Here is a 144,179-nt window from a genome sequence, read left to right as displayed (position 1 = left end):
TACAGTGTACAGGAGTTGCATGAAGGTTACAGTTACATGAAGGTTACCGTTGCATGATGGTTACATACATGACATCATTCCCCCTCCCCCCCGCCCTTGCGTCTTTTTGTGTCAAAGGTTAAGTCTATCGGGTGGTCGACGCTCTCTCGTGGAGCGCCGCAGTTGTGGCTCTGGTGGCTGAGCCTCGGCACGCGTCTCTGTCACCTGAGGTGATTCCGGCCTGTCCGGGCTGGCCGCAGGGACTGTGCATGCTGTGGATTGTCCTCGTTGCTCATTCACTGGCAGTGGTGTGGGTGACATCTCATGCTCTTCCTCAGGTTCCTCCGTGTCTATGCTGAACCTTTTCTTTACTTGGTCCAAGTGTTTGTGGCATATCTGCCCATTGTTTAATCTGACCACGATGACCCTATTCCCTTCTTTGCCAATTACTGTGCCCTCAAGCTACTTGGTTCCCAAAGCATGGTTAAGAACAAATACCGCGTCATCCATTTCTATACACCTTCCCCTTGAGTTTCGATCATGGAACTCGGTTTGGGACTGGTGCTTGCACTCAACAATGTCTGTCAGGGCTGGGTGAATGATGAACAGCCGCGGTTTGAGCGTGCGTTTCATGAGGAGTTCCGCTGGTGGGACTCCCGTGAGCGATTGTGGGCAGGACCTGTAGGTCAGCAGGAGGCACGATAGGCGGTACTGAAGGGAGGGTCCTTGGATGCGTAGCATGCCCTGTTTTATGACTTGGACCACACGTTCCGCCTGGCCATTGGAAGCCGGCTTGAACAGCGCTGTCCGGATGTGCTTGATACCATTGCCCGACATAAACTCCTGGAATTCATGGCTGGTGAAACACGGGCCGTTATCGCTGACCAGGATGTTCGGCAAGCCGTGGGTCGCGAAAACTGTATGCAGGCTCTCCACAGTGATGGATGTCTTGCACGAGTCTAATATGATGCACTCGATCCATTTCGAGTATGCATCGACAACGATCAGGAACAGGGTGGGCCAGGGCCACAGGCTGAGTGGGGCCTCCCTTGGGGCATTGCCCAGCTGGGCACACGTCGTGCACCTGCAAACCCAGTGTTCCAGGTCTGAGTCAATCCCCGGCCACCATGTGACCGGGCAATGGCCTTCATTAACACGATGCCAGGGTGCTCGCTGTGGAGTTCCCTGATGAACGCTTCCCTTCCTTTCTGGGGCATGACTACCCGGCTGCCCCATAGCAGGCAGTCGGCTTGGATGGAGAGTTCATCCATCCGTCTCTGATACGGTCTGGCCTCCTCGGGGCACGCCCTGCGTGCGGGCGCCCAATCCCCAGTCAGGACACATTTCTTTATCAAGGATAGGAGGGGGTCTCTGTTGGTCCAGAGTTTGATCTCTCAGCCTGTGATGGAGGAGCCTGCAGTGTCAAAAGCCTCAACAGCCACGACCATCTCAGCACTCTGCTCTGACCCCCCCCCCCTCGGTGGTGGCCAGTGGGAGCCTGCTGAGTGCGTCAGCGCAATTTTCGGTGCCTGGCCGGTGCCGTATGATGTAGTCATACGCAGCCAGTGTGAGAGCCCATCGCTGTAGGCGAGCTGACACATTGGCATTGACAGCCTTGCTGTCGGACAACAGGGATGTTAACGGCTTGTGGTCCGTTTCTAGCTCGAACTGTCTACCGAAAAGGTACTGGTGTATCTTTTTCACACCGTAAACACAAGCGAGTGCTTCCTTTTCCACCATGCCGTACCCACGCTCTGCCTGGGAGAGCGAACTCGAGGCATAAGCCACCGGTTGGAGTCGGCCGCCATCATTACCCTGCTGCAACACACACCCAACCCCGTAGGATGATGCATTGCACGTTAAAACCAGTTTTTTACAGGGGTCATACAAAGTCAACAGTTTGTTAGAACACAACAGGTTCCTCGCCTTATTGAAAGCCCGTTCTTGACAGTCCCCCCAAAGCCATTCACAACCTTTACGCAGGAGCATGTGTAACGGCTCCAACAATGTGCTTAAGTTTGGCAGAAAGTTCCCGAAATAGTTCAAAAGTCCCAGGAATGATCGCAACTCCGACGTGTTGCCGGGCCTGGGCACCCGGCGGATCGCCTCCATTTTTGATTCAGTGGGCTGGATCCCGTCTGCGGCAGCCCTCCTGCCCAAAAACTCAACCTCTGGGGCCAAAAACACGTACTTGGCCTTTTTCAGCCGCAGGCCTACCCGGTCCAGTCAGCGTAGCACCTCCTCCAGGTTGTGGAGGTGTTCCTCGATGTCTCGACCCGTTATAAGGATGTCGTCTTGGAATACTATTGTTCCAGAAATGGATTTGAGCGAGCTTTCCATGTTTCTCAGAAAGATAGCTGCTGCCGAACGAATGCCAAACGGACACCTGTTGTATATAAATAATCCCTTGTGCGTCGTGATGGTGGTCAGAAGCTTGGATTCTTCTGCCAGTTCCTGAGTCATGTAGGCCGAAGTGAACAGCTTGCTACCTGCCAGCGTGGCAAAAAGGTCCTCCGCTCTCGGGAGCGGGTATTGGTCTTGCAGCGACACTTGGTTGATGGTGGCTTTGTAGTCACCACAAATCCTGACCGAGCCATCTGCTTTAAGGAGAGGAACGATGGGAATTGCCCAGTCGCTGAATTCAACGGCTGAAATTATGCCCTCTCTGAGCAGCCTGTCCAATTCACTTTCAATTTTCTCATGCATCACGTACAGCAGCGCTCTGGCTTTGTGGTGCACTGGTCGGGCGTCTGGAGTGATGCGTATCACTACTTTAGTGCCCTTGAACGTTCCGACACCGGGTTGAAACAGTGACCCGAATTTTTGTAGGACCTGCGAGCATGAACTTCGCTTCACGGATGAAATGGTGTGCACATCTCCCCATTTCCAATTCATCTCGGCTAGCCAACTCCTCCCCAAGAGCATGGGGCCATTTCCCGGGACGATCCAGAGTGGCAGCCGGTTCTGTGATCCATTATGTGTTACCACCAAGTTTGCACTGCCCAGCACTGGGATGATCTCTTTGGTGTACGTCCGTAGCTGCGTGTCAGTGTGTTCCAGTTTGGGCCTGCTAGCTCTGTGTGGCCATAGTCTCTCAAATTGTTGGGCGCTCATAAGTGACAGGCTAGCTCCCGTATCCAGCTCTATGTACACCGGGATGCCGTTCAATACAACTTTCATCATCATGGGTGGCGTTTTAGTATATGAGCTGTGGACGTCAGCCACGTGAACCCGCTGAACTTCAGCATCCCTGGCTTTTCCCCAGGCATCATCCTGCATTGCAAACCCCTTGTCTGGTTCCTCTGTCTCGCAGATTAGCCTCGCTACAGCCTTTTTGCACATCCTGGCCAAGTGTCCGCTGACGTTACAAATCCTACTGGTATATTGCTGGAATCTGCACCTTTTCGCAGTATGTCTACGCCGCCCCTTCTAAAGTCAAGTCCTTGGTCTCTATGAGCTTCCTGAAAATCCCGGCATGATTAATGCCCTCAATGAAGAAATCCCTTAACATCTCCCCCCTGCAGGCGTCTGTGCACTTACAGAGACTGGCCAAGCGCCGCAGGTCCGCAACGAAGTCCGAGATGTTTTGACCCTCCTGACGCCGGTGTGTGTAGAACCGGTGCCAGTCCATGTGTACGCTACTAGCCGGCTTGAGATGCTCATTGATCAGCTGGCTGAGCTCTTCAAAGGACTTGTCCGCTGGCTTTTGGGGTGCGAGCAGGTCTTTCATCAGCGCATACATCTGTGGACCACAGCTGGTCAGTAGATGCGCCCTCCGCTTGTCAGCCGCTGCCGCTCCCAGCCAATCCTTCATGACAAAGCTCTGCTGGAGTCTTTCCACGAAGGTGTCCCAGTCCTCACCCACACAGTAACGTTCTTCTGTGCTACCAGTGGCCATCCTCGTGGTTCAGTGATTCCCGTTTCTCGTTGCCAAATGTGGTGTCCCTGCACCGTACTACAAACTCACACGAGGCATGTACTGCAGACACAATCACTACGTGACCTTAACCTTTATTCCCCAGGACCAAGGAGTGCTGACCCTGGGTGGGACCTCCCCTTTTATACCTGAAAACCCAGGTGAGGAGTGTCTCCCACAATTCACCCCCTGTGGTCAGGGTGTGCATTTCTTGGGTATAAGTACAGTGTATAGGAGTTGCATGAAGGTTACAGTTACATGAAGGTTACCATTGCATGATGGTTACATACATGACATCACCTCCCCCAGAACTGGTTCCAATGTCCCAGGAATTTGAATCCCTCCCTCCTGCACCACTCCTCAAGCCACGTATTCATCTGAGCTATCCTGCGATTCCTACTCTGATGGCACGTGGCACTGGTAGCAATCCTGAGATTACTGCCTTTGAGGTCCTACTTTTTGATTTAACTCCTAGCTCCCTAAATTCAGCTTGTAGGACCTCATCCCGTTTTTTAACTATATCGTTGGTACCTAAATGCACCACGACAACTGGCTGTTCACCCTCCCCCTTTCGAAATGTCCTGCACCCGCTCCAAGACATCCTTGACCCTTGCACCAGGGAGGCAACATACCATCCTGGAGTCTCGATTGCGGCCGCAGAAATGTCTATCGATGTCTATCTATTCCCCTTACAATAGAATCCCCTACCACTATAGCTCTCCCACTCTTTTTCCTCCCCTTCTGTGCAGCAAAGCCACTCACGGTGCCATGAACATGTCAGTGACAGAAAGTCCCGATTCACTGATGACCACTGAGTCCTCTGATGACTGGGGGTAGGTTGGTTGGTCCTCTCTTCCTCTGACTGTTCCAGTTCGTCTGTGTGCCACAGCTTTGTCTGATCCATATGTTTCCTGCATGTTTGCCCATTTTTGAGCTTGACAATAAATACTCTGTTGCCCTCCTTGGCCATGACAGTACCAGCGATCCACTTGGGACCCTGACCATAATTCAGAACATATACAGGATCATTTACAGAAATATCGCATGACACAGCTGCATGATCATGATACCCTTGCTGACTTTGTCTTCTATATTCAACATGATTATTCAAGTCAGGGTGTACAAGAGATAGCTTGGTCTTAAGACTTCTCTTCATCATTAGTTCAGCAGGCGTGACCCTGGGAAGCGTGTGTGGTCTTGTCCTGTAATTAAGCAGTATGCATGACAGGTGGGTCTGCAGTGACCCTTGGGTTACTCGCTTCATACTCTGCTTTATGATTTGGACAGCACGTTCTGCTTGCCCATTGGATGCAGGTTTGAACAGTGCTGACCTTACATGTTTGATACCATTGAGTTTCATGAACTCATGAAACACCTGACTGGTGAAGCACGATCCGTTGTCGCTAACAACGATGTCAGGCAGACCATGTGTCGCGAACATGACACTGAGATTCTCAATGGTAGCTGTGGATGTGCTGGATAACATGATTGAACACCCTACCCACTTCGAATATGTATCCACCACAACTAAAAATATCTTCCCCAGGAAGGGACGTGCAAAGTCTATGTGGATCCTGGACCATGGTTTGGACGACCACGACCACAGACTTAGCAGCGATTTCGCTGATGCTTTGCTGAGCTGCATGCAAGTGTTGCACTGATGCACACATGATTCCAGCTCAGAGTCAATTCCTGGCCACCATATGAGACATGGCGATGGCTTTCATCATTACAATGCCGGGATGTGTGCTATGTAGCTCACGTACAAATTTTTCTCTCCCTTTCTTGGGCATAACAACACGATTGCCCCACAGTATACACTCCGACTGAATAGACAGTTTGTCTTTGTGATGAATGTAAGGTTGGGTCTCCTCGCACATTTGCTTGGGTATGGCAGACCAATCACCTTTGAGGATGCAACTCTTCACCACCGATAAAATCGGGTCCTGGCTGGTCCAGGTCTTAACTTGTTGGGCCGTGACAGAGGTTCCTTCACTCTCAAAAACATCCATAACTAACAATAGGTCTGCCGGTTGTGGCGTTTCCACCTCCGGTGTGGGCAATGGCAACCGGCTCAAAGCATCGGCACAATTCTCGGTGTCAGGTCTATGGCGAATGACATAATCATAAGCGGATAATGTCAGCGCTCACCTGTGGATGCAGGATGAAGCATTGGTATTGATACCTTTGTTTTCAGAGAACAGTGAAATGAGCGGCTTGTGATCTGTCTCCAGTTCAAACCGAAGGCCAAACAGGTACTGATGCATCTTTTTAACCCCATACACACAGGCTAGTGCTTCTTTCTCTACTATACTGTAGGCTCTTTCCGATTTGGACAAATTTTTTGAAGCATACGCGACTGGTTAAAGTTTACACGACTCATTGGCTTGTTGGAGTACGCAACCAATTCCATATGACGAAACATCACAGGCCAATACTAAATGTTTACATGGGTCATAATGTACCAGCAGCTTGTTAGAGCAAAGCAGATTAGTGGCTTTCTCAAAAGCTCTGCCTTGAGACGCACCCCACACCCAGTTGTCGCCTTTTCTTAGCAGCATGTGCAGTGGTTCTAATAGGTGCTCAATTTAGGTAGGAAGTTACCGAAGTAGTTGAGTAGACCCAGGAATGAACGCAGCTCCGTCACATTCTGCGGCTTGGGTGCATTCTTGATGGTCTTGGTTTTCGCGTCCGTGGGCCTGATGCCGCCAGCAGTAATTTTCCTCCCCAGGAATTCGACCTCTGGTAACATGAAGACGCACTTCAAGTGTTTCAGTCTGAGTCCCACTTTGTCCAGACGATGTAGAACCTCTTCCAGGTTGTTCAGATGTTCCTCGGAGTCACGTCCTGTGATCAGGATGTCATCTTGGAACAGGACGGTTCTGGGAACGGACTTCAGTAGACTCTCCATGTTCCTCTGAAATATTGCTGCAGCTGAGTGAATTCCAACAGGGCACCTATGGTAAATAAACAGTCCTTTATACGTGTTAATGCACGTAAGTCTCTTTGACGCCTCGACCAACTCCTGTGTCATATAGGCCGACATCAAGTCCAGTTTGGTGAATGACATCCCCCCAGCTAGCGTTAGCCTTCGGTAACGGGTATTGATCCTGTTTCAAAACTCTGTTGATCGTAGCCTTGTAGTGTCCACAGATTCTGACTGTGCCATCACTTTTCAGCACAGGAAGAATGGGGCTGGCCCATTCATTAAATTCAACTGGCGATATGATCCCTTCACACTGGAACTGTCCAGTTCGATTTTGACCTTCTCCCCCATCATATACGGAACTACCTGAGCTTTATGATGGACGGGTCTTGCATCCGATTCCACGTGGATCTGCACCTTGGCTCGCGTGAAGTTGCCGATGCCTGGTTCGAACAGTGAGGGGAACTTGTTCAGTACATGTATCTTTCTCTGACGACAACACCTTGATGTTGTTCCAATCGCATCTGATTTTTTGAAGCCAGTTCCTGACGAACAGCGTTGGGCCATTGCCTGGGACAATCCATAGCGGTAACTCGTGAACCGCACCGTCATACAACACTTTAATTGTGGCACTGCCAATCACTGTTATGAGTTTTTTGGTGTTCATGCGCAACTTGGCATTGACTGGACTCAGCCTAGGCCTCACAGCCTTAGTATCCCACAGCTTGTCGAATGCCCTCTGGCTCATTATCGATTGACTCGCCCCTGTGTCCAGTTCCATCGATACCGGCACCCCAATAAATTTCACATTGATCATTATTGGTTTGATCTTAGAACAAGTACAGTCCATACACTTCCTCCTCTGGTATCTTGGATTGCATATCCGGATCTGCGCTAGTCTGACCATCATCCTCCATGTGGTGTGTTGCAGCACGCTTGCCCATCTGCGGACACTTGCGCTGGAGATGCCCCACTCACAGCCTTTGTAACTATATTGCTTAAATCGGCACTGCTGGTGCTGGTGATTTCCCCCACACGCCAACACGGAGAAATCGGATACATTCCCGCTGGCGGACTTTGGGCAGCCACAGGTTTCACGTATGCAGTCGGGTAGGCCCTGCCATGTGCCGCTCTGCCGAATGACGAATCAATCATATTTACAATACTTGCCGAGTGTCAATTTTTCATTGATATCTGCTTTAGACTTCTATCCCTCGTGATGCATGACTGAGTGATCGTGATGGCCCTGTTCAAGTCCAACGTCTCCACCGCCAGTAGTTTACGCTGGATCACCTCGTGGTTGATGCCGATTACAAAGAAGTCCTGCAGCATGTCTGTCAACACAGCCTCGAACTTACACGGTCCCGCTAGACATCTCAGGTCGGCAACGAATTCCTCCGCATTCTGGCCCTCTGAGCAAACGTGCGTGTAAAATCTGTATCTTGAGATGATGATGCCTTCGTCTGGCTTAAGGTGGTTCTGTACCAGTGTACACAATTCTTCATACGTCTTCTCTGTTGGACTCACAGGCAGGAGTAGATTCTTTATCAGACCATAAATTTTTGGACCGCTAACCGTGAGGAACACCACCCGGTGCCGATCTGTGTCGCCGACCTCCTCCATTTTGTTGGCCACAAAGAACTGGCTCAAACGGCTCACAAAGTCTGCCCAATCTTCTCCTTCCACAAATCGCTCCAACAATCCAATTGTGCTCATTTTTGCATGCAAAGGTTCTTGTTGTCTCGTCGCCAAATGTTGTGTATGCAATAATTGTCTGACTGAGTACTGTTTACCTCCAAGAGATATGACCTTGGCTCTGCTTTATTAAGGTCCAAAGTGACTAATATACAAAATGGCTGGCTTTTTGTACTTGAGCTGCAGACCTGTGCGTGCAGCCCAATGGCCTCCAACAGTGATACCATCCAGTGGCTAGTGATCCCAAAAGTACATACATGACAAAAAAGACCCTGGCTGATCATGGAGGTTGCTGGCAGAAGTGAGGGCCGAGAGGACCATCTAATGGGCACTGAGGGCAGGGGACCGCAGGGGAGTGGTGCAGGGAGCAGGCACAAGCAGTTACTGCAACCACCTCAGTGCTACACAGAATGACCTCACAAGGGTGGGCCAGGTAAATCTAGACTGTGGGACCACCTCCAGCCTCTGCACTCAGTGCCACTCCACCCCCAGTCTCTACACCCAGTGTCACTCCACCCCCAGTCTCTACACTCAGTGTCACTCCACCCCAGTCTCTGCACTCAGTGTCACTCCACCCCCAGTCTCTACACCCAGTGTCACTCCACCCCCAGTCTCTACACTCAGTGCCACTCCACCCCCAGTCTCTACACCCAGTGTCACTCCACCCCCAGTCTCTGCACTCAGTGCCACTCCACCTCCAGTCTCTACACCCAGTGTCACTCCACCTCCAGTCTCTACACCCAGTGTCACTCCACCTCCAGTCTCTACACTCAGTGTCACTCCACCTCCAGTCTCTACACCCAGTGTCACTCCACCCCCAGTCTCTGCACTCAGTGTCACTCCACCTCCAGTCTCTACACCCAGTGTCACTCCACCTCCAGTCTCTACACCCAGTGTCACTGCACCCCCAGTCTCTACACTCAGTGTCACTCCACCCCCAGTCTCTGCACTCAGTGTCACTCCACCTCCAGCCTCTACACCCAGTGTCACTCCACCCCCAGTCTCTGCACTCAGTGCCACTCCACCCCCAGCCTCTACACCCAGTGTCACTCCACCTCCAGTCTCTACACCCAGTGTCACTGCACCCCCAGTCTCTACACTCAGTGTCACTCCACCCCCAGTCTCTGCACTCAGTGTCACTCCACCTCCAGTCTCTACACCCAGTGCCACTCCACCTCCAGTCTCTACACTCAGTGTAACTCCACCTCCAGTCTCTGCACCCAGTGTCACTCCACCTCCAGTCTCTACACCCAGTGTCACTCCACCCCCAGTCTCTGCACTCAGTGCCACTCCACCCCCAGCCTCTACACCCAGTGTCACTCCACCTCCAGTCTCTACACCCAGTGTCACTCCACCTCCAGTCTCTACACCCAGTGTCACTCCACCCCCAGTCTCTACACTCAGTGTCACTCCACCTCCAGCCTCTACACCCAGTGTCACTCCACCCCAACCTCTACACCCAGTGTCACTACACCTCCAGCCTCTACACCCAGTGTCACTCCACCCCCAACCTCTACACCCAGTGTCACTCCACTCCCAGTCTCTGCACCCAGTGTCACTCCACCTCCAGCCTCTACACCCAGTGTCACTCCACCCCCAACCTCTACACCCAGTGTCACTCCACCCTCAGTCTCTGCACCCAGTGTCACTCCACCTCCAGCCTCTACGCCCAGTGTCACTCCACCTCCAGCCTCTACACCCAGTGTCACTCCACCCCCAACCTCTACACCCAGTGTCACTCCACCTCCAGCCTCTACACCCAGTGTCACTCCACCCCCAACCTCTACACTCAGTGTCACTCCACCTCCAACCTCTACACCCAGTGTCACTCCACCCTCAGTCTCTGCACCCAGTGTCACTCCACCCTCAGTCTCTACACCCAGTTTCACTCCACCTCCAGTGTCACTCCACCCTCAGTCTCTACACCCAGTGTCACTCCATCTCCAGTCTCTACACCCAGTGTCACTCCACCCCCAACCTCTACACCCAGTGTCACTCCACCTCCAGCCTCTACACCCAGTGTCACTCCACCTCCAGCCTCTACACCCAGTGTCACTCCACCTCCAGCCTCTGCACTCAGTGCCACTCCACCCCCAGTCTCTACACTCAGTGTCACTCCACCTCCAGCCTCTACACCCAGTGTCACTCCACCTCCAGCCTCTGCACTCAGTGCCACTCCACCCCCAGTCTCTACACTCAGTGTCACTCTACACCCAGTGTCACTCCACCCCCAGCCTCTACACCCAGTGTCACTCCACCTCCAGCCTCTACACCCAGTGTCACTCCACCTCCAGCCTCTACACCCATTGTCACTCCACCCCCAGTCTCTACACCCAGTGTCACTCCACCCTCAGTCTCTGCACCCAGCATCACTCCACCCTCAGTCTCTGCACCCAGTGTCACTCCACCCTCAGTCTCTACACCCAGTGTCACTCTACACCCAGTGTCACTCCACCTCCAGCCTCTGCACTCAGTGCCACTCCACCCCCAGTCTCTACACTTAGTGTCACTCTACACCCAGTGTCACTCCACCCTCAGTCTCTGCACCCAGTGTCACTCCACCCTCAGTCTCTGCACCCAGTGTCACTCCACCCTCAGTCTCTACACCCAGTTTCACTCCACCTCCAGTGTCAGTCCACCCCCAGTCTCTACACCCAGTGTCACTCCACCCTCAGTCTCTACACCCAGTGTCACTCCATCTCCAGTGTCACTCCACCCCCTGTCTCTACACCCAGTGTCACTCCAACCCAGCCTCTACACCCACTGTCACTCCACATCAGTCTCTACACCCAGTTTCACTCCACCCCCAGTGTCACTCCACCCCCAGTCTCTACACCCAGTGTCACTCCACCCTCAGTCTCTACACCCAGTGTCACTCCAACCCAGCCTCTACACGAGGTGTCACTCCATCCCCAGTCTCTACACCCAGTGTTACTCCACCTCAAGCCTCTGCACCCAATGTCACTCCACCCTCAGCCTCTACACCAGATGTCAGTCCACCTCCAGTCTCTACACCCAGTGTCACTCCACCTCCAGTCTCTACACCCATTGTCACTCCAACCCAGCCTCTACACCCAGTGTCACTCCACCCTCAGCCTCTACACCAGATGTCACTCCACCTCCAGTCTCTACACCCAGTGTCACTCCAACCCAGCCTCTCCACCCAGTGTCACTCCACCCTCAGCCTCTATACCAGGTGTCACTCCACCTCCAGTCTCTACACCCAGTGTCACTCCAACCCAGGCTCTACACCCAGTGTCACTCCACCCTCAGCCTCTATACCAGGTGTCACTCCACCTCCAGTCTCTACACCCAGTGTCACTCCACCTCCAGACTCTACACCCAGTGTCACTCCAACCCAGCCTCTACACCCAGTGTTACTCCAACCCCAGTCTCTACACCCAGTGTCACTCCACCTCCAGTCTCTACACCCAGTGTCACTCCAACCCAGCCTCTACACCCAGTGTTACTCCACCCCCAGTCTCTACACCCAGTGTCACTCCACTTCCAGTGTCACTCCACCCCCAGTCTCTCCACCAGGTGTCACTCCATCCCCAGTCTCTACACCCAGTGTCACTCCACCTCCAGTGGCACTCCACCCCCAGTCTCTACACCAGGTGTCACTCCATCCCCAGCCTCTACACCCAGTGTCACTCCACCTCCAGTGGCACTCCACCCTCAGTCTCTCCACCAGGTGTCACTCCATCCTCAGTCTCTACACCCAGTGTCACTCCACCCTCAGTCTCTCCACCAGGTGTCACTCCATCCTCAGTCTCTCCACCAGGTGTCACTCCATCCCCAGTCTCTACACCCAGTGTCACTCCACCCTCAGTCTCTCCACCAGGTGTCACTCCATCCTCAGTCTCTACACCCAGTGTCACTCCACCCTCAGTCTCTACACCAGGTGTCACTCCACCCCCAGTCTCTACACCCAGTGTTACTCCACCTCCAGCCTCTGCACCCAGAGTCACTCCACCTCCAGTCTCTACACCAGGTGTCACTCCACCCTCAGTCTCTACACCAGGTGTCACTCCACCCCCAGTCTCTACACCCAGAGTCACTCCACCCCCAGTCTCTACACCCAGTGTCACTCCACCTCCAGCCTCTACACCCAGTGTTACTCCACCCTCAGTCTCTACACCCAGTGTTACTCCACCCTCAGTCTCTACACCCAGAGTCACTCCACCCCCAGTCTCTACACCAGGTGTCACTCCACCTCCAGTCTCTACACCAGGTGTCACTCCACCCTCAGTCTCTACACCAGGTGTCACTCCACCCTCAGTCTCTGCACCCAGTGTCACTCTACCCTCAGTCTCTACACCAGGTGTCACTCTACCCCCAGTCTCTACACCAGGTGTCACTCCACCTCCAGTCTCTACACCAGGTGTCACTCCACCTCCAGCCTCTACACCCAGTGTTACTCCACCCTCAGTCTCTACACCAGGTGTCACTCTACCCCCAGTCTCTACACCAGGTGTCACTCTACCCCCAGTCTCTACACCAGGTGTCACTCCACCCTCAGTCTCTACACCAGGTGTCACTCCACCTCCAGTCTCTAATACTATTTCTCTCTTAGCACCTGTGCCCTTTTTTTGATGGGTGGGGGGAGTCAGAATTCCCCCCATTTTCTTCTCTCCCTCCAAAGGGAGAAAAGGACATTTAACCGCAGAATAACTGGGGGAGGACCGACATTATTCAAAAGCCTGGGTCCACAGGCAGATGCAGAGCAGAGCCTGTGGAAGGGGGTGAGGTTACAGCCTGCGAGAAGGTCGGTAAAGGCTGGGCTAGGACTCCTCATAGGCAGTTTTAGCTGCATGTACTTTCTCAAAAGTATTACAATGCCCTTGGACCCATCAGCTAATTCTGCAAGGGTAGGTGCCATGTGAGTTCCTTTCTGTCTCACCTGTAACTCTCTCCTAGTGCCACGACAGAGGGTGGCGACTCAGATCAGTACCCGGGCACTCCCTGATCCACAGCTGCTGGCATATCCTCACCAACTCACTCCAGGCATCTTACCTGCGATTGGTCAGACAAGATCTGACACTTCTCCATGCAAGTACTTCTGCATTCGTTTTCAGGTAAGGATAATGGGCCTGGAGTCTCCTTCTAATGGAGAGAGAGTTACAGGGGAGACTGTGACTGGGGGAGAGTTACTGGAGACTGTGACTGGGGGAGAGTTACGGGAGACTGTGACTGGGGGAGAGTTACAGAGAGACTGTGACTGGGGGAGAGTTATGGGGGACTGTGACTGGGGGAGAGTTACAGGGAGACTGTGACTGGGGGAGAGTTACAGGAAGACTGTGACTGGGGGAGAGTTATGGGGGACTGTGACTGGGGGAGAGTTACGGGAGACTGTGACTGGGGGAGAGTTACGGGGGACTGTGACTGGGGGAGAGTTACGGGGAGACTGTGACTGGGGGAGAGTTACAGGGAGACTGTGACTGGGGGAGAGTTACGGGGGGACTGTGAATGGAGGAGAGTTACGGGAGACTGTGACTGGGGGAGAGTTACGGGAGACTGTGACTGGGGGAGAGTTACGGGGAGACTGTGACTGGGGGAGAGTTACGGGAGACTGTGACTGGGGGAGAGTTACAGGGGAGACTGTGACTGGGGGAGAGTTACGGGAGACTGTGACTGGGGGAGAGTTACGGGGAGACTGTGACTGGGGGAGAGTTACGGGGGACTGTGACTGGGGGAGAGTTACAGGGAGACTGTGACTGGGGGAGAGTTACAGGGAGACTGTGACTGGGGGAGAGTTACGGGGAGACTGTGACTGGGGGAGAGTTACAGGGAGACTGTGACTGGGGGAGAGTTACAGGGAGACTGTGACTGGGAGAGAGTTACAGGGAGACTGTGACTGGGGGAGAGTTACAGGGAGACTGTGACTGGGGGAGAGTTACAGGGAGACTGTGACTGGGGGAGAGTTACGGGGGACTGTGACTGGGGGAGAGTTACAGGGAGACTGTGACTCGGGGAGAGTTACGGGGGACTGTGACTGGGGGAGAGTTACGGGGGACTGTGACTGGGGGAGAGTTACGGGGGACTGTGACTGGGGGAGAGTTACGGGGAGACTGTGACTAGGGGAGAGTTACGGGGAGACTGTGACTGGGGGAGAGTTACGGGGAGACTGTGACTGGGGGAGAGTTACGGGGAGACTGTGACTGGGGGAGAGTTACGGGGAGACTGTGACTGGGGGAGAGTTACGGGGAGACTGTGACTGGGGGAGAGTTACGGGGGACTGTGACTGGGGGAGAGTTACGGGGAGACTGTGACTGGGTGAGATTTATGGGGGACTGTGACTGGGGGAGAGTTACAGGGAGACTGACTGGGGGAGAGTTACAAGAAGACTGTGACTGGGGGAGAGTTACGGGGAGACTGTGACTGGGGGAGAGTTATGGGGGACTGTGACTGGGGGAGAGTTACAGGGAGACTGACTGGGGGAGAGTTACAGGGAGACTGACTGGGGGAGAGTTACAGGGAGACTGTGACTGGGGGAGAGTTACAGGGAGACTGTGACTGGGGGAGAGTTACAGGGAGACTGTGACTCGGGGAGAGTTATGGGGGACTGTGACTGGGGAAGAGTTACAGGGAGACTGACTGGGGGAGAGTTACAGGGAGACTGACTGGGGGAGAGTTATGGGGAGACTGTGACTAGGGGAGAGTTACGGGGAGACTGTGACTAGGGGAGAGTTACAGGGAGACTGTGATTAGGGGAGAGTTACGGGGAGACTGTGACTAGGGGAGAGTTTCAGGAGAACTCTTAATTGCACGCTCTCCTGTGATTTTTGTACCAAACACCCGCTGTGCTGTCTGCTCTACATACTCATGCGATTTACGATGAAAGTTGTACACAGAGACACTTGTATTTGCAGTTTCTGACTTGATGTACCTCCCGGTTCGGTGTCCTACCTGATATGCGTCAAGCTGTTGAGCTGTGAAAATGGATTGCTTGTTGCCCATGTTTGCTGGGTGAGGGGGAACTCTGTGCCTCCTCCAGCTCCTAGCCCCGTTTCTCAATATTCAGATATGAAGGAACTAAGATGGAGCCAGGTGGGAGGATCAGGTTGCTGCTCTCATTGGCTCGCTTATTGCAGAATGATAATGGCATCATTTCATCCATTCTCTCATGTAAAAAGCTCCTGAATATAAAAGGATGTGATCTGATTGACCTTCAGCACACTCCCTCAGTGCCACCAACATGTTCATGCTCATGTTACACGCGTCCGTAGCCAACACAGCCAGGCAGTAATATTCCAACAATATTCCAATTCATTATTTAGAAGGTTCTGACATTAACTATCTGTATGCTCCTAACGCTGAGATGAAACTGCTCTCTGGCAGTTAGTTTGATACTGAGCATTGTCACAAATGTCCATTAAGGCAAAGAGCAGTCTACAAACTTCCCCCAACAACCCACCCCCATCATAAACAATTATGGCCAAGTCTTCGTGTCTAGAAAGGGCAGAGTGGGGCACCGGCCTCCCACACCAGTTGGTGTCAATGTTGGCACCAATACCCGTGCTGCCTGCTGATTTAAATACTCTGAGTCCAGCCAGAACTACCTCTGCTATTCATTGGCTGCATGCCACCCGGGGTGGGGGGTGGGAGGTGGGGGGGACGATATCAGGAAGCCAGGGTGTTTCTGGCTGCAATAACTTCTGAAGGAAATGGCTCAAGGAGGGAGAGTGGGCACCACAATCTTCCGATACTGCACGGGACATCTTGCAGGCAGTGGCGAGGGAGAGGGGCATCCTTATACCCCCGGGGAAAGGGTGCCCCTTATACCCCCGGGGAAAGGATGCCCCTTATACCCCCGAGGAAAGGGTGCCCCTTATACCCCCGGGGAAAGGATGCCCTTATACGCCGGGGAAAGGATGCCCTTATACCCCCGGGGAAAGGGTGCCCCTTATACCCCCGGGGAAAGGATGCCCCTTATACCCCCGAGGAAAGGGTGCCCCTTATACCCCCGGGGAAAGGATGCCCTTATACGCCGGGGAAAGGATGCCCTTATACCCCCGGGGAAAGGATGCCCTTATACGCCGGGGAAAGGATGCCCTTATACCCCTGGGGAAAGGATAATCCCTTATACCCCCAGGGAAAGGATGATCCCTTATACCCCCGGGGAAAGGATAATCCCTTATACCCCCGGGGAAAGGATAATCCCTTATACCCCCGGGGAAAGGATAATCCCTTATACCCCCGGGGAAAGGATAATCCCTTATACCCCCGGGGAAAGGATAATCCCTTATACCCCCGGGGAAAGGATAATCCCTTATACCCCCGGGGAAAGGATGCCCCTTATACCCCCAGGGAAAGGATGCCCTCTATACCCCCGGGGAAAGGATAATCCCTTATACCCCCGGGGAAAGGGTGCCTCTTATACCCCCGGGGAAAGGATGCCCTCTATACCCCGGGGAAAGGATAATCCCTTACACCCCCGGGGAAAGGATAATCCCTTACACCCCCGGGGAAAGGATAATCCCTTATACCCCCGGGGAAAGGATGCCCTTATACCCCCGGGGAAAGGATAATCCCTTACACCCCCGGGGAAAGGATGCCCCTTATACCCCCGGGGAAAGGGTGCCCCTTATACCCCCGGGGAAAGGGTGCCCCTTATACCCCCAGGGAAAGGATGCCCTTATACCCCCAGGGAAAGGATAATCTCTTATACCCCCAGGGAAAGGATGCCCTTATACCCCAGGGAAAGGATACCCTTATACCCCCAGGGAAAGGATACCCTTATACCCCGGGGAAAGGATGCCCTTAAACCCCCAGGGAAAGGATGTCCTTATACCCCTGGGAAAGGGTGCCCCTTATACCCCCGGGGAAAGGATACCCTTATACCCCGGGGAAAGGATGTCCTTATACCCCCAGGGAAAGGATGCCCTTATACCCCGGGGAAAGGATTCCCTTATACCCCCGGGGAAAGGATGTCCTTATACCCCCGGGGAAAGGATGTCCTTATACCCCCGGGGAAAGGATGCCCTTATACCCCCGGGGAAAGGATGTCCTTATACCCCCGGGGAAAGGATGTCCTTATACCCCCGGGGAAAGGCTGCCCCTTATACCCCCAGGGAAAGGATGCCCCTTATACCCCCGGGGAAAGGATGTCCTTATACCCCCGGGGAAAGGATGCCCTTATACCCCCGGGGAAAGGATGTCCTTATACCCCCGGGGAAAGGATGTCCTTATACCCCCGGGGAAAGGATGCCCTTATACCCCCGGGGAAAGGATGTCCTTATACCCCCGGGGAAAGGATGTCCTTATACCCCCGGGGAAAGGCTGCCCCTTATACCCCCAGGGAAAGGATGCCCCTTATACCCCCGGGGAAAGGATGTCCTTATACCCCCGGGGAAAGGATGCCCTTATACCCCCGGGGAAAGGATGTCCTTATACCCCCGGGGAAAGGATGTCCTTATACCCCCGGGGAAAGGCTGCCCCTTATACCCCCGGGGAAAGGATGCCCCTTATACCCCCGGGGAAAGAATGCCCTTATACCCCAAGGAAAGGATGTCCTTATACCCCCAGGGAAAGGATGTCCTTATACCCCAAGGAAAGGATGCCCCTTATACCCCGGGGAAAGGGTGCCCCTTATACCCCCGGGGAAAGGGTGCCCCTTATACCCCCGCGGAAAGGATGTCCTTATACCCCCGGGGAAAAGGTGCCCCTTATACCCCCGGGGAAAGGATGTCCTTATACCCCCAGGGAAAAGATGCCCTCTATACCCCCGGGGAAAAGATGCCCTCTATACCCCGGGGAAAAGATGCCCTCTATACCCCGGGGAAAAGATGCCCTCTAGGAATCTACTCTGGTGGTAGTGGGAGGAGATCGCTGAGTACGTCAGTACCTGGAGTGTTGCCCCAAGAGCATGGATGCAAGGCAGAAAAAGTACAAGATTTGACGGGAGTTGTCTGCTGTTGTGTGTGACCTTCTACATAAGAAATAGGAACAGGAGTAGGCCATACTGCCCCTCGAGCCTGCTCCAACATTTAATAAGATCATGGCTGATCTGATCATGGACTCGGGTCCACTTCCCTGCCCGCTCCCTATAACCCCTTATCCCCTTATCGTTTAAGAAACTGTCTATCTCTGTCTTAAACTTATTCAATGTCCCAGCTTCCACAGCTCTCTGAGGAAGCGAATTCCACAGATTTACAACCCTCAGAGAGAAGAAATTCCTCTTCATCTCAGTTTTAAATGGGCGGCCCCTTATTCTAAGATCATGCCCTCTAGTTCTCGTCTCCCCTGTCATGTCTTTACCATCTTGCAATGACAATAGTTATGTAACTGTAACTCATGTACACTGTACCTGTACCCTTGAAATGCACACCCTGACCACAGGGGGTGAGCTTGCGGGAGACACTCCTCACCTGGGTTTCCAGATATAAAAAGGGAGGTCCCACCCAGGGTCAGCACTCCTTGCTCCTGGGAATAAAGTGAAGGTCACAGAGTGACCGTGTCTGATATATCCATGCCTCGTGTGAGTTTGTAACAAGGTGCAGAGACACTACATTTGGCGACGAGAAACGGGAATCACCGAACCACGGGGATGGCCACCGATGGCACAGAGGAACGCTACTGTGTGGGTGAGGACTGGGACGACTTTGTGGAAAGACTCCAGCAGAGCTTTGTCACAAAGGACTGGCAGGAAGAGGCAGCGGCTGACAAGCGGAGGGCGCATCTACTGACCAGCTGTGGTCCACAGACGTATGCGCTGATGAAAGACCTGCTCGCACCCCAAAAGCCAGCGGACAAGTCCTTCAAAGAGCTCAGCCAGCTGATCAGTGAGCATCTCAAGCCGGCAAGTAGCGTACACATGGCCCGGCACCGGTTCTACTCTCACCGGTGTCGGGAGGGTCAAAACGTCTCGGACTTCGTGGCGGAACTGCGGCGTCTGGCCGGTCTCTGTAAGTTATCCGATGCCTGCAGGGGGGAGATGTTAAGGGACTCTTTCATCGAGGGCATCAATCATGCCGGCATTTTCAAGAAGCTCATAAAGACTAAGGATTTGACATTAGAAAGGGCGGCATTGATAGCTCAGACCTTTATGGCAGGGGAAGAAGAGACCAAGCTAATTTACGCACACAGCCCTGGTTTTAACGTTGCGATGAACCAGGGAGTTAATGTTGTAAAAGTGATACAGAACCCCGCAGGCAGGTAAGGGCAATTCGACACTGCCCAGGCAGGCAAGGGCAATTCGACACCGCCCAGGCAGCAACAAGCTCCAGGGTGGGCCCAGAACAGGGACAATGGAAAGGGGACCGGTAATTCACGCCATCACGAGGAACAATGCATCTCGTGATGGGACCATTAACAATTAACACCCTCCATCAGAGTGCTTAGAAACAGCCAAACAGGCAATCTGAGAGAAATGCCTGGGAATAGTCCTTTTGTTAACAGCAATCTCAGCTCATGCTGGAGGTGTGGGAGTAGACACACTGCCAAAAGCTGCAAGTTCCAGCATTATACCTGTAGGATTTGTAATGTCAGTGGACACTTGGCCAGGATGTGCAAAAAGGCAGTAGCGAGGCTAGTCTGTGAGACAGAGGAACCAGACGAGGAGTCTGCAATGCAGGATAAGGCCTGGGGAACAACCATGGATGCTGAAGTTCAGAGAGTTCATGTGGCCGACGTCCACAGCTCATACACTAAAACGCCACCCATGATGATGAAAGTCTTACTGAATGGCATCCCGGTGCACATGGAGCTAGATACGGGAGCTAGCCAGTCACTCATGAGCGCCCAACAATTTGAGAGACTATGGCCACACAGAGCTAGCAGGCCCAAACTGGAACACATTGACACGCAGCTACGGATTACAGTAACACACTACAGTAACGCACAATGGATTACAGAACCGGCTGCCACTCTGGATTGTTCCGTAAATGGCCCCGCGCTTTTGGGGAGGAGTTGGCTAGCTGAGATGAATTAGAAATGGGGGGATGTGCATGCCATTTCATCCGTGGAGCGAAGTTCATGCTCACAGGTATTGCAAAAATTTGAGTCACTCTTTCCACCCGGTGTCGGAACGTTCAAGGGCACTAAAGTAGTGATACGCATCACTCCGGAAGCCAGACCAGTGCACCACAAAGCCAGAGCGGTGCCGTACGTGATGCGTGAGAAAATTGAAAATGAACTGGACAGGCTGCTCAGAGAGGGCATGATTTTGGCCGTTGAATTTAGCGACTGGGCAAGTCCCATCGTTCCTGTCCTTAAAGCAGATGGCTCGGTTAGGATGTGTGGCGACTACAAAGCCACCATGAACCGATTGTCGCTGCAAGACCAAGACCCGCTTCCGAGAGCGGAGGACCTCTTTGCCACACTGGCAGGTGGAAAGCTGTTCACGAAGCTAGACCTCACTTCGGCCTACATGACTGAGGAACTGGCGGAAAATTCCAAGCTTCTGACCATCATCACGACGCACGAGGGATTATTTATCTACAACAGGTGCCCATTTGGCATTCGTTTGGCAGCAGCTATCTTTCAGCGAAATATGGAAAGCTTGCTCAAGTCCGTCCCTGGAACGGTCATATTCGAAGACGACATCCTTATAATGGGTCGAGACACCGAGGAACACCTCCGCAGCCTGGAGGAGATACTACGCTGATTGGATCGGATAGGCTTGCTGCTGAAAAAGGCCAAGAGGTTGAGTTTTTGGGCAGGAGGGTTGCCGCAGATGGGATCCGGCCCACTGAATCAAAAACTGAGGCAATTCACCAGGCGCCCAGGCCCGGCAACACGTCGGAGTTGCGATCATTCTTGGGACTTCAGAACTATTTTGGGAACTTTCTGCCGCACTTAAGCACATTGTCGGAGCCATTACACATGCTCCTCCGAAAAGATTGTGAATGGTCTTGGGGGGATTGTCAAGAACGGGCTTTCAATAAGGCGAGGAACCTGCTGTGTTCCAACAAACTGTTGACTTTGTATGACCCCTGTAAAAAACTGGTTTTAACATGCGATGCATCAGCCTACGGGGTTGGGTGTGTGTTGCAGCAGGGTAACGATGACGGCCGACTACAACCGGTGGCTTACGCCTCCAGGTCGCTCTCCCAGGCAGAGCGTGGATACAGCATGGTCGAGAAGGAGGCACTCGCGTGTGTTTATGGTGTGAAAAGATGCACCAGTACCTTTTCGGTAGACAGTTCGAGCTAGAGATGGACCACAAGGCGTTAACATCCCTGTTGTCCGACAGCAAGGCTGTCAACACTAACGCGTCAGCTCGCATACAGCGATGGGCCCTCACACTGGCTGCGTATGACTACACCATACAGCACCGGCCAGGCACCATAAATTGCGCTGACGCACTCAGCAGGCTCCCACTGGCCACCACTGAGGGGGCGTCGGAGCAGAGCGCCGAGATGGTCATGGCCGTTGAGACTTTTGACACTGCAGGCTCCCCCATCACAGCCCGCCAGATCAAACTCTGGACCAACAGGGACCCCCTCCTATCCATGATAAAGAAATGTGTCCTGACTGGGGATTGGGCGCCCGTACACAGGGTGTGCCCCGAGGAAGTCAGGCCGTTTCAGAGACGGATGGATGAACTCTCCATCCAAGCCGACTGTGTGCTATGGGGCAGCCGGGTAGTCATGCCCCAGAAAGGAAGGGAAGCGTTCATCAGGGAACTCCACAGCGAGCACCCTGGCATCGTGTTAATGAAGGCCATTGCCCGGTCACATGTATGATGGCCGGGGATTGACTCAGACCTGGAACACTGGGTTTGCAGGTGCACGTCGTGTGCCCAGCTGGGCAATGCCCCTAGGGAGGCTGCACTCAGCCCGTGGCCCTGGCCCACCGGGCCATGGTCACGTATTCACGTGGGCTATGTGGACCCGTTCATGGGAAAAATGTTCCTGATCGTTGTCGATGCATACTCGAAGAGTACATCATATTAAACTCATGCACGCACGACATCCATCACCGTGGAGAGTCTGCATACGGTTTTCGCGACCCACGACTTGCTGGACATCCTGGTCAGCGACAATGGCCCATGTTTCACCAGCCATGAATTCCAGGAGTTTATGTCGGGCAATGGGATCAAGCACGTCCGGACAGCGCCGTTCAAGCCGGCTTCCAATGGCCAGGCAGAACGTGTGGTCCAAGTCATAAAACAGGGCATGCTACGCATCCAAGGACCCTCCCTTCAGTACCGCCTATCGTGCCTCCTGCTGACCTACAGGTCCTGCCCACAATCGCTCACGGGAGTCCCACCAGCGGAACTCCTCATGCTCAAGACGTGGCTGTCCCTCATTCACCCAGCCCTGGCAGACATTGTTGAGGGCAAGCGCCAGTCCCAAACCGAGCTCCATGATCGGCACTCAAGGGGGAGGTATATAGAAATAGATGACGCAGTATTTGTTCTTAACCATGCTTTGGGACTCAAATGGCTTGAGGGCACAGTAATTGGCAAAGAAGGAAACAGGGTCATAGTGGTCACACTAAACAATGGGCAGATATGCCGCAAACATTTGGACCAAGTAAAGACAAGGTTCAGCATAGACACGGAGGATCCGGAAGAAGAGCATGGTGAGATTGCACCCACACCACTGCCAGCGTATGAACAACAAAGACAGCCCACAGCATGCACAGTCCCTGCGGCCAGGCCGGACAGGCCGGAATCACCTCAAGTGACAGAGACGCGTGCTGAGGCTCAGCCACCAGAGTCACAACTGCGGCGCTCCACGAGAGAGCGTCGACCACCCGATAGACTTAACCTCTGAAACTAAAAGAATTAAGAGGGGAGGTGACTTCATGTATTTCACCATCTTGCAATGACATAGTCATGTAACTGTAACTCATGCACACTGTACCTTGAAATGCACACCCTGACCACAGGGGGCGAACTTGCGGGAGACATTCCTCACCTGGGTTTCCAGGTATAAAAGGGGAGGTCCCACCCAGGTCAGCACTCCTTGGTCCTGGGAATAAAGTGAAGGTCATGTGAGTTTGTAACAAGGTGAGTTTGTAACTACATCCCCCATCAGTGGAAACATTCTCGCTGCATCCACCTTGTCAAGCCCCCTCATAATCTGATACATTTCAATAAGATAACCTCTCATTCTTCTGAATTCCAATGAGTAGAGACCCAACCTACTCAACCTTTTCTCATAAGTCAACCCCCTCATCTCCAGAATCAACCGAGTGAACCTTCTCTGAACTGCCTCCAAAGCAAGTATGTCCTTTCATAAATATGGAAACCAAAACTGCACGCAGTATTCCAGGTGTGGCCTCACCAATAGCTTAGCAAGACTTCCCTGCCTCTACACTCCATCCCCTTTGCAATAAAGATCAAAATATCATTGGCCTTCCTGATCACTTGCTGTACCTGCATACTATCCTTTTGTGTTTCATGCATAAGTACATTTCTCTTGCAAGAAAGAGGGCAGTGTGTTAGTGAGAGTGTGGTAAAGAGTTTGGAGAATGTGGCTGCTGTGTGTGCGAGCTGTTGGTATGTGAGGGATGCGCAAGAAGCTAGAACACAGAGATCCCGGAGGGTGTGGGGCTGGAGGAGGTTACAGAGATAGGGAGGGGCGAGGCCATGGAGGGATTTGAAAACAAGGAGAACAATTTTTAAATTGAGACGTTTCCGACCGGGAGCCAATGTAGGTCAGCGAGCACAGGGGGTGATGGGTGAGTGGGACTGGGTGCTAGTTAGGACACGGTCAGTGAGCACAGGGGGTGATGGGTGAGCGGGACTTGGTGCGAGTTAGGACACGGTCAGTGAGCACAGGGGGTGATGGGTGAGCGGGACTTGGTGCGAGTTAGGACACAGGGCAGTGAGCACAGGGGATGATGGGTGAGTGGGACTCAGGGCGAGTTAGGACACAGGGCAGTGAGCACAGGGGGTGATGGGTGAGCGGGACTCGGTGTGAGTTAGGACACAGGGCAGTGAGCACAGGGGGTGATGGGTGAGCGGGACTCGGTGCGAGTTAGGACACAGGGCAGTGAGCACAGGGGATGATGGGTGAGTGGGACTCGGTGCGAGTTAGGACACAGGGCAGTGAGCACAGGGGATGATGGGTGAGCGGGACTCGGTGCGAGTTAGGACACAGGGCAGTGAGCACAGGGGATGATGGGTGAGTGGGACTCGGTGCGAGTTAGGACACGGTCAGTGAGCAAAGGGGGTGATGGGTGAGCGGGACTTGGTGCGAGTTAGGACACAGGGCAGTGAGCACAGGGGATGATGGGTGAGTGGGACTCAGGGCGAGTTAGGACACAGGGCAGTGAGCACAGGGGGTGATGGGTGAGCGGGACTCGGTGTGAGTTAGGACACAGGGCAGTGAGCACAAGGGGTGATGGGTGAGTGGGACTCAGGGCGAGTTAGGACACAGGGCAGTGAGCACAGGGGGTGATGGGTGAGCGGGACTCGGTGTGAGTTAGGACACAGGGCAGTGAGCACAAGGGGTGATGGGTGAGCGGGACTCGGTGCGAGTTAGGACACAGGGCAGTGAGCACAGGGGATGATGGGTGAGTGGGACTCGGTGCGAGTTAGGACACAGGGCAGTGAGCACAGGGGATGATGGGTGAGCGGGACTCGGTGCGAGTTAGGACACAGGGCAGTGAGCACAGGGGATGATGGGTGAGTGGGACTCGGTGCGAGTTAGGACACAGGGCAGCGAGCACAGGGGGTGATGCGTGAGTGGGACTCGGTGCGAGTTAGGACACGGTCAGTGAGCAAAGGGGGTGATGGGTGAGTGGGACTCGGTGCGAGTTAGGACACAGGGCAGTGAGCACAGGGGATGATGGGTGAGCGGGACTTGGTGCGAGTTAGGACACGGGCAGCAGAGTTGTGCATGAGCTCATGTTTCCAGACGGTGGACGATGGGAGGCCGGCCAGGAGTGCATTGGAATCATCGAGTCTGGAGGTAACAAAGGTAGGGACGAGGGTTTCAGCAAAGGTGAACGAGGCAGAGGCGGTGACACGCTGTTATGTATGCAACACCTTGTAACCAGCATTCTACTGCCACCAGAGGGCGCATCTGTTGGAGTCCCAAGGGATCCCAGCATCCCTTGGGAGCACTGTATATAGCAGGCCTCCCATGCTGTGCCAGCACTCTGGAGTCAGAATAAAGAGACTAAGGTCACACTTACTCAAGTCTACAGTACTCAGTCACATTGCTTTATTGAGACATAACATGGGCGATGTTACAGAGATGAAAATAGGCGGTCTTAGTGATGGCATGGATATTTGAATAGCTCTGGTGAGGGGCCTTCCTGCCGATTAGCATCATGTTGTGCTGAGTGAGGTGAGCATGTGGCGAGCGAGGTGCTGGGTTGTTCCAAAATGGAAAGCAAGGCCTGCAGTAACCGCAGGACCATAATCTGCATTTATTACTTTCCACTGATAACATTGCCACCAGCACGACCTCCTCTACCAGTATGGTAGAGGCTGCACTTATGGCTGAAGGTTTACAGGTGCTACCTGCCCACCATATTGGGGACTTTGTCAGCCAATTCGCACAAATATCAGTTAAAGTAACACAAAGCAAACGCTGACCAATCGCATCATAAAGCTGGCAACTTGAAGATTCTAGGCCTCTGACATGGAAAAATAAGTAATTCCACCGAAAGTGCAGTGGGACACGGTCTTATCATGGATTAAGCTGCGGGAATGGCAAAGATTTCATCACTTGGTGCAGTCGATACTCGGGGGTCCGATACTCGGGGGTCCGATACTCGGGGGTACGATACTCAGGGATCCAATACTCGGGGGTCCGATACTCGGGGATACGATACTCAGGGGTACAATACTCGGGGGATCCGATACTCGGGGGTACGATACTCGGAGGTACGATACTCGGGGGTACAATACTCGGGGGTACGATACTCAGGGATCCAATACTCGGTGGTCCGATACTCGGGGGTACGATACTCGGGGGATCCGATACTCGGGGGTACGATACTCGGGGGTACGATACTCAGGGATCCAATACTCGGGGGTCCGATACTCGGGGGTACGATACTCGGGGGTACAATACTCGGGGGATCCGATACTCGGGGGTACGATACTCGGGGGTCCGATACTCGGGGGTACGATACTCGGGGGTACGATACTCAGGGATCCAATACTCGGGGGTACGATACTCGGAGGTACGATACTCGGGGGTACGATACTCGGGGGTACAATACTCGGGGGATCCGATACTCGGGGGTACGATACTCGGGGGATCCGATACTCGGGGGATCCGATAACTCGGGGGATCCGATACTCGGAGGTACGATACTCGGGTGATCCGATACTCGGGGGATCCGATACTCGGGGGTACGATACTCGGAGGTACGATACTCGGGGGATCCGATACTCGGGGGTACGATACTCGGGGGTCCGATACTCGGGGGATCCGATACTCGGGGGTACGATACTCGGGGGATCCGATACTCGGGGGTACGATACTCGGAGGTACGATACTCGGGGGATCCGATACTCGGAGGTACGATACTCAGGGATCCAATACTCGGGGGATCCGATACTCGGGGGGTCCGATACTCGGGGGTCTGATACTCGGGGGGTCCGATACTCGGAGGTACGATACTCAGGGATCCAATACTCGGGGGTACGATACTCGGGGGTCCGATACTTGGGGAGCTGAAACTCGTGGATACTCGGGAGTCCGATACTCGGGGGTACGATACTCGGGGGTACGATACTCGGGGGATCCGATACTCGGGGGTACGATACTCGGGGGTACGATACTCGGGGGGTCCGATACTCGGGGGTACGATACTCGGGGGATCCGATACTCGGAGGTACGATACTCAGGGATCCAATACTCGGGGGTACGATACTCGGGGGTCCGATACTTGGGGAGCTGAAACTCGTGGATACTCGGGAGTCCGATATTCGGGGGTCCGATACTCGGGGATACTCGGGGATCCGAAACTCGGGGGTCCAATACTCGGGGGCCTGATGCTATGGGGTGCAATACTCGGGGGTTGGATACTCGGGGGTAAGATACTAGGGATATGATACGGGGTATGATACTATGATACCAGGGGCTATGATACTCGGGGGGTATGATACTCTAGGGTATGATAGTAGGGGGGGTATGATACTAGGGGGGTACGATACGAGGGGGGTATGATATTATGGGGTATGACACTAGAGGAGTATGATGCTGGGGGTATGATACTAGGGGAGCATGATATTAGAGGGTATGAGACTAGGGGGTATGATACTAGGGGGTATGATACTAGAGGGGTATGAGACTAGAGGGCATGATACTAGGGGGACACGATACTAGAGGGTACGATACTAGGGGGTATGATACTAGGGGGGTATGATACTAAAGGGTACGATACTAGGGGGGTATGATACTAGGGGGGGTACGATACTAGAGGGTATGATACTCGGGGGGTATGATATGAGAGGGTATGTTACTAGGGGGTATGATACTAGAGGGGCATGATATGAGAGGGTATGTTACTAGGGGATATGATACTCGAGGGTATGATGCAAGGGGAGTACTATACTAGAGGGTATGATACTAGGGGGGTACGATACAAGGGGGGGTATGATACTAGGGGGTATGATACTAGGGGAGTACTATACTAGAGGGTATGATGCTAGGGATGTACGATACTAGGTGGGTATGATACTAGGGGTATGATACTAGCGGGGTATGATACTAGAGGGTATGATACGAGAGGGTATGATACTCGGGGGTATAAGAGGGGGTATGATACTAGGGGGGTACGATACTAGGGGGGTACGATACGAGGGGGTATGATACGAGGGGGTATGATACTAGGGGAGTACTATACTAGAGGTTATGATACTAGTGGGGTAAGATACGAGGGGGTATGATACGAGGGGGTATGATACGAGGGGGTATGATACTAGGGGGTATGATACTAGGGGGGTACGATACGAGGGGGTATGATACGAGGGGAGTACTATACTAGAGGTTATGATACTAGGGGTGTATGATACTAGGGGGGTACGATACCGAGGGGATATGATACGAGGGGGTATGATACTAGGGAGGTACGATACTAGGGGGTAGGATACTAGGGGGTACGTTACTAGCGGTATGATACTCGGGTGGTATGATACTAGGGGGGTACGATACTAGGGAGGTACGATACTAGGGGGGATACGATATTAGGGGGTATGATACTCGGGGGTATGATACAAGGGGGTATGATACTAGTGGGGTATGATACTGGGGGTATGATATTAGAGGGGTATGATACGAGGGGGTATGATACTGGGGGTATGATACTCGAGGGTATGATACTCGGGGATATGATACTCGGGGGTACGATACTGGGGGTATGATACTAGGGGGGTATGATACTATGGGGTATGAGACTAGGGGGTATGATACTCGGAGGTATGATACTCGGCGGTATGATACTAGAGGGTACAATACTATGGGGGTATGATACACGTGGGGCATGATACCAGGGGGGTACGATACTAGTGGGGTATGATACTAGGGGGTATGATACTTGAGGTTATGATATTAGGGGGGTATGAAACTAGGGTATGATACTAGAGGGGTATGATACTCGGGGGTATGATACTAGGGGGTATAATACTAGTGGGCATGATACGAGGGGGTATGATAATAGGGGGTACGATACTAGGGGGGTATGATACCAGGGGGTATGATACTAGAGGGTATGATATTTGGGGGTATGATACTTGGGAGTACGATAATAGGGGGTATGGTAATAGGGGGTATGATACTATGGGGTACGATACTATGGGGTATGAAACTAGTGGGTATGATATTCGGGGGTATGATACTAGAGGGTAGGATACTAGGGGGGTATGATACTAGAGGGTACGATACCAGGGGGATACGATACTGGGGGGTATGATACTAGGGGGTATGATACTAGGGGGTATGATACTAGAGCATATGATACTTGGGGGTATGATACTTGGGAGTACGATAATAGGGGGTATGGTAATAGGGGATATGATACTAGGGGGCATGATACTAGGGGGGTATGATGCTAGTGGTTTACGATACTCGGGGGTATGATACAAGAGCGTATGATACTAGGGGGTATGATACTAGGGGGTATGATACTAGGGGGTATGATACTAGGGGGGCATGATACTTGGGGTTATGATATTAGGGGGGCATGATACTAGTGGGGTACGATACTAGGGGAGGTATGATACTCGGGGGTATGATACTAGAGGGTATGTTACTAGAGGGTATGATACTAGGGGGGGTACGATACTAGGGGGGTATGATACTCGGAGATTATGATACTAGGGGGGGTATGATACTAAGGGGTATGTTACCAGGGGGTATGATACTCGGGTGATATTATACTAGGGGAGGGTACGATACTCGGGGGGTACAATACGAGGGGGTATGATACGAGGGGGTATGATACTCGGGGTATGATACTAGGGGCTATGATATTAGGGGGTACGATACTAGGGGTATGATTCTAGAGGGTACGATATGAGGGGGTATGATACTAGGGGATATGATACTAGAGTGTATGATACCAGGGGGTATGATACTAGGGGGTATGATACTTGGGGGCACAATAATAGGGGATATGATAATAGGGGGTGTGATAATAGGGGGTACGACACTAGGGAGGTATGATACTAGGGGGTATGATACTAGGGGTTATGATACGAGGGGGCATGATACAAGGGGGGTACAATACTGGGGGTATGATACTAGGGGTTACGATACTAGAGGGGTACAATACTAGGGGGTATGATACTAGGGCGTATGATACTAGGGGGTATGATACTCTGGGTATGATACTAGAGGGTACAATACTAGGGGGTATGATACTAGGGGGTATGATACTAGGGGGTATGATACTAGAGGGTACGATACAAGAGGGTACATTACATTAATGTACATTAATGATTTAAAAGAGGGGATTAAATGTAGTATCTCCAAATTTGCGGATGACACTAAGTTGGGTGGCAGTGTGAGCTGCGAGGAGGATGCTATGAGGCTGCAGAGCGACTTGGATAGGTTAGGTGAGTGGGCAAATGCATGGCAGATGAAGTATAATGTGGATAATGTGAGGTTATCCACTTTGGTTGTAAAAACAGAGAGACAGACTATTATCTGAATGGTGACAGATTAGGAAAAGGGGAGGTGCAACGAGACCTGGGTGTCATGGTACATCAGTCATTGAAGGTTAGCATGCAGGTACAGCAGGCGGTTAAGAAAGCAAATGGCATGTTGACCTTCATAGCGAGGTGATTTGAGTACAGGGGCAGGGAGGTGTTGCTACAGTTGTACAGGGCCTTGGTGAGGCCACACCTGGAGTTTTGTGTACAGTTTTGGACTCCTAACCTGAGGAAGGACATTCTTGCTATTGAGGGAGTGCAGCGAAGGTTCACCAGACTGATTCCCGGGATGGCGGGACTGACATATCAAGAAAGACTGGATCAACTGGGCTTGTATTTGTGAATGTAGGTGGAAGAATCATGAAAGGGTTCATAAAATGGTTCTACGAATCAATAAGAAAATAAGAAAAGACAGAATTGGTTTCCCGTGAGAAAGTAGTGGACAAAGTCATCACTGATGAACAAGGGTTTATGGCCATGACTTGATAAGGAACACATTTGCTTCGTGTGATTAAGCTAGGCTAATCCGCTCGTAAAAGCATAAAGTGTTCTAAAGATAAACAGGCTGTCAATTCCTGAAGCCCTAGTAACACTGTGATTGATGAAGCAGGCCATACCTCCTTTGGTTTGTAAGAATAAAAGGGATGCGTCTGTGAGGATAGGCAGACCTTTTGTCTGCCTGCCCCGGAATCTGTAGACTCTGTGCTAGCAGTTTGGTAACAGGTCCGAAGCTGCTTCAATAAAGATGTAAAGATTGAAGGTATCTGAATTGATTATTGTCGAATGCAGCTGACCACCCGAACTAGGACTTAACATTTGGTGTCAGAAGTGGGATCCCAGAAACTCTCGATTGGAAGTGGCTGAATCATTGATATCCTACAGACGGGACGTGGCAGAGGAAATGGGCCCCAAAGTGAGTATATTTAGTTAAATTGCCACTTTGTTTTCCTCCTGTCGTAAGTTCTGGTCGCGGATCTTTCACCACTGTTCAATTAATTGTTGACGGGATCGCCCGTGGTCAGTTGTCAGATCACCCCAGGAAAAGATAGATTTGGAATTGTCCACGATAGTGGTCCGTTAAAGTTACGAAGGTGTAGGTTGATCTGGAAATTGTCCACCATAAGTAGTCCGTCAAACGTTAAAAGAGAAAAGGAATAAAGAGAAAAGGAATAAAGAGAAAAGGAATAGAGAGAAAAGGAATAGAGAGAAAAGGAATAACTGATTTGAAATTGTCTCACTTAATGAGTCCGTCAAAACGTTGAATACCTAGGTTAAGATAAGTTTTATCATGGGTAATAAACACCCAGATAAAAACGAGCAACTCAGACAATTGTCGGGAGGTTTGAATCAGAAATTAGGTTCAGACATATGGCCATTAGGGGGTTCAAGTGATTTAGAAACAATTAAACGCGCCCAAGAATTAATTTGGAAAAGGGGAATCGGGAAAAAGAGTAAGAAATTGATTGAAATTTGGCGCCAACATTGTCAGGATGAAAAAGATAAGAATATTCTGGCGAGTTGGTCGGAGAATGCTCTCAAGGCAGGAATTAAATTAACCGATGCGGGAATCCCTAAGTCATTGGAAATTTAAAGAAAGGAATGTGCACAGGAAAAGAGAAATAGAACAAGGAATCTTTAACTGAACTACGTAGTTCAATGGCTGGTCTTGGCATGCAAGGGGCTGACGATGACGATGAATGGGATAATTGGAATATGACTCCAGGGGCTCCCCCGCCTCGTCCTACGGCACAACCCGATGTTAATGCCTTGGCTGACGTGGCTGTGGCAGTAAATGTGCCGGTGCCAAATTTACAGATGAGCGGAGTTCTACCACCCCGTTACCCCGGTCCTAATGTCCCAACACCGGGCGCAACTGCTGCTGCAACACTCATTTATCCCAGTTTAGACAATGTGTCCAATATAGAACGACAGTGTCGGGGAACTAAGTCTGATGATGAGGTGTTCTGTCGATCCGTTGCAGAGGGGACTAGAAGCCAGGTTCAAAGACGGCGTCAACTTGAACAGGAAATAGGGAGATTACAACGGCTTGAAAGAAATCAACGACATAGTGGTAAAGGGAAAAAGGGGAAATCAACCCCTACGGATGAGGATGATGTGATAGTGTCTGGGACAGATTCAGAGTCGGGATGGGTTGGTGATGTTGAAGGGGACAATGACGGGGAGACACCAAGACCCCTGAAGAAACGCGCGCCGAAACAGCTGCCCGTCAGAACTGTCCCTAACCCTCGCGTGTTGGCACCAGCAGCACCTGTTGTGGATGGGGGCCCGGATGTGCAGCCCCCTGCTAAGATACAAGTGTGGTTACCTTGGAAACCTCATGAACTTATGTCCATATTAACCAGCGCCCCGAATAAAAATACCTGTCCTCAACGGTTCATTGAATTTTTGTCACGAACCATTAGAGTTTATCAAGCAGACTCAAGGGACCTTTGGTCTCTGGTACAACAGGTACTTACTGGTTCTGAATGGACCAGATTTAAGGAAGCCTTAGGATATCAAACTCACGATGCCTTAGAAGTAGCGAACGCGAATAACGAGAACAGAGAGACGATGATTCTGGATGCTGTACAAGTAGTTCTGCGAAAACCTGTCGATATTACCAAAGTCTTGGACATGAAACCAAAGAAGGGCGAGACAGTCGAGGAATTTTTAGAGAGATTTAAGGAAGTATATGGAACCCAGTCAGGAGACCAGGCGTTTTCTAGGGGACAACCCTCTCCTCAGTTTTGTTCTATGTTAATGAACTGCCTTCCTGGAACAGTTGCTACTGCAATAAGGACCAATAATCTTGACTGGTGTGACGCCACAACTCAGGCAATGTCTCGAGCAGTAAAAGCTTTTTGGAAGGACCGTCCAACGGTTGAGCTAAAAGATTCACTGCTGACTAAAGTAAAGACAGAATATGTTGTTAAGCCGGATCATGACTGTCTGCACTCAGTCCTCGAGGACATGAGCCCTCACTCCGACCTTTCAGATACCCCTCTGTTAAACCCTGATCTCGTTATGTTCACTGATGGCAGTTCCTCCATCAACAAAGAAGGAACCCGCATTTCCGGTTATGCTGTTGTCAGTCAAGAAGGAACGACTCTCGAGTCTGGAGCCTTCCAGGTCCCCCTTTCCGCTCAGCAAACAGAACTTTTTGCCCTCACCCATGCGTGTATTTTAGGAGAGGATCTCCGAGTCAATATCTACACTGACTCCCGTTACGCCTTTGGGGTTGTCCACGACTTCGGCCAGCTCTGGAAAAACCGAGGATTCCTAACTTCAACCGGTACGCCAATCTCGAACCAAGTGCTTGTGTGTGACCTATTACTTGCTCTTCTGCTCCCTCGATAAATCGCTGTTATTAAATGTTCCGCTCATACTGCCGGTTACTCTCCAATCGACATCGGAAACCGCCTTGCTGACGAGGCGGCTACGTGTGCTGCAAGGAGTCAGCAGATTGTTGTGCCCCGAATGATGAGGCAGGTGTCCAGCTCTAAACCGAGCTTGTCGGCCCCTGAAAAGCCAATGCCAACCATCAAAGAGGTACTTCGCCTACAGGAGGACGCTCCTGCTGTACAAAAACAACTTTGGAACGATCTTGATTGTAAATATGATACTGCCTCCGGGTTGTGGATCACACCCGCTGGTCAAACTTGTATGTCCGATGAATTGGCCCTTTGGGTAATTGAATGTGTTCATTACGCCACGCATTGTGGAGCAAAAGCCACTAGTGACCTGCTCCTCCAGACATGGTGGCATCCTAGCCTCCAAATGTTTGCGCAGAATATTATTTCTCGTTGCCTTACCTGCCAGCGCCATAATCCTGGAAGGGGGGCACCATGTTTATTAGGTAAAACACCCTTGCCAGCCGGACCCTTCGAGATTTTGCAGATGGACTATATAGAATTGCCACGCTGTCAGTGTTATAAATATGTGTTGGTTAATGTTGATGTTTTTAGTAAATGGATTGAAGCTTATCCTACTATGGATAATAGAGCCTGTACTGTTGTTAAGATATTGCTGAAGGAAATTATCCCTCGCTTCGGGGTTCCCGGTCATCTTAGCTCAGATAACGGACCCCATTTCATTGCAGCTGTAAACAAGGAATTGTGCCAACAGTTAGGGATACATCAACAACTCTATTGTGCCTATTGCCCCCAGGCGGCGGGTCTGGTCGAGCGAACCAACCAGACTCTTAAAACCAAGTTAGCTAAACTGACCTCTCAAACAGGGTCGACTTGGTTAAAATTGTTACCTGTAGCTCTTTTTCAGATTCGCTCCACCCCCGCAGGGACGACGCGTCTCACCCCGGCCGAGATCGTGTACGGCAGACCTCTTCGCACCCCTTGGGACCACCATTCCCCAGTTGCCGTTTACTTTCATCACATGACTGAGGAGATGACTACCTATGTGTTAGCCCTAACTAAGGCATTGCGAGCCTCTCATTCACAGGTTCGCGCCGCTTATGATGACCGTCCCTCCTCTCACGGATCATCCCGATCGAGCCCGGATCCTTCGTCCTCATCAAAAATTGGAAGTGACGTCATCTCCAGCCCCGATGGGATGGTCCATTTCAGGTCTTACTCACCACCCCCAAGGTGGAAAGTAGGGACGCGTGGGTGCACATGCATCATTGCAAATCGATTACCGGCGGTAAACAAAAGGGGGGAGTGGAGATAGACGTGGAATAATAATACGTTCGTTCCCGTCGTTCCGTAACAGTTTTAGCCGTAATTTTAAGCCATAATTTTAATTAATCTAATTATTATATGATTGCTTGTCCTGCTTTTAGGTATTTAGGCATAACATGAGGCCTTGGTAGCCACGATAGTAACATGACGGTTTGCAAGCCCCTTTGTCTTTCAGGATTGAAAGAATGCACGGAACTCTGCTGCTAGGAGTCGTGATCCTGCTGATAACAGTAACAAAAACAGGGGGACGACTACTCAGCTGCCCATCCGACGGCTCACGAGAGCAAATTCTCCGCCTCTGTACGGGAGATATCGTACAATGTGGAACCAGGACACCAGACGATCTCGAATCATGGACCACGACTAAAATAAAATCCTGTACGGGTATACTCTCACAGGTTGATCGACAGGTGACTCTACAGGGCAAAGACCGATGGAATTTGCCATGCCGGTTCAGGGAATGTGAGATGGACTTTGTTTGCCCTGACCAACCTGAAGATGACTTAGTTGATTCAAAGGACCAATCCCTGGAATCAGTAACAGGGCAAAGGAGGAAAAGGAACGTGCAAGGGCAACTGGGGAACGATCATAATATATTCCTGAGGACTCAGAAGATCTTATTCGCGCCAGAGTCGGTTGTATGCTACCCTGTTATGTCGGTCACTGAATTGTTTACCCCAACCCCGGTTATGGATCCCAGTCTTTACATACGAGGATACAATGATACCCCGCCCGCCGAAAACATTACCTTCACATATTCCGATGGCTGAGGCACCCCAGCCACCTGCCTAAACACCACAGGGTCGGGGAAGGATGGGTACCCACAGTGTTGGAATGGTACAGGATTCGGGTGCACAAAAGTGGACATGCCCGTTAACCAGATTTGTCTCACAAAGCAGTCCAATTATTCCTGTCTTCACAACTCAAACACGGGCATCACCTCTTGCCAGAGTGTGGATACCTGTGTAGAAGTAAGACAAGGGACCCAAATGACCTGCAGTGCCCTATACCACAGCCAAACTTTTGCTTTACGCCACTACGACCTGTCACGATCGGGCAAGCGCACATCACCTATCCCACATCTAACCGAAGTATTACGAGAGTTGAGGCTCAGAGTGGGTCAATCCGTAAAGCTCTACCACCAACTGCAAACTAAAATCAAAGTACTGGAAGAAGATATCGATGTAGACTTACAAAGTCAGAGTTGGTGGAGAAAGGTCTGGGATTGGGGAATAAATGTGAACATCCATCCTTGGATTCGTATAATTTCACACATACTGGTCGGGACAAAATTGATCTTAGCAATAACATGGGGCATAATTTGATCTAAGCAACCGGGACTCCTGAAACCGCGTGACTGGCCAGCATGTTGAGGCAGGGAGTACCGGGCCGTGCACAAAATTGAGAGTAAACATTTATGAATGAGAATTTATCATGGAATGATAACAGGAGGGAATGTGAATGTAGGGGGAAGAATCATGAAAGGGTTAATAAAATGGTTCTACGAATCAATAAGAAAATAAGAAAAGACAGAATTGGTTTCCCGTGAGACAGTAGTGGACAAAGTCATCACTGATGAACAAGGGTTTATGGCCATGACTTGATAAGGAACACATTTGCTTCGTGTGATTAAGCTAGGCTAATCCGCTCGTGAAAGCATAAAGTGTTCTAAAGATAAACAGGCTGTCAATTCCTGAAGCCCTAGTAACACTGTGATTGATGAAGCAGGCCATACCTCCTTCGGTTTGTAAGAATAAAAGGGATGCGTCTGTGAGGATAGGCAGACCTTTTGTCTGCCTGCCCCGGAATCTGTAGACTCTGTGCTGGCAGTTTGGTAACAAGACCGAAGCTGCTTCAATAAAGATGTAAAGATTGAAGGTATCTGAATCGATTATTGTCGAATGCAGCTGACCACCCGAACTAGGATTTAACATATTTACTGGAGTTCAGAAGAATGAGAGGGGACCTCATAGAAACGTTTAAAATTCTGATGGTTTCAGACAGGTTAGATGCAGGAAGAATGTTCCCAATGTTGGGGAAGTCCAGAACCAGGGGTCACAGTCTAAGGATAAGGGGTAAGCCATTTAGGACCGAGATGAGGAGGAATTTCTTCACCCAGAGAGTGGTGAACCTGTGGAATTCTCTACCACAGAAAGTTGTTGAGGCCAATTTACTAAATATATTCAAAAAGGAGTTAGATGAAGCCCTTACTACTAGGGGGATCAAGGGGTATGGTGAGAAAGCAGGAATGGGGTACTGAAGTTGCATGTTCAGCCATGAACTCATTGAATGGCAGTGCAGGCTAGAAGGGCCGAATGGCCTACTCCTGCACCTATTTTCTATGTTTCTATGTTTCTACGATACTAGGGGGGTATGATACTGGGGATATGATACTAGCGGGTATGATACTAGAGGGCATGATACTAGGGGTGTAGGATACTAGGGGGTATGATACTAGGGGGTATGATACTAGGGGGGGTATGATACTAGGGGGTTATGATACTAGGGGGGTATGATACTAGGGTGTATGATACTAGGGGGGTACGATACCAGGGGGTATGGTGCTCGGGGGGTATGATACTCGAGGGTATGATACTAGGGGAATGATACCAGAGGAGTATGATACTAGAGGATATGATACTAGGGGGGTACGATACTAGAGGGTATGATACTAGAGGATATGATACTAGGGGGCTACGATACAAGGGTGTATGATACTAGGGGGGTACGATACCAGGGGGTATGATGCTCGGGGGGTATGATACTAGGGGGTATGATACTAGGGGGTATGATACTAGGGTGTATGATACTAGGGGGATACGATACCAGGGGGTATGGTGCTCGGGGGGTATGATACTCGAGGGTATGATACTAGGGGAATGATACCAGAGGAATATGATACTAGAGGATATGATACTAGGGGGGTACGATACTAGAGGGTATGATACTAGAGGATATGATACTAGGGGGCTACGATACAAGGGTGTATGATACTAGGGGGGTACGATACCAGGGGTATGATGCTCGGGGGGTATGATACTAGGGGGTATGATACCAGGGGGTATGATACCAGAGGGTATGATACTAGGCGGGTACAATACTAGGGGGTATGATACTAATGGGGTTTTATACTAGGGGGGTATGATACCAGATGGTATGATACTAGGGGGTATGATACTAATGGGGTTTTATACTAGGGGGGTATGATACTAGATGGTATGATACTAGGGGGTATGATACTAGGGGGGTATGATACTAGGGGGTATGTTACTAGGGGGTATGATACTAGCTAGGGTAGTATGATATGAGGGGGTATGATATTAGGGAGGTAGGATACTAGGGGGTATGATACGAGGGGGGTAGGATACTAGGGGGTTATGACACTATGGGCTATGATACTCGGGGGGGGTATGATACTAGGGGGGTATGATACTAGAGAGTACGATACTAGGGGGCTACGATACAAGGGTGTATGATACTAGGGGGGTACGATACCAGGGGGTATGATGCTCGGGGGGTATGATACTAGAGGGTATGATACTAGGGCGTATGATACCAGGGGGTATGATACTAGAGGGTATGATACTTGGGGGTATGATACTCGGGGGTATGATACTAGAGGGTGTGATACTATGGGGTATGATATTATGGTGTATGATACTAGGGGGAATGATAGTAGGAGTGCATGAGACTAGAGGGTATGACACTAGAGGATATGATACTAGGGGGCTACGATACAAGGGTGTACGATACTAGGGGGGTACGATACAAGGGGGTATGATGCTCGGGGGGTATGATACTAGAGTGTATGATACTAGGGGGGTAAGATAGTGGGGGGTATGATACCTGAGGGGTATGATACTAGGGGGGTACGATGCTAGGGGGTATGATACTAGGGGGTATGGTACCAGAGGGTATGATACTAAGCGGGTACGATACTACAGCGTATGATACTAGGGGGGTACGATACTAGGGGGTATGATACTAATGGAGTTTTATACTAGGTGGGTATGATACTAGATGGTGTGATACTAGGGGGCATGCTACTAGCGGGGTATGATACTAGGGGGTATGTTACTAGGGGATATGATACTAGGGTGGTATGATACGAGGGGGAATGATACTAATGGAGTTTTATACTAGGTAGGTATGATACCAGATGGTGTGATACTAGGGGGCATGATACTAGGGGGGTATGATACTACGGGGTATGATACTAGGGAGGTACGATACTAGGGGGTATGATACGAGGGGGGGTAGGATACTAGGGGGTTATAATACTACGGGCTATGATATTAGGGGGGTATGATACTAGAGGGTACGATACTAGGGGGTATGATATTAGGGGGGCATGATACTACGGGGGTTCGATACTAGGGGGTATGATACTAGGGGGTATGATACTATGGGGTATGATATTATGGTGTATGATACTAGGGGGAATGATATTAGGGAGGCATGAGATTAGGGGGTATGATACTAGGGGGGGCATGATATTGGGGGGTATGGTACTAGAGTGTATGATACTTGGGGGGTATGATACTAGGGGGTATGATACTAGGGGGGTATGATACTAGAGGGAATGATACTAGAGTGTATGATACTAGGGCGGTATGATACTAGGGCGTATCATACGAGGGGGGTATGTTATTAGGGGGGAATGTTACTATGGGGTATTATACTAGGGGGGAATGATGCTAGGGGATATGATACTAGGGGGGTATGATACTAGGGGGTATGATAAGAGAGGGTATGATACTAGAGTGTATGATACTTGGGGGGTACAATACTTGGGGGATGATACTTGGGGGTATGATACTAGGGGGATATGATACTAGAGGGTATGATACTAGGGTAGTATGATACTAGCGGGTATGATACTGGGGGTATGATATTAGAGGGTATGATACTCGGGGGGTATGATACTAGGGCAGTGTGATACTAGAGGGTATGATACTAGAGTGTATGATACTAGGAGGGTACGATACCTGGGGGTATGAGACTAGGGGGGTATGAATCTAGGGGGTATGATACTAGCGGGGTATGATACTAGCGGGTATGATACTCAGGGGTATCATACTAGGGGGGTATGTTACTAGGGGTTACGATACTACGGGGTATTATACTAGGGGGGAATGATACTGGGGGTATGATACTAGGGGGTATGATACGAGGGGGGTAGGATAATGGGGGGTATGATACAAGTCGTATGATACTAGGGGGGTATGATACTAGAGGGTATGATGCTAGGGGGGTATGATACTCGGGGGTATTATACTAGGAGGGTATGATACTAGAGGGTTATGATACTTGGGGGTATTATACTAGGGGGGTATGATACTAAAGTGTATGATACTCAGCGGGTACGATACTATGGGGCATGATACTAGAGGGTATGATACTAGAGGGTATGATACTAGAGTATTATGGTACTAGGGGCATGATACTAGGGGGGTATGATACTAGCGGGTATGATACTAGGGGGTATGATACTCGGGGGTATCATACAAGGGAGGTATGTTACTAGCGGGTACGATACTACGGGATATTATACTAGGGGGGAATGATACTGGGGGTATGATACAAGGGGGTATGATACGAGGGGGGTATGATGCTCGGGGGGTATGAAACAAGGGGTATGATACTAGGAGGGTATGATACTAGAGGGTTATGATACTTGGGGGTATTATACTAGAGGGGTATGATACTAGAGTGTATGATACTCGCCGGGTACGATACTATGGGGCATGATACTAGAGGGTATGATACTAGAGGGTATGATACTAGAGTAGTATGGTACTATGGGGCATGATACTAGGGGGTATGACACGAGCGGGTATGATACGAGGGGGGTATGATACTAGGGGGTATGATACTAGGGGGGTACGATACTAGGGGGTATGATACTAGGGGGTATGATACTAGGGGGTATGGTATAAGAGGGGTATGATACTAGTGGGTATGATACTAGGAGGGTATGTTACCAGTGGGGTATGATACTAGGGATTATGATACTACGGGGGTATGATACTAGGGGGGATGATACAAAGGGGGTATAATACTAGAGGGTATGATACTAGGGGATATGATACTCGGGGATATGATACGAGCGGGTATGATACTCGGGGGGTATGATACTAGAGGGTATGATACTTGGGTTATGATACTGGGAGGTATGATATCAGGGGGTATGATACTGGGGGGTGTGAAACTAGAGGGGTATGATACTAGGGGGTATGATACTAAGGGGGCATGACACGAGGGGGTATGATACTAGGGGGTTATAATATTAGGGGTATGATATGAGGGGGGTATGATACTCACGGGTGTGATACCAGCGGGGTATGATACTAGAGGGTATGATGTTCGGGGGAATGATACAAGAGGGTATGATACTAGGGGGTATGATACTAAGGGGTATGACTAGAAGGGTATGATACACGGGGGCTATGATACCAGGGGGGGTATGATGGTTGCGGTATGATACTAGGGGGGTATGATACTAGGGGGTATGATACTAGGGGAATGATACCAGGGGGGTATGATACTAGGAGGTATGATACTTGGGGTTATGATACTACGGGGCTATGAAACCAGGGGGGATGATAGAAGGGGGGTATCATACCAGCGGGTATGATACTAGAGGGTATGATACTAGGGGGTATGATACAAGGGGGTATGATACGAGAGAGTATCATACTAGAGGGGTATGATACTCAGGGATATGACACTCGGGGTGTGATACTAGGGGTTATGATACTAGGGGGTTATGATACTATGGGATATGCCTAGAGTGGTATGATGCGCGAGGGCTATGATACCAGGGAGGGTATGATAGTTGGGGTATGATACTAGGGGGTATGATACTAGGGGGTATGAGACTCGGGGAATGATAACAGGGGAGTATTATACTAGACGGTATGATAGAAGGGGGTATGATACTAGGGGGGGTATGATACCAGGGGTGTATGATATTAGAAGGTATGATACTAGGGGTTATGATACTACAGTTGTATAATACCAGGGGGGATGATACAAGGGGGTATGATACTAGCAGGGTATGATACTAGGGGGTATAATACGAGAGAGTATCATACTAGAGGGGTATGATACTCAGGGATATGACACTCGGGGTGTGATACTAGGGGTTATGATACTAGGGGGTTATGATACTATGGGATATGCCTAGAGTGGTATGATACGCGAGGGCTATGATACCAGGGAGGGTATGATAGTTGGGGTATGATACTAGGGGGTATGATACCAGGGTGTATGAGACTCGGGGAATGATACCAGGGGAGTATGATACTAGACGGTATGATAGAAGGGGGTATGATACTAGGGGGGGGTATGATACCAGGGATGTATGATACTAGGAGGTATGATACTAGGGGTTATGATACTACAGTGGTATAATACCAGGGGGGATGATACAAGGGGGTATGATACTAGCAGAGTATGATACTAGGGGGTATGATACTTAGGGATATGATACCTGGGGGTATGATACTACAGGGTATGATACTCGAGGGTATGATACTTGTGGGTATGAGACTCGAGGCTATGATATGAGGAGGGTACGATACTCGGGGGTATGATACTAGAGGGTATGATACAAGAGGGGTATGATACTAGGGGTATGATACTAGGGGGGTATGATACCAGTGGGGTATTATACTAGGGGTTATGATACTACGGGTGTATGATACTAGTGGGTATGATACTAGGGTAGTATGATACTAGAGGGTATAATACTAGGAGGGTACGATACTAGGGGGTATGATACTAAGGGGTATGATACTAGACGGTATGATAGTAGGGGGTATGATACTAGCGGGGTATGATACCAGGGGTGTATGATACTAAGGGGTATGATACTAGATGGTATGATACTAGGGGGTATGATACTAGGGGTTATGACTAGAGGGGTATGATATGCGGGGGCTATGATACTAGGGAGTATGATACTAGGGGGTTATGATACTAGAGAGTATGATACTAGAGGGTATGAGACTAGGGGAATGATACCAGGGGAGTATGATACGAGATGGTATGATACCAGGGGTGTATGATACTAGGGATATGATACTAGGAGTTATCTTACTACAGGTGTATGATACCAGTGGGGATGATACAAGGGGGGTATCTTACTAGCAGGGAATGATACTAGAGGGTATGATACTAGGGGGTATGATACAAGGGGGTATGATACTAGGGGGTTATGATACCAGGGGGTATGACTAGAGGGGTATGATACGCAGGGGCTCTGATACCAGGGGGGGTATGATAGTTGGGGTATGATACTAGGGGGGTATGATACTTGGGGGTATGAGACTAGGGGAATGACACCAGGGGAGTATGATACTAGATGGTATGATAGTAGAGGGTATGATACTCGGGGGGTATGATACCAGAGGTGTATGATACTAGGGGGTTATGATACTTGGGGGTATGATACTAGAGGGTATGATACTCAGGGATATGACACTCGGGATGTGATACTAGGGGGTATGATACTAGGGGTTATGAAACTATGGGATATGCCTAGAGTGGTATGATACGCGAGGGCTATGATACCAGGGAGGGTATGATAGTTGGGGTATGATACTAGGGGGTATGATACTAGGGGGTATGATACCAGAGGTGTATGATACTAGGAGGTTATGATACTTGGGGGTATGATACTAGAGGGTATGATACTAGGGGTTATGATACTCAGGGATATGACACTCGGGATGTGATACTAGGGGGTATGATACTAGAGGTTATGATACTATGGGATATGCCTAGAGTGGTATGATACGCGAGGGCTATGATACCAGGGAGGGTATGATAGTTGGGGTATGATACTAGGGGGTATGATACTAGGGGGTATGAGACTAGGGGAATGATACCAGGGGAGTATGATACTAGACGGTATGATAGTAGGGGGTATGATACTAGGGGGGGTATGATACCAGGGGTGTATGATACTAGGGGGTATCATACTAGGGGTTATGATACTACAGGGGTATAATACCAGTGGGGATGATACAAGGGGGTATGATACTTAGGGGTATGATACCAGGGTGTATGATACTACAGGATATGATACTCGAGGGTATGATACTAGTCGGTATGATACTTGTGGGTATGAGACTAGGGGGTATGATACAAGAGGGGTATGATACTAGGGGTATGATACTAGGGGGGTATGATACCAGTGGGGTATGATACTAGGGGTTATGATACTACGGGGGTATGATACTAGTGGGGATGATACAAAGGGGTATCATACTAGCGGGGTATGATACTAGAGGGTATGATACTAGGGCTTATGACACAAAGGGGTATGATACTAGGAGGGTACGATACTAGGGGGTATGATACTAAGGGGTATGATACTAGAGGGTATGATACTAGGGGGTATGATACTAGGCGGGTATGATACCAGTGGGATATGATACTCGGGGTATGATGCTAGGGGTTATGATACTACGGGGGTATGATACTAGGGGGGATGATACAAAGGGGGTATCATACTAGGGGGGTATGATACTAGAGGGTATGATACTAGGGGGTTATGATACTTGGGGGTATGATACTAGAGGGTATGATACTAGGGGTTATGATACTCAGGGATATGATACTCGGGGGGTATGATACTAGGTGGTATGATACTAGGGGGTTATGATACTAGGGGGTATGACTAGAGGGGTATGATATGCGGGGGCTATGATACCAGGGGGGTATGATAGTTGGGGTATGATACTAGTGGGGTATGATACTAGGGGGTATGAGACTAGGGGAATGATACCAGGGAAGTATGATACGAGATGGTATGATAGTAGATGGTATGATACTCGGGGGGTATGATACCAGGGGTGTATGATACTAGGGGGTTATGATACTTCGGGGTATGATACTAGAGGGTATGATACTAGGGGTTATGATACTCAGGGATATGATACTCGGGGTGTATGATACTAGGGGGTATGATACTAGGGGGTTATGATACTAGGGGTTATGACTAGAGGGGTATGATATGCGGGGGCTATGATACCAGGGGGGGTATGATAGTTGGGGTATGATACTAGGGGGTTTTGATACTAGGGGGTATGAGACTAGGGGAATGATACCAGGTGAGTATGATACTAGACGGTATGATAGTAGGGGGTATGATACTAGGGGGGTATGAGACCAGGGGTGTATGATACTAGGGGGTATGATACTAGGGGTTATCTTACTACAGGTGTATGATACCAGTGGGGATGATATAAGGGGGGTATCTTACTAGCAGGGAATGATACTAGAGGGTATGATACTAGGGGGTATGATACAAGGGGGTATGGTATTAGAGGGTATGATACGAGGGTAGTATGATACAAGGGGCTATGATACTAGGTGGTATGATACTTGCGGATATGATACTGGGGGCATGATACTAGAGGGTATGATACTAGAGGGGTATGATACTAGGGGATTATGATACTGGTGGTATGATACTAGGGGGCTATGATACTTGGGGGTGTGACACCAGCGGGGTATGATACCAGAGGGTATGATAATAGGGGTATGATATTTGGGGGAATGATACTAGAGGATATGATACAAGGGGATACGATACTAGGGGGTATGATACTAGGGAGGTATGATACTAGGGGGCTGCGATACTAGGGGGGTACGATACTAGGGGGTATGATACTAGAGGGTATGATACTAGGGGTATATGATTCTAGGGGGGAATGATACTAGGGGATACGATACTTGGGGGTATGATACTAGGGGATATGATACTAGAGGGTATGATACTAGGGGGTATGATACTAGGGGGGTATGATACCAGGGGGATATGATACTAGGGGGTATGATTCTAGGGGGGGTACAATACTCGGGGAGATGATACAAGGGGATTATGATACTACCGGGGTATGATACAAGGGGATGATACTAGAGGTTCTGCTACTAGGGGGGTATGATACAAGAGGGGTATGATACTTGGGGTATGATACTAGGGGGGTATGATACCAGTGGGGTATGATACTAGGGGGGATTATACAAAGGGGGTATCATACTCGTGGGGTATGATACTAGAGGGTATGATACTAGGGCGTATGACACTCGGGGTATGATGCTAGGGGTTATGATACCATGGGGTTATGATACTAGGGGGGATGATACAAAGGGGGTATCATACTAGGGGGGTATGATCCAAGAGGGTATGATACTAGGGGGTATGATACTTGGGGGTATGATACCAGGGTGGTATATTACTACAGGGTATGGTACTAGAGGGTATGATACTAGGGGGTTATGATACTTGGGGGTATGATACTAGAGGGTATGATACTAGAGGGGTATGATACTCAGGGATATGATACTCAGGGATTATGATACTCGGGGGTATGATACTAGGGGGTTATGATACCAGGGGGTATGACCAGAGGGGTATGATACGCAGGGGCTCTGATACCATGGGGGGTATGATAGTTGGGGTATGATACTAGGGGGGTATGATACTAGGGGGTATGAGACAAGGGGAATTACACCAGGGGAGTATGATACTAGATGGTATGATAGTAGAGGGTATGATACTCGGGGGGTATGATTCCAGGGGTGTATGATACTAGGGGGTATGATACTAGGGGTTATGATACTACAGGGGTATGATACCAGGGGGGATGATACAAAGGGGGTATCATACTAGCAGGGTATTATACTAGACGGTATGATACTAGGGGGTATGGTACAAGGGGATATGATATTAGAGGGTATGAAACTAGGGTAGTATGATACAAGGGGCTATGATACTAGGTGGTATGATACTAGCGAGTATGATTCTGGGGGTATGATACTAGAGGGTATGATACTAGGAGGTATGATACGAGAGGGTGTGATACTGGGGGTATGATACTAGAGGTTATGATACTAGAGGGGTATGATACTCAGGGATATGATACTCAGGGGGTATGATATTGGGGGTATGATACTAGGGGGTTATGATACTAGGGGGTATGACTAGAGAGGTATGATATGCGGGGGCTATGATACCAGGGGGGATATGATAGTTGGGGTATGATACTAGGGGGGTATGATACTAGGGAGTATGAGACTAGGGGAATGATACCAGGGGAGTATGATACTAGACGGTATGATAGTAGGGGTTATGATACTAGGGGGGTATGATACCAGGGGTGTATGATACTAGGGGGTATGATACTAGGGGTTATGATACTACAGGGGTATGATACGAGGGGGGATGATACAAGGGGGGTATCATACTAGCACGGTATGATACTAGAGGGTATGATACAAGGGGGTATGATATTAGAGGGTATGATACTAGGGTAGTATGATACAAGGGGCTATGATACTAGGTGGTATGATACGAGAGGGTATGATACTGGGGGTATGATACTAGAGGGTATGATACTAGAGGGGTATGATAAAAGGGGTGGTATGATACGAGAGGGTATGATACTGGGGGTATGATACTAGAGGGTATGATACTAGAGGGGTATGATACAAGGGGTTTATGATATTAGGGGGTATGATACTAGGGGTGTATGATACTCGGGTTGTGATACCAGCGAGGTATGATACCAGAGGGTATGATACTTGGGGTATGATAGTTGGGGGTATGATACTCGAGGGTATGATACTAGGGGATACGATACTAGGGGGTATGATACTAGGGAGGTATGATACTAGGGGGGTGCAATACTATGGGGGTACGGTACTAGGGGGTTTGATACTAGAGGGTATGATACTAGGGGATAGGATATTAGGGGGCAAGGATACTAGGGGGTATAATACAAAGGGTATGATACCAGAGGGTATGATACTAGAGGGTATGATACTAGGGGATATGATTCTAGGGGGGTACAATACTCGGGGGTATGATACCAGCGATTATGATACCAGTGGGTATAATACAAGGGGGGGAATGATACAAGGGGGTTATGATACTCGGGGGGTATGATACTAGAGGGTATGATACTAGGGGAATGATACCAGGGGAGTATGATACTAGAGGGTATGATACAAGGGGGATGATACTAGAGGTTCTGCTACTAGGTGGGTATGACACTAGGGGTTATGATACTAAGCGGGTACGAGACCAGGGGGTTGATGCAAGGGGGGTATCATACTAGCAGGGTATGATACTTGAGGGTATGATGCTAGGGGGTATGATACAAGGGGGTATGATACTAGCGGGTATGATACCAGGGGCTATGATACCAGGGGGTATGATACTAGGGGGTACGATACTACGGGGTATTATACTAGGGGGGAATGATACTGGGGGTATGACACAAGGGGGTATGATACTAGGGGGTATGTTACTAGGTTTATGATACTAGGGGTTATGATACTAGCGGGGTATGATACTAGAGGGTATGATACTAGGGGGGTACGATACTAGGGGGTATGATACCAGAGGGTATGATACTCAGGGGTTATGATACTAGGGAGTCCGATACTAGGGGATATGATACCAGAGGGTATGATACTAGAGAGTTATGGTACTAGGGGATTATGGTACTAGGGGGTATGATACTAGGGGGTATGATACAAGAGGGTATGATACTAGGGGGTATGATACTGGGGGTATTATACCAGGGTGGTATGATACTACAGGGTATGATACTCGAGGGTATGATACTAGTCGGTACGATACCTGGGGGGTATGATACTAGAGGCTATGATACTAGTGGGGTACGATACTAGCGGGTTTGATGCTAGGGGGTATGATACTAGGGGTTATGATACAAGAGGGGTATGATACTAGGGGGGTACGATACTAGGGGGTATGATACTAAGGAGTATGATACTAGAGGGTATGATACTAGGGGTTATGATACTATGGGGGTATGATACCAGGGGTGATGATACATGGGGTATATCATACTAGCAGGGTGTGATACTAGAGGGAATGATACTAGGGGGTATGATACAAGGGGGTATGATATTAGAGGGTATGATACTGGGAAGTATGATACAAGGGGGCATGATACTAAGTGGTATGATACTAGAGGGTAGGATACTAGAGGAGTTATGATACTACGGGGATATGATACTAGGGGTGATGATACAAGTGGGGTATGATACGAGGGTGTATGATACTAAGGGGTATGATACTGGAGGGTATGATACTAGGGGTTATGATACTATGGGGATATGATACCAGGAGTGATGATACAAGGGGGGTATCATACTAGCAGGGTATGATACTAGAGGAAATGATACTAGTGGGTATGATACAAGTGGGTATGATATTAGAGGGTATGATACTAGGGTAGTATGATACAAGGGGGCATGATACTAAGTGGTATGATACTAGCGGGTATGATACTGGGGGTATGATACTAGAGGGTATGATACTAGAGGGGTATGATACTAGGGGATATGATACTAGGGGGGTATGATACTCGGAGGTGTGATACCAGCGGTGTATGATACCAGAGGGTATGATACTAGGGATATGGTACTAGAGGGTATGATACTAGGGGATACGATACTAGGGGGTATGATATTAGGGGGATACGATACTAGGGGGGTGAGATACTAGGGGGGTATGATACTAGGGGGTATGGTACTAGAGGGTATGATACTAGGGGGTACGATACTAGGGGGCAATGATACTAGCGGGTATAATACAAAGGATATGATACCAGAGGGTATAATACTAGGGGTATATGATACTAGGGGGGCATGATACTAGGGGTATAATACTCGGGGGGTATGATACTCGAGGGTATGATACTAGAGGGTTTGATACTAGGGGGTATGATACTAGGGGGTATTATACTAGTGGGGTATGATACCAGGGGGGTATGATACTAGGGGATATGATACTAGTGGGGTACGATACTCGGGGGGAATGATACAAGGGGAATATGATACTACCGGGGTATGATACTAGAGGGTATGATACTAGGGGGTATGATACAAGGGGAATGATACTAGAGGTTCTGCCACTAGAGGGGTGTGATACTAGGGGGTATGATACTCGGGGGTATGATACCAGCGGGTATGATACTAGGGGGGTATGATACTAGAGGGTATGACTTGAGGGGTATGATACGCGGGGGGTATAATACAAGGGGGTATGATACTCGGGAAATGATACCAGGGGAGTATGATACTAGAAGGTATGATACTAGGGGTTATGATACTACGGGGGCATGAGACCAGGGGGGATGATACAAGTGGGAGGTATCATACGAGCAGTGTATGATACTCGAGGGTATGATACTAGGGGGTATGATACAAGGGGGTATGATACTAGAGGGTATGATACTAGGGTAGTATGATACTAGGGGGGTACGATACTTGGGGGTATGATACTAGGGGGTATGATACTAGGGGGGTATGATAATAGGGGTTATCATACTAGAGGGTATCATACTAGGGGCGTATGTTACGAGGGGGTACGATACTATGGGGGGAATTATACTAGGGGGGAATGATACTGGGGGTATGAGACTAGGGGGTATGATACTAGGGGGGTATGATACTAGGGTGTATGAAACTAGGGGGGTACGATACTAGCGGGGTACGATACTAGGGGGTATGATGCTGGAGGGTATGATACTAGGGGTATGATAGTTGGGGGTATGATACTAGAGGGTATGATACTAGGGGATACGATACTAGGGGGTATGATACTAGGGTGGTACGATACTGGGGGGGTGTGATACTAGGGGTGTACGATACTACGGTGTATGATACTAGAGGGTATGATACTAGCGGGTACGATACTAGGGGGCAATGTTACTAGGAGGTATAATAAAAAGGGTTTGACACCAGAGGGTATGATACTCGGGGTATATGATATTAGGGGGGTATGATACTAGGAGGTATGATACTAGGGGGATATGATACTAGGGGGTATGATACTAGAGGGTATGATACTTGGGGTTATGATACGAGGGGCTATGATACTAGGGGGTATGATGCTCGGGGTTATGATACTAGGGGGGTATGATACTAGGGGTTAGGATACCAGGGGGGTATGATACTAGGGGGTATGATATTAGGGGGTATGACTAGAGGGGTATGATATTAGGGGGCTATGATACCAGGGGGGATATGATAGTTGGGGTATGATACTAGGGGGGTATGATACTAGGGAGTATGAGACTAGGGGAATGATACCAGGGGAGTATGATACTAGGGGGGTATGATTCTAGGAAGTATGAGACTAGGGGAATGATACCAGGGGAGTATGATACCAGCGGTTATGATACAAGGGGGTATGATACTAGAGGGTATGACTCGAGGGGTATGATATGCGGGGGGTATTATACAAGGGGGGAATGATACTAGGGGGTTATGATACTCGGGGGGTATGATACTAGAGGGTATGATACTAAGGTAGTATGATACTCGGGGGTATGATACTGGGGGTATGATACTAGGGGGTATGATTCTCGGGGGGTATGATACTAGCGGGTATGATACCAGGGGCTATGATACCAGGGGGTATGATACTAGGGGGACGATACTACGGGGTATTATACTAGGGGGGAATGATACTGGGGGTATGACACACGTGGGTATGATACTAGGGGGTATGTTACTAGGGTTTATGATACTAGGGGGTATGATACTAGTGGGGTATGATACTAGAGGGTATGATACTAGCGGGGTACGATACTAGGGGGTATGATACCAGAGGGTATGATACTCGGGGGTTATGATACTAGGGGGTATGATACTAGCAGGGTATGATACTAGAGGGTATGATACTAGGGAGTCCGTTACTAGGGGGTATGATACCAGAGGGTATGATACTAGAGGGTTATGGTACTAGGGGGTTATGGTACTAGGGGGTATGATACTAGGAGGGTATGATACAAGAGGGTATGATACTAGGGGGTATGATACTTGGGGGTATTATACCAGGGTGGTATGATACTACAGGGTATGATACTCGAGGGTATGATACTAGTCGGTACGATACCTGGGGGGTATGATACTAGAGGCTATGATACTAGTGGGGTACGATACTAGCGGGTTTGATACTAACGGGTATGATACTAGGGGTTATGATACAAGAGGGATATGATACTAGGGGGGTACGATACTAGAGGGTATGATACTAAGGGGTATGATACTAGGGGTTATGATACTATGGGGGTATGATACCGGGGTGATGATACATGGGGTGTATCATACTAGCAGGGTGTAATACTAGAGGGAATGATACTCGGAGGTAGGATACAAGGGGGTATGATATTAGAGGGTATGATACTGGGGTAGTATGATACAAGGGGGCATTATACCAAGTGGTATGATACTAGCGGGTATGAAACTGGGGGTACGATACTAGAGGGTATGATAATAGAGGGGTTATGATACCATGGGGGTATGATACTAGGGGTGATGATACAAGTGGGGTATGATACGAGAGTTTATGATACTAAGGGGTATGATACTGGAGGGTATGATACTAGGGGTTATGATACTATGGGGTATGATACCAGGGGTGATGATACAAGGGGGGTATCGTACTAGCAGGGTATGATACTAGAGGAAATGATACTAGGGGGTATGATACAAGGGGGTATATTAGAGGGTATGATACTAGGGTAGGATACTATAGGGTATGATACTAGAGGGGTATGATACTAGGGGATATGATACTAGGGGGGTATGATGCTCGGAGGTGTGATACCAGCGGTGTATGATACCAGAGGGTATGATATTAGGGGTATGAAAGTTGGGGGTATGATACTAGAGGGTATGATACTAGGGGATACAATACTAGGGGGTATGATATTAGGGGGGTACTATACTAGGAGGGTGCGATACTAGGGGGGTACGATACTAGGGGGTATGATACTAGAGGGTATGATACTAGGGGGTACGATACTACGGAGCAATGATACTAGCGGGTATAATACAAAGGATATGATACCAGAGGGTATGATACTAGGGGTATATGATACTAGGGGGGTATGATACTAGGGGTATAATACTCGGGGGGTATGATACTCGAGGGTATGATACTCGAGGGTTTTATACTAGGGGGTATGATACTAGGGGGTATGATACTAGTGGGGTATGATACCAGGAGGGTATGATACTAGGGGATATGATACTAGGGTCGTACGATACTCCGGGGGAATGATACAAGGGGAATATGATACTACCGGGGTATGATACTAGAGGGTATGATACTAGGGGGTATGATACAAGGGGAATGATACTAGAGGTTTGCTACTAGATGGGTATGATACTAGGGGGTATGATACTCGGGGGTATGATACCAGCGGGTATGATACTAGGGGTGTATGATACTAGAGGGTATGACTCGAGGGGTATGATATGCGGGGGGTATAATACAAGGGGGGTATGATACTCGGGGAATGATACCAGGGGAGTATGATACTAGAAGGTATGATACTAGGGGTTATGATACTACGGGGGTATGAGACCAGGGGGGATGATACAAGTGGGGGGTATCATACGAACAGTGTATGATACTCGAGGGTATGATACTAGGAGGTATGATACAAGGGGGTATGATACTAGAGGGTATGATACTAGGGTAGTATGATACTAGGGGGTATGATACTGGGGGTATGATACTAGGGGGTATGATACTCGGGGGGGGTATGATACTTGGGGGGTATGATACTAGAGGGTATGATACTAGAGTGTATGATCCTAGGGGGGTACGATACTTGGGGGTATGATACTAGGGGGTATGATACTAGGGGGGTATGATGGCTAAGGGGTATGATACTATGGGGGTATGATACTAGGGGGTATGATACTGGGGGTATGAGACTAGGGCGTATGACACTAGGGGGGTACGATACTAGCAGAGTACGATACTAGGGGGTATGATACTAGGGGTCTGATAGATGGAGGTATGATACTAGCGAGGTACGATACTGTGGGGATGTGATACTAGGGGTGTACGATACTACGGTGTATGATACTAGAGGGTATGCTACTAGCGGATACGATACTAGGGGGCAATGTTACTAGGAGGTATAATAAAAAGGGGATGACACCAGAGGGTATGATACTCGGGGTATATGATACTAAGGGGTATGATACTAGGGGTTATGATACTAGGGGGATATGATACTAGGGGGTATAATACTAGAGGGTATGATACTTGGGGGTATGATACGAGGGGCTATGATACTAGGGGGTATGATGCTAGGGGTTATGATGCTAGGGGGAATGATACTAGGGGGTATGATACTAGGGGGTTATGATACTAGGGGGGTATGATACTAGGGGGTATGATACTAGGGGGGTATGATACCAGGGGGGTATGATACTAGGGGGTATGATACTAAGGGGTATGACTAGAGGGGTATGATATGCGGGGGCTATGATACCAGTGGGGATATGATAGTTGGGGTATGATACTAGGGGGGTATGATACAAGGGAGTATGAGACTAGGGGAATGATACCAGGGGAGTATGATACTAGACGGTATGATAGTAGGGGGGGTATGATACCAGGGGTGTATGATACTAGGGGATATGATACTAGGGGTTATGATACTACAGGGATATGATACCAGGGGGGATGATACAAGGGGGGTATCATACTAGTAGGGTATGATACTAGAGGGTATGATACTAGGGCGTTTGATACAAGGGGGTATGATATTAGAGGGTATGATACTAGGGTAGTATGATACAAGCGGCTATGATACTAGGAGGTATGATACGAGAGGATATGATACTGGGGGTATGATACTAGAGGGGTATGATACAAGGAGTGGTATGATACGAGAGGGTATGATACTGGGGGTATGATACTAGAGGGTATGATACTAGAGGGGTATGATACAAGGGGTTTATTATATTAGGGGGTATGATACTAGGGGGGGTATGATACTCGGGTTGTGATACCAGCGGGGTATGATACCAAAGGGTATGATACTTGGGGTATGATAAGTTGGGGGTATGATACTAGAGGGTATGATACTAGGGGATACGATACTCGGGGATATGATACTAGGGAGGTATGATACTAGGGGGGTGCGATACTCTGGGGGTACGATATTAGGGGGTTTGATACTAGAGGGTATGATACTAGGGGGTACGATATTAGGGGGCAACGATACTAGGGGGTATAATACAAAAGGTATGATACCAGAGGGTATGATACTAGGGGGGGTATGATACTAGGGCGTATGATACTAGAGGGTATGATACTAGGGGGTATGATTCTAGGGGGGTACAATACTCGGGGGGATGATACAAGGGGATTATGATACTACCGTGGTATGATACTAGAGGGTATGATACTCGGGGGTATGATACTAGGGGGATGATACTAGAGGTTCTGCTACTAGGGGGGTATAATACTAGGGGGTATGATACTCGGGTGTATGATACCAGCGGTTATGATACAAGGGGGTATGATACTAGAGGGTATGACTCGAGGGTTATGATACGCGGGGGGTATAATGCAAGGGGGGAATGATACTAGGGGGTCATGATACTCAGGGGGTATGATACTAGAGGGTATGATACTAGGGGAATGATACCAGGGGAGTATGATACTAGAGGGTATGATACAAGGGGGATGATACGAGAGGTTCTGCTACTAGGGGGGTATGACACTAGGGGTTATGCTACTAAGCGGGTACGAGACCAGGGGGGAAGATCCAAGGGGGGTATCATACTAGCAGGGCATGATACTAGAGGGTATGATACTAGGGGGTATGATACAAGGGGGTATGATACTAGATGGTATGATACTAAGTTAGTATGATACTTGGGGGTATGATACTGGGGGTATGATACTAGGGGGTATGATTCTTGGGGGGTATGATACTAGGGGGTATGATACTAGGGGGTATGCTGCTAGGAGGTATGATACTAGCGGGTATGATACCAGGGGCTATGATACCAGGGGGTATGATACCAGGGGCTATGATACCAGGGGGTATGATACTAGGGGGTACGATACTACGGGGTATTATACTCGGGGGGAATGATACTGGGGGTATGACACAAGGGGGTATGATACTAGGGGATATGATACTAGCGGGGTATGATACTAGAGGGTATGATACTAGGGGGTATGATTCTCGGGGGGTATGATACCAGAGGGTATGATACCAGAGGGTTATGGTACTAGGGGGTTATGGTACTAGGGGGTATGATACTAGGGGGGTATGATACAAGAGGGTATGATACTAGGGGGTATGATACTTGGGGGTATTATCCCAGGGTGGTATGATACTACAGGGTATGATACTCGAGGGTATGATACTAGTCGGTACGATACCTGGGGGGTATGATACTAGAGGCTATGATACTAGGGGGGTACGATACTAGCGGGTTTGATACTAGGGGGTATGATACTAGGGGTTATGATACAAGAGGGATATGATACTAGACGGGTACGATACTAGGGGGTATGATACTAAGGGGTATGATACTAGGGGTTATGATACTATGGGGGTATGATATCAGGGGTGATGATACATGGGGTGTATCATATTAGCAGGGTGTGATACTAGAGGGAATGATACTAGGGGGTATGATACAAGGGGGTATGATATTAGAGGGTATGATACTGGGGTAGTATGATACAAGGGAGCATGATACTAAGTGGTATGATACTAGCGGGTATGATACTGGGAGTATGATACTAGAGGGTATGATACTAGAGGGGTTATGATACTACGGGGGTATGATACTAGGGGTGATGATACAAGTGGGGTATGATACGAGGGTGTATGATACTAAGGGGTATGATACTGGAGGGTATGATACTAGGGGTTATGATACTATGGGGTATGATACCAGGGGTGATGATACAAGGGGGGTATCATACTAGCAGGGTATGATACTAGAGGAAATGATACTAGGGGGTATGATACAAGGGGGTATGATATTAGAGGGTATGATACTAGGGTAGTATGATACAAGGGGGCATGATACTAAGTGGTATGATACTAGCGGGTATGATACTGGGGGTATGATACTAGAGGGTATGATACTAGAGGGGTATGATACTAGGGGATATGATACTAGGGGTATAATACTCGGGGGGTATGATACTCGAGGGTATGATACTAGAGGGTTTGATACTAGGGGGTATGATACTAGGGGGTATGATACTAGTGGGGTATGATACCAGGGGGATATGATACTAGAGGGTATGACTCGAGGGGTATGATACGCGGATGGTATAATACAAGGGGGGTATGATACTCGGGGAATGATACCAGGGGAGTATGATACTAGAAGGTATGATACTAGGGGTTATGATACTACGGGGGTATGAGACCAGGGGGGATGATACAAGTGGGGAGTATCATACGAGCAGCGTATGATACTCGAGGGTATGATACTAGGGGGTATGATACAAGGGGGTATGATACTAGAGGGTATGATACTAGGGTAGTATGATACTAGGGGGTATGATACTGGGGGTATGATACTAGGGGCATGATACTAGGGGCTATGATACTAGGTGGGTATGATACTAGGGGGTGTTTTATTAGCGGGGTCTGATACTAGAGGGTCTGATACTAGAGGGTATGATACTAGAGGGTATGATGCTAGAGGTTATGATACTAGAGGGGTATGATACTAGTGGGTATGATACTGGGGGGTATGATACCAGTGGGTATGATACTAGGGGGTATGATACTAGCGGGGTATGATACTAGGGGGTATGATAATAGATAGTATGATACTAGTGGGGTATGATGTTCGGGGGTATGATACTAGGGATGTATGATACTAGGTGGTATGATACTAGGGGGTATAATACTCGGGTGAATGATACTAGTGGGTTATGATACCAGGGGATATGATACTAGGGGTTTACTACACTAGGGGCTATGATACTAGAGGGTATGATACTAGGGGGGGTATGATACTAGGAGGTATGATACTGGGGGGTATGATACTAGCAGCTATGATACTGGGGGGTGTGATATTAGCAGCTATGATACTAGGTGGTTATGATACTAGGGGGTGTTTTATTAGTGGGGTCTGATACTAGAGGGTATGATACTAGAGGGTATGATACTAGAGGGGTACGATACTAGAGGGTATGATACTAGGGTTGAGATAGTTGGGGGTATGATACTAGAAGGTATGATACTAGGGGGGTACGATACTAGGGGATATGATACTAGGGGGGTACGATACTAGGGGGGTACGATACTAGGGGATATGATACTAGGGGGGTACGATACTAGGGGGGTACGATACTAAGGGGGTATCATACTAGGGGTATGATACTAGAGGATATGATACTAGGGGGTACGATACTAGGGGGTATGATACCAGTGGATATGATACTAGAGGGTATGATACTAGGGGGGTATTATACTCAGGGGTACGATACGAGGGAACAACGATACTAGGGGGTATAATACAAAGGGTATGATACCAGAGGGTATGATACTAGGGTTATATGATACTAGAGGGTTATGATACTAGGGGGTATGATACTAGGGGGGTATGATACTAGTGGGGTATGCTACTAGTGGGAATGATACTTGAGGGTATCAAACCAGCGGGTATGATACTAGGGGGGTATGATACTAGAGGGTATGACTCGAGGGGTAAGATACGCGGGGGTTATGATACTAGGGGGTTATGATACTAGGGGGGTATGATATTCGGGGATATGATACTAGGGGAATGATACCAGGGGAGTATGATACTAGAGGGTATGATACTAGGGGTTATGATACGACGGGGGTATGAGACCAGGGGGGATGATACAAGGGCGGTATCTTACTAGCGGGGTATGATACTAGAGGGTATGATACTAGGGGGTATGATACAAGGAAGTATGATATTAGAGGGTATGATACTAGGGTAGTATGATACTAGGGCTATGATACTACGGGATATGATACTAGTGGGTATGATACAAGAGAGGTATGATACTAGAAGGTATGATACTAGGGGGGATGATACAAGGGGAGGTATCATACTAGCGGGGTATGACACTAGAGGGTATGATACTGGAGTGTATGATACTAGGGGGTATGATACAGGGGTTATGATACTAGAGGGTATGATACTAAGGTAGTATGATACTAGGGGGTATGATACTTGGGGGTATGATACTAGTGGGTATGATACTAGGGGGGTATGATACAAGGGGGTTATAATACTAGGGGGTATGATACTAGGGGGGTATGATACTAGGGGGTATGATACTCGGGGTATGATACGAGAGGGTATGATACTAGGGGTGTATGATACTAGAGGGTATGATACTAGAGGTTATAATACTAGGGGGGTATGATACTAGGGGATATGATACAACAGGGGTATAATGCTAGGGGGGTAAGATGCTAGAGGGTATGATAGTAGGGGGGTAAGATAATAGGGGGTATGATACTAGAGGGTATGATACTAGGGGGTATGATAATAGGGGGTATGATACAAGTGGGTATGATACTAGGGGGTTCTTATACTAGAGAGTATGATGCTAGGGGGGTATAAAACTCGGGGGTATGATACTAGGGGGTATGATACTGGGGGGTACGATACTAGGGGGTATGATACAAGAGGGTATGATACTAGAGGGTATGATACCAGGGCGTACGATTCTCGGGGGCATGATATTAGGGGGTTATGATACTAGAGGGTGTGATACTAGAGGGTATAATACTAAGGGTTATGATACTAGAGGGTACAATTCTAAGGGTTATGATACTAGAGGGTATTGTACTAGGGGGGTACGATACATTGGCATATGATACTAGGTGGGTATGATAATAGGGGATATGATACAAGGGGGTATGATACAAGGGGGTATGATACTAGGGGGTATAATACTCGAGGGTACGACACTAGCGGGGTACAATACTAGAGCGTATGATACTGGAGGGTAGGATACTAAGGGGTATGTTACTAGAGGGTATGGTACTAGGGGGGTACGATACATGGGCATGTGATACCAGGTGGGTATGATACTAGAGGTGTGATACTAGGGGGGAATGATACTAGGTGATATGATACTAGGGGTATGATACTACAGGTTATGATACTCGGGGGGTACGATACAAGGGGGTATGATACGAGGGGGTATGATACTACGGGGTATGATACTAGGGAGTATGATACTCGGGGGGTATGATACTAGGCGGATACGATACTAGGGGGTATGATACTAGGCGGGTATGATACTAGAGGGTATGATAGAAGGCGGGTATGATACTAGGGGTGTATGATACTAGGGGGTACGATACTAGGGGGTATGATACTAGGGGTGTATGATACTAGAGGGTATGATACTAAGGGGTATGATACTAGAGGGTATGATACTAGGGGTTATGATACTATGGGGGTATGATACCAGGGGTGATGATACATGGGGTGTATCATATTAGCAGGGTGTGATACTCGAGGGAATGATACTAGGTGGTATGAAACAAGGGGGTATGATATTAGAGGGTATGATACTGGGGTAGTATGATACAAGGGGGCATGATACTAAGTGGTATGATACTAGCGGGTATGATACTGGGGGTATGATACTAGAGGGTATGATACCAGAGGGGTTATGATACGATGGGGGTATGATACTAGGGGTGATGATACAAGTGGGGTATGATACGAGGGTGTATGATAATAAGGGGTATGATACTGGAGGGTATGATACTAGGGGTTATGATACTATGGGGTATGATACCAGGGGTGATGATACAAGGGGGTATCATACTAGCAGGGTATGATACTAGAGGAAATGATACTAGGGGGTATGATACAAGGGGGTATGATATTAGAGGGTATGATACTAGGGTAGTATAATACAAGGGGGCATGATACTAAGTGGTATGATACTAGCGGGTATGATACTGGGGGTATGATACTAGAGGGTATGATACTAGAGGGGTAAGATACTAGGGGATATGATACTATGGGGGTATGATACTCGGAGGTGTGATACCAGCGGTGTATGATACCAGAGGGTATGATACTAGGGGTATGAAAGTTGGGGGTATGATACTAGAGGGTATGATACTAGGGGATACGATACTAGGGGGTATGATATTAGGGGGGTACGACACTAGCGGGGTGCGATACTAGTGGGGTACGTTACTAGGGGGTATGATACTAGAGGGTGTGATACTAGGGGGTACGATACTAGGGGGCAATGATACTAGCGGGTATAATACAAAGGATATGATACAAGAGGGTATGATACTAGAGGTATATGATACTAGGGGGGTATGATACTTGGGGTATAATACTCGGGGGGTATGATAATCGAGGGTATGATACTAGAGGGTTTGATACTAGGGTGTATGAAACCAGTGGGGTATGATATTAGGGGATATGATACTAGGGTCGTACGTTACTCGGGGGGAATGATACAAGGGGAATATGATACTACCGGGGTATGATACTAGAGGGTATGATACTAGGGGTTATGATACAAGGGGAATGATACTAGAGGTTCTGCTACTAGAGGGGTATGATACTAGGGGGTATGATACTCGGAGGTGTGATACCAGCGGTGTATGATACCAGAGGGTATGATACTAGGGGTATGAAAGTTGGGGGTATGATACTAGAGGGTATGATACTAGGGGATACGATACTAGGGGGTATGATATTAGGGGGGTACGACACTAGCGGGGTGCGATACTAGTGGGGTACGTTACTAGGGGGTATGATACTAGAGGGTGTGATACTAGGGGGTACGATACTAGGGGGCAATGATACTAGCGGGTATAATACAAAGGATATGATACAAGAGGGTATGATACTAGAGGTATATGATACTAGGGGGGTATGATACTTGGGGTATAATACTCGGGGGTATGATAATCGAGGGTATGATACTAGAGGGTTTGATACTAGGGTGTATGAAACCAGTGGGGTATGATATTAGGGGATATGATACTAGGGTCGTACGTTACTCGGGGGGAATGATACAAGGGGAATATGATACTACCGGGGTATGATACTAGAGGGTATGATACTAGGGGTTATGATACAAGGGGAATGATACTAGAGGTTCTGCTACTAGAGGGGTATGATACTAGGGGGTATGATACTCGGGGGTATGATACCAGCGGGTATGATACTAGGGGGGTATGATACTAGGGGGTATGACTCGAGGGGTATGATACGCGGGGTGTATAATACAAGGGGGGTATGATACCAGGGGAGTATGATACTAGAAGGTATGATACTAGGGGTTATGATACTACGAGGGTATGAGACCAGGGGGGATGATACAAGTGGGGGGTATCATACGAGCAGTGTATGATACTCGAGGGTATGATACTAGGGGGTATGATACAAGGGGGTATGATAGTAGAGGGTATGATACTAGGGTAGTATGATACTAGGGGGTATGATACTAGTGGGTATGATACTAGGCGGATATGATACTAGGGGGTATGATACTAGAGGATATGATACTTGGGGGTATCAAACGAGGGGCTATGCTACTAGGGGGTATGATGCTAGGGGTTATGATACTAGGGCGCATGATACTAGGGGGTATGATACTAGGGGGGTATGATACTAGGGGGTATGATACCAGTGGGGTATGATACCAGTGGGGTATGATACTAGGGGGTATGATACTAGGGGGTATGACTAGAGGGGCATGATATGCGGGGGCTATGATACCAGGGGGGATATGATAGTTGGGGTATGATACTAGGGGGGTATGATACTAGGGAGTATGAGACTAGGGGAATGATACCAGGGGAGTATGATACTAGACGGTATGATAGTAGGGGGTATGATACTAGGGGGGTATGATACCAGGGGTGTATGATACTAGTGGGTATGATACTAGGGGTTATGGTACTACAGGGGTATGCTACCAGGGGGGATGATACAAGGGGGGTATCATACTAGCAGGGTATATTAGAGGGTATGATACTAGGGTAGTGTGATACAAGGGGCTATGATACTAGGTGGTATGATACGAGAGGGTATGATACTGTGGGTATGATACTAGAGGGTATGATACTAGAGGGGTATGATACAAGGGGTGGTATGATACGAGAGGGTATGATACTGGGTGTATGATACTAGAGGGTATGATACTAGAGGGGTATGGTACAAGGGGTTTATGATATTAGCGGGTATGATACTAGGGGGGTATGATACTCGGCTTGTGAGACCAGCGGGGTATGATACCAGAGGGTATGATACTTGGGGTATGATAGTTGGGAGTATGATACTAGAGGGTATGATACTAGGGGATACGATACTAGGGGATATGATACTTGGGAGGTATGATACTAGGGGGGTGCGATACTAGGGGGTTTGATACTAGAGGGTATGATACTAGGGAGTACGATATTAGTGGGCAACGATACTAGGGGGTATAATACAAAGGGTATGATACCAGAGGGTATGATACTAGGGGGGTATGATACTAGGGGGGTATGATACTAGGGGGTATGATACTAGAGGGTATGATACTAGGGGTATGATTCTAGGGGGGTACAATAGTCGGGGGGATGATACAAGGGGATTATGATACTACCGTGGTATGATACTAGAGGGTATGATACTCGGGGGTATGATACAAGGGGGATGATACTAGAGGTTCTGCTACTAGGGGGGTATGATACTAGGGGGTATGATACCAGCGGTTATGATTCAAGGGGGTATGGTACTAGAGGGTATGAGTCGAGGGGTATGATACGCGGGGGGTATAATACAAGGGGGGAATGATACTAGGGGCTTATGATACTCGAGGGGTATGATACTAGAGGGTATGATACTAGGGGAATGATACCAGGGGAGTATGATACTGGAGGGTATGATACAAGGGGGATGATACCAGAGGTTCTGCTACTAGGGGGTATGATACTAGAGGGTATGAGACTAGGGGTTATGAAACTAAGCGCGTACGAGACCAGGGGGGATGATCCAAGGGGGGTATCATACTAGCAGGGTATGATACTAGAGAGTATGATACTAGGGGGTATGATACAAGGGGGTATGATACTAGAGGGTATGATACTAGGGTAGTATGATACTCGGGGGTATGATACTGGGGGTATGATACTGGGGGGTATGATTTTCGGGGGATATGATACTAGGGGGTATGATACTAGGGGGTATGCTGCTAGGAGGTCTGATACTAGCGGGTATGATACCAGGGGCTATGATACCAGGGGGTATGATACCAGGGGCTATGATACCAGGGTGTATGATACTAGGGGGTACGATACTATGGGTTATAATACTAGGGGGGAATGATACTGGGGGTATGACACAAGGGGGTATGATACTAGGGGGTATGTTACTAGGGTTTATGATACTAGGGGTTATGATACTAGTGGGGTATGATACTAGAGGGTATGATACTCGGGGATTATGATACTAGGGGGTATGATACTAGGGGGTATGATACCAGAGGGTATGATACTAGAGGGTTATGGTACTAAGGGGTTATGGTACTAGGGGGTATGATACTAGGGGGGGTATGATACAAGAGGGTATGATACTAGGGGGTATGATACTTGGGGGTATTATACCAGGGTGATATGATACTACAGGGTATGATACTCGAGGGTATGATACTAGTCGGTACGATACCTGGGGGGTATGATACTAGAGGCTATGATACTAGGAGGGTACGATACTCGCGGGTTTGATACTAGGGGGCATGATACTAGGGGTTACGATACAAGAGGGGTATGATACTAGGGGGTACGATACTATGGGGTATGATACTAAGGGGTATGATACTAGAGGGTATGATACTAAGGGTTATGATACTATGGGGGTATGATACCAGGGGTGATGATACATGGGGTGTATCATGCTAGCAGGGTGTGATACTAGAGGGAATGATACTAGGGGGTATGATACAAGGGGGTATGATATTTGAGGGTATGATACTGGGGTAGTATGATACAAGGGGGCATGATAGTGGTATGATACTAGCGGGTATGATACTGGGGGTATGATACTAGAGGGTATGATACTAGAGGGGTTATGATACTACGGGGGTATGATACTAGGGGTGATGATACAAGTGGGGTATGATACGAGGGTGTATGATACTAAGGGGTATGATACTGGAGGGTATGATACTAGGGGTTATGATACTATGGGGTATGATACCAGGGGTGATGATACAAGGGGGGTATCATACTAGCAGGGTATGATACTAGAGGAAATGATACTAGGGGGTATGATACAAGGGGTATGATATTAGAGGGTATGATACTAGGGTAGTATGATACAAGGGGGCATGATACTAAGTGGTATGATACTAGCAGGTATGATACTGGGGGTATGATACTAGAGGGTATGATACTAGAGGGGTATGATACTAGGGGATATGATACTAGGGGGGTATGATACTCGGAGGTGTGATACCAGCGGTGTATGATACCAGAGGGTATAATACTAGGGGATATGAAAGTTGGGGGTATGATACTAGAGGGTATGATACTAGAGGGGTGCGATACTAGGGGGGTATGATACTAGGGGGTATGATACAAAGGATATGATACCAGAGGGTATGATACTAGGGGTATATGATACTAGGGGGGTATGATACTAGGGGTATAATACTCGGGGGGTATGATACTCGAGGGTATGATACTAGAGGGTTTGATACTAGGGGGTATGATACTAGGGGGTATGATACTAGTGGGGTATGATACCAGGGGGGTATGATACTAGGGGATATGATACTAGGGGGGTACGATACTCGGGGGGAATGATACAAGGGGAATATGATACTACCGGGGTATGATACTAGGAGGTATGATACTCGGGGGTATGATACCAGCGGGTATGATACTAGGGGGATATGATACTAGAGGGTATGACTCGAGGGGTATGATACGCGGATGGTATAATACAAGGAGGGTATGATACTCGGGGAATGATACCAGGGGAGTATGATACTAGAAGGTATGATACTAGGGGTTATGATACTACGGGGGTATGATACTAGAGGGTATGATACTAGAGGGGTGCGATACTAGGGGGTATGATACTAGGGGGTATGATACTGGGGGTATGATCCTAGGGGCTATGATACTAGGTGGGTATGATACTAGGGGGTGTTTTATTAGCGGGGTCTGATACTAGAGGGTCTGATACTAGAGGGTCTGATACTAGAGGGTATGATACTAGAGGGTATGATACTAGAGGGGTATGATACTAGTGGGTATGATACTGGGGGATATGATACCAGTGGGTATGATACTAGGGGGTATGATACTAGGGGGGTATGATACTAGGGGGTATAATAATAGATAGTATGATACTAGTGGGGTATGATGCTCGGGGGTATGATACTAGGGATGTATGATACTAGGTGGTATGATACTAGGGGGTATAATACTCGGGTGAATGATACTAGTGGGTTATGATACCAGGGGATATGATACTAGGGGTTTACTACACTCGGCGCTATGATACTAGAGGGTATGATACTAGGGGGTGTATGATACTAGGAGGTATCATACTGGGGGGTATGATACTAGCAGCTATGATACTGGGGGGTATGATATTAGCAGCTATGATACTAGGTGGTTATGATACTATGGGGTGTTTTATTAGTGGGGTCTGATACTAGAGGGTATGATACTAGAGGGTATGATACTAGAGGGGTACGATACTAGAGGGTATGATACTAGGGTTGAGATAGTTGGGGGTATGATACTAGAAGGTATGATACTAGGGGGGTACGATACTAGGGGATATGATACTAGGGGGGTACGATACTAGGGGGGTACGATACTAGGGGATATGATACTAGCGGGGTACGATACTAGGGGGGTACGATACTAAGGGGGTATCATACTAGGGGTATGATACTAGAGGATATGATACTAGGGGGTACGATACTAGGGGGTATGATACCAGTGGATATGATACTAGAGGGTATGATACTAAGGGGGTATTATACTCAGGGGTACGATACGAGGGAACAACGATACTAGGGGGTATAATACAAAGGGTATGATACCAGAGGGTATGATACTAGGGTTATATGATACTAGAGGGTTATGATACTAGGAGGTATGATACTAGGGGGGTATGATACTAGTGGGGTATTCTACTAGTGGGAATGACACTTGAGGGTATCAAACCAGCAGGTATGATACTAGGGGGGTATGATACTAGAGGGTATGACTCGAGGGGTAAGATACGCGGGGGTTATGATACTAGGGGGTTATGATACTAGGGGGGTATGATATTAGGGTGTATGATACTAGGGGAATGATACCAGGGGAGTATGATACTAGAGGGTATGATACTAGGGGTTATGATACGATGGGGGTATGAGACCAGGGGGGATGATACAAGGGTGGTATCTTACTAGCGGGGTATGATACTAGAGGGTATGATACTAGGGGGTATGATACAAGGAAGTATGATACTAGAGGGTATGATACTAGGGTAGTATGATACTAGGGCTATGATACTAGGGGATATGATACTAGTGGGTATGATACAAGAGAGGTATGATACTAGAAGGTATGATACTAGGGGGGATGATACAAGGGGAGGTATCATACTAGCGGGGTATGACACTAGAGGGTATGATACTAGAGGGTATAATACTAGGGGGTATGATACAGGGGTTATGATACTAGAGGGTATGATACTAGGGGGGGTATGAGACTAGAAGGTATGATACTAGGGTGGTATGATACTAGGGGGGTATGATATCAGGGGGTATGATACTAGGGGGGTATGATACTTGGTGTATGATACTAAGGAGGTATGATACTAGGGGGTATGATACAAGGGTTTATTGATACTAGAGGGTATGATACTAGAGGTTATAATACTAGGGGGGTATGATACTAGGGGATATGATACAACAGGGGTATAATGCTAGTGGGATATGATACTAGAGGGTATGATAGTAGGGGGGTATGATAATAGGGGGTATGATACTAGAGGGTATGATACTAGGGGGGTATGATAATAGGGGGTATGATACAAGTGGGTATGATACTAGGGGGTTCTTATACTAGAGAATATGATGCTAGGGGGGTATAAAACTCGGGGGTATGATACTAGGGGGTATGATACTAGGTGGTACGATACCAGGGGGTATGATATTTCGGGGGTATGATACTAGAGCGTATGATACTAGGGGGTATGATACTAGGGGGTATGATACTAGGTGGTACGATACCAGGAGGTATGATATTAGGGGGGTATGATACTAGAGGGTATGATACTAGAGGGTATGATACCAGAGTGTATGATACTGGTGGGGTACGATACTAGGGGTATGATAATAGAGGGTATGATACTGGGGTGTAAGATACTCGGGGGTATGATATTAGGGGAGTATGATACTAGAGGGTATGATACTAAGGGGTACGTGTCAGAGGGTATGATACTAGAGGGTACAATACTAAGGGGTATGATACTAGATGGTATTGTACGAGGGGGTACGACACAAGGGGGTATGATATTGGAGGGTATGATACTAAGGAGGTATGATACTAGGGGGTATGATACAAGGGTTTATTGATACTAGAGGGTATGATACTAGAGGTTATAATACTAGGGGGGTATGATACTAGGGGATATGATACAACAGGGGTATAATGCTAGGGGGATATGATACTAGAGGGTATGATAGTAGGGGGGTATGATAATAGGGGGTATGATACTAGAGGGTATGATACTAGGGGGGTATGATAATAGGGGGTATGATACAAGTGGGTATGATACTAGGGGGTTCTTATACTAGAGAATATGATGCTAGGGGGGTATAAAACTCGGGGGTATGATACTAGGGGGTATGATACTAGGTGGTACGATACCAGGGGGTATGATATTTCGGGGGTATGATACTAGAGCGTATGATACTAGGGGGTATGATACTAGGGGGTATGATACTAGGTGGTACGATACCAGGAGGTATGATATTAGGGGGGTATGATACTAGAGGGTATGATACTAGAGGGTATGATACCAGAGTGTATGATACTGGTGGGGTACGATACTAGGGGTATGATAATAGAGGGTATGATACTGGGGTGTAAGATACTCGGGGGTATGATATTAGGGGAGTATGATACTAGAGGGTATGATACTAAGGGGTACGTGTCAGAGGGTATGATACTAGAGGGTACAATACTAAGGGGTATGATACTAGATGGTATTGTACGAGGGGGTACGACACAAGGGGGTATGATATTGGAGGGTATGATACTAAGGGGTATGTTACTAGAGGGTATGATACTAGAGGATATGATACTAGGGGGTATGATACGAGGGTGTATGATACCAAGGGGTATGATACTAGTGGGGTATGATACTAGGGGGTATGATACTAAGGGGTATGATACTAGGTGGTATGATACTAGAAGGGTATGATACAAGGTGGGTATGATGCTAGGGAGGTACGATACTAGGGGGTATGATACTAGTGGCATGATACTAGAGGGTATGATACTAGTGGGGAACGATACTAGGGGAGTACGATACTAGGGGGTATGATAATAGGGGCGTATGATACTAGAGGGTATGATACTCGGGAGTATGATAATAGGTGGTACGATACAAGGGGTTTGATACTGGTGGGGTAGGATACTAGGGGGTAAGATACCAGGGGGATATGATAATAGAGGGTATGATACCAGGGGGGTATGATACTAGAGCGTATGTTACTAGGCGGGTATGATACTAGGGGGGTACGATACTAGGGCGGTATGATACTAGTGGGGAATCATACTAGGGGGTACAATACTAGGGGGTATGATACTAGATGGTATGATACTAGTGGGGTATGATGCTAGGGGGTATGATACTAGGGGGCTATGATACTAGAGCGTATGTTACTAGGGGGGTATGATACTAGGGGAGTACGATACTAGGGCGGTATGATACTAGTGGGGTATCATACAAGGGATACAATACTAGGGGATATGATACTAGATAGTATGATGCTAGTGGGGTATGATGCTAGTGGGTATGATACTAGAGGGGTATGATACTAAGGGGTATGATACTAGGGGGCATATCACTTGGGTGAATGATATTAGTGGGTTATGATACCAGGGGATATGATACTAGGGGTTTATGACTCTAGGGGCTATGATACTAGAGGGTATGATACTCGGGGGTATGATACTAGGGGGTATGATACTAGATGGGTATGATACTAGGGGTTGTTTTACTGGCGGGGTCAGATACTAGAGGGTATGATACTCGAGGGTATGATACTAGAGGGGTACGATACTAGGGAGTATGATACTAGAGGGTATGATACTAGGGTTAAGATAGTTGGGGGTATGATACTAGAGGGTATGATACTAGGGGGGTTCGATATTAGGGGGTATGATACTAGGAGGGTACGATACTAGGGGGTACGATACTAGGGGGGTATGACACTAGGGGGTATGTTACTAGAGGGTATGATACTAGGGGGTACGATACTAGGGAGGTACGATACTAGGGGGTATGATACCAAAAGGTATGATACCAGAGGGTATGATACTAGGAGGGTATGATACTAGGGGGTATGATACTAGGGGGGTATAATACTAGGGGGTATGATACTAGGGGGGGTATGATACCATATGGTATGATACTAGAGGGTATGATAATTGGGGAGTATCATAGTCGGGGTTATGATACTCGGGGGTATGATACTAGGGGTTATGATACTAGGAGGGTATGATACTAGGGGGCAGCGATACTAGGGGGTATAATACAAAGGGTATGATACCAGAGGGTATGATACTAGGGGTTATGATACAAGGGGGATGATACTCGAGGTTCTGCTGCTAGGGGGTATGATACTAGGGGGTATGATACCAGCGTGTATGATACTAGGGGGGTATGATACTAGAGAGTATGACTCGAGCAATATGATATGCGGGGGGTATGATACAAGGGGGTATGATACTAGGGGAATGATACCAGGGGAGTATGATACTAGAGGGTATGATACTCGGGGTTATGATACTACGTGGGTATGAGACCAGGGGGGATGATACAAGGGGTATATTATACTAGAGGGTATGATACTAGGGGTTATGATACTAGGTGGGTATAATACTAGAGGGTATGATATTGGGGGGATGATACAAGGGGGGTATCATACCAGCGGGGTTTGATACTAGAGGGTATGATAATAGGGGGTATGATACTAGGGAGTATGATACTAGCGGGTATGATACTAGGGTGTTATAATACTAGGGGGTATGATACTAGGGGGGTATGATACTAGAGGATATGATACTAGGGGTTATAATACTAGGGGGGTATGATACTGGGGGATATGATACAACGGGGGTATAATGCTCGGGGATATGATACTAGAGGGTATGATACTAGGGGAGTATGATACCAGGGGGTATGATACTAGTGGGGTATGATACAAGAGGGTATGATACCAGAGTGTGTGATACTAGGTGGGTACGATACTTGGGAGTATGATACTAGGGGGTATGATACTAGGGGGGTATGATAATAGGGGGCATGATACCAGGGGGGTATGATACTAGAGTGTATTATACTGGGGGGTATGATACTAGGGGGTATGATACTAGAGGGTATGATATTAGGGGGGTATGATACTAGAGGGTATGATACTGGAGGGTACAATACTAAGAGGTATGATAGTAGAGGGTATTGTACTAGGGGGGTACGATACATGGGGGTATGATATTAGGGGGGTATGATACTAGAGGCTATGATACTAGAGGGTACAATACTAAGGGGTATGATACTGGAGGGTACATTACTAAGGGGTATGATAGTAGAGGGTATTGTACTAGGGTGTACGATACATGGGCATATGATACTAGGTGGGTATGATATTAGGGGATATGATACAAGGGGGATATGATACTCGGGGGGTATGATACAAGGGCGGTATGATACTAGTGGGGTATTAAACTAGGGGGTACAATACTATGGAGTATGATACTCGGGGCGTATGATACTTGGGGGCATGACACTATATGATACTAGGGGTGTACGATATTAGGGGGTATGATACTAGATGGTATGATACTAGTGGGGTATGATACAAGAGGGTATGATACTAGGGTGGTATGACACTAGAGGGTATGATACTAGGGGGGGTATGATACTAGAGCGTATGATACTGGAGGGTACGATACTAAGGGGTATGTTACTAGAGGGTATGGAACTAGGGGGATACGATACATGGGCATACGATACTAGGTTGGTATGATACTAGGGGTATGATACTAGGGGTGAATGATACAAGGGGGTATGATACTAGGGGGTAGGATACCAAAGGGTATGATACCAGAGGGTATGATACTAGGGGGGTATGATACTCAGGGGTATGATACTAGAGGGTATGATACTAGGGGGTATGATACAAGGGGGTATGATACTAGGGGAATGATACCAGGGGAGTATGATACTAGAGGGTATGATACTCGGGGTTATGATACTACGTGGGTATGAGACCAGGGGGGATGATACAAGGGGTATATTATACTAGAGGGTATGATACTAGGGGTTATGATACTAGGTGGGTATAATACTAGAGGGTATGATATTGGGGGGATGATACAAGGGGGGTATCATACCAGCGGGGTTTGATACTAGAGGGTATGATAATAGGGGGTATGATACTAGGGAGTATGATACTAGCGGGTATGATACTAGGGTGTTATAATACTAGGGGGTATGATACTAGGGGGGTATGATACTAGAGGATATGATACTAGGGGTTATAATACTAGGGGGGTATGATACTGGGGGATATGATACAACGGGGGTATAATGCTCGGGGGTATGATACTAGAGGGTATGATACTAGGGGAGTATGATACCAGGGGGTATGATACTAGTGGGGTATGATACAAGAGGGTATGATACCAGAGTGTGTGATACTAGGTGGGTACGATACTTGGGAGTATGATACTAGGGGGTATGATACTAGGGGGGTATGATAATAGGGGGCATGATACCAGGGGGGTATGATACTAGAGTGTATTATACTGGGGGGTATGATACTAGGGGGTATGATACTAGAGGGTATGATATTAGGGGGGTATGATACTAGAGGGTATGATACTGGAGGGTACAATACTAAGAGGTATGATAGTAGAGGGTATTGTACTAGGGGGGTACGATACATGGGGGTATGATATTAGGGGGGTATGATACTAGAGGCTATGATACTAGAGGGTACAATACTAAGGGGTATGATACTGGAGGGTACATTACTAAGGGGTATGATAGTAGAGGGTATTGTACTAGGGTGTACGATACATGGGCATATGATACTAGGTGGGTATGATATTAGGGGATATGATACAAGGGGGATATGATACTCGGGGGGTATGATACAAGGGCGGTATGATACTAGTGGGGTATTAAACTAGGGGGTACAATACTATGGAGTATGATACTCGGGGCGTATGATACTTGGGGGCATGACACTATATGATACTAGGGGTGTACGATATTAGGGGGTATGATACTAGATGGTATGATACTAGTGGGGTATGATACAAGAGGGTATGATACTAGGGTGGTATGACACTAGAGGGTATGATACTAGGGGGGGTATGATACTAGAGCGTATGATACTGGAGGGTACGATACTAAGGGGTATGTTACTAGAGGGTATGGAACTAGGGGGATACGATACATGGGCATACGATACTAGGTTGGTATGATACTAGGGGTATGATACTAGGGGTGAATGATACAAGGGGGTATGATACTAGGGGGTAGGATACCAAAGGGTATGATACCAGAGGGTATGATACTAGGGGGGTATGATACTCAGGGGTATGATACTAGAGGGTATGATACTAGGGGGTATGATACTGGGGGGTATGATACTAGGGGGGTATTATACTTGGGGGTATGATATTATATGTTACTAGTGGGGTATGATACTAGGGGGTGTGATACTAGATTATATGATACTAGTGGGGTATGATGCTAGGGGGTATGATACTAGGGTGAATGGTACTAGTGGGTTATGATACTAGGCGGAATGATACCAGTGGATATGATGCTAGGGGGTATGATACTAGGGGGGTATTATACTTGGGGGTATATTATATGATACTAGTGGGGTATGATATTAGGGGGTATGATACTAGATTATATGATACTAGTGGGGTATGATGCTAGGGGGTATGATACTAGGGTGAATGGTACTAGTGGGTTATAATACCAGGGGATATGATACTAGGGGTTTACAACACTAGGGGCTATGATACTAGAGGGTATGATACTAGCGGGGTATGATACTAGGGGATATGATATTCGGGGGGTATGATACTAGGGGGTATGATACTGGGGGTATGATACTCGGGGCTATGATACTAGGTGGGTATGATACTAGGGGGTGTTTTATTAGCGGGGTCTGATACTAGAGGGTCTGATGCTAGAGGGTATGATACTAGAGGGTATGATACTAGCGGGGTATGATACTAGGGGATATGATACTCGGGGGGTATGATACTAGGGGGTATGATACTGGGGGTATGATACTCGGGGCTATGATACTAGGTGGGTATGATACTAGGGGGTGTTTTATTAGCGGGGTCTGATACTAGAGGGTCTGATGCTAGAGGGTATGATACTAGAGGGTATGATACTAGAGGTTATGATACTAGAGGGGTACGATACTAGAGGGTATGATACTAGAGGGTACAATACTAAGGGGTATGATACTAGAGGGTACAATACTAAGGGGTATGATACTAGAGGGTATTGTACTAGGGGGATACAATACATAGGTATATGATGCAGGAGGGTCGGATACTAAGGGGTATGTTACTAGGGGGTATGGTACTGGGGGTACAATACATGGGCATATGATACTAGGTGGGTATGATACTAGGGGTATGATACTAGGGGGGAATGATACTAGGGGGTATGATACTAGAGGGTATGATATTGGGGGGATGATACAAGGGGGGTATCATACCAGCGGGGTATGATACTAGAGGGTATGATACTAGGGGGTATGATACAAGGGGTTATGATACTTGAGGCTAGGATACTAGGGTAGTATGATACTAGGGGGTATGATACTAGGGAGTATGATACTAGCGGATATGATACTAGGGTGGTCTGAGACTAGAAGGTATGATCCTGGGGGGTATGATACTAGGGGGGGTATGATATCAGGGGGGTATGATACTAGGGGGGTATGATATTAGGGGTATAATACTAAGGGGGTATGATAGTAGAGGGTATGATACAAGGGGGTTATAATACTAGGGGGTATGATACTAGGGGGGTATGATACTAGGTGGTATGATACTCGGGTATGATACTAGGGGGTATGATACGAGGGGTGTATGATACTAGAGGATATGATACTCGGGGTTATAATACTAGGGGAGTATGATACTAGGGGATATGATACAACGGGGGTATAATGCTCGAGGATATGATACTAGAGGGTATGATACTAGGGGAGTATGATACCAGGGGGTATGATACTAGGGGGCTATGATACTAGAGGGTATGATACCAGAGTGTGTGATACGAGGGGGGTACGATACTTGGGGGTATGATACTAGGTGGTATGATACTAGGGGGGTATGAGAATAGGGGGTATGATACTAGGGGGTATGATACTAGAGAGTATGATGCTAGGGGGGTATGAAACTCGGGGGTATGATACTAACGGGGTATGATACTAGAGTGTATGATACTGGGGGGTATGATACTAGGGGATATGATACTAGAGGGTATGATACGGGAGGGTATGATACTCGGGGGTACGATTCTCGGGGGTATGATATTAGGGGGGTATGATACTAGAGGGTATGATACTAGAGGGTACAATACTAAGGGGTATGGTACTGGAGGCTACAATACTAAGAGGTATGATAGTAGAGGGTATTGTACTAGGGGGGTACGATACATGGGCATATGATACTAGGTGGGTATGATATTAGGGGATATGATACAAGGGGGGTACGATACAAGGGGGTATGATACTAGGGGGGTATAATACTCGAGGGTACGACACTAGCGGGGTACGATACTAGAGTGTATGATACTGGAGGGTAGGATACTAAGGGGTATGTTACTAGAGGGTATGGTACGAGGGGGTACGATACATGGGCATATGATACTACGGGGTATGATACTCGGGGGGTACGATACAAGGTGGTATGATACGAGGGGGTATGATACTACGGGGTATGATACTCGGGGGTATGATACTTGGGGGGTATGATACTAGGCGGGTATGATTCTAGGGGGTATGATACTAGGCGGGTATGATTCTAGAGGGTATGATACAAGGTGGGTATGATACTAGGGGTGTATGATACTAGTGGGGTAGGATACTAGGGGTATGATACCAGGGGGTATGATAATAGAGGGTATGATAATTGGGGAGTATCATAGTCGGGGGTATGATACTCGGGGGTATGATACTAGGGGGCAGCGATACTAGGGGGTATAATACAAAGGGTATGATACCAGAGGGTATGATACTAGGGGTTATGATACTTGAGGTTCTGCTGCTAGGGGATATGATACTAGGGGGTATGATACCAGCGGGTATGATACTAGGGGGGTATGATACTAGAGGGTATTACTTGAGCGGTATGATACGCGGGGGGTATGATACAAGGGGGATGATACTAGGGGAATGATACCAGGGGAGTATGATACTAGAGGGTATGATACTCGGGGTTATGATACTAGGTGGGTATAATACTAGAGGGTATGATATTGGGGGGATGATACAAGGGGGGTATCATACCAGCGGGGTATGATACTGGAGGGTATGATAATAGGGGGTATGATACTAGGGAGTATGATACTAGCGGGTATGATACTAGGGTGGTCTGAGACTAGAAGGTATGATCCTGGGGGGTATGATACTAGGGGGGTATGATATCAGGGGGGTATGATACTAAGGGGGTATGATACTAGGTGGGTATAATACTAGAGGGTATGATATTGGGGGGATGATACAAGGGGGGTATCATACCAGCGGGGTATGATACTAGAGGGTATGATAATAGGGGGTATGATACTAGGGAGTATGATACTAGCGGGTATGATACTAGGGTGGTCTGAGACTAGAAGGTATGATCCTGGGGGTTATAATACTAGGGGGTATGATACTAGGGGGGTATGATACTAGAGGATATGATACTAGGGGTTTTAATACTAGGGGGGTATGATACTAGGGGATATGATACAACGGGGGTATAATGCTCGGGGGTATGATACTAGATGGTATGATACTAGGGGAGTATGATATCAGGGGGTATGATACTAGTGGGGTATGATACAAGAGGGTATGATACCAGAGTGTTTGATACTAGGGGGGTACGATACTTGGGGGTATGATACTAGAGGGTATGATACTAGGGGGGTATGATAATAGGGGGTATGATACTAGGGGGGTATGATACTAGAGAGTATGATGCTGGGGGTATGAAACTCAGGGGTATGATACTAGGGGGGTATGATACTAGAGAGTATGATGCTAGGGGGTTATGAAACTCGGGGGTATGATACTAGGGGGGTATGATACTAGGGGGTTTGATACTACGGGGTATAATACTCAGGGGGTACGATACAAGGGGGTATGATACGAGGGGGTATGATACTACGGGATATGATACTGGGGGTATGATACTAGGCGGGTATGATACTAGGGGGTATGATACTAGGCGGGTATGATACTAGAGGGCATGATACAAGGTGGGTATGATGCTAGGGGTGTATGATACTAGGGGGTACGATACTAGGGGGTATGATACTAGGGGTGTATGAGACTAGAGGGTATGATACTAGGGGATATGATACTAGGTGGTACGATACCAGGGAGTATGATACTGGTGGAATAGGATACAAGGGGGTATGATACCAGGGGGTATGATAATAGAGGGTATGACACCAGGTGGGTATGATACTAGAGCGTATGTTACTAGGGGGGTATGATACTCGGGGGGTATGATACAAGGGCGGTATGATACTAGTGGGGTATTATACTAGGGGGTACAATACTATGGAGTATGATACTCGGGGGGTATGATACTTGGGGGTATGACACTATATGATACTAGGGGTGTAGGATATTAGGGGGTATGATACTAGATGGTATGATACTAGTGGGGTATGATACAAGAGGGTATGATACTAGGGTGGTATGACACTAGAGGGTATGATACTAGGGGGGTATGATACTAGAGCGTATGATACTGGAGGGTACGATACTAAGGGGTATGTTACTAGAGGGTATGGTACTAGGGGGATACGATACATGGGCATACGATACTAGGTTGGTATGATACTAGGGGTATGATACTAGGGGTGAATGATACAAGGGGGTATGATACTAGGGGGTATGATACTCAGGGGTATGATACCAGAGGTTATGATACTAGGGGGTATGATACTAGGCGGAATGATACCAGTGGATATGATACTAGGGGGTATGATACTAGGGGGGGTATTATACTTGGAGGTATGATATTATATGATACTAGTGGGGTATGATACTAGGGGATATGATACTAGATTATATGATACTAGTGGGGTATGATGCTAGGGGGTATGATACGAGGGTGAATGGTACTAGTGGGTTATGATACCAGGGGATATGATACTAGGGGTTTACAACACTAGGGGCTATGATACTAGAGGGTATGATACTAGCGGGGTATGATACTAGGGGATATGATACTCGGGGGGTATGATACTAGGGGGTATGATACTGGGGGTATGATACTAGGGGCTATGATACTAGGTGGGTATGATACTAGGGGGTGTTTTATTAGCGGGGTCTGATACTAGAGGGTCTGATGCTAGAGGATATGATACTAGAGGGTATGATACTAGAGGTTATGATACTAGAGGGGTACGATACTAGGGGGTATGATACTAGAGGGTACAATACTAAGGGGTATGATACTAGAGGGTATTGTACTAGGGGGGTACGATACATGGGTATATGATGCAGGAGGGTCGGATACTAAGGGGTATGTTACTAGGGGGTATGGTACTTGGGGGTACAATACATGGGCATATGATACTAGGTGGGTATGATACTAGGGGTATGATACTAGGGGGGAATGATACTAGGGGGTATGATACTAGAGGGTATGATATTGGGGGGATGATACAAGGGGGGTATCATACCAGCGGGGTATGATACTAGAGGGTATGATACTAGGGGGTATGATACAAGGGGTTATGATACTTGAGGCTAGGATACTAGGGTAGTATGATACTAGGGGGTATGATACTAGGGAGTATGATACTAGTGGGTATGATACTAGGGTGGTCTGAGACTAGAAGGTATGATCCTGGGGGGTATGATACTAGGGGGGGTATGATATCAGGGGGGTATGATACTAGGGGGTATGATACCAGGGGATATGATACTAGGGGTTTACAACACTAGGGGCTATGATACTAGAGGGTATGATACTAGGGGCGGTATGATACTAGGGGTTATGATACTCGGGGGGTATGAAACTGGGGGTATGATACTAGGGGCTATGATACTAGGTGGGTATGATACTAGGGGGTGTTTTATTAGCGGGGTCTGATACTCGAGGGTCTGATACTAGAGGGTATGATACTAGGAGGTACGATTCTCGGGGGTAATATATTATGGGGGTATGATACTAGAGGGTATTGTACTAGGGGGGTACGATACATGGGCATATGATTCAAGAGGGTCGGATACTAAGGGGTATGTTACTAGAGGGTATGGTACTAGGGGGTACGATAGATGGGCATATGATACTAGGTGGGTATGATACAAGGGGTATGATACTCGGGGGGAATGATACTAGGGGGTATGATACTAGGGGGTAGGATACCAAAGGGTATGATACCAGAGGGTATGATACTCTGGGGTATGATACTGGACGGTATGATACTTGGGGATATGATACTGGGGTTATGATACTCGGGGGTATGATACTGGGGGGTATGATACCAGAGGTTATGATACTAGAGGGTATGATACTAGAGGGGTACGGTTTTGGGGGTATGATACTAGAGGGTATGATACTAGAGGGTATGATACTAGAGGGGTACGGTTTTGGGGGTATGATACTAGAGGGTATGATACTAGGGTTAAGATAGTTGGGGGTATGATACTAGAGTGTATGATACTAGGGGGGTACGATACTAGGGGGTATGATACTAGGTGGGTATAATACTCGAGGGTATGACACTAGCCGGGTACGATACTAGAGTGTATGATACTGGAGGGTAGGATACTAAGGGGTATGTTACTAGAGGGTATGGTACTAGGGGGGTACGATATATGGGCATATGATACTAGGTGGGTATGATACTAAGGGTATGATACTAGGGGGGAATGATACTAGGGGGTATGATACGAGGGGTTATGATACTACGGGGTATGATACTCGGGGGGTAAAATACAAGGGGGTATGATACGAGGGGGTATGATACTACGGGGTATGATACTAGGGGGTATGATACCAGGGTGGTATGATACTAGGCGGGTACGATACTAGGGGGTATAATACTAGGCGGGTATGATACTAGAGGGTATGATACAAGGTGGGTATGATACTAGGGTGTATGATACTAGGGGGTACGATACTAGGGGGTATGATACTAGGGTATATGATACTAGAGGGTATGATACTAGGGGGTCTGATACTAGGTGGTACGATACCATGGGGTAGGATACTAGGGGGGTATGATACCAGGGGGTATGATAATAGAAGGTATGACACCAGGTGGGTATGATACTAGAGCGTATGTTACTAGGCGGGTATGATACTCGGGGGGTACGATACTAGGGCGGTATGATACTAGTGGGGTATCATACTAGGGGGAACAATACTAGGGAGTATGATACTCGGGGGGTATGATACTTGGGGATATGATACTATATGATACTAGGGGGTACGATACTAGGGGGTATGATACTAGATGGTATGATACTAGTGGGGTATGATACAAGAGGGTATGATACTAGGTGGGTATGACATTAGAGGGTATGATACTAGGGGGGGTATGATACTAGAGCGTATGATACTGGAGGGTACGATACTAAGGGGTATGTTACTAGAGGGTATGGTACTAGAGGGGTACGATACATGGGCATATGATACTAGGTTGGTATGATACTAGGGGTATGATACTAGGGGTGAATGATACAAAGGGGTATGATACTAGGGGGTAGGATACCAAAGGGTATGATACCAGAGGGTATGATACTAGGAGGGTATGATACTCGGGGGTATGATACTAGAGGGTATGATACTAAGGGGTATGACACTGGGGGGTATGATACTCGGGGGTATGATACTAGGGGGTATGATACCAGAGGGTATGATACTAGGGGGTATGATACTAGGGGGGTATGATACTAGGGGATATGATACTCGGGGGTATGATACTAGGGGGTATGATACCAGAGGGTATGATACTAGGGGGTATGATACTCGGGGGTATGATGCCAGTGGATATGATACTAGGGGGAATGATACTAGATAGTATGATACTAATGGGGTATGATGCTAGAGGGTATGATACTAAGGGTATATGATACTAGGTGGTATGATACTCATGCGTATAATACTCGGGTGAATGATACTAGTGGGTTATGATACCAGGGGATATGATACGAGGGGTTTACAACACTAGGGGCTATGATACTAGAGGGTATGATACTAGGGGGGTATGATACTAGGGGATATGATACACGGGGGGTATGATACTAGGGGGTATGATACTGGGGGTATGATACTAGGGGCTATGATACTAGCTGGGTATGATACTAGGGTGTGTTTTATTAGCGGGGTCTGATACTAGAGGGTATGATACTAGAGGGTATGATACTCGAGGTTATGATACTAGAGGGGTACGATACTAGGGGGTATGATACTAGAGGGTATGATACTAGAGAGTATGATACTAGGGGGGTATGATTCTCGGGGGTAATATATTATGGGGGTATGATACTAGAGGGTATGATACTAGAGGTTACAATACTAAGGGGTATGATAATAGAGGGTACAATACTAAGGGGTATGATACTAGAGGGTATTGTACTAGGGGGGGTACGATACATGGGCATATGATGCAGGAGGGTTGGATACTAAGGGGTATGTTACTAGAGGGTATGGTACTAGGGGGGTACGATAGATGGGCATATGATACTAGGTGGGTATGATACTAGAGGTATGATGCTAGGGGGGAATGATGCTAGGGGGTATGATACTAGGGGGTAGGATACCAAAGGGTATGATACCAGAGGGTATGATACTCTGGGGTATGATACTAGAGGGTATGATACTAGGGGGTATTATACGGGGTTATGATACTCGGGAGTATGATACTAGGGGTTATGATACCAGAGGGTATGATACGAGTGGGTATTATACTGGGGGGTATGTTACCAGTGGGTATGATACTAGGGGGTATGATACTAGGGGGTATGAAACTAGGAGGGGTATGATACTAAGGGATATGACACTCGGGGGGTAAGATACTAGGGGGTGTTTTATTAGTGGGGTCTGATACTAGAGGGTATGATACTAGAGGGTATGATACTAGAGGGGTACGATACTAGGGGGTATGATACTAGAGGGTATGATACTAGGGTTAAGATAGTTGGGGGTGTGATACTAGAGGGTATGTTACTAGGGGGGTACGATACTAGGGGGTATGATACTAGCGGGGTATAATACTCGAGGGTATGACACTAGCCGGGTACGATACTAGAGTGTATGATACTGGAGGGTAGGATACTAAGGGGTATGTTACTAGAGGGTATAGTACTAGCGGGGTACGATACATGGGCATATGATACTAGGTGGGTATGATACTAGGGGTATGATACTAGGGGGGAATGATACTAGGGGTATGATACTAGGGGGTATGATACTACGGGGTATGATACTCGGGGGGTACGATACAAGGGGGTATGATACGAGGGGGTATAATACTACGGGGTATGATACTAGGGGGTATGATACTAGGCAGGTATGATACTAGAGGGTACGATACAAGGTGGGTATGATAATAGGGGTGTATGATACTAGGGGGTACGATACTAGGGGGTATGATACTAGGGTTGTATGATACTAGAGGGTATGATACTAGGGGGTATGATACTAGGTGGTACGATACCAGAGGGTATGATACTAGTGGGATAGGATAATAGGGTGTATGATACCAGGCGGTATGATAATAGAGGGTATGACAGCAGGTGGGTATGATACTAGAGCGTATGTTACTAGTGGGGTATGATACTCAGGGGGTACGATACAAGGGTGGTATGATACTAGTGGGGTATCATACTATGGGGTACAATACTAGGGAGTATGATACTCGGGGTGTATGATACTTGGGGGTATGATACTATATGATACTAGGGGGATACGATACTAGGGGGTATGATACTAGATGGTATGATACTAGTGGGGTATGATACAAGAGGGTATGATACTAGGGGGGTATGACACTACAGGGTATGATACTAGAGGGGGTATGATACGAGAGCGTATGATACTGGAGGGTACGATACCACGGGGTATGTTACTAGAGGGTATGGTACTAGGGGGGTATGATACATGGGCATATGATACTAGGTGGGTATGATACTAGGGGTATGATACTAGGGGTGAATGATACAAGGGGGTATGATACTTGGGGGTATGATATTATATGTTTCTAGGGGGGTATGATACTAGGGGGTATGATACTAGATAGTATGATACTAGGAGGGTATGATACTCGGGGGCATGATACTAGAGGGTATGATACTAGTGGGTATGATACTGGGGGGTATGATACTCGGGGGTATGATACTAGGGGGTATGATACCAGAGGGTATGATATTAGGGGGTATGATACTAGGGGGTATGAAGCCAGTGGATATAATACTAGGGGGTATGATACTAGGGGGGTATGATACTTGGGGGTATGATATTATATGTTTCTAGGGGGGTATGATACTAGGGGGTATGATACTAGATAGTATGATACTAGTGGGGTATGATACTAGGGGGTATGATACTAGGAGGGTATGAAACTAGAGGGTATGATACTAGGGTGTATAATACTCGGGTGAATGATACTAGTGGGTTATGATACCAGGGGTTATGAAACTAGGGGTTTACAACACTAGGGGCTATGATACTAGAGGGTATGATACTCGGGGGGTATGATACTAGGGTGTATGATACTGGGGGTATGATACTAGGGGCTATGATACTAGGTGGGCATGATACTAGGGGGTGTTTTATTAGCGGGGTCTGATACTAGAGGGTATGATGCTAGAGGTTATGATACTAGAGGGTACGATACTAGGGGGTATGATACTAGAGGGTATGATACTAGAGAGTATGATACTAGTGGGGTACGATTCTCGGGCGTAATATATTATGGGGGTATGATACGAGAGGGTATGATACTAGAGGGTACAATACTAAGGGGTATGATACTAGAGGGTACAATACTAAGGGGTATGATACTAGAGGGTATTGTACTAGGGGGTACGATACGTGGGCATATGATACAGGAGGGTCGGATACTAAGGGGTATGTTACTAGAGGGTATGATACTAGGGGGGTACGATACATGGGCATATGATACTAGGTGGGTATGATACTAGGGGGTAGGATACCAAAGGGTATGATACCAGAGGGTATGATACTCTGGGGTATGATACTAGAGGGTATGATACTAGCGGGTATGATACTGGGGTTATGATACTCGGGGGTATGATACTAGGGGGTATGATACCAGAGGGTATGATACCAGAGGGTATGACACTAGTGGGTATGATACTGGGGGGTAGGATACTAATGGGTTATGATACCAGGGGATATGATACTAGGGGTTTACTACACTAGGGGCTAAGATACTAGGGGGTATGATACTAGGGGGGGTATGATACTAGGAGGTATGATACTGGGGGGTATGATACTAGCAGCTATGATACTAGGTGGTTATGATACTAGGGGGTGTTTTATTAGTGGGGTCTGATACTAGAGGGTATGATACTAGAGGGTATGATACTAGAGGGTACGATACTAGAGGGTATGATACTAGGGTTGAGATAGTTGGGGGTATGATACTAGAAGGTATGATACTAGGGGGGTACGATACTAGGGGGTATGATACTAGGGGGGTACGATACTAGGGGGGTACGATACTAAGGGGGTATCATACTAGGGGTATGATACTAGAGGATATGATACTAGGGGGTATGATACTAGGGGGGTTACGATACTAGGGGGTAGGATACCAAAGGGTTTGATACCAGAGGGTGTGATACTAGGAGGGTATGATACTCGGGGATATGATCGTAGAGGGTATGATACTAGAGGGTATGATACTGGGGGGTATGATACTCGGGGGTATGATACCAGGGGGTATGATACCAGAGTGTATGATACTAGGGGGTATGATACTAGGGGGTATGACACCAGTGGGTATGATACTAGAGGGTATGATACTAGGGGGGCATTATACTCAGGGGTACGATACGAGGGAGCAACGATACTAGGGGGTATAATACAAAGCGTATGATACCAGAGGGTATGATACTAGGGTTATATGATACTAGAGGGTTATGATACTAGGGGTATGATACTAGTGGGGTATGATACTAGTGGGGTATGATACTAGTGGGTATGATACTTGAGGGTATCAAACCAGCGGGTATGATACTAGGGGGGTATGATACTAGAGGGTATGACTCGAGGGGTAAGATACGCGGGGGTTATGATACTAGGAGGTTATGATACTAGGGGGGTATGATATTAGGGGGTATGATACTAGGGGAATGATACCAGGGGAGTATGATACTAGAGGGTATGATACTAGGGGTTATGATACGACGGGGGTATGAGACCAGGGGGGATGATACAAGGGCGGTATCTTACTAGCGGGGTATGATACTAGAGGGTATGATACTAGGGGGTATGATACAAGGGGGTATGAGACTAGAGGGTATGATACTAGGGTAGTATGATACTAGGGGGTATGATACTAGGGGATATGATGCTAGTGGGTATGATACAAGAGAGGTATGATACTAGAAGGTATGATACTAGGGGGGATGATACAAGGGGGGTATCATACTAGCGGGGTATGATACTAGAGGGTATGATACTAGAGGGTATGATACAGGGGTTATGATACTAGAGGGTATGATACTAAGGTAAGTATGATACTAGGGGGTATGATACTAGGGGGTATGATACTAGTGGGTATGAAACTAGGGGGCATGAGACTAGAAGGTATGATACTAGGGTGGTATGATACTAGGGGGGTATGATATCAGGGGGGTATGATACTAGGGGGTATGATACTTGGTGTATGATACTAAGGGGGTATGATACTAGGGGGTATGATACAAGGGGGTTATAATACTAGGGGGTATGATACTAGGGGGATATGATACTAGGGGGTATGATACTCGGGGTATGATACTAGAGGGTATGATACTAGGGGTGTATGATACTAGAGGGTATGATACTAGAGGTTATAATACTAGGGGGGTATGATACTAGGGGATATGATACAACAGGGGTATAATGCTAGGGGGGTATGATACTAGAGGGTACGATACTAGGGAGGTATGATACTAGAGAGTATGATACTAGAGTGTGTGATACTAGGGGGGTACGATACTTGGGGGTATGATACTAGGGGTGTATGATACTAGGGGGTATGGTACTAGCAGGTATGATACAAGAGAGGTATGATACTAGAGGGTATGATACTAGGGGGGGATGATACAAGGGGGGTATCATACTTGCGGGGTATGATACTAGAGGGTATGATACTAGTGGGTATGATACTAGGGGGGTATGAGACTAGAAGGTATGATATTGGGGGGTATGATACTAGGGGGGTATGATATCAGGGGGTATGATACTAGGGGGATATGATACTTGATGTATGATACTAAGGGGGTATGACACTAGGGGGTATGATACTAGGGGGGTATGATATCAGGGGGTATGATACTAGGGGCGTATGATACTAGTGGTATGATACTAAGGGGGTATGATACTAGGGGGTATGATACAAGGGGGTTATAATACTACGGGGTATGATACTAGGGGTGTATGATACTAGAGGGTATGCTACTAGGGGTTATAATACTAGGGGAATATGATACAACAGGGGTATAATGCTAGGGGGTATGATATTAGAGGGTACGATACTCGCGAAGTATGATACTCGAGGGTATGATACTGGAGTGTGTGATACTAGCGGGGTACGATAATTGGGGGTATGATACTAGGGGGGTATGATGCGAGGGGGGTATAATACTAGAGGGTATGATGATAGGGGGTTATGATACTTGGGGCTATTATACTTGGGGGGTATGATACTAGAGTGTATGATACTAGTGGTGTACAATACATGGGCATATGATACTGGGTGGGTATGATACTAGGGGGTATGATACTAGGTGGGAACGATACTAGAGGGTATGATACAAGGGGGGTACGATACAAGGGGTTATGATACTAGGTGGGTATGATAGTAGAGGGTATGATACTAGGGGGGTACGATACTAGAGTGTATGATACTAGTGGGTACGTGCTAGAGGGTACGATCCTAAGGGGTATGACACTAGAGGGTATGGTACTGGGGGGGTACGATACATGGGCATATGATACGAGGTGGGTATGATAGTAGGGGTATGATACTAGGGGGGATGATACAAGGGGTTATGATACTAGGGCTATGATACTAGGGGGGTACGATACAAGGGGGTATGATACGAGGGGGTCTGATACTACGGGGTATGATACCAGGGGGTACGATACTAGAGTGTATGATACTAGAGGGTATTCTATTGGGGGTAAGATACTCAGGGGTATGATATTAGGGGGGTATGATATTAGAGGGTATGATACTAAAGGGTATGATACTAGATGGTATTATGATACTAGTGGGGTATGATACTTGGGGGGTACGATACTAGGGAGTATGATAATAGTGGGGTATCGTACTAGGGGGTACAATACTAGGGGATATGATACTAGAGGGGTACGATACTAGGGGGTATGATACTAGATGGTATTATGATACTAGTGGGGTATGATGCTAGGGGGTATGATGTGATTGGGATTACGGAGACGTGGCTCCAGGATGATCAGGGCTGGGAACTCAACATCCAGGGGTATTCAACATTTAGGAAAGATAGAATAAAAGGAAAAGGAGGTGGGGTAGCATTGCTGGTTAAGGAGCAAATTAAGGCAATAGTTCGGAAGGACATTAGCTTGGATGATGTGGAATCTATATGGGTAGAGCTGCAGAATACCAAAGGGCAAAAAACGTTAGTGGGAGTTGTGTACAGACCTCCAAACAGTAGTAGTCATGTTGGGGAGGGCATCAAACATGAAATTAGGGGTGCGTGCAATAAAGGTGCAGCAGTTATAATGGGTGACTTTAATATGCACATAGATTGGGTTAACCAAACTGGAAGCAATACGGTAGAGGAGGATTTCCTGGAGTGCATAAGGGATGGTTTTTTAGACCAATATGTCGAGGAACCAACTAGGGGGGAGGCCATCTTAGACTGGGTGTTGTGTAATGAGAGAGGATTAATTAGCAATCTCGTTGTGCGAGGCCCCTTGGGGAAGAGTGACCATAATATGGTGGAATTCTGCATTAGGATGGAGAATGAAACAGTTAATTCAGAGAGCATGGTCCAGAACTTAAAGAAGGGTAACTTTGAAGGTATGAGGCGTGAATTGGCTAGGATAGATTGGCGAATGATACTGAAGGGGTTGACTGTGGATGGGCAATGGCAGACATTTAGAGACCGCATGGATGAACTACAACAATTGTACATTCCTGTCTGGCGTAAAAATAAAAAAGGGAAGGTGGCTCAACCGTGGCTATCAAGGGAAATCAGGGATAGCATTAAAGCCAAGGAAGTGGCATACAAATTGGCCAGAAATAGCAGCGAACCCGGGGACTGGGAGAAATTTAGAACTCAGCAGAGGAGGACAAAGGGTTTGATTAGGGCAGGGAAAATGGAGTACGAGAAGAAGCTTGCAGGGAACATTAAGACGGATTGCAAAAGTTTCTATAGATATGTAAAGAGAAAAAGGTTAGTAAAGACAAACGTAGGTCCCCTGCAGTCAGAATCAGGGGAAGTCATAACGGGGAACAAAGAAATGGCGGACCAATTGAACAAGTACTTTGGTTCGGTATTCACTGAGGAGGCCACAAACAACCTTCCGGATATAAAAGGGGTCGGAGGGTCTAGTAAGGAGGAGGAACTGAGGGAAATCCTTATTAGTCGGGAAATTGTGTTGGGGAAATTGATGGGATTGAAGGCCGATAAATCCCCAGGGCCTGATGGACTGCATTCCAGAGTACTTAAGGAGGTGGCCTTGGAAATAGTGGATGCATTGACAGTTATTTTCCAACAGTCCATTGACTCTGGATCAGTTCCTATGGAGTGGAGGGTAGCCAATGTAACCCCACTTTTTAAAAAAGGAGGGAGAGAGAAAACAGGGAATTACAGACCGGTCAGCCTGACATCGGTAGTGGGTAAAATGATGGAATCAATTATTAAGGATGTCATAGCAGTGCATTTGGAAAGAGGTAATATGATAGGTCCAAGTCAGCATGGATTTGTGAAAGGGAAATCATGCTTGACAAATCTTCTGGAATTTTTTGAGGATGTTTCCAGTAGAGTGGACAAGGGAGAACCAGTTGATGTGGTATATTTGGACTTTCAGAAGGCTTTCGACAAGGTCCCACACAAGAGATTATTGTGCAAAGTTAAAGCACATGGGATTGGGGGTAGTGTGCTGACATGGATTGAGAACTGGTTGTCAGACAGGAATCAAAGAGTAGGAGTAAATGGGGGCTTTTCAGAATGGCAGGCAGTGACTAGTGGGGTACCGCAAGGTTCTGTGCTGGGGCCCCAGCTGTTTACACTGTACATTAATGATTTAGACGAGGGGATTAAATGTAGTATCTCCAAATTTGCGGATGACACTAAGTTGGGTGGCAGTGTGAGCTGCAAGGAGGATTCTATGAGGCTGCAGAGCGACTTGGATAGGTTAGGTGAGTGGGCAAATGCATGGCAGATGAAGTATAATGTGGATAAATGTGAGGTTATCCACTTTGGTGGTAAAAACAGAGAGACAGACTATTATCTGAATGGTGACAGATTAGGAAAAGGGGAGGTGCAAAGAGACCTGGGTGTTATGGTACATCAGTCATTGAAGGTTGGCATGCAGGTACAGCAGGCGGTTAAGAAAGCAAATGGCATGTTGGCCTTCATAGCGAGGGGATTTGAGTATAGGAGCAGGGCTGTGTTGCTACAGTTGTACAGGGTCTTGGTGAGGTCACACCTGGAGTATTGTGTACAGTTTTGGTCTCCTAACCTGAGGAAGGACGTACTTGCTATTGAGGGAGTGCAGCGAAGGTTCACCAGACTGATTCCCGGGATGGTGGGACCGACATATCAAGAAAGACTGGATCAACTGGGCTTGTATTCACTGGAGTTCAGAAGAATGAGAGGGGATCTCATAGAAACATATAAAATTCTGACGGGTTTAGACAGGTTAGATGCAGGAAGAATGTTCCCAATGTTGGGGAAGTCCAGAACCAGGGGACACAGTCTAAGGATAAGGGGGAAGCCATTTAGGACCGAGATGAGGAGCAATTTCTGCACCCAGAGAGTGGTGAACCTGTGGAATTCTCTACCACAGAAAGTTGTTGAGGCCAATTCACTAAATATATTCAAAAAGGAGTTAGATGAAGTCCTTACTACTAGGGGAATCAAGGGGTATGGTGAGAAAGCAGGAATGGGGTACTGAAGTTGCATGTTCAGCCATGAACTCATTGAATGGCGATGCAGGCTAGAAGGGCCGAATGGCCTACTCCTGCACCTATTTTCTATGTTTCTATGTCTATGTTTCTAGGGGGTATGATACTAGGGTGAATGATACTAGTGGGTTTTGATCCCAGGAGATATGATACTAGGGGTTTATGACACTAGGGGCTATGATACTAAAGGGTATGATACCAGGGGGGGTATGATACCTGGGGATATGATACTCGGGGGGTATGATACTAGGGGGTATGATACTCGGGGGTATGATACTAGGGGGTAAGATACTAGGGGGTATGATACTAGGGGGTATGATACTAGGTGGATATGATACTAGGGGGGTGTTTAATAGCAGGGTATGATACTAGAGGGTATGATACTAGAGGTGTATGATTCTAGGGGGTATGATACTAGAGCGTATGATACTAGGGGTTACGATACCAGGGGTTATGATAATAGGGGGATACGATACTGGGGGGTACGATACTAGAGGGTATGATACTAGGCTGTACGATACTAGGGGGTATGATACCAAAGGGTATGATACCAGAGGGTCTGATACTATGAGGGTATAATACTAGGGGGTATGATACTTGAGGGTGTGATACTAGGGAGTATGATACCAGTGGGTATGATACGAGAGGATATCATACTAGGGGGGTATGATACTCGGGGGTATGATACGCGGTGGTATGATACTAGAGGGCATGATACTAGGGGTTATGATACTAGGGGGTATGATACAACGGGGTATGATACTAGGGGGTACGATACGAGGGGGTATGATACTAGGTTGTATGATACTCGGGGGTTATGATACTAATGGGGTATGAAACTTGGGGGTATGATACTAGTGGGGTATGATACTAGGGGATATGATACTAGGGGGTATGATACAGGGGAGTATGATACTAGGGGATATGATACTAGGGGGTATGATACTCGGGGGTATGATGCTAGAGGGGTATGATACTAGGGGGTATGATACTAGGGGATATGATACTAGGGGGTATGATGCTAGGGGGGTATGATACTAGGGGTATGATACTAGGGGATATGATACTAGGGGGTATGATACTCGGGGTATGATACTAGGGGGTGTGATACTAAGGGATATGATACTAGGAGGTATGATGCTCGAGGGGTATGATACTAGGGCGATATGATACTAGGGGATTTGATACAAGCGTGGTACGATACTAGAGCGTATGATACTGGAGGGTATGATACTAAGGGGTATGTTACTAGAGGGAATGGTACTAGGGGGGTATGATACATGGGCATATGATACTAGGTGGGTATGATACTAGCGGGGAATGATACTAGGGGGTATGATACTCGGGGGTATGATACTAGGGGTATGATACTAGGGGGATATGATACTCGGGGGTATGATACTACGGGTATGATACTAGGGGGTATGATACTAGGGGGGTACGATACTAGGGGGTATGATACTAGGGGGGTATGATACTAGGGGGTATGATACTAGTGGGTATGATACAAGTGGGGAGCGATACTAGGGGAGTACGATAAAAGGAGGTATGATATTAGGGGTGTATGATACTAGAGGGTATGATACTAGGGGTATGATACTAGGTGGTACGATGCCAGGGGGTATGATACTAGTGGGGTAGGTACTGGGGGGTATGATACCAGGAGGTATGATAATAGAGGGTATGATACCAGGGTGGTATGATACTTGGGGGTATGATATTAGGGAGTATGATAATAGTGGGGTATCATACTAGGGGGTACAATACTAGGGGGTATGATACTAGAGGGGTACAATAATAGGGGGTATGATACTAGATGGTATTATGATACTAGTGGGGTATGATGCTAAGGGGGTATGATACTAGGGGGTATGATACTTGGGTGAATGATACTAGTGGGTTTTGATACCAGGGGATATGATACTAGGGGTTTACGACACTAGGGGCTATGATACTAAAGGGTATGATACCAGGGGGGTATGATACCTGGGGATATGATACTCGGGGGGTATGATACTAGGGGGTATGATACTCGGGGGTATGATACTAGGGGGTAAGATACTGGGGTGTATGATACTAGGTGGGTATGATACTAGGGGGTGTTTAATAGCAGGGTATGATACTAGAGGGTATGATACTAGAGGGTATGATACTAGAGGGTATGATACTAGAGGTGTATGATTCTAGGGGGTATGATACTAGAGGGTATGATACTAGGGGGTACGATACCAGGGGTTATGATAATAGGGGGATACGATACTAGGGGGGTACAATACTAGAGGGTACGATACTAGGGGGTATGATACCAAAGGGTATGATACCAGAGGGTCTGAGACTAGGAGGGTATGATACTAGGGGGTATGATACTCGGGGGGGTATGATTCTAGAGGGCATGATACTAGGGGGTATTATACTAGGGGGTATTATACTTGAGGGTATGATACTAGGGAGTATGATACCAGTGCGTATGATACGAGAGGATATCATACTAGGGGGGTATGATACTCGGGGGTATGATACGGGGTGGTATGATACTAGAGGGTATGATACTAGGGGGTATGATACTAGGGGGTATGATACTAGAGGGTATAATACTCGGGAGTATGATACTAGGGGTTATGATACTAGGGGGTATGATACAAGGGGGTATGATACTAGGGGGTACGATACGAGGGGGTATGATACGAGGAGGTATGATACTAGGTTGTATGATACTCGGGGATTATGATACTAATGGGGTATGAAATTTGGGGGTATGATACTAGTGGGGTATGATACTAGGGGATATGATACTAGGGGGTATGATACAGGGGGGTATGATACTAGGGGATATGATACTAGGGGGTATGATACTCGGGGGTATGATGCTAGAGGGGTATGATACTAGGGGGTATGATACTAGGGGATATGATACTAGGGGGTATGATGCTAGGGGGGGTATGACACTAGGGGGTATGATACTCGGGGTATGATACTAATGGGGTATGATACTAATGGATATGATACTAGGAGGTATGATGCTCGGGGGGTATGATACTAGGGGTATATGATGCTCGGGGATATGATACTAGGGGGTATGATACTCGGGGGTATGATGCTAGAGGGGTATGATACTATGGGGTATGATACTAGGGGATATGATACTAGGAGGTATGATGCTCGGGGGGTATGATACTAGGGGTATATGATACTAGGGGATATGATACTAGGGGGTATGATACTCGGGGGTATGATGCTAGAGGGGTATGATACTAGGGGGTATGATACTAGGGGGTATGACACTAGGCGTGTATGATACTAGGGGGATATGATACTAGGGGATATGATACTCGGGGGTATGATGCTAGAGGGGTATGATACTAGGTGGTATGATACTAGGGGATATGATACTAGGGGGTATGATGCTAGGGGGGTATGACACTAGGGGGTATGATACTCGGGGTATGATACTAACGGGGTAAGATACTCGGGGATATGATACTAGGGGGTATGATGCTAGGGGGGTATGACACTAGGGGGTATGATACTAGGCGGCTATGGTCCTAGTGAGTATGATATTAGAGGATACGATACTAGCGGGGTAAAATACTAGGTGATAGGATACGAGGGTGTATGATGCTAGGGGGTATGAAACTAGAGGGTATGATACTAGGGGGTATGACACTAGGGTTATAATACTAGAGTGTATGATACTCGAGAGTATGATACTTGTGGTTATGATACTCGGGGGTATGAGACTAGGGGGTATGATACTAGATGGTATGATATTAGGAGGCATGATACAAGGGGGTATGATACTAGGAGTTACGATACTCGGGGGTATGACACTAGGGGGTATGATACTAGAGGGTATGATATTAGGAGGCATGATACAAGGGGGCTATGATACCAGGGGGTATGATAACAGTGGGGTATAATACTATGGGGTATGATACTAGGGGGTATGATACGTGAGGGTATGACACTAGGGTTATGATACTAGAGGGTATGATACTAGAGAGTATGATATTTGGGGGTATGATACTCTGGGGTACGATACTAGGGGGGTATGATACTAGGGGGTATGATACTAGGGGGCATGATACTCGGGGTGTATGACACTAGGGGGTATGACACTAGGGGTTACGATACTCGGGGGTATGATACTAGGGGGTATGATACTAGAGGGTATGATATTAGGGGATATGATACTAAAGTGTATGATATTAGGGGGCATGATACTAGGGGACTATGATACCAGGGGGGTATGATACCAGGGGGGTATGATACTAGGGGTTATGATGCTAGGGGGTATGATACCAGTGGGTGCGATAATAGGGGGTATGATACTAGAGGGTATGATACTCGGGGGTATGATACTAGTGGGGTATGATACTAGAGGGTATAATACTAGGGAGTATGATACTTATGGCGTATGATACTAGGGTGTATGATGCTAGGGGGTATGAAACTAGAGGATATGATACTAGGGGGTATGACACTAGGGTTATAATACTAGAGGGTATGATACTCGAGTGTATGATACTTGTGGTTATGATACTCGGGGGTACGATACTAGGGGGGCATGATACTAAGGTGCATGACACGAGGGGGTATGATACTCGGTTGTTACGATACTCGGGGGTATGAGACTAGGGGGTATGATACTAGAGGGTATGATATTAGGAGGCATGATACAAGGGGGCTATGATACCAGGGGTATGATAACAGTGGGGTATGATACTAGGGGGTATGATACTATGGGGTATGATACGTGGGGGTATGATACTAGAGGGTATGATACTAGAGAGTATGATATTTGGGGGTATGATACTCGGGGGTACGATACTAGGGAGGTATGATACTAGGGGGTATGATACTAGGGGGCATGATACTAGGGATGTATGACACTAGGGGGTATGATACTAGGGGTTATGATACTCGGGCGTATGATACTAGGGGGTATGATATTAGAGGGTATGATACTAGGGGGTATGATACTAGGGGTTATGATACTCGGGCGTATGATACTAGGGGGTATGATATTAGAGGGTATGATACTAGGGGGTATGATACTAAAGTGTATGATATTGGAAGGCATGATACTAGGGGACTATGTTACCAGGGAGGTATGATACTAGGGGGTATGATGCTAGGGGGTATGATACCAGTGGGTCTGATAATAGGGGGTATGATACTAGAGGGTATGATACTCGGGGGTATGATACTAGTGGGGTATGATACTAGACGGTATGATACTAGGGAGTATGATACTAGTGGCGTATGATACTAGGGGGTATGATACTAGGGGGTACGATACCAGGGGGTAGGATACTAGGGGGTATGGTACTAGGGGGTATGATACTAGGGGGTACGATACTAGGGGGTACGATACCAGGGGGTAGGATACTAGGGGGTATGGTACTAGGGGGTATGATACTAGGGGGTATGATACTAGGGGGTACGATACCAGGGGGTAGGATACTAGGGGGTATGGTACTAGGGGGTATGATACTAGGGGGTACGATACCAGGGGGTACGATACTAGGGGGTACGATACTCGGGAGGTATGATACTAGGGGTTATGAAACTAGGGGGTATGATACTAGAGGGTATGATATTAGGAGGCATGATACAAGGGGGCTATGATACCAGGGGGTATGATAACAGTGGGGTATGATACTAGGGGGTATGATATTAGGGGGCATGATACTTGGGGGCTATGATACCCGGGGGCTATGATACCAGAGGGGTATGATACTAGGGGATATGATACTAGGAAGTATGATACTAGCAGGTATGATACTAGATGGTATGATACTAGGGAGTATGATACTAGTGGCGTATGATACTAGGGGTTATGAAACTAGGGGATATGATACTGGGGGTACGATAACAGGCGGTACGATACTAGGGGGTATGATATTCGGGGGGTATGATACTAGAGGGTATGATATTCGGGGGCATGATACTTGGGGGCTATGATACCCGGGCGCTATGATACCAGAGGGGTATGATACTAGGGGGTATGATACTAGGAAGTATGATACTAGCGGGTATGATACTAGAGGGTATGATACTAGGGAGTATGATACTAGTGGCGTATGATACTAGAGGTTATGATACTAGGGGGTACGATACCAGGGGGCACAATACTAGGGGTAAGATACTAGGGGGTATGATACTAGGGGGTATGATACCAGGGGGTACGATACTAGGGGGTACGATACTAAGGAGGTATGATACTAGAGGTATGATACGAGAGGGTACGATACTAGGGGGGCATGATACTAGGGGGTATGATACTAAGCGGGTATGATACTAGAGGGTATGATACTTGGGGGTATGATACTAGGGGGTACGATACTAGGGGGGTATGTTACGAGGGGGTACGATGCTAGGGGGGGGTATGATACGAGGGGTTATGATACTAGGGGTTATGAAACTAGGGGGTATGATACTGGGGGTACGATAACAGGCGGTACGATACTAGGGGGTATGATATTCGGGGGGTATGATACTAGAGGGTATGATATTCGGGGGCGTGATACTTGGGGGCTATGATACCCGGGCGCTATGATACCAGAGGGGTATGATACTAGGGGGTATGATACTAGGAAGTATGATACTAGCGGGTATGATACTAGGGGGTACGATACCAGGGGGTATGATACTAGGGGGTATGGTACTAGGGGGTATGATACTAGGGGGTACGATACTAGGGGGTATGATACTCGGGGGTACGATACTAGGGGGTATGATCCTAGTGGGGTACGATGCTAGGGGGGTACGATACAAGGGGGTATGATACTAGGGGGTATGATACTAGAGGGGTATGATACTAGGGGATACGATACTAGGAGATATGATACTGGGGGGTACGATACTAGGGGGTACGATACTAGGGGGTATGACACTAGGGGGTATGATACTATAGGGTATGATACTGGGGGGTATGATACTAGAGGGTATGATACTAGGAGGTATGACACTAGAGGGTATGATACTAGGGAGTATGATACTAGGGGGTACGATACTAGGGGGTATGACACTAGGGTGTATGATACTAAGGGGTATGATACTAGGGTGTATGATACCAGAGGGTATGATACTAGGGGGTATGATACTAGCGGGTATGATACTAGGGGGTATGATACTAGTGGGTATGACACTAGGGGGTATGATACTAGTGGGTATGACACTAGGGGGTATGACACTCGTGGGTATGATACTAGGGGGTATGATACTAGGGGGGTATGACACTAGGGGGCATGTTACTAGGGCGGGTATGACACTAGGGGGTATGATACTACGGGGGTTTGATGAGTTCAAATCCCATTCGGATAGTTTCAGAATTTGAATTCAATAAAAACAATCTGGAAATAAAAAGCTGGAACCAGTAAAAGAATTTGTCTGTGTCTCTGGGTGTGATGGGACTGAGTCTGTGGGTGTGATGGGTCTGTGGGTGTGATGGGTCTGGGTCTGTGGGTGTGATGGGTCTGGGTCTCTCGGTGTGATGGGTCTCTGGGTGTGATGGGTCTGGGTCTCTGGGTGTGATGGGACTGAGTCTGTGGGTGTGATGGGATGATGGGACTGTGGGAGTGATGGGCTCTGGGCTTGATGGGTCTCTGGGCGTGATGAGTCTCTGGGTGATAATAGAAATTTACAGCACGGAAGGAGGCTATTTCGGCACATCGTGTCCGCGCCAGCCAACAAGAGCTATCCAGCCTAATCCCACTTTCCACCTCTAGGTCCGTAGCCCTGTAGGTTACAACACTTCAAGTGCACATCCAAGTATTTTTAAAATGTGGTGAGTGTTTCTGTCTCTTCCACCCTTTCAGGCCATGAGTTCCAGCCCTTCAGCCTCTGCATGAAGACATTTCCCATCAAATCCTCTCTAAACCTTCTACCAATTACTTTAAATTTATGCCCCATGGTTGTTGACCCCTCTGCTAAGGGAGATAGGTCCTTCCTATCCACTCTATCGAAGCCCCTCATAATTGTATAAACTTCAATGAGGTCTCCCCTCAGCATCCTCTGTTCCAAGGAAAACAAACCCAGCCCATAACTAAGATTCTCCATTCCCGGCAACATTCTCGTAAATCTCCTCTGTACCCTCTCCAGTGTAATCACATCCTTCCTGTAATGCAGCTGTTATATATGTATACTTGTATTTACTCTGTACAACTACCAGAGGTCTCATCCCCTGGAGTCCCAAGAAATCCCATAATCCCTTGGGAGCACAAGTATTTAAGGAGGCTTCACAGGTTGGAGAGGCACTCTGGAGACCTGCAATAAAAGACTACGGTCACACTTTACTTTGAGCTCACAATGTTCAGTCTGACTTTTTCTCCATACACTACAACTGGCGATGAGATACAGATAGCGAAACCAAAGATGCAGAGAACAGTGGGCATCCTGGAGAAATTCTCGGAGGGAGATGATTGAGTCACTCAACAAAAGTTTCCCAACCAATACTTTGTGGCCAATGAGCTAGATGGGGAAGAGAGCGCTGCCAAACGAGGGGCGATCCTCCTCACCGTCTGTGGAGCACCAACGTATGGCCGCATGAAGAATCTGCTCTCTCCAGCAAAACCCACGGAGAAATTGTACGATGATTTGTGCACGAGAGCATTTGAACCTGAAGGAAAACGTTCCGATGGCGAGGTACCGGTTCTACACCGACAAAAGGTCTGAAGGCCAGGAAGTGGCGAGTTATGTCGCTGAGCTAAGACGCCTTGCAGGATATTGCGAATTTGAAGGACATTTGGAGCATATGCTCAGAGACTTTTTCGTACTTGGCATTGGCCATGAAACCATCCTTCGCAAACTTTTGACTATAGAGACCCCAACCTTGAGTAAGGCCATAGCGATAGCCCAGGCGTTCATTGCCACCAGTGACAATACAAAGCAAATCTCTCAGCACACAAGTGCTACTACAAGTACTGTGAACAAAGTGATGTTGTTTTCGAATCATAACGTACAGGGCAGGTCACACATACCTGCAGCTGCATGTCCGCAGATGTCTCAGAGTCCACCATCAAGGGTGATGAATGCAAGGTCATTAACACCTTGTTGGCGCTGCGGGGGTGATCATCATTTCCATTCATGCCGATTCAAAGAGTACGTTTGCAAGGGCTGTGGAACAATGGGACACCTCCAACAAATGTGCAGGCGAGCTGCAAAGCTTGTTAACATAGAAACATAGAAACATAGAAAATAGGTGCAGGAGTAGGCCATTCGGCCCTTCGAGCCTGTACTGCTATTCAATGAGTTCATGGCTGAACATGCAACTTCAGTACCTCATTCCTGCTTTCTCACCATACCCCTTGATCCCCTTAGGAGTAAGGACTAAATCTAACTCCTTTTTGAATATATTTAGTGAATTGGCCTCAACAACTTTCTGTGGTAGAGAATTCCACAGGTTCACCACTCTCTGGGTGAAGAAGTTTCTCCTCATCTCGGTCCTAAATGGCTTACCCCTTATCCTTAGACTGCGACCCCTGGTTCTGAACTTCCCCAACATTGGGAACATTCTTCCTGCATCTAACCTGTCTAAACCCGTCAGAATTTTAAATTTTTCTATGAGATCCCCTCTCATTCTTCTGAACTCCAGTGAATACAAGCCCAGTTGATCCAGTCTTTCTTGATATGTCGGTCCCACCATCCCGGGAATCAGTCTGGTGAACCTTCGCTGCACTCCCTCAATAGCAAGTACGTCCTTCCTCAAGTTAGGAGACCAAAACTGTACACAATACTCCAGGTGTGACCTCACCAAGACCCTGTACAACTGTAGCAACACATCCCTGCTCCTATACTCAAATCCCCTCGCTATGAAGGCCAACATGCCATTTGCTTTCTTAACCGCCTGCTGTACCTGCATGCCAACCTTCAATGACTGATGTACCATGACACCCAGGTCTCATTGCACCTCCCCTTTTCCTAATCTGTCACCATTCAGATAATAGTCTGTCTCTCTGTTTTTACCACCAAAGTGGATAACCTCACATTTATCCACATTATACTTCATCTGCCATGCATTTGCCCACTCACCTAACCTATCCAAGTCACTCTGCAGCCTAATAGCATCCTCCTCGCAGCTCACACTGCCACCTAACTTAGTGTCATCCGCAAATTTGGAGATACTACATTTAATCCCCTCGTCTAAATCATTAATGTACAGTGTAAACAGCTGGGGCCCCAGCACAGAACCTTGCGGTACCCCACTAGTCACCGCCTGCCATTCTGAAAAGTACCCATTTACTCCTACTCTTTGCTTCCTGTCTGACAACCAGTTCTCAATCCATGTCAGCACACTACCCCCAATCCCATGTGCTTTAACTTTGCACATTAATCTCTTGTGTGGGACCTTGTCGAAAGCCTTCTGAAAGTCCAAATATACCACATCAACTGGTTCTCCCTTGTCCACTCTACTGGAAACATCCTCAAAAAATTCCAGAAGATTTGTCAAATATGATTTCCCTTTCACAAATCCATGCTAACTTGGACCTATCATGTCACCTCTTTCCAAATGCGCTGCTATGACATCCTTAATAATTGATTCCATCATCTTACCCACTACCGATGTCAGGCTGACCGGTCAATAGTTCCCTGTTTTCTCTCTCCCTCCTTTTTTTAAAAAGTGGGGTTACATTGGCTACCCTCCACTCGATAGGAACTGATCCAGAGTCAATGGAATGTTGGAAAATGACTGTCAATGCATCCGCTATTTCCAAGGCCACCTTCTTATGTACTCTGGGATGCAGTCCATCAGGCCCTGGGGATTTATCGACCTTCAATCCCATCAATTTCCCCAACACAATTTCCCGACTAATAAGGATTTCCCTCAGTTCCTCCTCCTTACTAGACCCTCTGACCCCTTTTATATCCGGAAGGTTGTTTGTATCCTCCTCAGTGAATACCGAACCAAAGTACTTGTTCAATTGTTCATTTATTTGTTCCCCATTATGACTTCCCCTGATTCTGACTGCAGGGGACCTACGTTTGTCTTTACTAACCTTTTTCTCTTTACATATCTATAGAAACTTTTGCAATCCATCTTAATGTTCCCTGCAAGCTTCTTCTCGTACTCCATTTTCCCTGCCCTAATCAAACCCTTTGTCCTCCTCTGCTGAGTTCTAAATTTCTCCCAGTCTCCGGGTTCGCTGCTATTTCTGGCCAATTTGTATGCCACTTCCTTGGCTTTAATACTATCCCTGATTTCCCTTGATAGCCACGGTTGAGCCACCTTCCCTTTTTAATTTTTACGCCAGACAGGAATGTACAATTGTTGTAGTTCATCCATGCGGTCTCTAAATGTCTGCCATTGCCCATCCACAGTCAACCCCTTACGTATCATTCGCCAATCAATCCTAGCCAATTCACGCCTCATACGTTCAAAGTTACCCTTCTTTAAGTTCTGGACCATGGTATCTGAATTAACTGTTTCATTCTCTATCCTAATGCAGAATTCCACCATATTATGGTCACTCTTCCCCAAGAGGCCTCGCACAACGAGATTGCTAATTAATCCTCTCTCATTACACAACACCCAGTCTAAGATGGCCTCCCCCCTAGTTGGTTCCTCGACATATTGGTCTAGAAAACCATCCCTTATGCACTCCAGGAAATCCTCCTTCACCATATTGCTTCCAGTTTGGTTAGCCCAATCTATGTGCATATTAAAGTCACCCTTTATAACTGCTGCACCCTTATTGCATGCACCCCTAATTTCCTGTTTAATGCCCTCCTCAACATCACTACTACTGTTTGAAGGTCTGTACACAACTCCCACTAACGTTTTTTGCCCTTTGGTGTTCTGCAGCTCTACCCATATAGATTCCACATCATCCAAGCTAATGTCCTTCCTAACTATTGCATTAATCTCCTCTTTAACCAGCAATGCTACCCCACCTCCTTTTCCTTTTATTCTATCCTTCCTGAATGTTGAATACTCCTCGATGTTGAGTTCCCAGCCCTGATCATCCTGGAGCCACGTCTCCGTAATCCCAATCACATCATATTTGTTAACATCTATTTGCACAGTTAATTCATCCACCTTATTACGGATACTCCTTGCATTAAGACACAAAGCCTTCAGGCTTGTTTTTTTAACACCCTTTGTACTTTTAGAATTTTGCTGTACAGTGGCCCTTTTTGTTCTTTGTCTTCGGTTTCTCTGCCCTCCACTTTTCCTCATCTCCTTTCTGTCTTTTGCTTTTGTCTCCTTTTTGTTTCCCTCTGTCTCCCTGCATTGGTTCCCATCCCCCTGCCATACTAGTTTAACACCTCCCCAACAGCACTAGCAAACACTCCCCCTAGGACATTGGTTCCGGTCCTGCCCAGGTGCAGACCGTCCGGTTTGTACTGGTCCCACCTCCCCCAGAACCGGTTCCAATGTCCCAGGAATTTGAATCCCTCCCTGCTGCACCACTGCTCAAGCCACGTATTCATCTGCGCTATCCTGCGATTCCTACTCTGACTAGCACGTGGCACTGGTAGCAATCCCGAGATTATTACTTTTGAGGTCCTACTTTTTAAACCTGCAAACCACCACATTGCAGAGGAGGACAGATCCACGGAGGATCACGACGAACCAGATCCTCAGATCGAGGAGGCAGAGGTACATGGGGTGCACACATTCACCACAAATTGTCCCCCGATAATGCTGAACGTTGAACTAAATGGACTCCTGGTGTCAATGGAGCTGGACACGAGTGTGAGTCAGTCCATTATGGGCAAAACATTTTTTCGAAATATTATGGTGCAACAAGGCCTCAAGGCCAGTGTTAATTCCAGTTCGCACGAAACTAAGAACTTACACGAAAGAACTGATTCCTGTGTCAGCAGTGCTACCGTAAAGGTCTCCTACGATGGAGCGGTGCACAAGCTACCACTCTGGGTGGTACCGGGTGATGGTCCCATGCTGCTCGGCAGGAGCTGGCTGGGAAAGGTACGCTGGAACTGGGACGACGTCCGAGCACTATCGCCTGCTGACAACACTTCGTGTGCTCAGGTCTTAAACAAATTTCCTTTGCTGTTCAAACCAGGCTTCGGGAAATTCCAAGGAGCAAAAGTGCAGATCCACCTAATGACTTCAGCCTACATGATGCAGGAACTGGAGGAATCATCGAAGGCCCTCACCTGCATCAACATGCACAAAGGTCTTTTTGTTTATAACAGATGCCCGTTTGGAATTCAATCAGCGGTGGCGATATTCCAGAGAAACATGGAAAGTTTACTGAAGTCGGGCCCCACACCGTGGTCTTCCAGGACGACATCTTGGTCACAGGTTGGAACACAGTCAGCATCTGCAGAACCTGGAGGAGGTTCTTTGTCGACTCAACCGCCTGGGGCTCAGGTTAAAACGCTCGAAGTACGTTTTCCTGGCGCCTGAAGTGGAGTTCCTGGGAAGGAGGATTGCGGCAGATGGCATCAGGCCCACCAACGCAAAGACGGAGGCAATCGAGAACGCACCGAGACCACAGCATGTGACGGAGCTGCGGTCGTTTCTGGGACTCCTGAACTACTTTGGTAACTTCTTACCGGGTCTCAGCACACTGTTAGAACCACTGCATGTCTTACTACGAAAAGGGGACGAATGCGTTTGGGGCAAAAGCCAAGAAAATGCCTTTGTAAAAGCGAGAAAATTGTTATGCTCAAACAAATTGCTTGTGTTGTATGATCCATGTAAGCGGTTGGTACTAACATGTGATGCATCGTCATATGGCGTCGGGTGTATATTGCAACAAGTTAATGATTTTGGGAAACTGCAACCAGTTGGTTATGCATCCAGGAGTCTGTCTGAGGCTGAGAGAGCCTACAGCATGATTGAGAAAGAAGCGTTAGCATGTGTTTATGGGGTAAAGAAAATGCATCAATACCTATTTGGGCTAAAATTTGAATTGGAAACTGACCATAAGCCACTGTTCTCCGGAGTAAAGGGATAAATACCAGTGCATCGGTCCGTATCCAGAGATGGGCGCTCACAACTATGCCATCCGCCACAGGCCAGACACAGAAAACTGCGCCGATGCTCTCAGTAGGCTGCCATTGCCCACCATGGGGGTGGAAATGGCACAGACCGGCAGATCAAAACCTGGACAAGCCAGGACCCCTTATTATCTCTAGTCAGAAGCTGTATGCTTCACGGGAGCTGGTCCAGTGTCCCAGTGGAAATGCAGGAAGAGATAAAGCCGTTCCAGCGGCGCAAAGATGTCGATACAGGCAGACTGCCTTCTGTGGGGCAATCGAGTAGTGGTCCCCAAGAAGGGCAGAGAGACCTTCATCAATGACCTCCACAGTACCCACCCAGGCATCGTAATGATGAAAGCGATAGCCAGATCCCACGTGTGGTGGACCGGTATCGATGCGGACTTAGAATCCTGCGTTCACAGATGTAATACATGCTCGCAGTTAAGCAATGTACCCAGGGAGGCGCTGCTAAGTTTATGGTCTTGGCCCTCCAAACCGTGGTCTAGGGTACACGTCGACTATGCAGGCCCGTTCTTGGGTAAAATGTTCCTTGTGGTTGTAGACGCGTACTCCAAGTGGATTGAATATGAGATAATGTCAGCTAGCACGTCCGCTGCCACTACTGAAAGCCTGCGGGCCATGTTCGCCAAACACGGCCTACCCGATGTCCTGGTGAGTGACAACAGGCCATGTTTTACCAGTGCTGAGTTCAAAGAATTCATGACCCGTAACGGGATCAAACATGTCACATCTGCCCCGTTTAAACCAGTGTCCAATGGTCAGGCAGAGAGAGCAGTGCAAACCATCAAGCAAGGCTTGAAGAGGGTACGAGACCCCACTCACTCACTGGGATCCCACCTGCTGAACTGCTCATGAAAAGAGCACTTAAGACAAGGCTCTCGTTAGTTCACCCTGATCTACATGAACAGGTAGAGAGCAGGCGGCTTCAACAAAGTGCATACCATGATAGTGCAAATGTATCATGCGAGATTGAAATCAATGATCCTGTATTTGTATTGAACTATGGACAAGATTCCAAGTGGCTTCCCGGCACTGTCTTGGTCAAAGAGGGGAGCAGGGTGTTTTGGGTCAAACTTTCAAATGGACTCATTCACCGGAAACACATAGACCAAATCAAACTCAGATTCACGGACTATCCTGAGCAACCCACCTTGGACCCTACCTTTTTTGATCCCCCAACATACACACCAGTGGCAACCGGCACCACGGTTGACCACGAAGCAGAACCCATCATCCACAGCAGCCCAGCAGGACCCAACACATCAGGCAGCCCAGCAAGGCCAGCTGCACAGCAGCCCAGCGAGGGTACAACAAATGATTCAACAACACCAGCTTTCACACCGAGACGATCAACCAGGGCAAGAAGGGCCCCGGATCTACTCACATTGTAAATAGTTACACTATTGACTTTGGCGGGGGGGGGGCGGGGGGGGGGGTGGTGTTGTTATATATGTGGACTTGCATTTACTCTGTACAGCCACCAGAGGGCTCATCCCCTGGAGTCCCAAGGGATCCCATAATCCCTTGGGAGCACAGGTATTTAAGGAGGCTTCACAGGTTGGAGAGGCACTCTGGAGACCTGTAATAAAAGACTACGGTCACACTTTAATTTGAGCTCACAGTGTTGAGTCTGACTCTTTCTCCATACACAAAAGCAGTGACCAGAACTGCATGCAGTGCTCCAGCTGTGGCCTAACCACTGTTTTTACAGTTCAAGCATAATCTCCCTGGTCTTGTATTCTATGCCTCGGCTAATAAAGGCAAGCATTCCATATGCCTTCTTAACCACTTATCTTTCAGGGATCTGTGTACTTTCAGGGATCTGTGGACATGCACTCCAAGGTCCCTTTGTTCCTCTACACTTAAGAACATAACGTAAGAACATAAGAAATAGGAGCAGGAGTAGCCTGCTCCACCATTTAATACGATCATGGCTGATCCGATCATGGACTCAGGTCCACTTCCCTGCTCGCTCTCCATAACCTCTTATTCCCTTATCGTTTAAGAAACTGTCTATTTCTGTCTTAAATATATTCAATGACCCAGCCTCCACAGCTCTCTGAGGCAGCGAATTCCACAGATTTACAACCCTCTGAGAGAAGAAATTTCTCCTCATCTCAGTTTTAAATCAGGATGCCTTATTCTAAGATTATGCCCCCTAGTTCTAGTCTCCCCTATCAGTGGAAACATCCTCTCTACATCCACCTTGTCAAGACCCCTCATAGTCTTATACGTTTCGATAAGACCATCTCTCATTCTTCTGAATTCCAATGAGTAGAGGCCCAATCTACTCAACCTTTCCTCATAAGCCAACCCCCTCATTTCTGGAATCAACCTTGTGAACCTTCTCTGAACTCTCTCCAAAGCAAGTATATCCTCCCGTAAATATGGAAACCAAAACTGCATGCAGTATTCCCGGTGTGGCCTCACCAATACCCTGTATAACTGTAGCAAGACTTCCCCGCTTTTATACAAGGGAGAACCAGTGGATGTGGTGTATTTGGACTTTCAAAAGGCCTTTGGCAAGGTCCCACACAAGAGATAGGTGTGCAAAATTAAAGCACATGGTATTGGGGGTAATGTACTGATGTGGATAGAGAACTGGTTGGCAGACAGGGAGCAGAGAGTCGGGATAAACGGGTCTTTTTCAGAATGGCAGGCAGTGACTAGTGGGGTGCCACAGGGCTCAGTGCTGGGACCCCAGCTCTTTACAATATACATTAATGATTTGGATGAGGGAATTGAGTGTAATATCTCCAATTTTGCAGATGACACTAAGCTGGGTGGCGGTGTGAGCTGTGAGGAGGATGCTATGAGGCTGCAGAGTGACTTGGCTAGGTTAGGTGAGTGGGCAAATGCATGGCAGATGCAGTATAATGTGAATAAATGTGAGGTTATCCACTTTGGTGGCAAAAACACAAAGGCAGAATATTATCTGAATGGCGGCAGATTAGGAAAAGGGGAGGTGCAATGAGACCTGGGTGTCATGGTACATCAGTCATTGAAAGTTGGCATGCAGGTACAGCAGGTGGTAAAGAAGGTAAATGGTATGTTGGCCTTCATAGCTAGGATTTGAGTATGAGAGCAGGGAGGTCTTACTGCAGTTGTACAGGGCCTTGGTGAGGCCTCACCTGGAATATTGTGTTCAGTTTTGGTCTCCTAATGTGAGGAAGGATGTTCTTGCTATTGAGGGAGTGCAACAAAGGTTCACCAGACTGATTCCCAGGATGGCTGGACTGACATACGAGGAGAGACTGGATCAACTGGGACTGTATTCACTGGAGTTTGGAAGGATGAGAGGGGATCTCATAGAAACATATAAAATTCTGAAGGACTGGACAGGTTAGATGCAGGAAGAATGTTCCCGATGTTGCGGAAGTCCAGAACCAGGGGACATAGTCTCAGGATAAGGGGTAAGCCATTTAGGACTGAGATGAGGAGAAACTTCTTCACTCAGAGAGTTGTTGATGCCAGTTCATTGGATATATTTAAGCGGGAGTTAGATGGCCCTTACGGCTAAAGGGATCAGCCATGATCTTACTGAATGGTGATGCAGGCTCGAAGGGCCGAATGGCGTATTCCTGCACCTATTTTCTATGTTTCTATACTCCGTCTTCTTTGCAATAAAGGCCAAGATTCCATTGGCCTTCCTGATCACTTGCTGTATCTGCATACTAGCCTTTTGTGTTGAATGCACAAGTATCCCCAGGTCCCGCTGTACTGTAGCACTTTGCAATCTTTCTCCATTTAAATCATAACTTGCTCTTTGATTTTTTTCCTGCCAAAGTGCATGACCTCACACTTTCCAACATTATACTCCATCTGCAAAATTTTTGCCCACTCACTTAGCCTATCTATGTCCTTTTGCAGATTTTTTGTGTCCTCCTCACACACTGCTTTTCCTCCCATCTTTGTATCATCAGCAAACTTGGCTACATTACACTCAGTCCCTTCCTCCACTTCTCAGTGTCCTACCATTTAATGTGTAATCCCTTTCCTTGTTAGCCCTCCCCAAATGCATTACCTCACACTTCTCTGGATTAAATTCATTTGCCACTGTTCTGCCCACCTGACCAGTTGATCGATATCTTCCTGCAATCCGCAGCTTTCTTCTTCATTTTCAACCATACAGCTGATTTTAATATCATCTGAACATTTCTTAATCATACCCCCTATATTCAAGTCTAGGGGCCCAAATTTGATGGACTCACCACCCACTGCTGCCGACATTCCTCGTGAAGATCTGCCCAGTGTCACTTTCGATGTGGGCTGGAGTGAGCGGGAGGGGAGAACCGACAGTAAGTGCCCACCGACGTCAACAGATGGCTGAGTGGCGTAAGTGAACTCCCGCCCGCCCAGATGTCAGATTCAGGGGTGGACCACTGCGAGGCGGCTCGTCTGTTCCCGACGGTTGGTATGAAGATACTGAAAAAAAGGTTAGTAAACTTTAAAAAAAAATTTTCTCAGCGACTTACCTCAATGGTGTTTCCTGAAGGTTTCCCGATGATTTTTTTTTCTCTGATGATTTTAATTTTCGGGTCTTCGACCCTCCGTGGGCTTGCCTCCATCCTCGGCGGCACTTGGGTGGCCTGCGCCTCTGCCGCCGAGAATGAGAGCTTTCACCGGCTGCCACCCAGATTGGCGGCGTGCGTTGCAGATTTGTTGCCCGCCGACCTTCGAGGGACCTGGGTGATGAAAACCCTGTCTAAAGAACCATCAGAGACCTTGGCGGCCGCACTTGGGCGGGCGGGGGCCTTCACCAAATTCGGGCCCTAGATCATTGATGTATACCACAAAAAGCAAGGGACCCAGCACTGAGCCCTGCGGAACCCCACTGGAAACATCCTTCCAGTCACAAAAACACCCACCAACCATTACCCTTTGCTTCCTACCTCCAAGCCAATTTTAGATCCAACTTGCCATTTTGCCCTGGATCCCATGGGCTTTTACTTTCGGGACCAGTCTGCCATGTGGGACCTTATCAAAAGCTTTGCTAAAATCGATATACACTACATCATACTACATCGACCCTCCTCAAAAAATTCAATCAAGTTAGTCAGACACGACCTTCCTTTAACAAATCCGTGCTGACTGTCCTTGATTAATCTGTGTCTTTCTAAGTGAAGATTTATCCTGCCCTTCAGGATTTTTTCCAATAATTTTCCCACAACTGAGGTTAGGCTGACTGGCCTGTCTATCTCAGTCTATCCCTTTCACCCTTCTTAAACAAAGGTACCACATTAGCAATCCTCTCTGGCACCACACCTGAAGCCAGCGAGATTTGGAAAATGATGGTCAAAGCCTCTGCTATTTCTCTTTTGCTTCGCTTAACAGCCTGGGATAAATTTCATCTGGGCCTGGGGACTTATCCACTTTCAAAGCTGCTAAACCCCTTAATACTTCCTCTCTCAGTATGTTTATTTCATCTAATATTTCACACTCCTTCTCCTCGATGGTAGTGTCTGCATTGCCCCTCTCTTTTGTAAAAGTATTCATTAAGAACCATACCCACATCTTCCGCCTCCACACAGAACTCTTGGTCTCTAATAAGCCCTACCCTTTCTTTAGCTATCCTCTTGCTCTTAACAGATTTATAAAATATCTTTGGGTTTTTCTTGATTTGACTTGCCAAGAATTTTTCATGCTCTCTCTGCCTTCCTAATATATTTTCTAATGTCACCCTTGGACTTTCTATATTCCTCCAGAGATTGTGCAGTATTGAGCCCTCGCTATCTGTCATAAGCCTCCCTTTTTTTCTTTATCCTACCCTGTATGTCCCTCAACATCCAGGGGGCTCTAGATTTGTTAAGTCTGTTAGGTGATGGGTCTGGTTCAGTGGGTGTGATGGGACTGTGGGTGTGATGGGATTGTGGGTGTGATGGGTCTGTGGGTGTGATGGGATTGTGGGTGTGATGGGTCTGTGGGTGTGATGGGTCTGTGGGTGTGATGGGATTGTGGGTGTGATGGGTCTGTGGGTGTGATGGGACTGTGGGTGTGATGGGACTGTGGGTGTGATGGGATTGTGGGTGTGATGGGTCTGTGGGTGTGATGGGTCTGTGCGTGTGATAGGTCTGTGGGTGTGATGGGTCTGTGGGTGTGATGGGACTGTGGGTGTAATGGGACTGTGGGTGTGATGGGTCTGTGGGTGTGATGGGACTGTGGGTGTGATGGGACTGTGGGTGTGATGGGTCTGTGGGTGTGATGGGTCTATGGGTGTGATGGGACTGTGGGTGTGATGGGTCTGTGGGTGTAATGGGTCTGTGGGTGTGATGGGTCTCTGGATGTGATGGGTCTGTGGGTGTGATGGGACTGTGGGTGTGATGGGACTGTGGGTGTGATGGGACTGTGGGTGTGATGGGTCTGTGGGTGTGATGGGTCTGTGGGTGTGATGGGACTGTGGGTGTGATGGGACTGTGGGTGTGATGGGTCTGTGGGTGTGATGGGTCTGTGGGTGTGATGGGACTGTAGGTGTGATGGGTCTGTGGGTGTGATGGGTCTGTGGGTGTGATGCGTCTGTGGGTGTGATGGGACTGTGGGTGTGATGCGTCTGTGGGTGTGATGGGACTGTGGGTGTGATGGGTCTGTGGGTGTGATGGGTCTGTGGGTGTGATGCGTCTGTGGGTGTGATGGGTCTGTGGGTGTGATGGGTCTGTGGGTGTGATGGGTCTGGGTCAGTGAATGTGATGGGACTGTGGGTGTGATGGGTCTGTGGATGTGATGGGTCTGTGGGTGTGATGGGACTGTGGGTGTGATGGGACTGTGGGTGTGATGGGACTGTGGGTGTAATGGGACTGTGGGTGTGATGGGTCTGTGGGTGTGATGGGTCTGTGGGTGTGATGGGACTGTGGGTGTGATGGGTCTGTGGGTGTGATGGGACTGTGGGTGTGATGGGTCTGTGGGTGTGATGGGACTGTGGGTGTGATGGGTCTGTGGGTGTGATGGGTCTGTGGGTGTGATGGGACTGTGGGTGTGATGGGTCTGGGTCAGTGAATGTGATGGGACTGTGGGTGTGATGGGTCTGTGGATGTGATGGGTCTGTGGGTGTGATGGGACTGTGGGTGTGATGGGACTGTGGGTGTGATGGGTCTGTGGGTGTGATGGGTCTGTGGGTGTGATAGAAACATAGAAAATAGGTGCAGGAACAGGCCATACAGCTCTTCGAGCCTGCACCACCATTCAATAAGATCATGGCTGATCATTCCCCTCAGTACCCCTCGATCCCTTTAGCCGTAAGGGCCATTTCTAACTCCCTCTTGAATATATCCAATGAACTGGCATCAACAACTCTCTGAGGCAGGGAATTCCACAGGTCAACAACTCTCTGAGTGAAGAAGTTTCTTCTCACCTCAGTCCTAAATGGCCTACCCCTTATCCTAAGATTGTGTCCCCTGGTTCTGGACTTCCCCAACATCGGGAACATTCTTCCCGCATCTAACCTGTCCCGTCCCGTTAGAATCTTATACGTTTCTATGAGATCCCCTCTCATCCTTCTAAACTCCAGTGAATAAAGACCCAGTTGATCCAGTCTCTCCTCATACGTCAGTCCAGCCATCCCTAGAATCAGTCTGGTGAACCTTCGCTGTGCTCTCTCAATAACAACAATGTCCTTCCTCAGATTAGGAGACCAAAACTGAACACAATATTCCAGGTGAGGCCTCACCAAGGCCCTGTACAATTGCAGTAAGATCTCCCTGCTCCTATACTCAAATCCCCTAGCTATGAAGGCCAACATACCATTTGCTGCCTTCACTGACTGCTGTACCTGCATGTCAACTTTCAATGACTGATGAACCATGACACCCAGGTCTCGTTGCACCTCCCCTTTTCCTAATCTGCCGCCATTCAGATAATATTCTGCCTTCGTGTTATTGCCTCCAAAGTGGATAACCTCACATTTATCCACATTATACTGCATCTGCCATGCATTTGCCCACTCACCTAACCTGTCCAAATCACCCTGCAGCCTCTTAGCATCCTCCTCACAGCTCACACCGCCACCCAGTTTAATGTCATATTACATTCAATTCCTTCATCCAAATCATTAATGTGTATTGTAAAGAGCTGGGGTCCCAGCACTGAGCCCTGCGGCACTCCACTAGTCACTGCCTCCCATTCCGAAAAAGACCCGTTTATCCCGACTCTCTGCTTCCTGTCTGCCAACCAATTCTCTATCCACACCAGTACATTACACTCAATACAATGTGCTTTGATTTTGCACACCAATCTCTTATCTGGGACCTTGTCAAAGGCCTTTTGGAGTCCAAATACATCACATTCACTGGTCTTCCCTTGTCCACTCTACTCGTTACATCCTCAAAAAATTCCAGAAGATTTGTCAAGCATGATTTCCCTTTCACAAATACATGCTGACTTGGACCGATCCTGTCACTGCTTTCCAAATGTGCTGCTATTTCATCCTTAATGATTGATTCCAACATTTTTCCCACTACTGATGTCAGGCTAACCGGTCTATAATTACACGTTTCCTCTCTCCCTCCTTTTTTAAAAAGCGGTGTTACGTTAGCTACCCTTCAGTCCATAGGAACTGATCCCGAGTTAATAGACTGTTGGAAAATGATCACCAATGCATCCACTATTTCTCGGGCCACTTCCTTAAATACTCTGGGATGCAGACAAGCAGGCCCCGGGGATTTATCGGTCTTCAATCCCATCAATTTCCCCAACACAATTTTCCGCCTAATAAGGATATCCTTCAGTTCCTCCTTTTCTCTAGACCCTCGGTCCCCTAGTACATCCGGAAATTTATTTGTGTCTTCCTTCGTGAAGACAGAACCAAAGTATTTGTTCAATTGGTCTGCCATTTCTTTGTTCACCCGAGTCCGACTGCAAGGGACCTACATTTTTTTTCACTAATCTTTTTCTCTTCACATATCTATAGAAGCTTTTGCAGTCAGTTTTTATGTTCCCGGCAAGCTTCCTCTTGTACTCTATTTTCCCCCTCCTAATCAAACCCTTTGTCCTCCTCTGCTGAATTCTAAATTTCTCCCAGTCCTCAGGTTTGCTGCTTTTTCTGGCCAATTTATATGCCTCTTCCTTGGATCTAACACTACCATTAATTTCCCTTGTTAGCCACGGTTGAGCCACCTTCCCTGTTTTATTTTTACTCCAGACGGGGATGTACAATTGTTGAAGTTCATCCGTGTGATCTATAAATGTTTGCCATTGCCTATCCACCGTCAACCCTTTAAGTATCATTTGCCAGTCTATTCTAGCCAATTCACGCCTCATGCCATCGAAGTTCGCTTTCCTTAAGTTCAGGACCCTAGTTTCTGATTAACTGTGTCACTCTCCATCATAATAAAGAATTCTACCATATTATAGTCACTCTTCCCCAAGGGGCCTCGCACAACAAGATTGCTAATTAGTCCCTTCTCATTACACATCACCCAGTCTAGGATGGCCAGCTCTCTAGTTGGTTCCTCGACATATTGGTCAAGAAAATCATCCCTAATACACTCCAGGAAATCCTCCTCCACCGCATTGCTACCAGTTTGGTTAGCCCTATCTATATGTAAATTAAAGTTACCCATGATAACTGCTGTACCTTTATTGTACACATCCCTTATTTCTTGTTTGATACTGTCCCCAACCTCATTACTATTGTTTGGTGGTCTGTACACAACTCCCACCAGCGTTTTCTGTTCTTTGGTATTCCGTAGCTCCACCCATACCGATTCCATGTCATCCAAGCTAATGTCCTTCCTTACTATTGCATTAATTTCCTCTTTAACCAGCAACGCCACCCCGCCTCCTTTTCCTTTCTGTCTATCCTTCCTAAATGTTGAATACCCCTGGATGTTCAGTTCCCAGCCTTGGTCATCCTGGAGCCATGTCTCTGTGATGCCAATTACATCATATCTATTAACTGCTATCTGTGCAGTTAATTCATCCACCTTATTCCGAACACTCCTCGCATTGAGGCACAGAGCCTTCAGGCTTGTCTTTTTAACACACTTTGCCCCTTTAGAATTTTGCTGTAATGTGGCCCTTTTTGTTTTTTGCCTTGGGTTTCTCTACCCTCCGCTTTTACTATTCTCCTTTCTATCTTTTGCCTCTGTCTCCCTTTTATTTCCCTCTGCCTCCCTGCATTGGTTCCCATCCCCCTGCCATGTGAGTTTAACTCCTCCCCAACAGCACTAGCAAACACTCCTCCTAGGACATTGGTTCCGGTCCTGCCCAGGTGCAGACCGTCCAGTTTGTACTGGTCCCACCTCCCCCAGAACCGGTTCCAATGTCCCAGGAATTTGAATCCCTTCCTTCTGCACCACTCCTCAAGCCACACATTCATCTGAGCTATCCTGCGATTCCTACTCTGACTAGCACGTGGCACTGGTAGCAATCCTGAGATTACTAACTTTGAGGTCCTACTTTTTAATTTGGCTCCAAGCTCCTTAAATTTTTCTCGTAGGACCTCATTCTGTTTTTTTACCTATATCGTTGGTACCTATATGCACTACGACAACTGGCTGTTCTCCCTCCCTTTTCAGAATGTCCTGCACTCGCTCCGAGACATCCTTGACCCTTGCACCAGGGAGGCAACATGCCATCCTGGAGTCTCGGTTGCGGCCGCAGAAATGCCTATCTATTCCCCTTACAATTGAATCCCCTATTACTATCGCACTCCCACTCTTTTTCCTGCCCTCCTGTGCAGCAGAGCCAGCCACGGTGCCATGAACTTGGCCGCTGCTGTCTTCCCCTGAAGAGTCATCTCCCCCAACAATACCCAAAGCAGTGTATCTGTTTTGCAGGGGGATGACCGCAGGGGGTCCTTGCACTACCTTCCTTGCACTGCTCTTCCTATTGGTCACCCATTCCCTATCTGGCTGTGGACCCTTTACCTGCGGTGAGACCAACTCACTAAACGTGCTATTCACATCATTCTCAGCATCGTGCATGCTCCAGAGTGAATCCACCCGCAGCCCCAGTGCCGCAATGCAGTCCATCAGGAGCTGGAGGCGGATGCCCTTCCCGCACACGTAGTCGGCAGGGACACCGGAAGCATTCCTGAATTCCCACATAGTACAGGAGGAGCATAACACGTGTCCGAGCTCTCCTGCCATGACTTAACCCGTGGATTAACTTAATTGGGCAACAACAATGTTAAAAGGTTACTTACTGATAAAGAAAGAAATTGAAAAACGACTCACCAATCACCAGCCAATCACTTACCCCCTTGGCTGTGATGTCACGTTTCAATTTCTTTCTACTTCTTTTTTGCCTTCTGCCCCTGCTGCAGTTGCACAAGCTCCGCCTCTCCGACTCACCGACTGCCTCTCCGACTCACCGACTGCCTCTCCGACTCACCGACTGCCTCTCCGACTCACCGACTGCCTCTCCGACTCACCGACTGCCTCTCCGACTCACCGACTGTCTCTGGGCCTATTTATAGGCCTCCCCACGCTGCCTCTCTGACTCACCAACTGCCGCTCTGTGGGTGTGATGGGTCTCTGGGTGTGATGGGTCTCTGGGTGTGATGGGACTGTGGGTGTGATGGGTCTGTGGGTGTGATGGGTCTCTGGGTGTGATGGGTCTCTGAGTGTGATGGGTCTGTGGGTGTGATGGGACTGTGGGTGTGATGGGTCTGTGGGTGTGATGGGTCTGTGGGTGTGATGGGTCTCTGGGTGTGATGGGTCTGTGGGTGTGATGGGTCTGTGGGTGTGATGGGTCTGTGGGTGTGATGGGACTGTGGGTGTGATGGGTCTCTGGGTGTGATGGGTCTGTGGGTGTGATGGGTCTGTGGGTGTGATGGGTCTGTGGGTGTGATGGGACTGTGGGTGTGATGGGTCTCTGGGTGTGATGGGACTGTGGGTGTGATGGGTCTCTGGGTGTGATGGGTCTCTGGGTGTGATGGGTCTCTGGGTGTGATGGGTCTCTGGGTGTGATGGGACTGTGGGTGTGATGGGTCTCTGGGTGTGATGGGACTGTGGGTGTGATGGGACTGTGGGTGTGATGGGACTGTGGGTGTGATGGGACTGTGGGTGTGATGGGTCTCTGGGTGTGATGGGACTGTGGGTGTGATGGGTCTGTGGGTGTGATGGGACTGTGGGTGTGATGGGTCTGTGGATGTGATGGGATTGTGGGTGTGATGGGACTGTGGGTGTGATGGGTCTCTGGGTGTGATGGGACTGTGGGTGTGATGGGTCTCTGGGTGCGATGGGACTGTGGGTGTGATGGGTCTCTGGGTGTGATGGGTCTGTGGATGTGATGGGTCTGTGGATGTGATGGGTCTCTGGGTGCGATGGGTCTGTGGATGTGATGTGTCTCTGGGTGCGATGGGACTGTGGGTGTGATGGGTCTCTGGGTGCGATGGGACTGTGGGTGTGATGGGTCTGTGGGTGTGATGGGTCTCTGGGTGTGATGGGTCTGTGGGTGTGTTGGGTCTGTGGGTGTGATGGGTCTCTGGGTGTGATGGGTCTCTGGGTGCGATGGGACTGTGGGTCTGATGGGTCTGTGGGTGTGATGGGTCTCTGGGTGTGATGGGTCTCTGGGTGTGATGGGTCTCTGGGTGTGATGGGTCTCTGGGTGTGATGGGTCTCTGGGTGTGATGGGACTGTGGGTGTGATGGGTCTCTGGGTGTGATGGGTCTCTGGGTGTGATGCGTCTCTGGGTGTGATGGGACTGAGGGTGTGATGGGTCTCTGGGTGTGATGGGTCTCTGGGTGTGATGGGACTGTGGGTGCGATGGGTCTCTGGGTGTGATGGGACTGTCGGTGTGATGGGTCTCTGGGTATGATGGGACTGTGGGTGTGATGGGTCTCTGGGTGTGATGGGTCTCTGGGTGTGATGGGACTGTGGGTGTGATGGGACTGTGGGTGTGATGGGTCTCTTTGTGTGATGGGTCTCTGGGTGTGATGGGTCTCTGGGTGTGCTGGGACTGTGGGTGTGATGGGTCTCTGGGTGCGATGGGACTGTGGGTGTGATGGGTCTCTGGGTGTGATGGGTCTCTGGGTGTGATGGGACTGTGGGTGTGATGGGTCTCTGGGTGCGATGGGACTGTGGGTGTGATGGGTCTCTGGGTGTGATGGGTCTCTGGGTGTGATGGGTCTCTGGGTGTGATGGGACTGTGGGTGTGATGGGTCTCTGGGTGTGATGGGTCTCTGGGTGCGATGGGACTGTGGGTGTGATGGGTCTCTGGGTGTGATGGGTCTCTGGGTGTGATGGGTCTCTGGGTGTGATTGGACTGTGGGTGTGATGGGTCTCTGGGTGTGATGGGTCTCTGGGTGCGATGGGACTGTGGGTGTGATGGGTCTCTGGGTGTGATGGGTCTCTGGGTGTGATGGGTCTCTGGGTGTGATGGGACTGTGGGTGTGATGGGTCTCTGGGTGTGATGGGTCTCTGGGTGTGATGGGACTGTGGGTGTGATGGGACTGTGGGTGTGATGGGTCTCTGGGTGTGATGGGTCTCTCGGTGTGATGGGTCTCTGGGTGTGATGGGACTGTGGGTGTGATGGGTCTGTGGGTGTGATGGGTCTCTGGGTGTGATGGGACTGTGGGAGTGATGGGTCTCTGGGTGTGATGGGTCTCTGGGTGTGTTGGGACTGTGGGTGTGATGGGTCTCTGGGTGCGATGGGACTGTGGGTGTGATGGGTCTCTGGGTGTGATGGGTCTCTGGGTGTGATGGGTCTCTGGGTGTGATGGGACTGTGGGTGTGACGGGTCTCTGGGTGCGATGGGTCTCTGGGTGCGATGGGTCTCTGGGTGTGATGGGTCTCTGGGTGTGAAGGGACTGTGGGTGTGACGGGTCTCTGGGTGTGATGGGACTGTGGGTGTGATGGGTCTCTGGGTGTGATGGGACTGTGGGTGTGACGGGTCTCTGGGTGTGATGGGTCTCTGGGTGTGATGGGTCTCTGGGTGTGATGGGACTGTGGGTGTGATGGGTCTCTGGGTGTGATGGGTCTCTGGGTGTGATGGGACTGTGGGTGTGATGGGACTGTGGTGTGATGGGTCTGTGGGTGTGATGGGACTGTGGGTGTGATGGGACTGTGGGTGTGATGGGTCTGTGGGTGTGATGGGACTGTGGGTGTGATGGGACTGTGGGTGTGATGGGTCTGTGGATGTGATGGGATTGTGGGTGTGATGGGACTGTGGGTGTGACGGGTCTGTAGGTGTGATGGGATTGTGGGTGTGATGGGATTGTGGGTGTGATGGGACTGTGGGTGTGATGGGTCTGTGGGTGTGATGGGACTGTGGGTGTGATGGGTCTCTGGGTGTGACGGGACTGTGGGTGTGATGGGTCTCTGGGTACGATGGGACTGTGGGTGTGATGGGTCTCTGGTTGTGATGGGTCTCTGGGTGTGATGGGTCTCTGGGTGTGATGGGACTGTGGGTGTGACGGGTCTCTGGGTGCGATGGGTCTCTGGGTGCGATGGGTCTCTGGGTGTGATGGGTCTCTGGATGTGAAGGGACTGTGGGTGTGACGGGTCTCTGGGTGTGATGGGACTGTGGGTGTGATGGGTCTCTGGGTGTGATGGGACTGTGGGTGTGACGGGTCTCTGGGTGTGATGGGTCTCTGGGTGTGATGGGTCTCTGGGTGTGATGGGACTGTGGGTGTGATGGGTCTCTGGGTGTGATGGGTCTCTGGGTGTGATGGGACTGTGGGTGTGATGGGACTGTGGGTGTGATGGGTCTGTGGGTGTGATGGGACTGTGGGTGTGATGGGACTGTGGGTGTGATGGGTCTGTGGATGTGATGGGATTGTGGGTGTGATGGGACTGTGGGTGTGACGGGTCTGTAGGTGTGATGGGATTGTGGGTGTGATGGGATTGTGGGTGTGATGGGACTGTGGGTGTGATGGGTCTGTGGGTGTGATGGGACTGTGGGTGTGATGGGTCTCTGGGTGCGATGGGACTGTGGGTGTGATGGGTCTCTGGGTGTGATGGGTCTCTGGGTGTGATGGGACTGTGGGTGTGATGGGTCTCTGGGTGTGATGGGTCTGTGGATGTGATGGGTCTGTGGATGTGATGTGTCTCTGGGTGCGATGGGACTGTGGGTGTGATGGGTCTGTGGGTGTGATGGCTCTCTGGGTGTGATGGGTCTGTGGGTGTGATGGGTCTGTGGGTGTGATGGGTCTCTGGGTGTGATGGGTCTCTGGGTGTGATGGGTCTCTGGGTGTGATGGGATTGTGGGTGTGATGGGTCTGTGGGTGTGATGGGTCTCTGGGTGTGATGGGTCTCTGGGTGTGTACGGTCTCTGGGTGTGATGGGACTGTGGGTGCGATGGGTCTCTGGGTGTGATGGGACTGTGGGTGTGATGGGTCTCTGGGTGTGATGGGACTGTGGGTGTGATGGGTCTCTGGGTGTGATGGGTCTCTGGGTGTGATGGGTCTCTGGGTGTGATGGGTCTCTGGGTGTGATGGGTCTCTGGGTGTGATGGGTCTCTGGGTGTGATGGGACTGTGGGTGTGATGGGTCTCTGGGTGTGATGGGACTGTGGGTGTGATGGGTCTCTGGGTGTGATGGATCTCTGGGTGTGATGGGTCTCTGGGTGCGATGGGACTGTGGGTGTGATGGGTCTCTGTTTGTGATGGGTCTCTGGGTATGATGGGTCTCTGGGTGTGATGGGTCTCTGGGTGTGATGGGTCTCTGGGTGTGATGGGACTGTGGGTGTGATGGGTCTCTGGGTGTGATGGGTCTCTGGGTGTGATGGGACTCTGGGTGTGATGGGACTGTGGGTGTGATGGGTCTGTGGGTGTGATGGGACTGTGGGTGTGATGGGACTGTGGGTGTGATGGGTCTGTGGATGTGATGGGATTGTGGGTGTGATGGGACTGTGGGTGTGACGGGTCTGTAGGTGTGATGGGATTGTGGGTGTGATGGGATTGTGGGTGTGATGGGACTGTGGGTGTGATGGGTCTGTGGGTGTGATGGGACTGTGGGTGTGATGGGTCTCTGGGTGCGATGGGACTGTGGGTGTGATGGGTCTCTGGGTGTGATGGGTCTCTGGGTGTGATGGGACTGTGGGTGTGATGGGTCTCTGGGTGTGATGGGTCTGTGGATGTGATGGGTCTGTGGATGTGATGTGTCTCTGGGTGCGATGGGACTGTGGGTGTGATGGGTCTGTGGGTGTGATGGCTCTCTGGGTGTGATGGGTCTGTGGGTGTGATGGGTCTGTGGGTGTGATGTGTCTCTGGGTGTGATGGGTCTCTGGGTGTGATGGGTCTCTGGGTGTGATGGGACTGTGGGTGTGATGGGTCTGTGGCTGTGATGGGTCTCTGCGTGTGATGGGTCTCTGGGTGTGATGGGTCTCTGAGTGTGATGGGACTGTGGGTGCGATGGGTCTCTGGGTGTGATGGGACTGTGGGTGTGATGGGTCTCTGGGTGTGATGGGACTGTGGGTGTGATGGGTCTCTGGGTGTGATGGGTCTCTGGGTGTGATGGGTCTCTGGGTGTGATGGGACTGTGGGTGTGATGGGTCTCTGGGTGTGATGGGACTGTGGGTGTGATGGGACTGTGGGTGTGATGGGTCTCTGGGTGTGATGGGTCTCTGGGTGTGATGGGTCTCTGGGTGTGATGGGACTGTGGGTGTGATGGGTCTCTGGGTGTGATGGGTCTCTGGGTGCGATGGGACTGTGGGTGTGATGGGTCTCTGGGTGTGATGGGTCTCTGGGTGTGATGGGTCTCTGGGTGTGATGGGACTGTGGGTGTGATGGGTCTCTGGGTGCGATGGGACTGTGGGTGTGATGGGTCTCTGGGTGTGATGGGTCTCTGGGTGTGATGGGCCTGTGGGTGTGATGGGTCTCTGGGTGCGATGGGACTGTGGGTGTGATGGGTCTCTGGGTGTGATGGGTCTCTGGGTGTGATGGGTCTCTGGGTGTGATGGGACTGAGGGTGTGATGGGTCTCTGGGTGCGATGGGTCTCTGGGTGCGATGGGACTGTGGGTGTGATGGGTCTCTGGGTGTGATGGGTCTCTGGGTGTGATGGGTCTCTGGGTGTGATGGGACTGTGGGTGTGATGGGTCTCTGGGTGTGATGGGTCTCTGGGTGCGATGGGACTGTGGGTGTGATGGGTCTCTGGGTGTGATGGGTCTCTGGGTGTGATGGGTCTCTGGGTGTGATGGGACTGTGGGTGTGATGGGTCTCTGGGTGTGATGGGTCTCTGGGTGTGATGGGACTGTGGGTGTGATGGGTCTCTGGGTGTGATGGGTCTCTGGGTGTGATGGGACTGTGGGTGTGATGGGTCTGTGGGTGTGATGGGTCTCTGGGTGTAATGGGACTGTGGGTGTGATGGGTCTCTGGGTGTGATGGGTCTCTGGGTGTGACGGGACTGTGGGTGTGATGGGTCTCTGGGTGTGATGGGTCTGTGGGTGTGATGGGTCTGTGGGTGTGATGGGTCTCTGGGTGTGATGGGTCTCTGGGTGTGATGGGTCTCTGGGTGCGATGGGACTGTGGGTGTGATGGGTCTCTGGGTGTGATGGGTCTCTGGGTGTGATGGGTCTCTGGGTGTGATGGGTCTCTGGGTGTGATGGGACTGTGGGTGCGATGGATCTCTGGGTGTGATGGGACTGTGGGTGTGATGGGTCTCTGGGTGTGATGGGACTGTGGGTGTGATGGGTCTCTGGGTGTGATGGGTCTCTGGGTATGATGGGTCTCTGGGTGTGATGGGACAGTGGGTGTGATGGGTCTCTGGGTGTGATGGGTCTCTGGGTGTGATGGGACTGTGGGTGTGATGGGACTGTGGGTGTGATGGGTCTCTGGGTGTGATGGGTCTGTGGGTGTGATGGGTCTCTGGGTGTGATGGGACTGTGGGTGTGATGGGTCTCTGGGTGTGATGGGTCTCTGGGTGTGATGGGTCTCTGGGTGTGATGGGACTGTGGGTGTGATGGGTCTCTGGGTGTGATGGGTCTCTGGGTGTGAGGGACTGTGGGTGCGATGGGTCTCTGGGTGTGATGGGACTGTGGGTGTGATGGGTCTCTGGGTGTGATGGGACTGTGGGTGTGACGGGACTGTGGGTGTGATGGGTCTCTGGGTGTGATGGGTCTCTGGGTGTGATGGGTCTCTGGGTGTGATGGGACTGTGGGTGTGATGGGTCTCTGGGTGTGAATGGTCTCTGGGTGTGATGGGACTGTGGGTGTGATGGGACTGTGGGTGTGATGGGTCTCTGGGTGTGATGGGTCTCTGGGTGTGATGGGACTGTGGGTGTGATGGGTCTCTGGGTGTGATGGGTCTCTGGGTGCGATGGGACTGTGGGTGTGATGGGTCTCTGGGTGTGATGGGTCTCTGGGTGCGAAGGGACTGTGGGTGTGATGGGTCTCTGGGTGTGATGGGTCTCTGGGTGTGATGGGACTGTGGGTGTGATGGGTCTCTGGGTGCGATGGGACTGTGGGTGTGATGGGTCTCTGGGTGTGATGGGTCTCTGGGTGTGATGGGACTGTGGGTGTGATGGGTCTCTGGGTGCGATGGGACTGTGGGTGTGATGGGTCTCTGGGTGTGATGGGTCTCTGGGTGTGATGGGTCTCTGGGTGTGATGAGACTGTGGGTGTGATGGCTCTCTGGGTGTGATGGGTCTCTGGGTGTGATGGGACTGTGGGTGTGATGGGTCTCTGGGTGTGATGGGTCTCTGGGTGCGATGGGACTGTGGGTGTGATGGGTCTCTGGGTGTGATGGGTCTCTGGGTGTGATGGGTCTCTGGGTGTGATGGTACTGTGGGTGTGAAGGGGTCTCTGGGTGTGATGGGTCTCTGGGTGCGATGGGACTGTGGGTGTGATGGGTCTCTGGGTGTGATGGGTCTCTGGGTGTGATGGGACTGTGGGTGTGATGGGTCTCTGGGTGTGATGGGTCTGTGGATGTGATGGGTCTGTGGATGTGATGTGTCTCTGGGTGCGATGGGACTGTGGGTGTGATGGGTCTGTGGGTGTGATGGCTCTCTGGGTGTGATGGGTCTGTGGGTGTGATGGGTCTCTGGGGGTGATGGGTCTCTGGGTGTGATGGGTCTCTGGGTGTGATGGGTCTCTGGGTGTGATGGGTCTCTGGGTGTGATGGGACTGTGGGTGTGATGGGTCTGTGGGTGTGATGGGTCTCTGGGTGTGATGGGTCTCTGGGTGTGATGGGTCTCTGGGTGTGATGGGTCTCTGGGTGTGATGGGACTGTGGGTGCGATGGGTCTCTGGGTGTGATGGGACTGTGGGTGTGATGGGTCTCTGGGTGTGATGGGACTGTGGGTGTGATGGGTCTCTGGGTGTGATGGGTCTCTGGGTGTGATGGGTCTCTGGGTGTGATGGGACTGTGGGTGTGATGGGTCTCTGGGTGTGATGGGTCTCTGGGTGCGATGGGACTGTGGGTGTGATGGGTCTCTGGGTGTGATGGGTCTCTGGGTGTGATGGGTCTCTGGGTGTGATGGGACTGTGGGTGTGATGGGTCTCTGGGTGTGATGGGACTCTGGGTGTGATGGGACTGTGGGTGTGATGGGACTGTGGGTGTGATGGGTCTCTGGGTGTGATGGGTCTCTGGGTGTGATGGGACTGTGGGTGTGATGGGTCTGTGGGTGTGATGTGTCTCTGGGTGCGATGGGACTGTGGGTGTGATGGGTCTCTGGGTGCGATGGGACTGTGGGTGTGATGGGTCTGTGGGTGTGATGGGTCTCTGGGTTTGATGGGTCTGTGGGTGTGATGGGTCTGTGGGTGTGATGGGTCTCTGGGTGTGATGGGTCTCTGGGTGTGATGGGTCTCTGGGTGCGATGGGACTGTGGGTGTGATGGGTCTCTGGGTGTGATGGGTCTCTGGGTGTGATGGGTCTCTGGGTGTGATGGGTCTCTGGGTGTGATGGGACTGTGGGTGCGATGGATCTCTGGGTGTGATGGGACTGTGGGTGTGATGGGTCTCTGGGTGTGATGGGACTGTGGGTGTGATGGGTCTCTGGGTGTGATGGGTCTCTGGGTGTGATGGGTCTCTGGGTGTGATGGGACAGTGGGTGTGATGGGTCTCTGGGTGTGATGGGTCTCTGGGTGTGATGGGACTGTGGGTGTGATGGGACTGTGGGTGTGATGGGTCTCTGGGTGTGATGGGACTGTGGGTGTGATGGGTCTCTGGGTGTGATGGGTCTCTGGGTGTGATGGGTCTCTGGGTGTGATGGGACTGTGGGTGTGATGGGTCTCTGGGTGTGATGGGTCTCTGGGTGTGAGGGACTGTGGGTGCGATGGGTCTCTGGGTGTGATGGGACTGTGGGTGTGATGGGTCTCTGGGTGTGATGGGACTGTGGGTGTGACGGGACTGTGGGTGTGATGGGTCTCTGGGTGTGATGGGTCTCTGGGTGTGATGGGTCTCTGGGTGTGATGGGACTGTGGGTGTGATGGGTCTCTGGGTGTGAATGGTCTCTGGGTGTGATGGGACTGTGGGTGTGATGGGACTGTGGGTGTGATGGGTCTCTGGGTGTGATGGGTCTCTGGGTGTGATGGGACTGTGGGTGTGATGGGTCTCTGGGTGTGATGGGTCTCTGGGTGCGATGGGACTGTGGGTGTGATGGGTCTCTGGGTGTGATGGGTCTCTGGGTGCGAAGGGACTGTGGGTGTGATGGGTCTCTGGGTGTGATGGGTCTCTGGGTGTGATGGGACTGTGGGTGTGATGGGTCTCTGGGTGCGATGGGACTGTGGGTGTGATGCGTCTCTGGGTGTGATGGGTCTCTGGGTGTGATGGGACTGTGGGTGTGATGGGTCTCTGGGTGCGATGGGACTGTGGGTGTGATGGGTCTCTGGGTGTGATGGGTCTCTGGGTGTGATGGGTCTCTGGGTGTGATGGGACTGTGGGTGTGATGGGTCTCTGGGTGTGATGGGTCTCTGGGTGTGATGGGACTGTGGGTGTGATGGGTCTCTGGGTGTGATGGGTCTCTGGGTGCGATGGGACTGTGGGTGTGATGGGTCTCTGGGTGTGATGGGTCTCTGGGTGTGATGGGTCTCTGGGTGTGATGGTACTGTGGGTGTGAAGGGGTCTCTGGGTGTGATGGGTCTCTGGGTGTGATGGGACAGTGGGTGTGATGGGACTGTGGGTGTGATGGGTCTCTGGGTGTGATGGGTCTCTGGGTGTGATGGGTCTCTGGGTGTGATGGGACTGTGGGTGTGATGGGTCTGTGGGTGTGATGGGTCTCTGGGTGTCATGGGACTGTGGGTGTGATGGGTCTCTGGGTGTGATGGGTCTCTGGGTGTGACGGGACTGTGGGTGTGATGGGTCTCTGGGTGCGATGGGACTGTGGGTGTGATGGGTCTCTGGGTGTGATGGGTCTCTGGGTGTGATGGGTCTCTGGGTGTGATGGGACTGTGGGTGTGACGGGTCTCTGGGTGCGATGGATCTCTGGGTGCGATGGGTCTCTGGGTGTGATGGGACTGTGGGTGTGACGGGTCTCTGGGTGTGATGGGTCTCTGGGTGTGAAGGGACTGTGGGTGTGATGGGTCTCTGGGTGTGATGGGACTGTGGGTGTGACGGGTCTCTGGGTGTGATGGGACTGTGGGTGTGATGGGTCTCTGGGTGTGATGGGACTGTGGGTGTGACGGGTCTCTGGGTGTGATGGGTCTCTGGGTGTGATGGGTCTCTGGGTGTGATGGGACTGTGGGTGTGATGGGTCTCTGGGTGTGACGGGTCTCTGGGTGTGATGGGACTGTGGGTGTGATGGGTCTCTGGGTGTGATGGGACTGTGGGTGTGACGGGTCTCTGGGTGTGATGGGTCTCTGGGTGTGATGGGTCTCTGGGTGTGATGGGACTGTGGGTGTGATGGGTCTCTGGGTGTGATGGGTCTCTGGGTGTGTTGGGACTGTGGGTGTGATGGGACTGTGGGTGTGATGGGTCTGTGGGTGTGATGGGACTGTGGGTGTGATGGGACTGTGGGTGTGATGGGTCTGTGGATGTGATGGGATTGTGGGTGTGATGGGACTGTGGGTGTGACGGGTCTGTGGGTGTGATGGGATTGTGGGTGTGATGGGATTGTGGGTGTGATGGGACTGTGGGTGTGATGGGTCTGTGGGTGTGATGGGACTGTGGGTGTGATGGGTCTCTGGGTGCGATGGGACTGTGGGTGTGATGGGTCTCTGGGTGTGATGGGTCTCTGGGTGTGATGGGACTGTGGGTGTGATGGGTCTCTGGGTGTGATGGGTCTGTGGATGTGATGGGTCTGTGGATGTGATGTGTCTCTGGGTGCGATGGGACTGTGGGTGTGATGGGTCTGTGGGTGTGATGGCTCTCTGGGTGTGATGGGTCTGTGGGTGTGATGGGTCTCTGGGGGTGATGGGTCTCTGGGTGTGATGGGTCTCTGGGTGTGATGGGTCTCTGGGTGTGATGGGTCTCTGGGTGTGATGGGACTGTGGGTGTGATGGGTCTGTGGGTGTGATGGGTCTCTGGGTGTGATGGGTCTCTGGGTGTGATGGGTCTCTGGGTGTGATGGGTCTCTGGGTGTGATGGGACTGTGGGTGCGATGGGTCTCTGGGTGTGATGGGACTGTGGGTGTGATGGGTCTCTGGGTGTGATGGGACTGTGGGTGTGATGGGTCTCTGGGTGTGATGGGTCTCTGGGTGTGATGGGTGTCTGGGTGTGATGGGACTGTGTGTGTGATGGGTCTCTGGGTGTGATGGGACTGTGGGTGTGATGGGACTGTGGGTGTGATGGGTCTCTGGTTTGATGGGTCTCTGGGTGTGATGGGTCTCTGGGTGTGATGGGACTGTGGGTGTGATGGGTCTCTGGGTGTGATGGGTCTCTGGGTGCGATGGGACTGTGGGTGTGATGGGTCTCTGGGTGTGATGGGTCTCTGGGTGTGATGGGTCTCTGGGTGTGATGGGACTGTGGGTGTGATGGGTCTCTGGGTGTGATGGGTCTCTGGGTGTGATGGGACTGTGGGTGTGATGGGTCTCTGGGTGCGATGGGACTGTGGGTGTGATGGGTCTCTGGGTGTGATGGGTCTCTTGGTGTGATGGGTCTCTGGGTGTGATGGGACTGTGGGTGTGATGGGTCTCTGGGTGTGATGGGTCTCTGGGTGCGATGGGACTGTGGGTGTGATGGGTCTCTGGGTGTGATGGGTCTCTGGGTGTGATGGGTCTCTGGGTGTGATGGGACTGTGGGTGTGATGGGTCTCTGGGTGTGATGGGTCTCTGGGTGTGAGGGACTGTGGGTGCGATGGGTCTCTGGGTGTGATGGGACTGTGGGTGTGATGGGTCTCTGGGTGTGATGGGACTGTGGGTGTGACGGGACTGTGGGTGTGATGGGTCTCTGGGTGTGATGGGTCTCTGGGTGTGATGGGTCTCTGGGTGTGATGGGACTGTGGGTGTGATGGGTCTCTGGGTGTGAATGGTCTCTGGGTGTGATGGGACTGTGGGTGTGATGGGACTGTGGGTGTGATGGGTCTCTGGGTGTGATGGGTCTCTGGGTGTGATGGGTCTCTGGGTGTGATGGGACTGTGGGTGTGATGGGTCTCTGGGTGCGATGGGACTGTGGGTGTGATGGGTCTGTGGGTGTGATGGGTCTCTGGGTTTGATGGGTCTGTGGGTGTGATGGGTCTGTGGGTGTGATGGGTCTCTGGGTGTGATGGGTCTCTGGGTGTGATGGGTCTCTGGGTGCGATGGGACTGTGGGTGTGATGGGTCTCTGGGTGTGATGGGTCTCTGGGTGTGATGGGTCTCTGGGTGTGATGGGTCTCTGGGTGTGATGGGACTGTGGGTGCGATGGATCTCTGGGTGTGATGGGACTGTGGGTGTGATGGGTCTCTGGGTGTGATGGGACTGTGGGTGTGATGGGTCTCTGGGTGTGATGGGTCTCTGGGTGTGATGGGTCTCTGGGTGTGATGGGACAGTGGGTGTGATGGGTCTCTGGGTGTGATGGGTCTCTGGGTGTGATGGGACTGTGGGTGTGATGGGACTGTGGGTGTGATGGGTCTCTGGGTGTGATGGGACTGTGGGTGTGATGGGTCTCTGGGTGTGATGGGTCTCTGGGTGTGATGGGTCTCTGGGTGTGATGGGACTGTGGGTGTGATGGGTCTCTGGGTGTGATGGGTCTCTGGGTGTGAGGGACTGTGGGTGCGATGGGTCTCTGGGTGTGATGGGACTGTGGGTGTGATGGGTCTCTGGGTGTGATGGGACTGTGGGTGTGACGGGACTGTGGGTGTGATGGGTCTCTGGGTGTGATGGGTCTCTGGGTGTGATGGGTCTCTGGGTGTGATGGGACTGTGGGTGTGATGGGTCTCTGGGTGTGAATGGTCTCTGGGTGTGATGGGACTGTGGGTGTGATGGGACTGTGGGTGTGATGGGTCTCTGGGTGTGATGGGTCTCTGGGTGTGATGGGACTGTGGGTGTGATGGGTCTCTGGGTGTGATGGGTCTCTGGGTGCGATGGGACTGTGGGTGTGATGGGTCTCTGGGTGTGATGGGTCTCTGGGTGCGAAGGGACTGTGGGTGTGATGGGTCTCTGGGTGTGATGGGTCTCTGGGTGTGATGGGACTGTGGGTGTGATGGGTCTCTGGGTGCGATGGGACTGTGGGTGTGATGCGTCTCTGGGTGTGATGGGTCTCTGGGTGTGATGGGACTGTGGGTGTGATGGGTCTCTGGGTGCGATGGGACTGTGGGTGTGATGGGTCTCTGGGTGTGATGGGTCTCTGGGTGTGATGGGTCTCTGGGTGTGATGGGACTGTGGGTGTGATGGGTCTCTGGGTGTGATGGGTCTCTGGGTGTGATGGGACTGTGGGTGTGATGGGTCTCTGGGTGTGATGGGTCTCTGGGTGCGATGGGACTGTGGGTGTGATGGGTCTCTGGGTGTGATGGGTCTCTGGGTGTGATGGGTCTCTGGGTGTGATGGTACTGTGGGTGTGAAGGGGTCTCTGGGTGTGATGGGTCTCTGGGTGTGATGGGACAGTGGGTGTGATGGGACTGTGGGTGTGATGGGTCTCTGGGTGTGATGGGTCTCTGGGTGTGATGGGTCTCTGGGTGTGATGGGACTGTGGGTGTGATGGGTCTGTGGGTGTGATGGGTCTCTGGGTGTCATGGGACTGTGGGTGTGATGGGTCTCTGGGTGTGATGGGTCTCTGGGTGTGACGGGACTGTGGGTGTGATGGGTCTCTGGGTGCGATGGGACTGTGGGTGTGATGGGTCTCTGGGTGTGATGGGTCTCTGGGTGTGATGGGTCTCTGGGTGTGATGGGACTGTGGGTGTGACGGGTCTCTGGGTGCGATGGATCTCTGGGTGCGATGGGTCTCTGGGTGTGATGGGACTGTGGGTGTGACGGGTCTCTGGGTGTGATGGGTCTCTGGGTGTGAAGGGACTGTGGGTGTGATGGGTCTCTGGGTGTGATGGGACTGTGGGTGTGACGGGTCTCTGGGTGTGATGGGACTGTGGGTGTGATGGGTCTCTGGGTGTGATGGGACTGTGGGTGTGACGGGTCTCTGGGTGTGATGGGTCTCTGGGTGTGATGGGTCTCTGGGTGTGATGGGACTGTGGGTGTGATGGGTCTCTGGGTGTGACGGGTCTCTGGGTGTGATGGGACTGTGGGTGTGATGGGTCTCTGGGTGTGATGGGACTGTGGGTGTGACGGGTCTCTGGGTGTGATGGGTCTCTGGGTGTGATGGGTCTCTGGGTGTGATGGGACTGTGGGTGTGATGGGTCTCTGGGTGTGATGGGTCTCTGGGTGTGTTGGGACTGTGGGTGTGATGGGACTGTGGGTGTGATGGGTCTGTGGGTGTGATGGGACTGTGGGTGTGATGGGACTGTGGGTGTGATGGGTCTGTGGATGTGATGGGATTGTGGGTGTGATGGGACTGTGGGTGTGACGGGTCTGTGGGTGTGATGGGATTGTGGGTGTGATGGGATTGTGGGTGTGATGGGACTGTGGGTGTGATGGGTCTGTGGGTGTGATGGGACTGTGGGTGTGATGGGTCTCTGGGTGCGATGGGACTGTGGGTGTGATGGGTCTCTGGGTGTGATGGGTCTCTGGGTGTGATGGGACTGTGGGTGTGATGGGTCTCTGGGTGTGATGGGTCTGTGGATGTGATGGGTCTGTGGATGTGATGTGTCTCTGGGTGCGATGGGACTGTGGGTGTGATGGGTCTGTGGGTGTGATGGCTCTCTGGGTGTGATGGGTCTGTGGGTGTGATGGGTCTCTGGGGGTGATGGGTCTCTGGGTGTGATGGGTCTCTGGGTGTGATGGGTCTCTGGGTGTGATGGGTCTCTGGGTGTGATGGGACTGTGGGTGTGATGGGTCTGTGGGTGTGATGGGTCTCTGGGTGTGATGGGTCTCTGGGTGTGATGGGTCTCTGGGTGTGATGGGTCTCTGGGTGTGATGGGACTGTGGGTGTGATGGGTCTCTGGGTGTGATGGGACTGTGGGTGTGATGGGTCTCTGGGTGTGATGGGTCTCTGGGTGTGATGGGTGTCTGGGTGTGATGGGACTGTGTGTGTGATGGGTCTCTGGGTGTGATGGGACTGTGGGTGTGATGGGACTGTGGGTGTGATGGGTCTCTGGTTTGATGGGTCTCTGGGTGTGATGGGTCTCTGGGTGTGATGGGACTGTGGGTGTGATGGGTCTCTGGGTGTGATGGGTCTCTGGGTGCGATGGGACTGTGGGTGTGATGGGTCTCTGGGTGTGATGGGTCTCTGGGTGTGATGGGTCTCTGGGTGTGATGGGACTGTGGGTGTGATGGGTCTCTGGGTGTGATGGGTCTCTGGGTGTGATGGGACTGTGGGTGTGATGGGTCTCTGGGTGTGATGGGTCTCTGGGTGTGATGGGACTGTGGGTGTGATGGGTCTGTGGGTGTGATGGGTCTCTGGGTGTAATGGGACTGTGGGTGTGATGGGTCTCTGGGTGTGATGGGTCTCTGGGTGTGACGGGACTGTGGGTGTGATGGGTCTCTGGGTGTGATGGGTCTGTGGGTGTGATGGGTCTGTGGGTGTGATGGGTCTCTGGGTGTGATGGGTCTCTGGGTGTGATGGGTCTCTGGGTGTGATGGGACTGTGGGTGCGATGGGTCTCTGGGTGTGATGGGACTGTGGGTGTGATGGGTCTCTGGGTGTGATGGGACTGTGGGTGTGATGGGTCTCTGGGTGTGATGGGTCTCTGGGTGTGATGGGTGTCTGGGTGTGATGGGACTGTGTGTGTGATGGGTCTCTGGGTGTGATGGGACTGTGGGTGTGATGGGACTGTGGGTGTGATGGGTCTCTGGTTTGATGGGTCTCTGGGTGTGATGGGTCTCTGGGTGTGATGGGACTGTGGGTGTGATGGGTCTCTGGGTGTGATGGGTCTCTGGGTGCGATGGGACTGTGGGTGTGATGGGTCTCTGGGTGTGATGGGTCTCTGGGTGTGATGGGTCTCTGGGTGTGATGGGACTGTGGGTGTGATGGGTCTCTGGGTGTGATGGGTCTCTGGGTGTGATGGGACTGTGGGTGTGATGGGTCTCTGGGTGCGATGGGACTGTGGGTGTGATGGGTCTCTGGGTGTGATGGGTCTCTTGGTGTGATGGGTCTCTGGGTGTGATGGGACTGTGGGTGTGATGGGTCTCTGGGTGTGATGGGTCTCTGGGTGCGATGGGACTGTGGGTGTGATGGGTCTCTGGGTGTGATGGGTCTCTGGGTGTGATGGGTCTCTGGGTGTGATGGGACTGTGGGTGTGATGGGTCTCTGGGTGTGATGGGTCTCTGGGTGTGAGGGACTGTGGGTGCGATGGGTCTCTGGGTGTGATGGGACTGTGGGTGTGATGGGTCTCTGGGTGTGATGGGACTGTGGGTGTGACGGGACTGTGGGTGTGATGGGTCTCTGGGTGTGATGGGTCTCTGGGTGTGATGGGTCTCTGGGTGTGATGGGACTGTGGGTGTGATGGGTCTCTGGGTGTGAATGGTCTCTGGGTGTGATGGGACTGTGGGTGTGATGGGACTGTGGGTGTGATGGGTCTCTGGGTGTGATGGGTCTCTGGGTGTGATGGGACTGTGGGTGTGATGGGTCTCTGGGTGTGATGGGTCTCTGGGTGCGATGGGACTGTGGGTGTGATGGGTCTCTGGGTGTGATGGGTCTCTGGGTGCGAAGGGACTGTGGGTGTGATGGGTCTCTGGGTGTGATGGGTCTCTGGGTGTGATGGGACTGTGGGTGTGATGGGTCTCTGGGTGCGATGGGACTGTGGGTGTGATGGGTCTCTGGGTGTGATGGGTCTCTGGGTGTGATGGGACTGTGGGTGTGATGGGTCTCTGGGTGCGATGGGACTGTGGGTGTGATGGGTCTCTGGGTGTGATGGGTCTCTGGGTGTGATGGGTCTCTGGGTGTGATGAGACTGTGGGTGTGATGGGTCTCTGGGTGTGATGGGTCTCTGGGTGTGATGGGACTGTGGGTGTGATGGGTCTCTGGGTGTGATGGGTCTCTGGGTGCGATGGGACTGTGGGTGTGATGGGTCTCTGGGTGTGATGGGTCTCTGGGTGTGATGGGTCTCTGGGTGTGATGGTACTGTGGGTGTGAAGGGGTCTCTGGGTGTGATGGGTCTCTGGGTGCGATGGGACTGTGGGTGTGATGGGTCTCTGGGTGTGATGGGTCTCTGGGTGTGATGGGACTGTGGGTGTGATGGGTCTCTGGGTGTGATGGGTCTGTGGATGTGATGGGTCTGTGGATGTGATGTGTCTCTGGGTGCGATGGGACTGTGGGTGTGATGGGTCTGTGGGTGTGATGGCTCTCTGGGTGTGATGGGTCTGTGGGTGTGATGGGTCTCTGGGGGTGATGGGTCTCTGGGTGTGAAGGGTCTCTGGGTGTGATGGGTCTCTGGGTGTGATGGGTCTCTGGGTGTGATGGGACTGTGGGTGTGATGGGTCTGTGGGTGTGATGGGTCTCTGGGTGTGATGGGTCTCTGGGTGTGATGGGTCTCTGGGTGTGATGGGTCTCTGGGTGTGATGGGACTGTGGGTGCGATGGGTCTCTGGGTGTGATGGGACTGTGGGTGTGATGGGTCTCTGGGTGTGATGGGACTGTGGGTGTGATGGGTCTCTGGGTGTGATGGGTCTCTGGGTGTGATGGGACTGTGGGTGTGATGGGTCTCTGGGTGTGATGGGTCTCTGGGTGCGATGGGACTGTGGGTGTGATGGGTCTCTGGGTGTGATGGGTCTCTGGGTGTGATGGGTCTCTGGGTGTGATGGTACTGTGGGTGTGAAGGGGTCTCTGGGTGTGATGGGTCTCTGGGTGCGATGGGACTGTGGGTGTGATGGGTCTCTGGGTGTGATGGGTCTCTGGGTGTGATGGGACTGTGGGTGTGATGGGTCTCTGGGTGTGATGGGTCTGTGGATGTGATGGGTCTGTGGATGTGATGTGTCTCTGGGTGCGATGGGACTGTGGGTGTGATGGGTCTGTGGGTGTGATGGCTCTCTGGGTGTGATGGGTCTGTGGGTGTGATGGGTCTCTGGGGGTGATGGGTCTCTGGGTGTGATGGGTCTCTGGGTGTGATGGGTCTCTGGGTGTGATGGGTCTCTGGGTGTGATGGGACTGTGGGTGTGATGGGTCTGTGGGTGTGATGGGTCTCTGGGTGTGATGGGTCTCTGGGTGTGATGGGTCTCTGGGTGTGATGGGTCTCTGGGTGTGATGGGTCTCTGGGTGTGATGGGTCTCTGGGTGTGATGGGTCTCTGGGTGTGATGGGTCTCTGGGTGTGATGGGACTGTGGGTGCGATGGATCTCTGGGTGTGATGGGACTGTGGGTGTGATGGGTCTCTGGGTGTGATGGGACTGTGGGTGTGATGGGTCTCTGGGTGTGATGGGTCTCTGGGTGTGATGGGTCTCTGGGTGTGATGGGACAGTGGGTGTGATGGGTCTCTGGGTGTGATGGGTCTCTGGGTGTGATGGGACTGTGGGTGTGATGGGACTGTGGGTGTGATGGGTCTCTGGGTGTGATGGGACTGTGGGTGTGATGGGTCTCTGGGTGTGATGGGTCTCTGGGTGTGATGGGTCTCTGGGTGTGATGGGACTGTGGGTGTGATGGGTCTCTGGGTGTGATGGGTCTCTGGGTGTGAGGGACTGTGGGTGCGATGGGTCTCTGGGTGTGATGGGACTGTGGGTGTGATGGGTCTCTGGGTGTGATGGGACTGTGGGTGTGACGGGACTGTGGGTGTGATGGGTCTCTGGGTGTGATGGGTCTCTGGGTGTGATGGGTCTCTGGGTGTGATGGGACTGTGGGTGTGATGGGTCTCTGGGTGTGAATGGTCTCTGGGTGTGATGGGACTGTGGGTGTGATGGGACTGTGGGTGTGATGGGTCTCTGGGTGTGATGGGTCTCTGGGTGTGATGGGACTGTGGGTGTGATGGGTCTCTGGGTGTGATGGGTCTCTGGGTGCGATGGGACTGTGGGTGTGATGGGTCTCTGGGTGTGATGGGTCTCTGGGTGCGAAGGGACTGTGGGTGTGATGGGTCTCTGGGTGTGATGGGTCTCTGGGTGTGATGGGACTGTGGGTGTGATGGGTCTCTGGGTGCGATGGGACTGTGGGTGTGATGGGTCTCTGGGTGTGATGGGTCTCTGGGTGTGATGGGACTGTGGGTGTGATGGGTCTCTGGGTGCGATGGGACTGTGGGTGTGATGGGTCTCTGGGTGTGATGGGTCTCTGGGTGTGATGGGTCTCTGGGTGTGATGGGACTGTGGGTGTGATGGGTCTCTGGGTGTGATGGGTCTCTGGGTGTGATAGGACTGTGGGTGTGATGGGTCTCTGGGTGTGATGGGTCTCTGGGTGCGATGGGACTGTGGGTGTGATGGGTCTCTGGGTGTGATGGGTCTCTGGGTGTGATGGGTCTCTGGGTGTGATGGTACTGTGGGTGTGAAGGGGTCTCTGGGTGTGATGGGTCTCTGGGTGTGATGGGACAGTGGGTGTGATGGGACTGTGGGTGTGATGGGTCTCTGGGTGTGATGGGTCTCTGGGTGTGATGGGTCTCTGGGTGTGATGGGACTGTGGGTGTGATGGGTCTGTGGGTGTGATGGGTCTCTGGGTGTCATGGGACTGTGGGTGTGATGGGTCTCTGGGTGTGATGGGTCTCTGGGTGTGACGGGACTGTGGGTGTGATGGGTCTCTGGGTGCGATGGGACTGTGGGTGTGATGGGTCTCTGGGTGTGATGGGTCTCTGGGTGTGATGGGTCTCTGGGTGTGATGGGACTGTGGGTGTGACGGGTCTCTGGGTGCGATGGATCTCTGGGTGCGATGGGTCTCTGGGTGTGATGGGACTGTGGGTGTGACGGGTCTCTGGGTGTGATGGGTCTCTGGGTGTGAAGGGACTGTGGGTGTGATGGGTCTCTGGGTGTGATGGGACTGTGGGTGTGATGGGTCTCTGGGTGTGATGGGACTGTGGGTGCGATGGGACTGTGGGTGTGATGGGTCTCTGGGTGTGATGGGTCTCTGGGTGTGATGGGTCTCTGGGTGTGATGGGACTGTGGGTGTGATGGGTCTCTGGGTGTGATGGGTCTCTGGGTGTGATGGGACTGTGGGTGTGATGGGACTGTGGGTGTGATGGGTCACTGGGTATGATGGGTCTCTGGGTGTGATGGGACTGTGGGTGTGATGGGTCTGTGGGTGTGATGGGTCTCTGGGTGTGATGGGACTGTGGGTGTGATGGGTCTCTGGGTGTGATGGGTCTCTGGGTGTGATGGGTCTCTGGGTGTGATGGGTCTCTGGGTGTGATGGGTCTCTGGGCGTGATGGGACTGTGGGTGTGATGGGACTGTGGGTGTGATGGGTCTCTGGGTGTGATGGGACTGTGGGTGTGATGGGTCTCTGGGTGTGATGGGTCTCTGGGTGTGATGGGACTGTGGGTGTGATGGGTCTCTGTGTGTGATGGGTCTCTGGGTGTGATGGGACTGTGGGTGTGACGGGTCTGTGGATGTGATGGGATTGTGGGTGTGATGGGACTGTGGGTGTGACGGGTCTGTGGGTGTGATGGGATTGTGGGTGTGATGGGATTGTGGGTGTGATGGGACTGTGGGTGTGATGGGTCTGTGGGTGTGATGGGACTGTGGGTGTGATGGGTCTCTGGGTGCGATGGGACTGTGGGTGTGATGGGTCTCTGGGTGTGATGGGTCTCTGGGTGTGATGGGACTGTGGGTGTGATGGGTCTCTGGGTGTGATGGGTCTGTGGATGTGATGGGTCTGTGGATGTGATGTGTCTCTGGGTGCGATGGGACTGTGGGTGTGATGGGTCTGTGGGTGTGATGGCTCTCTGGGTGTGATGGGTCTGTGGGTGTGATGGGTCTCTGGGGGTGATGGGTCTCTGGGTGTGATGGGTCTCTGGGTGTGATGGGTCTCTGGGTGTGATGGGTCTCTGGGTGTGATGGGACTGTGGGTGTGATGGGTCTGTGGGTGTGATGGGTCTCTGGGTGTGATGGGTCTCTGGGTGTGATGGGTCTCTGGGTGTGATGGGTCTCTGGGTGTGATGGGACTGTGGGTGCGATGGGTCTCTGGGTGTGATGGGACTGTGGGTGTGATGGGTCTCTGGGTGTGATGGGACTGTGGGTGTGATGGGTCTCTGGGTGTGATGGGTCTCTGGGTGTGATGGGTGTCTGGGTGTGATGGGACTGTGTGTGTGATGGGTCTCTGGGTGTGATGGGACTGTGGGTGTGATGGGACTGTGGGTGTGATGGGTCTCTGGTTTGATGGGTCTCTGGGTGTGATGGGTCTCTGGGTGTGATGGGACTGTGGGTGTGATGGGTCTCTGGGTGTGATGGGTCTCTGGGTGCGATGGGACTGTGGGTGTGATGGGTCTCTGGGTGTGATGGGTCTCTGGGTGTGATGGGTCTCTGGGTGTGATGGGACTGTGGGTGTGATGGGTCTCTGGGTGTGATGGGTCTCTGGGTGTGATGGGACTGTGGGTGTGATGGGTCTCTGGGTGCGATGGGACTGTGGGTGTGATGGGTCTCTGGGTGTGATGGGTCTCTTGGTGTGATGGGTCTCTGGGTGTGATGGGACTGTGGGTGTGATGGGTCTCTGGGTGTGATGGGTCTCTGGGTGCGATGGGACTGTGGGTGTGATGGGTCTCTGGGTGTGATGGGTCTCTGGGTGTGATGGGTCTCTGGGTGTGATGGGACTGTGGGTGTGATGGGTCTCTGGGTGTGATGGGTCTCTGGGTGTGAGGGACTGTGGGTGCGATGGGTCTCTGGGTGTGATGGGACTGTGGGTGTGATGGGTCTCTGGGTGTGATGGGACTGTGGGTGTGACGGGACTGTGGGTGTGATGGGTCTCTGGGTGTGATGGGTCTCTGGGTGTGATGGGTCTCTGGGTGTGATGGGACTGTGGGTGTGATGGGTCTCTGGGTGTGAATGGTCTCTGGGTGTGATGGGACTGTGGGTGTGATGGGACTGTGGGTGTGATGGGTCTCTGGGTGTGATGGGTCTCTGGGTGTGATGGGACTGTGGGTGTGATGGGTCTCTGGGTGTGATGGGTCTCTGGGTGCGATGGGACTGTGGGTGTGATGGGTCTCTGGGTGTGATGGGTCTCTGGGTGCGAAGGGACTGTGGGTGTGATGGGTCTCTGGGTGTGATGGGTCTCTGGGTGTGATGGGACTGTGGGTGTGATGGGTCTCTGGGTGCGATGGGACTGTGGGTGTGATGGGTCTCTGGGTGTGATGGGTCTCTGGGTGTGATGGGACTGTGGGTGTGATGGGTCTCTGGGTGCGATGGGACTGTGGGTGTGATGGGTCTCTGGGTGTGATGGGTCTCTGGGTGTGATGGGTCTCTGGGTGTGATGAGACTGTGGGTGTGATGGGTCTCTGGGTGTGATGGGTCTCTGGGTGTGATGGGACTGTGGGTGTGATGGGTCTCTGGGTGTGATGGGTCTCTGGGTGCGATGGGACTGTGGGTGTGATGGGTCTCTGGGTGTGATGGGTCTCTGGGTGTGATGGGTCTCTGGGTGTGATGGTACTGTGGGTGTGAAGGGGTCTCTGGGTGTGATGGGTCTCTGGGTGCGATGGGACTGTGGGTGTGATGGGTCTCTGGGTGTGATGGGTCTCTGGGTGTGATGGGACTGTGGGTGTGATGGGTCTCTGGGTGTGATGGGTCTGTGGATGTGATGGGTCTGTGGATGTGATGTGTCTCTGGGTGCGATGGGACTGTGGGTGTGATGGGTCTGTGGGTGTGATGGCTCTCTGGGTGTGATGGGTCTGTGGGTGTGATGGGTCTCTGGGGGTGATGGGTCTCTGGGTGTGATGGGTCTCTGGGTGTGATGGGTCTCTGGGTGTGATGGGTCTCTGGGTGTGATGGGACTGTGGGTGTGATGGGTCTGTGGGTGTGATGGGTCTCTGGGTGTGATGGGTCTCTGGGTGTGATGGGTCTCTGGGTGTGATGGGTCTCTGGGTGTGATGGGACTGTGGGTGCGATGGGTCTCTGGGTGTGATGGGACTGTGGGTGTGATGGGTCTCTGGGTGTGATGGGACTGTGGGTGTGATGGGTCTCTGGGTGTGATGGGTCTCTGGGTGTGATGGGACTGTGGGTGTGATGGGTCTCTGGGTGTGATGGGTCTCTGGGTGCGATGGGACTGTGGGTGTGATGGGTCTCTGGGTGTGATGGGTCTCTGGGTGTGATGGGTCTCTGGGTGTGATGGTACTGTGGGTGTGAAGGGGTCTCTGGGTGTGATGGGTCTCTGGGTGCGATGGGACTGTGGGTGTGATGGGTCTCTGGGTGTGATGGGTCTCTGGGTGTGATGGGACTGTGGGTGTGATGGGTCTCTGGGTGTGATGGGTCTGTGGATGTGATGGGTCTGTGGATGTGATGTGTCTCTGGGTGCGATGGGACTGTGGGTGTGATGGGTCTGTGGGTGTGATGGCTCTCTGGGTGTGATGGGTCTGTGGGTGTGATGGGTCTCTGGGGGTGATGGGTCTCTGGGTGTGATGGGTCTCTGGGTGTGATGGGTCTCTGGGTGTGATGGGTCTCTGGGTGTGATGGGACTGTGGGTGTGATGGGTCTGTGGGTGTGATGGGTCTCTGGGTGTGATGGGTCTCTGGGTGTGATGGGTCTCTGGGTGTGATGGGTCTCTGGGTGTGATGGGTCTCTGGGTGTGATGGGTCTCTGGGTGTGATGGGTCTCTGGGTGTGATGGGTCTCTGGGTGTGATGGGACTGTGGGTGCGATGGATCTCTGGGTGTGATGGGACTGTGGGTGTGATGGGTCTCTGGGTGTGATGGGACTGTGGGTGTGATGGGTCTCTGGGTGTGATGGGTCTCTGGGTGTGATGGGTCTCTGGGTGTGATGGGACAGTGGGTGTGATGGGTCTCTGGGTGTGATGGGTCTCTGGGTGTGATGGGACTGTGGGTGTGATGGGACTGTGGGTGTGATGGGTCTCTGGGTGTGATGGGACTGTGGGTGTGATGGGTCTCTGGGTGTGATGGGTCTCTGGGTGTGATGGGTCTCTGGGTGTGATGGGACTGTGGGTGTGATGGGTCTCTGGGTGTGATGGGTCTCTGGGTGTGAGGGACTGTGGGTGCGATGGGTCTCTGGGTGTGATGGGACTGTGGGTGTGATGGGTCTCTGGGTGTGATGGGACTGTGGGTGTGACGGGACTGTGGGTGTGATGGGTCTCTGGGTGTGATGGGTCTCTGGGTGTGATGGGTCTCTGGGTGTGATGGGACTGTGGGTGTGATGGGTCTCTGGGTGTGAATGGTCTCTGGGTGTGATGGGACTGTGGGTGTGATGGGACTGTGGGTGTGATGGGTCTCTGGGTGTGATGGGTCTCTGGGTGTGATGGGACTGTGGGTGTGATGGGTCTCTGGGTGTGATGGGTCTCTGGGTGCGATGGGACTGTGGGTGTGATGGGTCTCTGGGTGTGATGGGTCTCTGGGTGCGAAGGGACTGTGGGTGTGATGGGTCTCTGGGTGTGATGGGTCTCTGGGTGTGATGGGACTGTGGGTGTGATGGGTCTCTGGGTGCGATGGGACTGTGGGTGTGATGGGTCTCTGGGTGTGATGGGTCTCTGGGTGTGATGGGACTGTGGGTGTGATGGGTCTCTGGGTGCGATGGGACTGTGGGTGTGATGGGTCTCTGGGTGTGATGGGTCTCTGGGTGTGATGGGTCTCTGGGTGTGATGGGACTGTGGGTGTGATGGGTCTCTGGGTGTGATGGGTCTCTGGGTGTGATAGGACTGTGGGTGTGATGGGTCTCTGGGTGTGATGGGTCTCTGGGTGCGATGGGACTGTGGGTGTGATGGGTCTCTGGGTGTGATGGGTCTCTGGGTGTGATGGGTCTCTGGGTGTGATGGTACTGTGGGTGTGAAGGGGTCTCTGGGTGTGATGGGTCTCTGGGTGTGATGGGACAGTGGGTGTGATGGGACTGTGGGTGTGATGGGTCTCTGGGTGTGATGGGTCTCTGGGTGTGATGGGTCTCTGGGTGTGATGGGACTGTGGGTGTGATGGGTCTGTGGGTGTGATGGGTCTCTGGGTGTCATGGGACTGTGGGTGTGATGGGTCTCTGGGTGTGATGGGTCTCTGGGTGTGACGGGACTGTGGGTGTGATGGGTCTCTGGGTGCGATGGGACTGTGGGTGTGATGGGTCTCTGGGTGTGATGGGTCTCTGGGTGTGATGGGTCTCTGGGTGTGATGGGACTGTGGGTGTGACGGGTCTCTGGGTGCGATGGATCTCTGGGTGCGATGGGTCTCTGGGTGTGATGGGACTGTGGGTGTGACGGGTCTCTGGGTGTGATGGGTCTCTGGGTGTGAAGGGACTGTGGGTGTGATGGGTCTCTGGGTGTGATGGGACTGTGGGTGTGATGGGTCTCTGGGTGTGATGGGACTGTGGGTGCGATGGGACTGTGGGTGTGATGGGTCTCTGGGTGTGATGGGTCTCTGGGTGTGATGGGTCTCTGGGTGTGATGGGACTGTGGGTGTGATGGGTCTCTGGGTGTGATGGGTCTCTGGGTGTGATGGGACTGTGGGTGTGATGGGACTGTGGGTGTGATGGGTCACTGGGTATGATGGGTCTCTGGGTGTGATGGGACTGTGGGTGTGATGGGTCTGTGGGTGTGATGGGTCTCTGGGTGTGATGGGACTGTGGGTGTGATGGGTCTCTGGGTGTGATGGGTCTCTGGGTGTGATGGGTCTCTGGGTGTGATGGGTCTCTGGGTGTGATGGGTCTCTGGGCGTGATGGGACTGTGGGTGTGATGGGACTGTGGGTGTGATGGGTCTCTGGGTGTGATGGGACTGTGGGTGTGATGGGTCTCTGGGTGTGATGGGTCTCTGGGTGTGATGGGACTGTGGGTGTGATGGGTCTCTGTGTGTGATGGGTCTCTGGGTGTGATGGGACTGTGGGTGTGATGGGACTGTGGGTGTAATGGGTCTCTGGGTGTGATGGGACTGTGGGTGTGATGGGTCTCTGGGTGCGATGGGTCTCTGGGTGCGATGGGTCTCTCGGTGTGATGGGTCTCTGGGTGTGATGGGTCTCTGGGTGTGATGGGACTGTGGGTGTGATGGGTCTCTGGGTGTGATGGGTCTCTGGGTGTGATGGGTCTGTGGGTGTGATGGGTCTCTGGGTGTGATGGGACTGTGGGTGTGATGGGACTGTGGGTGTGATGGGTCTGTGGGTGTGATGGGACTGTGGGTGTGATGGGTCTCTGGGTGTGACGGGACTGTGGGTGTGATGGGACTGTGGGTGTGATGGGTCTCTGGGTGTGATGGGACTGTGGGTGTGATGGGACTGTGTGTGTGATGGGTCTCTGGGTGTGATGGGTCTCTGGGTGTGATGGGACTGTGGGTGTGATGGGTCTGTGGGTGTGATGGGTCTGTGGGTGTGATGGGACTGTGGGTGTGATGGGTCTCTGGGTGTGACGGGACTGAGTCTGTGGGTGTGATGGGTCTGTGGGTGTGATGGGACTGTGGGTGTGATGGGTCTGTGGGTGTGATGGGACTGTGGGTGTGATGGGTCTCTGGGTGTGATGGGACTGTGGGTGTGATGGGTCTGTGGGTGTGATGGATCTCTGGGTGTGATTGGACTGTGGGTGTGATGGGTCTCTGGGTGTGATGGGACTGTGGGTGTGATGGGTCTCTGGGTGTGACGGGACTGAGTCTGTGGGTGTGATGGGTCTGTGGGTGTGATGCGACTGTGGGTGTGATGGTCTCTGGGTGTGACGGGACTGAGTCTGTGGGTGTGATGGGACTGTGGGTGTGATGGGTTTCTGGGTGTGATGGGACTGTGGGTGTGATGGGTCTCTGGGTGTGACGGGACTGAGTCTGTGGGTGTGATGGGACTGTGGTTGTGATCGGTTTCTGGGTGTGATGGGTCTGTGGGTGTGATGGGACTGTGGGTGTGATGGGTCTCTGGGTGCGATGGGTCTCTGGGTGTGATGGGACTGTGGGTGTGATGGGACTGTGGGTGTGATGGGTTTCTGGGTGTGATGGGACTGTGGGTGTGATGGGACTGTGGGTGTGATGGGTCTCTGGGTGCGATGGGACTGTGGGTGTGATGGGTCTCTGGCTGTGATGGGTCTCTGGGTGCGATGGGACTGTGGGTGTGATGGGTCTCTGGGTGTGATGGGTCTCTGGGTGTGATGGGTCTCTGGGTGTGATGGGACTGTGGGTGTGATGGGTCTCTGGGTGCGATGGGACTGTGGGTGTGATGGGTCTCTGGGTGAGATGGGTCTCTGGGTGTGATGGGACTCTGGGTGCGATGGGACTGTGGGTGTGATGGGTCTCTGGGTGTGATGGGTCTCTGGGTGTGATGGGTCTCTGGGTGTGATGGGACTGTGGGTGTGATGGGACTGTGGGTGTGATGGGTCTCTGGGTGTGATGGGTCTCTGGGTGCGATGGGACTGTGGGTGTGATGGGTCTCTGGGTGTGATGGGTCTCTGCGTGTGATGGGTCTCTGGGTGTGATGGGACTGTGGGTGTGATGGGTCTCTGGGTGTGATGGGTCTCTGGGTGCGATGGGACTGTGGGTGTGATGGGTCTCTGGGTGTGATGGGTCTCTGGGTGTGATGGGTCTCTGGGTGTGATGGGACTGTGGGTGAGATGGGTCTCTGGGTGTGATGGGTCTCTGGGTGTGATGGGACTGTGGGTGTGATGGGACTGTGGGTGTGATGGGTCTCTGGGTGTGATGGGTCTCTGGGTGTGATGGGACTGTGGGTGTGATGGGTCTGTGGGTGTGATGGGTCTCTGGATGTGATGGGACTGTGGGTGTGATGGGTCTCTGGGTGTGATGAGTCTCTGGGTGTGACGGGACTGTGGGTGTGATGGGTCTCAGGGTGCGATGGGACTGTGGGTGTGATGGGTCTCTCTGTGTGATGGGTCTCTGGGTGTGATGGGTCTCTGGGT

At 50.0% G+C, this 144,179-nt stretch overlaps 1 protein-coding gene across 1 annotated transcript; it reads right to left on the bottom strand.

Annotated features, from left to right (window-relative positions):
• Positions 1-26,346: 26,346 nt before the first annotated feature.
• LOC139250691 (uncharacterized) lies at positions 26,347-109,561 on the bottom strand. Its single transcript, XM_070873069.1, has 2 exons — positions 109,469-109,561; positions 26,347-27,429 (listed from the first exon to the last, which is right to left on the bottom strand). The coding sequence occupies exons 1-2, from the start codon at positions 109,559-109,561 to the stop codon at positions 26,347-26,349; spliced, it is 1,176 nt and encodes a 391-aa protein (XP_070729170.1).
• Positions 109,562-144,179: the final 34,618 nt, after the last annotated feature.

The sequence above is a fragment of the Pristiophorus japonicus genome, unplaced genomic scaffold (genome assembly GCF_044704955.1).
Source record: "Pristiophorus japonicus isolate sPriJap1 unplaced genomic scaffold, sPriJap1.hap1 HAP1_SCAFFOLD_411, whole genome shotgun sequence".
NCBI lineage: Eukaryota > Metazoa > Chordata > Chondrichthyes > Pristiophoridae > Pristiophorus > Pristiophorus japonicus.
This window is presented reverse-complemented; position numbering and strand designations above follow the sequence as displayed.

Bases quoted from the DNA above. Each gene is read 5' to 3' on its own strand.
- LOC139250691 (XM_070873069.1), bottom strand. From the start codon at position 109,561: ATGGAGGCAAGCCCACGGAGGGTCGAAGACCCGAAAATTAAAATCATC. The intron at 27,430-109,468 runs GTAAGTCGCTGA...TGCACCCCATAG, and splicing joins CTTCAGGAAACACCATTGAG to CATCAGGCCCCCGAGTATTG.